Source organism: Rhinatrema bivittatum, chromosome 15 (assembly GCF_901001135.1).
Source record: "Rhinatrema bivittatum chromosome 15, aRhiBiv1.1, whole genome shotgun sequence".
Lineage (NCBI taxonomy): Eukaryota > Metazoa > Chordata > Amphibia > Gymnophiona > Rhinatrematidae > Rhinatrema > Rhinatrema bivittatum.
In genome coordinates, this window is record NC_042629.1 from 70696755 (window position 1) to 70829720 (window position 132966).

The 132966-nt window shown below is 45.3% G+C and overlaps 4 protein-coding genes and 2 non-coding genes across 10 annotated transcripts; 4 read left to right on the forward strand and 2 right to left on the reverse strand.

Annotated features, from left to right (window-relative positions):
- The first annotated feature begins 24451 nt into the window (after positions 1-24451).
- Positions 24452-39135, forward strand: C15H1orf174 (chromosome 15 C1orf174 homolog). Its single transcript, XM_029578644.1, has 5 exons — positions 24452-24599; positions 26664-26777; positions 30058-30576; positions 34113-34256; positions 35650-39135. Exons 1-4 carry the CDS (start codon positions 24585-24587, stop codon positions 34230-34232), a joined length of 768 nt encoding a protein of 255 aa, XP_029434504.1. The 5' UTR covers positions 24452-24584; the 3' UTR covers positions 34233-34256; positions 35650-39135.
- Positions 39136-42904: 3769 nt separating this feature from the next.
- DFFB (DNA fragmentation factor subunit beta) lies at positions 42905-49330 on the reverse strand. Of its 2 annotated transcripts, XM_029578843.1 has the most exons (7): positions 49045-49330; positions 48040-48166; positions 47586-47774; positions 47009-47088; positions 45429-45602; positions 45096-45196; positions 42905-44176 (listed from the first exon to the last, which is right to left on the reverse strand). In XM_029578843.1, exons 1-7 carry the CDS (start codon positions 49225-49227, stop codon positions 43957-43959), a joined length of 1074 nt encoding a protein of 357 aa, XP_029434703.1. In that variant the 5' UTR covers positions 49228-49330; the 3' UTR covers positions 42905-43956. The 2 variants fall into 2 exon arrangements, with proteins under 2 accessions (XP_029434703.1, XP_029434704.1); XM_029578844.1 differs by lacking the exon at positions 45096-45196 and having other exon boundaries at positions 49045-49323.
- Positions 49331-49522: 192 nt separating this feature from the next.
- CEP104 (centrosomal protein 104) lies at positions 49523-116763 on the forward strand. Of its 4 annotated transcripts, none has more exons than XM_029578840.1 (23): positions 49523-49610; positions 51073-51194; positions 51335-51508; positions 52047-52185; positions 52795-52857; positions 54091-54167; positions 55908-56076; positions 56363-56518; positions 62345-62581; positions 63452-63655; positions 64196-64363; positions 69374-69547; positions 72306-72482; positions 73713-73919; positions 85135-85248; positions 89996-90112; positions 92024-92057; positions 93400-93475; positions 94605-94713; positions 104518-104656; positions 106441-106508; positions 108361-108451; positions 108790-116763. In XM_029578840.1, the coding sequence occupies exons 2-23, from the start codon at positions 51082-51084 to the stop codon at positions 108924-108926; spliced, it is 2943 nt and encodes a 980-aa protein (XP_029434700.1). In that variant the 5' UTR covers positions 49523-49610; positions 51073-51081; the 3' UTR covers positions 108927-116763. The 4 variants fall into 4 exon arrangements, with proteins under 4 accessions (XP_029434700.1, XP_029434699.1, XP_029434701.1 ...); XM_029578839.1 differs by lacking the exon at positions 49523-49610 and adding an exon at positions 49624-49993; XM_029578841.1 differs by lacking the exon at positions 49523-49610 and adding an exon at positions 49624-49993 and having other exon boundaries at positions 108793-116763.
- On the forward strand, positions 95763-95889 carry LOC115077133. Its single transcript, XR_003852962.1, has one exon. It is a non-coding gene; the product is annotated as a small nucleolar RNA U109 (small nucleolar RNA).
- On the forward strand, positions 105010-105133 carry LOC115077132. Its single transcript, XR_003852961.1, has one exon. It is a non-coding gene; the product is annotated as a small nucleolar RNA U109 (small nucleolar RNA).
- Positions 116764-128235: 11472 nt separating the features above from the next.
- On the reverse strand, positions 128236-129674 carry LOC115076988 (UDP-GlcNAc:betaGal beta-1,3-N-acetylglucosaminyltransferase 7-like). The gene has a single exon (XM_029579080.1). The coding sequence runs from the start codon at positions 129672-129674 to the stop codon at positions 128457-128459; it is 1218 nt and encodes a 405-aa protein (XP_029434940.1). The 3' UTR covers positions 128236-128456.
- Positions 129675-132966: the final 3292 nt, after the last annotated feature.

Here is a 132966-nt window from a genome sequence, read left to right on the forward strand (position 1 = left end):
GCTGTGACCCCAGAAAGGTGCATAGCAGTGGTTCTCAACCCAGTTCTCAGGACACATCCAGCCGGTCAGGTTTTCAGGATTTCCACAATGAATATGCATGAGACAGATTCGAATGCTCTGCCTCCATTATAGGCAAATCTATCTCCGGCCTATTCACTGTGGAGGTCCTGGAAACCTGACTCGGCTAGGTGTGTTCCAAGGACTGGGTTGAGAACCACCGGGTGATGATACCGTACCTTCAGAGAGTTGGTAAATGACGGGATTAAAAACGGTGTTGAAGCCAAGAGAGGGGTTGCAGCCCTGTAAGGGCAAGAGCCCATGAGACTGGAAACACTTTGTAACATTCTGATACCACTCTCTGTTGGTTGTTTTCTTTATAATTGATTTTTTGATAGTGATTGTTAAGTTATATTCTGCTTGTTTGCAGTTTACCTCAAGTTGTGATATAAATTTGTTGAAGCCTTATGTTCTTACATTCTTATGAGAGAGGGGTGGCGAGAGCAGTCAAAATCAACTGTCCCAGTGGCTAGATGCTAAAAATCCCGTATCACTACCAGGAAAGTCTTAAGAAGGTTAGTACTCAAATAAAGATCTACTGTCAGTACCACACCAACTGCACTGGCTCCCAGCCGACCGCCGAATAACATTCAAATAAAAATCTACTGTCAGTACCACACCAACTGCACTGGCTCCCAGCCGACAGCCAAATAACATTCAAATAAAGATCTACTGTCAGTACCACACCAACTGCACTGGCTCCCAGCCGACCGCCGAATAACATTCAAATAAAGATCTACTGTCAGTACCACACCAACTGCACTGGCTCCCAGCCGACAGCCGAATAACATTCAAATAAAAATCTACTGTCAGTACCACACCAACTGCACTGGCTCCCAGCCGACCGCCGAATAACATTCAAATAAAAATCTACTGTCAGTACCACACCAACTGCACTGGCTCCCAGCCGACCGCCGAATAACATTCAAATAAAGATCTACTGTCAGTACCACACCAACTGCACTGGCTCCCAGCCGACCGCCGAATAACATTCAAATAAAAATCTACTGTCAGTACCACACCAACTGCACTGGCTCCCAGCCGACCGCCGAATAACATTCAAATAAAGATCTACTGTCAGTACCACACCAACTGCACTGGCTCCCAGCCGACCGCCGAATAACATTCAAATAAAGATCTACTGTCAGTACCACACCAACTGCACTGGCTCCCAGCCGACCGCCGAATAACATTCAAATAAAGATCTACTGTCAGTACCACACCAACTGCACTGGCTCCCAGCCGACAGCCGAATAACATTCAAATAAAAATCTACTGTCAGTACCACACCAACTGCACTGGCTCCCAGCCGACCGCCGAATAACATTCAAATAAAAATCTACTGTCAGTACCACACCAACTGCACTGGCTCCCAGCCGACCGCCGAATAACATTCAAATAAAGATCTACTGTCAGTACCACACCAACTGCACTGGCTCCCAGCCGACCGCCGAATAACATTCAAATAAAGATCTACTGTCAGTACCACACCAACTGCACTGGCTCCCAGCCGACCGCCGAATAACATTCAAATAAAGATCTACTGTCAGTACCACACCAACTGCACTGGCTCCCAGCCGACAGCCAAATAACATTCAAATAAAAATCTACTGTCAGTACCACACCAACTGCACTGGCTCCCAGCCGACCGCCAAATAACATTCAAATAAAGATCTACTGTCAGTACCACACCAACTGCACTGGCTCCCAGCCGACAGCCGAATAACATTCAAATAAAAATCTACTGTCAGTACCACACCAACTGCACTGGCTCCCAGCCGACAGCCGAATAACATTCAAATAAAGATCTACTATCAGTACCACACCAACTGCACTGGCTCCCAGCCGACAGCCGAATAACATTCAAATAAAAATCTACTGTCAGTACCACACCAACTGCACTGGCTCCCAGCCGACAGCCGAATAACATTCAAATAAAGATCTACTGTCAGTACCACACCAACTGCACTGGCTCCCAGCCGACAGCCGAATAACATTCAAATAAAGATCTACTGTCAGTACCACACCAACTGCACTGGCTCCCAGCCGACAGCCGAATAACATTCAAATAAAGATCTACTGTCAGTACCACACCAACTGCACTGGCTCCCAGCCGACAGCCGAATAACATTCAAATAAAGATCTACTGTCAGTACCACACCAACTGCACTGGCTCCCAGCTGACCGCCGAATAACATTCAAATAAAGATCTACTGTCAGTACCACACCAACTGCACTGGCTCCCAGCCGACAGCCGAATAACATTCAAATAAAGATCTACTGTCAGTACCACACCAACTGCACTGGCTCCCAGCCGACAGCCGAATAACATTCAAATAAAGATCTACTGTCAGTACCACACCAACTGCACTGGCTCCCAGCCGACAGCCGAATAACATTCAAATAAAGATCTACTGTCAGTACCACACCAACTGCACTGGCTCCCAGCCGACAGCCAAATAACATTCGAATAAAGATCTACTGTCAGTACCACACCAACTGCACTGGCTCCCAGCCGACAGCCGAATAACATTCAAATAAAAATCTACTGTCAGTACCACACCAACTGCACTGGCTCCCAGCCGACCGCCGAATAACATTCAAATAAAAATCTACTGTCAGTACCACACCAACTGCACTGGCTCCCAGCCGACCGCCGAATAACATTCAAATAAAGATCTACTGTCAGTACCACACCAACTGCACTGGCTCCCAGCCGACCGCCGAATAACATTCAAATAAAGATCTACTGTCAGTACCACACCAACTGCACTGGCTCCCAGCCGACCGCCGAATAACATTCAAATAAAAATCTACTGTCAGTACCACACCAACTGCACTGGCTCCCAGCCGACCGCCGAATAACATTCAAATAAAAATCTACTGTCAGTACCACACCAACTGCACTGGCTCCCAGCCGACCGCCGAATAACATTCAAATAAAGATCTACTGTCAGTACCACACCAACTGCACTGGCTCCCAGCCGACAGCCAAATAACATTCAAATAAAGATCTACTGTCAGTACCACACCAACTGCACTGGCTTCCAGCCGACCGCCGAATAACATTCAAATAATGATCTACTGTCAGTACCACACCAACTGCACTGGCTCCCAGCCGACCGCCGAATAACATTCAAATAAAAATCTACTGTCAGTACCACACCAACTGCACTGGCTTCCAGCCGACCGCCGAATAACATTCAAATAAAGATCTACTGTCAGTACCACACCAACTGCACTGGCTTCCAGCCGACCGCCGAATAACATTCAAATAATGATCTACTGTCAGTACCACACCAACTGCACTGGCTCCCAGCCGACCGCCGAATAACATTCAAATAAAAATCTACTGTCAGTACCACACCAACTGCACTGGCTCCCAGCCGACCGCCGAATAACATTCAAATAAAAATCTACTGTCAGTACCACACCAACTGCACTGGCTCCCAGCCGACAGCCAAATAACATTCAAATAAAGATCTACTGTCAGTACCACACCAACTGCACTGGCTCCCAGCCGACAGCCGAATAACATTCAAATAAAAATCTACTGTCAGTACCACACCAACTGCACTGGCTCCCAGCCGACCGCCAAATAACATTCAAATAAAGATCTACTGTCAGTACCACACCAACTGCACTGGCTCCCAGCCGACCGCCGAATAACATTCAAATAAAAATCTACTGTCAGTACCACACCAACTGCACTGGCTCCCAGCCGACAGCCAAATAACATTCAAATAAAGATCTACTGTCAGTACCACACCAACTGCACTGGCTCCCAGCCGACCGCCGAATAACATTCAAATAAAGATCTACTGTCAGTACCACACCAACTGCACTGGCTCCCAGCCGACCGCCGAATAACATTCAAATAAAGATCTACTGTCAGTACCACACCAACTGCACTGGCTCCCAGCCGACCGCCGAATAACATTCAAATAAAGATCTACTGTCAGTACCACACCAACTGCACTGGCTCCCAGCCGACCGCCGAATAACATTCAAATAAAGATCTACTGTCAGTACCACACCAACTGCACTGGCTCCCAGCCGACCGCCGAATAACATTCAAATAAAGATCTACTGTCAGTACCACACCAACTGCACTGGCTCCCAGCCGACAGCCGAATAACATTCAAATAAAAATCTACTGTCAGTACCACACCAACTGCACTGGCTCCCAGCCGACCGCCGAATAACATTCAAATAAAGATCTACTGTCAGTACCACACCAACTGCACTGGCTCCCAGCCGACAGCCGAATAACATTCAAATAAAAATCTACTGTCAGTACCACACCAACTGCACTGGCTCCCAGCCGACAGCCGAATAACATTCACATAAAGATCTACTGTCAGTACCACACCAACTGCACTGGCTCCCAGCCGACAGCCGAATAACATTCAAATAAAAATCTACTGTCAGTACCACACCAACTGCACTGGCTCCCAGCCGACAGCCGAATAACATTCAAATAAAGATCTACTGTCAGTACCACACCAACTGCACTGGCTCCCAGCCGACAGCCGAATAACATTCAAATAAAGATCTACTGTCAGTACCACACCAACTGCACTGGCTCCCAGCCGACAGCCGAATAACATTCAAATAAAGATCTACTGTCAGTACCACACCAACTGCACTGGCTCCCAGCCGACCGCCGAATAACATTCAAATAAAGATCTACTGTCAGTACCACACCAACTGCACTGGCTCCCAGCCGACAGCCAAATAACATTCGAATAAAGATCTACTGTCAGTACCACACCAACTGCACTGGCTCCCAGCCGACAGCCAAATAACATTCAAATAAAGATCTACTGTCAGTACCACACCAACTGCACTGGCTCCCAGCCGACAGCCGAATAACATTCAAATAAAGATCTACTGTCAGTACCACACCAACTGCACTGGCTCCCAGCCGACAGCCAAATAACATTCGAATAAAGATCTACTGTCAGTACCACACCAACTGCACTGGCTCCCAGCCGACAGCCAAATAACATTCAAATAAAGATCTACTGTCAGTACCACACCAACTGCACTGGCTCCCAGCCGACAGCCAAATAACATTCAAATAAAGATCTACTGTCAGTACCACACCAACTGCACTGGCTCCCAGCCGACAGCCAAATAACATTCGAATAAAGATCTACTGTCAGTACCACACCAACTGCACTGGCTCCCAGCCGACCGCCGAATAACATTCGAATAAAGATCTACTGTCAGTACCACACCAACTGCACTGGCTCCCAGCCGACAGCCGAATAACATTCAAATAAAGATCTACTGTCAGTACCACACCAACTGCACTGGCTCCCAGCCGACAGCCGAATAACATTCAAATAAAGATCTACTGTCAGTACCACACCAACTGCACTGGCTCCCAGCCGACCGCCGAATAACATTCGAAACTCCCTGCCTCATTTACAGGTGCGTGAGGACCCGCATTCCTCTCACCACACATCCACCACACATCTCTCTTCTTTACTCTCCTCCTTTCACCTCTGCCAGATTATCCTGGATGAGATTTTGTGCTTTCAGCCGTTCTGCTCCTAAAAATGCGGAACGAGGTATCACCGTCACTCTGACTTGAGCTGTGCTACCTCACGTGCAGGAGAAAAGCTGAGGAAGGCCTTTTCAGCCAGGGCCTCCCTGCCCAGAGCCCATTCCTCCTGATCTGACTACCCGAACCTTCTGATTAACCACTTGGACTGCAGGCGTAGCCTGGGCTATGAAGCAGGGCAAACCAGGATTCAAATCCCACTGCCACTCCTTGTGACCTTGGCCACATCACGTTGCTTGCGTTAAAAGGCCCCTATACACGAGTTTATGGGCTGCACATGAGCAATACGTATTTTAAAAGCCGCAAAGTAAATGCGCGAGTGCGCGAATAAAAAAGGGGCGGAGTTAGGGGATGTCAAGTGCAAGTTTTGTGGTGACAAGTCTTTTTTTTTTTTTTCATTTTATAACTAATCTATGAGGGGCAGCCTGGAAGAGAAACAATAGGCTCTAGAAGGAAGTGTAGTTGGGTGCTTCACCTCAAGCAAAGTCCGCAGGATAGCCTCACCAAACTTACTGTAGCTTTGGAATTCCCTGTCCAAACCGCTGTGAGATGTGAATGTGTGGAGAGAACGCCACCTTGTAACCTTCCAGAGACAAGACCTTGGGTGAGCCACCAATAGCTCAGACAACATGAACCTTGACCAGATTCAATGCCGTCTGGGCATACTAGGCCCAGGCAGTCTCTAATCATGTTACGGAGGTGTGGTGATTATTTGGAAATTTGAAGCTATAAAGTGATTATGTGCAGGGAATTGATGCTTGATATGTGAATATTTGAATGTTTGAACTAGAGAAGGAAGGCCATTAATACTTTATCCAGGCAAGTTAAGATTTTTTTTATTTTTTATTTGTATTGTTTTATGTCTGTTTTAGTTATTTTAGGTTTTTTTTTTATTTTATGAATGTTTATTGTAAATCACATAGAAACTTTGATTTGCGGTATATAAATTTTATATAAATAAAATAAATAACAGAAGATGATGCAATCTGTTAGCCAATTGGATAAAGTCTGTTTGGTAACAGCAATCCCCAGTTTCTCGGTGTCAAAAGAAACAAAAAGCTGGGTGGATTTTCTTTGGGCTTCAGTCCGCCCCAGGACAAGGTTTGCATGCAGTCCAAACTGTGCAGTGCTGTTCACTTTGATGGACCTGTGGCCTGAGAAAAAATGTTGGCAGGACAACTGATTTGGTTAAAATGGAATTCCGACACCACCTTAGGCAGAATGAAATATGGTATAAGGTGGATATGTTACTAGAACCTGGAGCTCACTGACCCTGTACGCCGACGTGGCCACCACTAGAATTATGACCTTCCAGGTCACAGGAGCACAGTGGCTCAAAGGGGGATTTCATCAGCTGAGACAAAAACATGTTGAGGTCCCAAGGCACAGCTGGAGGCCTGATGGGAGACTTCAAAGGAAGCAGGCTCCACATGAATGATGCACACCATCTACACTGAGGTGATCTAAAGACCTGACTCAGATAAATGTAGAAGATTATCAAGAACTTTTTGTATAGAGCAGGAGAAATATCTGGAGCCTTTTGCTCAGATCACAAGGCGAACGTTCTCCATTTCAGCCCATAGGACTTCCTAGCGGAATCCTTTCTTGAAGCTAAAAGAACACCAGACATATCCTCTGACGGCTCAAGAGGTTGCAAGGTCAGCCTCTTAACATCCAGGCCGTGAGAGTCAGGAGCCTGGTGTTGGGATGATGAAACCTGCCTTGATCCTGCGCGATGAGACTGAAGTGCCCGAGGTATAATGGCATGCCTGGTGAGGCATAGACAAAGTGTTCTGGGCAAGCTCCATCGTATGATGTCACCCACCGGTGAGGACTGCCAACCTACTTGTCCTCGGAGAAACACATTAGGGATCATCTATGTTTATCCCATGCCCTTAGAATTCCATAACCATTCTCTTCATCTCTTCTGGGACGGCAATCCATGCATTCACAACCCTTTCTGGGAAGAAATATCTCCTGACATTGTTCCCAAGTTTACCCCCTTGGAGTTTCATATTGTGACCGCTAGTTCCACAGCTTCCTTTTCATTGTAAAAGGTTTGAGTTTTGTGCAGCATTAATATCTTTAAGGTATTTAAAAGTCTGTATCCTCTCCTGTCCTCCAGGATATTTATATGTATTTAGATCCTCCAGTCTCATCTCATAAGTCTTTCAGGGCAGACCCCCATGCGATTTCGGTTGACTTTATCCACACTGCTTCCATCCTGTCTCTCTCCGTTTTGAGATGCGGTCTCCAGAACTGAACCCAGTACTCCAGGTGAGGCCTCACTTAAGACCTGTACAGCCCAGTAAGAGATGTTTTGAACTGGTAGGACAAATCAAACAAGGAGCTTAAAGAGAAAGATTAATTATTAAATTAGGAATAAAGTGAATATGAATACATCTCAAAGCCCAGATAGGCTTAGTCCCAAAAATTTTATGTATATAAACCTGTGATACGTTTTCATAGCCATGTAGAACATTTTGAGAAAATATCTGAAGCCCATATATCCTTGAATTATGTTGGAATAGATTCATGGATGGTAATGACACAGGTAACCTATAGCATGCGGTATTATCTGGGAAAGCATTGGGAATGTGAGCATCTCCTCCCCTCCCACCCTGTGCAAGACCCCAGGCTGCACCAGCCTCCCTCCCCACACCACCATTCCCACCGCCAAACCTCCAGCCCAGACTGATCTGTCTTCTCCTTCTTTAACTCGTTTCTGATGTCCTGAGCTGTCCAAAGCATCCGGTCTCCCTCACCACTTTGCTCTTTACCTCTTCTGACTTTTGCCACACCTTTTACCTGCCCTGCCATCTCCTGTAGCGTTCGTTCCTTCCCTCTTCTGTGGAATTTCACTGATGCCCAAGTGGCTTGGTCTACCAGCCATGTTTAACTAGCTCCAGGACTGGAAAGTGCTCTTTCACAGTGACTGAGTGCCCAGTTTTCAGCCATGAGAATTCCCCTCTTAGTGCCGGATTCAGCGAGGCCTTTTCCCATATTTTATTTATTTATTTATTTAACAGCTTTTTTTTTTTTATACCGACATTAAAATACACATCATATCGGTTTACATAGACACAGAATGGGAGAAAAGCCTTCTGTCTGAACTCGCTGGGTTAATCATTTAACTCACCAGCAATGCGCTGCCCTGTGTCAGGAAATCACTGGTTAAAACAGCTCTGTCTGAACTATTGCAGGAGTCACGCAGCAAGTGCACTATTGAAGTCTCAGTGCCAAGTGTCAAGAGCTGTGAATTACATGCAGCTAGATTTATGTGTCTGGGACACCGTACGGTTGATACAATAGACCTGAATTTTAATGAAGGGATGATAAGAACCATACTACTATTTTGCCTTCAGATAATCTAGCCTTAACGGGAACCTTCATGAGGCCTAGGAGATATCTTTTCCCCACACAGGTCTGACTGCCATCTTGGCCAGAATTTGTTTATTGTTTAGTGTAATGGAAGAATTCTGGCCAATTAAGTGGTGCCCGGATGACAAGCAGAAGAAATAATTTCTCTCCTAAACAGATCTGCCAGCTAGGAACAAGCTATCGGGTTCAGCCTGAAACAGTCTCTTTTCTTTAAGAGACTAAGCAGTCTGAGGATTGAAGTGTACTGTAAACCACTTTGGATAAATCTCATATTCAAAAACGCGGGTAATAAATCCATGAATAAGTATTGCTTTTTTTTTATTCAAGCAGAAAAATAACACAGCCTGAAAAAAAAAATACTGTACAGAAGGACTTTGCAATCCATGTGCATCTTCGGCAATGAACAGAAATGTCATGTGTCCTAATGGCGGCGCCAACTGCAGCTGGCACCTCCTGAGACTGGCATCACCCGTGGGGCTTCTGGTCCTCCTGCAGATGCACCAGATTCATAGTGCCTACAGGTTTCGTCAGCCCCGCCACATGAGGGAACAGATCCTGGCTCTTCTGCAGGTGCACCAGCAGAAATCCAGTTTTCCACTATCAGGAATCAGAGGAACTAAGAGCAAGCTTAGTCCAATATTTAGATTTCAAGACTAGAAAACAAACACAATCTGATTCTACCTCCGCCACTCCCTCTCCACATCACCTTGGGCAAATCGCTTTGCATCACCTGGCTAAGGATGTCACCTGGGCCTCCCAGAGGCAATGTTTATGTCACCAGACTTGACTAAGTAATATGTCTGGTGTGACAATAGAAGGGCTCACTGTATGCTAATGATAACAAATCTTAATACTGAAATCGGATTACAGGTCAGTCTGTCCCTAGATTGTCTCATGAAACTCACACTTCATTCAGGCTAGAAGGTACATCCTGCAACAGGACACTGTAAAGTAGCAAGCACTGTAAACCCCTTAAAAGTCCAAGGCCAGGCATTTAGCCTGCTGCACCTTAAGACCCAGAAACAAGGGGATCTCTGCCGGCAGGATGTTTTCCTAGGGAAAGGAAATAAACACCAGCGCCCAGGCAGGAACAGGAAGACTCAGGACAGTATGCCAGGACAGAACTGCTGAAGTAAGCAGGCTGTTGTTTTGCTTGTGAATAAAATATGTCCTTTGTGAGAGAGGCTGGAGTGCAGCGTTTTCTGTCCCCTGGCAGCCTGCTCGAAGTCAAGCACTGCCCCGTACTACCACAGACACCCACATCTGTAGGGGGATACTTCCATCTGATCAGCCTTTCCCCCCAGCTAAGTCAATGAGACACGAGCATGTCCATCGTCTCTAAAGAATATCCTGTTCGATGGGACCATTTACATCTGAAACCAAGAGGGATCCATTTTCAAAGGGTTTAAGAGTCTAACTTTGCAAGCTAGTGGAAGGTTTTCTGCTCTCAATTGTTAGTAATACCCGCCAAGGACCCTGAAGCTTAGAATGACTCAGCTTTGCTTTGCAGTCATAAATGCTGCAGATTTCTCAAGAGGCAACACTATAACAGCAAGTGCGGGATCTTTTACTCACTGATATAAAATCTTAAAGATTATTGTACGTACACATAGACACACACACACACACACACACACACACATGGATACGCTGAGGAATGAAACATAGCAATACAGTCAGTGAAGGCAGATAAAGACCAAAATGGCCCATCCAGTCTGTCCAGTAGTGATTTGTCCACTTCGGGTAGATGCACGTGCAGAAGTGCAGAGCCCGGCACCCACTTCCTTCCCCCCCCCCTCCCCCCCGTCATTTAGGGTCGTAGCTGCCAATCCGTGCAGGTTACCCCATTCCAGACAGAAAGAGATTTAAATGTGAGCTAGAAACATGGCCATTCAAAAATGCATATAACCTAACTTTAAAAACAGCAGAATGTAAAGAACTACAATAACAAGAAGGACAAGAGATATTAATTGAAGTATGAGGAATACATTATCGAGAGAATGTAAGACTCTTAAGGCAACGTGCTGACTTAAGTGAAAATTGTCATAATTCCTGTACAACTCGCCTGATGTCTTAGATCTTTAGTTAATATGTATTAGAACATCTCACTAGATTAATATTAATTCCTGTTTACTACATCCGTAAACTGTCATTATTTGTTGATTTACAATATGAAGGTCTCTTTTGTAAACCGTTGTGATCTTTACATGGAGCGACGGTGTATAAAATGACTCAATAAGTAAGTAAAGTGCAAAGCAGTCACATCGCTGCTATTTTAGGCTGTAATCTGCAGGCGCCTGCGTTTTCCGCATCATTACTCGAGGGGACGACGCACCTTCGGGTGCCAGTGTTTCTTCAGGATATCGGGGGAGCCCTGTGCTCTTAGGGCCCTCGAGGGTCAGCATGGCAGTAAATGAAATAAAGCTCTGCACACACAGGATTGGGGTTGTTCCAAGCTGATGCAAGTTTAGTTTACCGATGCAAAAAAAGGTAAAAAGTAGCTGCTGCGCTCAGAAGAATGCTTGTCCCGAGGTTACAGTCCAATACAAGGCAACAATAGTGGCAAGTTCCTGGAATTCCTTTGACCTCCGCTGGGATCCCTGTTGCTCCTACAGACTCTCCCCTTGTACTCGAAACCTTTGCAACCCTCGGGAATGGCCCTCCTCTCTCCTCTCACGGGAATGAATTCTCTCCGAAGGCTGCAATGGCTGATTTCTCCAAAAATGTAGCTATCAGGTGCTGCCTTTGTGTCGCAGGACTAGTAGACCTTCCCCTTAAGAATCAGAAAGGCTCACAGCCCCTCCTCATCCACTCCCTCCAGACAGCAAGCCAGTCTCAGGTTGCCTCTCTCACCAAAATCTGGGCTTCGACTTCTCTACCAACCTCGAGTGGTCCTACTTTAAATACTAAGGGAAAGCTTACAAAACATCTCCCGTTATGGGGTGGAGTATGTAAGCAGCTGCTGCGCTCTCATCACACGCTCCAATCCACGAGTACTTTCTTAGAAAATACTACTGGTCCCGTCTGGGGGGGGGGGGGGGGTCCTTGCATGCAGTTTTGAAAGTGAGTGATCTAATTGGCTGATAGTCCCCACCATGGGCAGCACAGTTACATAGAAAAGCAGAACCTCATGTCAGTTAAGAGCTATACGGCCTGTCTACTTTGCCCCATGTACTTCCTGTTGCATTGCCTAGGGCCACCGTTGATCTGTCACTCCCTTCATTCCTGAGGATCCTCCGTGCCTGCTCCGGACATCATACACTTAAGAAACATCTGATTGGGTGTAACAGGTTGGAACAGAAAAGTTGTCCATGATTAGATAGTAAGAGAGTCAGCAACTGGCATGCAAATTCATTTGGCTAGAGATACATTTCTGTTGAGCAGATAAAGGAAAAGGACGCCCAGAAATCTTGTTTCCTGGTATGTAGCCACTTCATTACACACGTTGCCATCTGTGGGGATGTGGGGTCCTGCAGGCAATGATAAGGCAGCTGCGAGGTCCTACCGGCATTGACTTGCCATAGGCCGGCCAAGGACTGACCTCTGCTTGCCCTTGGCTACCCACCACCACATCGCAGCAGATGACACAGGACTCGCTGCAGTTTTTTATCACGCAACTTGGATATGGGGTGATACCCTACAAGCGGTCAAGCCGGCATGTATCCTCTGCAGTGTAGATCAGAATAAGTGGGCAGATTAGATGGGCCCTTGACTCTGCCTGCCATTTTGTCAAACCCCCTCCTGACAGACTGTGGGAACCGTATTTGCCCAAAAGACAAGCGGAACTGTGTAAAACTAGTTAGGGAGCCACCACAGCTACGAAGTGAAGCAATAAATAAAAATTTAAAAAAATCCAAACAGAACGTCCTATTGCAATCTCCAATCCATGCATGCTGTAATTAGAGGCGCCTGCCACAGTAGGAGAAGGGTCTCTTACTGTCCTAAGCAATGCCCAGCGCAACAGCTGCATCCTACTAATACATTTTTAATAGACTTCTTTCAGTTTTTATCCAATGGAAATATTTACAGAGGTTGCTGGCTTTCTAGTAAAATAGAGATGCATCTCGCATTCCGTGCCCAGTTGCCGGTATTCTAATTCTCTGGCATTTAAATAAAATCAGAAATGTGTTTCTTTGCCCACACCCCCTCATGGAAAAATAAAAATAAAAAATGTGGGGGAGAGTGGAGGTTTCTAAAGCTTTGCTGAAGGTCAGGAGGGATCTCTGCATTTTTAGCTGCCATCCCTGCCTGGTGATTTAACTCCCTAGCAAACAGTGACCCCTAGTGTTTAGGCTTGGGCATTTCAACAAACTTCTGGAATTGCCTAGCAATCGGGCATAGGAAAATAAATCAGTGTTCTTTTTTTTTTTTTTCAGCTTTGAAAAAAGAAGATCTTGTCTAATTTTACAGTAACTAGCAGAAATACGCTGATGGAACAACTGCTACTTCTCCTTTGACACAGAATTTGACAAGGTTACTGAAGGACCTAGCTTCCGTAGCTACGGGGGATCAACAAAATCTAGACTCCTTTTCCAGCAGAGTTTCTGGGAAGGGAGCTCATTATATTTGTTTCTAAATGGAAACATATATATTAGAAATCTTTACGTATGGTACCACCCAAAGAATAATCCTTAGGCTGAAAAGAAAATCCCCACGCCGATTACTTTAAAAGTGCTTGCCTTAGGATACTGTAGGTATACGACCGCATTATTTAAACTGCACTTTTCAGCTGCTGTCTACGGAAAGGACTCCCTAAATCTCTGCAAGAAGCTATGATGGCAAGAGAGTGACAAAGTGCCTGACATGGAATCAAACTGATTGGTTGGTGCAGCGCATGTTCTCATTTGTGACAACTTAATCGAAAGGGCCCAGTCAGATCCAATGTAAGACAGACATTCTCGGACTCTGCAGCTAATGAGGGTCACCTCAGTGGCTGAAAGGGATTTACAGGGAAAAAATAGCTTAAAAATAACTTTTGTAACTGGTAGGTATTTCTACTTTCATGTACTTTTAGGAAACGTTGCCAAGTCGTGTACTGTAAGCGGCTGACAATCAAAAGAAACATAACCCAGAGATTTTTTTTTCCTCATACTACAAAACCTATAAATAGATGTTTGGGCCAGCTGCAGGGATATATGGATCCGTTCCACAGAGATTGTCCTGTGCATGATTTTTTGCACAAAGAGGAAGCTCTACTAACTCATTCCACAGCTACCAGGGATGCATGGTAATCCACTGGCTCCAGGCCACCTGGACAGGCGAGCTCAGACGTGATTTTCTGTTTAATTTCTGGAGGCTTTCAGACTGAAACAGCGCTGTGAACTTTACAGGCCCTTCTATTAAACATCCAGGCTGAGGGGCCAGCGCCTTCTGGGTCGGGCAGGATCAATGAGCAGAGCACCACCAGGGCTTAAGCTAACACTGAGCTGATAGTAGCGGGTTCAGCCTGGAGTCTGATTGAAAAGTAAAAAGCTAAAACGAGCGTCCGTTGTCTTAACGTGCGCGGGGCCAAGTCCCCTGGGGAGCCTGATGCAATGTTTAAATGAGAGGCAGCGTCATAAAGGGCGCGCTGAAGGAGAACTGAGCGTCCGTGGCGCTCAATTGTTTATAGCATGGGGCGCCCAATTGCAGCGGGCGCTCAATACGAGCGTCAGATTTCATCCCGCTTCTTTTTTATGTTATAATACACTTCAGCAACCTCAGCAAATATTAGGCGCCCCCTTTGCAATGGTCGTCTGAATTGTGTGGCCAAAAGAAAAGTGGGTTTCTTGTAATCAAGTCAAAATATACATTTATTTTTCTCCACCGCAAGCAGCAAATTAAAGTGTCACAACGATCCTGAGGAGGAGGACACACTTTTTGGAACACAGAAAACTCTCTATTTTTTTTTTCATGAGCTCTTGACTGCGAATTGACTTTACTGCACCTCCGAAGCTGGAGTTAAATTTGCCACGTTAAAAAAAGTGCGCGTTGGACGCCCAGCGCTTTCCTGCATGGGATGGTAATAGCTAATGCTCTCATCTACATGCAATTTACATCTGACGGGCACTATCGGGTGCCTACGGCATCCAAAACGCGCGCCCAACTGCGCATAAACCCATGGGCTAGGCTGGGCACACTTCATTGCATCAGCCCCCTCGGGGAGGGAGATCCACAATCACAGGAGGGGCCGGGGTGTCCACAACACCAGCCTTCATTCACAGCTACCCGGGAATGTTTTCCTCTATTATCTCTTCCTAAATCTCTTTAGTGCGGTCATTGCATCAAGGCTACTTCCATGGTCCTGCAACCGTGGGTCCTAAATTTGGCCTCTAGGTGTGTCACGGAGGCTGAGCCGGGGGAGTTATGAGAGAAATCAGGAGAATACAGCTGAGGAAAGTTGCACAACCCTTTCCTAATAATAACAACAACTAACAACTGTATGTGCTGAAAGAGTATATAAGTGTAATATAGTAAAAACCAAAACTAACACCTATATATATATATATATACACACACCACAGATGTTTATGAGAACACCTGAGACAAAATGACAAAAAACATTTATACAATATATCAGCACAATATGCAAAATAGGGTATAATTTAATACAAAGCCTAGCGCAAACTGTCACCTTTTCCTGTAGGGCGTCTCCTTACCCACAGACGGGTGAATCAGCAAAGCGAGTTCTCATTTTGGAGTCCTGTCTGCAGTTTGAGCTGCTGGGGATTTTATGCCTCGTGGGATAGGACATGAGCAGAACAATTCTCTTTGTATAACTTTTCTGAAATATTGCCAGGCTGCTGCTAAGAGAACTTTGCTGCGTGTTTTCGGGACCTCTCACAAATGGTAAAATTCTTATGCTTTAAGCAAATTCTCTATTTCTCAAATGTGTTACTATGTGACTACAATCTAAAATATTCTTTATAATTCAAATAATATCTGCATAAGTATAAATGAAAGCAATTATATAATAATTCAGGCAAGCATGCTATTATTAAATAATTACAAAAGTATCTGTGAATACTATATGCAATTCTACAATATATTAATAAAAAGTGTAACTAAAACTAATTTGGGTGTTTGCCAGGTGTCTCAGCGCAGCACTAGCGAAGCTTGTACAGAAAACCTTTTAACTCTCCATCTCTTGGCTTGCTCTAAACAAGTGGTGTTCTTATACTTTTAATTAAATCAAGTTTCCATTTTGTGCCCAGCATCTATCTGTGACCCTGAAGCTTGGAGACAGGGAAGGCAGTGTGTAGGCAGTAAAATGTGCCAAGCAGCTTCTAGCAAAGGTAAGGGAAAAAGAGGAGGGGGAGCTACTGCAGCCCACAAGCTTATCTGTTATCTTTTCCTATACAGTACTCCCTACTAGCTATGTGCCTGCTTGGTGCACAGCAATAGAGACTACTTTCTGTGAAAAAAGGATGACGAGACTGGAAAGCACAAAGCATTTCTCAGTGACACAAACTACATACAGACAAATCATAACTATATGACAGTATTTTTCTCTCATAAAGACAGAAAATTATATACAAGATTACACACTAATACAAGGTGTCACCACTGAGCAATGGCTGAGACTTCCTTCCCCCAGGAGTTGTGAATGCTACCTCCTCAGTCTCCCCTGGGATGCACAACACTTGACCCAGAATTGAATCCTGGTCCTCTGTATGGCGGTACTCTGCACTTACGTATCCATTTCATGCCTAGCTCTGATGTATACCTTCTATATATTTTATATTTGTCTGCTATCAGCTGAAAATACTTTGGCTAGTTTTTTCATAATGAGTGTCACACGCCTTCTCGTTTGATGCTTCTGGTGAAGTGAAGACAACAAGATGCATTAACTCTGCATAAAAACTTGAAAGGAGCACCTTCAAGGTTGTCTGTCCAATCACATAACATGCAAATGGTTAACTAAGAAACTTTAGACTTCACCACGGGCCTCCAGCAGATCCAGATTTAGGCAATGGCAACTGCCTAGGGCACCAAATTTTAAAGATGCCAAATACCCAGGCCAAAGAGAAATCTGCTCCTGCTCTCTTTAGGGTCATTTGTTAGCACCATCTGAAAGTGAAGCCATTGAGGAACATTGCTCCCCTTCTCAAACATACACACTCCACATACAGATGTTATGGTTAAGCATGTTTTGGTGGATCCTTGGGTGTTGTGGGAGATGACCATGCCCATGGGGAGGAGTCCTGTGAGGAGCCACAGCACTGGGCTAGACTTGTAATGCACAAAACACAAGAATAGTTCTTTATTATACAGCTTGAAGATCTCCACCAGAGGTGGCAGTAGTGAGGCAGTCTGTGGTTGTAGTCTCAGGGACCTCAGCAGAGGGAGCCCTTCTCTCCTTGATGACGATAGGAGGTTCCGCAGCAGGTTTCCCAGCGAGGAGATACTGTGGATGAGATAGACTGAGAGTTAGAGCACTCACTCGGTGTTTGCTGTAGGTATGCGATTCCACCAGGTATGTTGAAGAAGGAACAGGCACCGAGGCAGGGAGAGCAGGCCCTCGAGGAGCGAGTACCTGTTCCCTGTAAGGACCTGAAATAAAGCAGAGGGCTCCCGAGGAGCAGGTTCCCAGGTTAGCAAATACCCCGAAGGGCAGAGAGAGAGCTTCCAGCGCCAGCACGGAAGCGGCAGAGTAGCGTAGACAGGAACGAAATCAAGTCCTTGCTAACTCAAAGAGCTAGCAAACTAGTGAAGGTGACATCAGCATGAGGGACTGCCCTTGAGGTTCGTGCCAAGGGTGGTATAAAGATGTGGGGTGCACGCGCACGCACCCTAGTAGGTACCTGGGAGGAGCAATGGCGGGAGGCTGCACCATAGCCGTTCTGGGGACGCCGGAGAGGTCGGATTGTAGACGCTGCAGTAGCCATCTTTCCTAGGTAAGCGGGAGGAGCCTTGAATAAGGTGAGGCAAACGGGGCAAAGCCATCTAGCACCGACAGATGCAACAACAGAAACATAGAAATGACAGCAGAATCCAGCCTGCCCAGCAAGCTGCTTAAGGTAGTAACTGCCACTCCGTGCGGTTTATCCCAAGCTTTATGATAACCCATAAAAATTGCAGCTAGCCGCATTTTTTACTGGATGATGAGCCTTCTTGAAAATTCAGTCAGTGTTGCTTGATGTGCTTTGCTTATGGACTAGGCTCTAGAAGCAGTCCTGTGCTTTTCCCTTTATGTCTTAGTATCAGTATCCCAGGCTGTAGAAGTTGAGGCCCTCGGTTGTTGTCTGAATCCAATTATTCCTCTTTTCCCCCTGCGGTCAAAGCAAGGAGCAATGTTGCAGTAGCATGAAAAGCATCAAGGCATATTGGTTAGGGGTAGGGATCTCCATGCCTTCTCTTAAGGGTAGTAACCACTGCACCAGCAATGTACAATCCCTCTGCACGCTTTTCTCATTTCCGTCCTTAAGAGATCAACAGTGTTTATCCCGTGCCCCTTTGAATTATTTGTTTTCGTCTTCAGCACCTCTTCCAGATGGGCACTCCAGGCATCCACCACCGTCTCCCAGTTTCTATGGGGGACACAGCCGCTCTCTGGTTCTGCATATTGGCACTGAAATCTTAAATCTGGCCATGGCCTCCACTGTGTTTCCTTGCAGAAAGCTTCCTGCTGCTGTAGAGTGAAACAGCAGCAGTAGGGTGAAGACGTCAGCATGTCCCGTCACACTTTGGGAAGTGGGAGACTGGCTGATGTCACTGACCGCACAAAGTCGCAGCAGCCATGCCTTTTTCAAGGTAAGGGGGAGCTCGGGACTTGCTGGATCTCAAGTGTACCTGGTCTTCAGCAGGTTGTCTACTTTCCCCCGACTGAACAACAGCAGCCCACCTTGAGTTCTGAGCATGAGTGTTGTCTGTCAAAGTCTGTCTGTCTGCAGCCCAGCGAGATCGGACATTGGCTTGAGCCCAAGGCTCCTGTCAATTATTGTATAAGAGAGGGAAGGAGGCCACTCCTCGTTGTACCATCACCTCACCAAGTTTCAGTTAATGAACCAAACTTCTGCCAGATTCCATGAAAGTGCTCCCATCTCTCCTTATTAAAACATTCCTAACCAGCCCATGTGCATCACTGCACCGCACAGGAAAAAGGGGAGGATAGCGTGTGTGTGTGTGTGTGTGTGTGTGTGAGTATGAGGGGGTGGGGGGAGTAAACAATTTTTCCCTTTGCGGACAAAAAGTCATTTCCTGGGATGCTGTCGTAGTGGTGCCACTAAAATGTAACCAAATGAGCCATAAAAAAAAAAACCAGACTCATGTGGGAGGCGAGAGGAATCTGCTCTGAGAGACTAATTTACACATTCAGTTTCACAGCCTGAATCTGTCTTGGTGTTTAATAAGATTATGGGCTGGGTTTTTTGCCCCCCCTGTTGCTTAAAAGCATGGAAGCTCACAGAACATTAATTTGCAGCTTCTCCCCCACCTGCCCACAGGTTCTTAATAAGAAGAAACTTTTTAATCTCATTGAAAGAAAACACACAGACACGTACAGCTTTTGATGCTCTGCGGCAAACCACAACAAATCTGCCTTTGTAAACTCTTTGTTGTTAATATATGTTATAGATACAGACGAAGCAGCAGTGATCATCCAGAAAGTCATGTTTGTGTTCGTTTGGCCTCTACTATGAATGGGGCTGAACTGGTTTTCTGTAACTGCATCTGACTCTTTTTACAACCGAGGCGATCATGGTCCCATGTCAGGCATGAAGAGGGTAATAACAGACTTCTGCACTACGGTCGTGTCAGGATGTCGCTGTTCACGGAAACCTTTTTACAAGAGGATGAGAGAGCAATTGTACTGTAGCATTTCCAACTGTAGATTTATTTGCTATTGTATATTGCAGTAAGAGACACCGGCTGGAAGCATATCCATCTAGATGTGTGGTCACATAATTTCTACTTTCTCCTTATATGCCACTTTTCAAGATAAAAAGGCCTCAGAGAGGCTTATAGCAATAAATAAATATATTATACAATCATAAAAATACATAATAGAATACATAATACACTCATAAAATACATAATACAATCGAATAAATGTAAAAAATAACAGCACAATATACTACGTCTTCAAAAATTACATTATCTTCTTCTCTCACAAAGTAGAGGAGGGGTAATTAACCCCTTCTTTTCCAAAAAGCATAGTCCCACAGTAGGTAAAGGTCCAAAAAATTCAGAACAGCAAAGGGCCACAGATAAATGAGAAACAGCATTTCCTCAGTTCTTCTCCAAGAAATTTGACCACTCATGGGCCCACTGATGATGTCGCAGGGGATGGCACTGAAAAGGCCAGAGATAAAGCAGCAGAGGGACTGGAGGTCGTAGCGGGGGCCATGCCTGGCAAGTAGCCAAGTTCTTCTCAATGTGGTATTTTTTATCCAAGATCATCTGGTTACTAATACATTTCTCTATCATTTTCAGCTCTCAGATCTTGCTGTTGTTTCATTTCAGACCCCTGTGGTGTATTTTCTTTTTCCTTCTTTTACTTTACCTATAGACTGTAACCGCTTAGATAGTATGGTGATGTGGCAGCATATCAAATATTATTAAACACTACAAGAGGATGAATCTGTTCACTCATCTCCAATTCAGGATGATCCAGGAAATCTAGCTCTTCCTCTACAAACATTTTGGAGAAGCTAGAATGGGTTAGGATAACTGCAACCAATGGCATGGAATTGCCCATGGTAGGCTATATAGAGGATGAAGTGGAATGCTTTGGGCAGGAGCTGAAGTCCAGAAGCATCGTTATTGTGAGAGATGACATTCAAACTGATCCAAAAGTCAAGGAAGAGGTCCCGGGCTTAAATATCTTGCAGGATTTAAAGGAGCTATGTGAAAATGTGTCCACTCTGCTTAATGAATCCAAGAAGACAGGAGGTGTTTGTGCGATGTGGTCTGAAATCAAGCAGCACTAAGGATCCAAAGCCCAGACTGAGGAGCTGAGCTGTGGCAAGTCGATGCATATGTGAGGTACAGTAGTACCTACAGCAGTCAAAATGTGTTCCAAGTTGTAACTGGCTGGCAGTCATACAGCAATCCTTAGTTGGAAGAGGAGAAATGGAAGTGCTAGAATAGAAGCAAGGGGAGGCAACAAGCTCTGGATTAGGCTTAACCTTGGAGAAGCAAGGGAAAACCTGGACCAAGTGAAAAAAGGGACTCTCGTGCCTGAACAGGAAATTGGCAAAACCAGAGGTTTAAAGGAAGAGGTCCTCCAAATGAAGAAAGAAGAACCTGGAATGAAAGAGCTTTTTGACCAGAGGCGCTATGAACCAGGGGGGGGGGAATTAAGTTATCTCAGGAGAAAATCAGTACAGAAGCCAGCATAGATTTCAAGAAACCATAGGGAGAAATCTCTTAAGAGAGATTTGAAGGGAAATGACATATTGGGTTAAAATGAACTGAAAATGACTGCCTGAAACTCTGTAAAAACAACTCCCTGAAAGCTGAAGTCAGGGGAACTAGTTCCTGTAATTTCTATGTTAATGGTTTGAATTTTGAGTTTGCCCATGAGTTAATCTGGCTATTTTCTGCACCTAAGTATGAAATTGTTTTCAGTTACTTCTCAACCTAATGTTAATAAGGGTGGTTTGGTTTGGTAATATTGGGGATTATATTAATTCTTAGTGTGGAGGGTAAACCAGTGGCTTATTAAATTGTTCTTTTCCCTTCCTGGCTAGGGTAAATTCAATTTCAAAGGAGATAGCATCTGGCCACTTTGTTAGTTTGAGAGGAATGAAAATGCCAAATATGCTTTGAAAGTCAAAAGAAGGGTCATTAACACTTTCTTGTGATGCCCTGTCTTCTCAGCACAGAGGCCTCCTTGGCTGTAAACATTATTTTCTAGACTACACCAACACCAAGTGGACATTACTGGACAGGGAAAGATATTAGAATTTTTTATAATTTACTTTCCATGAAATACTATTTATATTTAAAAGGACCAATTATATGCTTTTGCATCAGAGCTGGCGTGGGCTATACCTGCTTGGAACCAATGAGGGGCAAGAGATTGAATGCTAATAAGTCTTTTTAATTAAGTATAGCAGGTAATGAGTGATATATCTATTTAAAGGCAGAGAGAGAGGGATGTAGCCATAAGATGAGGTTTATCAGCAGCTTGGCTGCAGGCTGAGAAAAAAAAGTAATGTTTCTTTGTTGCTTTCCTATTCTTGCAACAGGAACAAACATAGCCTTTGTTGTATTTTTTTTTTTTTTAGCAAGAGAAATAAAATGTTTTTTAGATATGTTTTGTTTTGACTAATTTCGTTTGGGAAAATTTCAGAAAATTTGTCACTATTTTATTTAAATAGAAAAGGAATAATTTTTGTGAGATTTGAGACATTGGCTTCTGTGAAGTATCTTGATCCTCTACTTACTTGCAGGCAGATACAGTACGCATTTGGACGCGCGTTTTCGACGTGTTAGCTTTACCCCTTATTCAGTAAGGCAGCGGTTCTCAACCTTTATAGTTCTGCGACCCTTTTAATACAATTCCTCACTATGTGGCGACCCCAACCGTAAAATTATTTTCGTTCATAGGCCTAAGTAACTGTACTGTATATACCGTATTTTCCAGCGTATAAGACGACCCCCAATTTTTACAGTTAAAATATAGAGTTTGGGATATACTCACCGTATAAGACTACCCATCTTCCAACGCATTCCAACATTTACAGCAGGAGGGAGTGACTCGAGGAGTGAGGGCGCGCTGCCCGATTGGCCGGTGCTGGGCAAAAGGGGCTTGCCGAAGCAAGCCCCTTTTGCCCAGCACCGGCCAATCGGGCAACGCCCCTTTTGCCCAGCACCGGCCAATCGGGGAGCGCAGAATGAACTTTTTTTACTGCATCCGGTGAGGGGAGGGAGTTACTCAAGGAGCGAAGGCGCGCTGCCCGATTGGTCGGTGCTGGGCAAAAGGGGCTTGCTTCAGCAAGCCCCTTTTGCCCAGCACTGGCCAATCGGGGAGCGAGGGAGCGCAGAATGAACTTTTTTTACTGCATCCGGTGAGGGGAGGGAGTGACTTGAGGAGTGACAAAAAACCCATATTTCCGATGGTCTCTTAGGTGACCCCTAGCAAATCGTCATTCGACCCCCAAAGGGGTCGCTACCCACAGGTTGAGAACCGCTGCAGTAAGGGGTAATAGTGCGTCAAAAATGCACGTCCAACCCCCCCCCCCCAAAAACTAATAGCGTCCGCAACATGCAAATGCATGTTAATGCCCTATTAGTTATTCCCGCACGATACAGAAAGTAAAATGTGCAGCTAAGCCGGCATTAATTTCTGCCGGCGCTGGGGAAGTGCACAGAAAAGCAGTAAAAACTGCTTTTCTGTGCACCCTCCGACAATATCATGGCGATATTAAGTCGGAGGCCCCAAAAGTAAAAAAAAAAAAGTAAAAATCGGCCCACGGCCCGCAAGATGGACACTCAATAATGCCGGCGTCCGTTTTACAAACCCATGGCTGTCAGCGCGCTCGAGAACAGACACCGGAAAAATTGAGCGTCGGCTATCAAACCCACTGACAGCTGCCACTCCTTTTACCGCGGGCCCTAATTTGCATAGGCCACCCTCCTGAATCGCGCGCCCAGGAGAGTGGCCTGTGCGGGCGCTCGCCAGCTCTCCCACACGTTTTTCTGAATCGGCCTGCAGGAGAGCTATAAACAAGTCTTTCCAAGCATCAACAACTGCTTCATCAACCATCTGGATTGCAAAGACATTCTTCTAAAAGAGATTAAACAAAGAATTTATGTTAATAAACTGTCCAAAATTTAGAAGGGAATATTTTTTTTATTTCCTGCACGCTAACTGAACTGAGATTTAGGATGAGGTTATTATTTTTCTGTTACAATTTACAAAGAGCACATTTTCAATGCTAATAAATCCCTCTTTGACTATACTGCCATGTGCTTGTTTCTTACAGAGTGTAAACATCCAAAGGTTTTATGTAAATACTGCATGCATGCAGATTTTACTTATACTACTTGCAATATTAATATTGTGTTAATTTCATGTTGTTTTTACTTTCTTCTCCCCCCCAGGGGCGAAGCTTTAATCTGTGTGGGTGGGCTTTATTACACAGCCGCGAGGAGGAGTTATTGATCTGGCCCCTACCATGGGTGCGGGCAGGGTTTACAACAGAGAAAACCGAATTAATACTGTTGAGCGGATTTCCATCTTCTGAGGTCTCTTCATCCTTTCAAGTCTGAGTAATGGATAATCTCAGTGTCTTGACAAATAACGAGTTTAGGAGTTTTTCTGGAGTCTAAATTGTCATTACAAACATAGGTCAAGGCATTGGTGAAAAACCGTTTTGTTCCTCTCCCTCTCACATCCACCGCTTGGACTCAAACATGGCCCCCTGTTCCCCCCCGCCCCGGGCGCGCAGCTGTCTTCGCCCCCTACAAAGATGGCGGGCGACGTTCCCTGACGCAGGCAGTGCGACGCCGTAATTGGTCGAAGCTACGGGTGACGCTGGGTGGAGGGAACGCCTAAGCTCCGCCCCTCCCCGGTTCACGCGGCAGCCTTTGCTTTGCAGGAGCGGAGTACAGCGCCGGGACCGGGACCGGGGAGCGGCCTTTCCCTATGAGGAACAGAAAGGTGAGGGCAGCGCTTTGCCACTCCTCGGCATCCTCCCCCCCCCCCCCCCCCCCCGACCCGTGCGCAGTAAATAAGGAAATAAAGAGCTTCCCTTGGCGAGTTCGTTGTGGCTTCTCGGTGCGGGCGCGCTGAGCTCACGTTGGGTCCCCGGGGAGCGCGACTCCCTCCGGCGAGGGCCATTGCATCAGGCACCGGCCGCGGACCCTTCTGCCGACGCTGCTGCTCTGCGCTTTTTTAGGGTTTTGTTTTCCTATGAGGTTTTGCGCCCCTTCCCGTCAAAGACACAAACTTTCTCTCTCTCTCTCTCTGCCTCTTCTCTCCACCCAGAGTTCGGACGCGTCTTCTCCGCCTCTGCAAAATCCGTAGCCTGTCCCAAATATTGTTACTCCGTCTCAGGACAGAGAAAACTCATTTTCGCGGCGTTTGGACTAAGATCGGATGTACTTTTTAAGGTGACTTTCGTAATTTTACCTGATTTATGACTTCGCGGTGTTGTGCTTTGCATTTCATGCAAACGTTGCAGATGTTCGTTAGGGTCCTCCTGCTGGTTTACCTACAATTTAACATCATCTCATGGCTTTATGGCTTTTATGCATCACTAATTCCTTTGTATCGTTCCTGAAAAGGCAGGTAATAAATGTAACTTACGTGTAGTATCAAGCACAGGCTTTGGAGCTGTGAGTTGTTGAGGATGGCGCTTGTCCTTTTTTGGCTGAGACCGAATGCTGTTTTGGTAGGAGGGTGGAGAGGGGCTAACATCTTGCCACCCAACCCTACTGGGGACAGGTTGCTGTATGTAATTAATGTCTCTTGGCAAAGCAGACCGATTAAATCATCTGTTAAAATACTTCTTGTTGGTTGTGTTGGCTTATATTTGGTTCATCCGTTTTTTTTTAAGAGATGGATGTGGATTTGTGTTTTGGGATTTTTGTCTGGTCTCAGCATGAGGTCATTCAGTAATAGGGATGTGGAAGATTCTGATATTGTGCATAGTTAAAAAAAAAAAGCAAAAAAAAAAATTGAAAAATCCCTTTCTTTTTACCTCTAAAGAGGCAGTTTGTGCAGCAGTATTTGTGAGTCTTTCAAATGCTGCAAAAACTGTCTTTTTATTAATTGTTTTTGAATGCTATTGTGAGTTTGGCATTTATCAGCATTCATACGAATTTAGACTGTGTGTTGGTGATTGTGCATAGTTTATCCATTTTTTGTGTGTGTGTGTTTAGCAGCGAGCTCACAGACTGGCCGATACAGTGAAAGTCGCGGGAGAGCCAGTGAGCGCACAGGCCAGTGTCCTGGGCGTGCGATTCAGTATCGGCCCGTATGCAAATTAGTGCCCGCAGTAAAAGGAGGCGCTAGGGACACTAGCGCGTCCCTAACGCCTCCTTTTTGACAGAAGCGGCGGCTGTCAGTGGGTTTGACAGCCAACGCTCAATTTTACCGGCGTCGGTTCTCGAACCCGCTGACAGCCACGGGTTCGGAAAATGGACATCGGCTAAATTGAGCATCCGTCTTCCAACCTGCGGGTAGAATTTTTTTATTTTTTTTTTATTTTTGGGGCCTCTGACTTAATACTGTATAAGGGGTAAAAATAGCATGCCGAAAACGCGCGGCCAAACAGGGGCTCAGCCTGAGCGCACTTTACTGCATCGGCCCGAGAGTTGTTTTGTTTTGAGTCACTAGGATGTTATGAATACCTTTGGAAGTTTATCGGAAGTTTTTCTCTTTAATGTTCGTTCCTTTGATTTCTCAGAGGCAGTGTTGACTGTCCCCAGGGTAGGAGTTTTGGAATGCTGTGGTGGTGGGGGAGAGGATGGTAAATGTTGACATGGCATAAGGTGTTTCCATAGCGTGCAACCAGCATGATATCGCAAAAAACCGTCAGTGCCAAGCAATTTGAAGAATAGCACATTGGCTGCCTCCTGTTTAATAGTTCTAATTTGAATTGTATGCTAAAATGCGTTTTTTAGTTAAAAATCCAGTGGTCTACATAAAACTGTAACTTTTTGCTTTATATAATCTCTAAACTCTCTGACCAAAATGTTTTTTTTTTCGTCTGTGATTCAGTTTACAGATGGCAGGCGATCCTCAGCACGCCAGAAGAGCAGAGCTTACGGAGCAGATCAGTCGTCATCTGATCAGGAGGCTGACATTTGCCGGTCTACAAGAACAGTGTGCTTGGTAAAAGTCACAGTCTTGCCACTTTTTAATGCTTAGGAATACAAGTCTGTCAGAAGCATAGATAGAACAATCATGGTAATGCATTTCTTAGATTGACAAGAGAAGTCATTGGTATAAATCCTCGATGGGAGTTCGCCTTCAGATATCTTTAACTGAAGACACTTTTGGGGTGGTGGTTGAGAAAGTTGCTGTTTTCTTGATCTTTTGATTGGTTAGAGGCCTAAAATCACAAGTCCCATGACAGGCATGGTCCTTGTCGATAGCTGCTGTGTTGGTCAGCAGTTCAGTTTCTACAAGCGTTCCTCAGGGTTGTAAACAGTAACCTGCTGCAGGCAGCACTAGAAAACGTGCATATGTAACCCATTTTGACAGTTAAAAGGTTTTAAAAAATCACTGCAGCTTGTCTGTTTTCATTCTGAGCAACCTTTCATTCGAGGATACCTTTTTATAGTTCAGTTTCTGCACATTTCACAGACTTAGCTACTTCCGACGTAAAACAGGATACCACCCTGTCGGAGCCCTGTGCAGGCAGATGTACATAACTAAGGGACAGGTCATAAACATTTGGAGAGAGACGCAGGAGAGGAGATATTTTGAAACAGTAGTTTGACCTTAAAAGTAGGAAAACACCAGATATTACGGCGTGGCTAAAAAGAAGACCCAAACAGAAAACGAAGAGCTGATAGTTTGAGGGATCTTGACAAGCTTTCCCTATACGTACCCAGATCAGTCCAGACTCCTGGGTTTTGCCTCCCCTCCAGCAGATGGAGACACTGTCACTGCTACTTAACCACGTGTGCCACCTAAAGTCCCTTAGTATTTCTGTCTTCAGCAGATGGTGGAGGTGCAAAACCTGCAGTCTGAGATTTAAAAAAAAAAAAAAAAAAAAGTGAGACTAGCAGATCTAAGCGTGTTTGCCTCCCAGGGGGGTTGTTAGGTTCTGGTGGGGCCATCTTGTCTACATTCACAGCTGCCTTGCGGGCCGTGGAGGAGGAGGTCAAAATACTGAGAGGCCTCGCTCAGGAGGGGAGGAGGATCCCCTGGAGGACTCGGATGCCTTGTCTACCTTTTCCTCTGATTTTGTCCTCTTACTGCATAAAGCTTATAAGGCCAGGAAAGCCATGTGCCGGCATAGAGCTGAGCAAGGGGCTTCAGGGAGCCCAAGGCCAGCAAAGAGGGCACAGATAACGTGCAAGTGGATTTTCTGAGCCGATAAGTTGAACCCCAGAGAAGTGGGAGTTGTCAGAGGAAGGCGATGTGCCTCATCACTCGCAGATGAGGCATGCCATGCATGGATCTAATGGTGACTTTCCGCAATGACAAGGCCCTGCGGTTCTTCAATTGAAGACGGAAACAAGGAGCAGAGGGGGTAGATGCCTTAGTTCTACCTTGGCCGACAGATGTACTTTACGGTTTTCCGCCTTGGCCGCTGGTGGGCAAGGTCTTGTGATGCACAAAGGTCCATCCGGGTGACGTGATTCTTGTTGCGCCAGAGAGGCCGAGGCATCTGTGGTTTCAGACTTGATCGACCTAGCAGTGGATGGTCCGGTGCGGCTAGCTCATCTGCCGAATCTCCTGCATTAAGGCTCCATATTTTCGGCTTCCTTTTGTCTAGCGGCTTGGTTTTTGAGAAGTAGTGATTGAGGAATAAGGGTTATTTGGAAAGGGTCATCGCTACACTCTTACAGTCTAGGAAGGCTTCCACCTCCTTGGCATATGTGAGGGTATGAACAGTTTTTGAGGCCTGGTGTACAGAGCAAGGGGTGGATTCTATGTGAACCTTTCTGCAAAAGGGTTTGGTAAAGGGTTTATCCTTTAATTCCCTCAGGGTTCAGGTGGTGGCTTTAGGCCTTCTTCGAGGTAAGATTCAAGGAGCATCTTTTAGCTACACCTCCGGATGTGGTGCGTTTCCTCCAGGGAGCAAAGCATTTGCGTTCTCAGATTCGGAAGCCTTGTCCCTCCTGGAGCCTTAATGTAGTCCTTAAGAGCATGTGTGCGGCCCCGTTCAAACCTCAGACGAGCTACTATGAAAGATCTCACTTTGAAGGTGGTTTTCTTGGTGGCGATTTGTTCGGCTCGACATATCTCGGAGCTTCAGGCCTTTTCTTGTAGGGAGCCTTTTTTGAGATTTTCAGATTCAGGAGTCTCCTTGAGGACGGTTCCTTCCTTTCTGCCGAAGGTGATGTCGTCGTTCCACTTAACTCACTCGGTGGAGCTCCCGTCCTTCCCAAGTCTCCATCCTATGGCGATTCGGGCAAAAGAGTTGCGACGTATGGACGTAAAGCGTGCGTTGTTGCAGTACCTGAAGGTCATGAACAGCTTCTGCTTGTCCGATCATCTTTTTGTGCTGTGGAGTGGTGCAAAAAGGGTCAAAAGCCACAATTGCACAGCTCCGTGTATACCTGTCGGGGTCTGCCTGTCCCTGAGTGGTTAAGGGCTCATTCTGTGCGTTCTCAGGCGGCCACCGGGGCCGAGTGTCAGCAAGCTTCACCGCAAGAGATCCGTAGAGCAGCTACTTGGAAGTCTTTACACACTTTCACCAGACATTTGGATGTTCAAACCCCAGAAGCCAGGGGTTTTGGGGAAAGTGTGATTCAGGTGGGACTCTTGCAGTCCTACCCCCAGTTAGGGAAGCTTTGGTACATCCCAGGAGTTTGGACTGATCTGCGTACGTACAGGGAAAGGAAATTTGGTTCTTACCTGCTAATTTTCATTCCTGTAGTACCACGGATCAGTCCAGAGACTTGCCTGGGTTTTGGTGAGTCCGCTCAGTCTGTTTTTGTGATTACTCTGAAGAATGGCACAGGTTTTGTTAGTCCTACACAGGGTTTTGTGTAGACGCGGTTATCAGCTCTAGGTTTCCACTTCCCATTGCTTTATTCAGAGGATGTTAGTTATTGTATTGGTATTTTGTTTTGATTTTGACTTGGGTACAGACTAATACTGAGGGACTGCAGGCGGCACACGTGATTAAGTAGCAGTGTCGGTAAAATGTTCTCTGTCTCCATCTGCTGGCAGGGAGGCAAAACTCAGGGGTCTGGACTGATCCGTGGTACTACAGGAACGAAAATTAGCAGATAAGAACCACATTTTTCCTTTTAAAATCTCATTTATACCAGGAGACGTTTTGCAGTATAGCGATGCCTTCATTTTTCCGTAAATTCAGCTAATTATAATGCAGCATTCATGCACCAGCAATATCGATCTAATAAATGTTTTCTTGGCCTAACAAATCTTTCAGTTGCTTGAAACAGCTCTGACCATGAATCTTTCGTATTAGGCGTCTTCACACAGAACTGACAAGCGTCCTCTCAAAAAGGTGAAATGTGAGAAGAGCTCGCTGGCCAAGGCGGACTTGCAGTACCTCGTGCGTGAAAGCGCAGGCGCCGCTCTTCCAAAGGCCCCGAGCAGCGCAGCTCTCGAGTGTCCGCCTACGGGGGGGCCCCCCGCCGCCGACGGAGTGACCGCAGGGGGCAAAGGGGGAAGAATCGCAAAGCTAAGCCCGGGCGGCGCCCCTGGGACCGGGGCAGCCCCCGCAGGCGACGGCGGCTTGCCGAAGGCTGAAGAGGTGGGAGCGCTGGTTGCCGCAGGCGAGGAATCTGGCGGCCCCGGCCTGGGCCGGCCTGCCCTGGAGGAGGACGGCAGTAGAGACGGAAGCGTGCGGCTGAACGTGACCGACCCGGAGAGCAGGGAGGCCCTGAGGAATCCCCTTCAGCTGGACTCCAGTGTCTTCTGGGATGAGGACAGTAACCAGCCCATGCCCCTGGGGCGGTTTTTTGAAAATGCTGAACTGATGCAGGTAAAAAAGTGTTTTTCTTTGAGCCTTTTGTTAGCTCTAGAGTAGTTAGTGTTTTAAGCTTAGCAAGAAAGGAGTCTGAACAATAGAAATGATGTTAGCTCAAGTCGCTTACAACTTGTGTGTCAGTGTGCCCACTTTGAATGCGCTGTCAGGACTGAATCCAGATGTGTGTCAGTGTGCCCACTTTGAATGCTCGGTCAGGACTGAATCCAGATGTGTCAGCGTGCCCACTTTGAATGCTCGGTCAGGACTGAATCCAGATGTGTGTCAGTGTGCCCACTTTGAATGCTCTGTCAGGACTGAATCCAGATGTGTGTCAGTGTGCCCACTTTGAATGCTCTGTCAGGACTGAATCCAGATGTGTGTCAGTGTGCCCACTTTGAATGCTCGGTCAGGACTGAATCCAGATGTGTGTCAGTGTGCCCACTTTGAATGCTCGGTCAGGACTGAATCCAGATGTGTGTCAGCGTGCCCACTTTGAATGCTCGGTCAGGACTGAATCCAGATGTGTGTCAGCGTGCCCACTTTGAATGCGCTGTCAGGACTGAATCCAGATGTGTCAGTGTGCCCACTTTGAATGCTCGGTCAGGACTGAATCCAGATGTGTGTCAGCGTGCCCACTTTGAATGCTCGGTCAGGACTGAATCCAGATGTGTGTCAGTGTGCCCACTTTGAATGCTCGGTCAGGACTGAATCCAGATGTGTGTCAGCGTGCCCACTTTGAATGCTCGGTCAGGACTGAATCCAGATGTGTGTCAGCGTGTCCACTTTGAATGCTCTGTCAGGACTGAATCCAGATGTGTGTCAGCGTGCCCACTTTGAATGCTCTGTCAGGACTGAATCCAGATGTGTGTCAGCGTGCCCACTTTGAATGCTCTGTCAGGACTGAATCCAGATGTGTGTCAGCGTGCCCACTTTGAATGCTCGGTCAGGACTGAATCCAGATGTGTGTCAGCGTGCCCACTTTGAATGCTCGGTCAGGACTGAATCCAGATGTGTGTCAGCGTGCCCACTTTGAATGCTCGGTCAGGACTGAATCCAGATGTGTGTCAGCGTGCCCACTTTGAATGCTCGGTCAGGACTGAATCCAGATGTGTGTCAGCGTGCCCACTTTGAATGCTCTGTCAGGACTGAATCCAGATGTGTGTCAGTGTGCCCACTTTGAATGCTCTGTCAGGACTGAATCCAGATGTGTGTCAGCGTGCCCACTTTGAATGCTCTGTCAGGACTGAATCCAGATGTGTGTCAGTGTGCCCACTTTGAATGCTCGGTCAGGACTGAATCCAGATGTGTGTCAGCGTGCCCACTTTGAATGCGCTGTCAGGACTGAATCCAGATGTGTCAGTGTGCCCACTTTGAATGCTCGGTCAGGACTGAATCCAGATGTGTGTCAGTGTGCCCACTTTGAATGCTCGGTCAGGACTGAATCCAGATGTGTGTCAGTGTGCCCACTTTGAATGCTCTGTCAGGACTGAATCCAGATGTGTGTCAGCGTGCCCACTTTGAATGCTCTGTCAGGACTGAATCCAGATGTGTGTCAGTGTGCCCACTTTGAATGCGCTGTCAGGACTGAATCCAGATGTGTGTCAGTGTGCCCACTTTGAATGCTCGGTCAGGACTGAATCCAGATGTGTGTCAGTGTGCCCACTTTGAATGCTCTGTCAGGACTGAATCCAGATGTGTGTCAGTGTGCCCACTTTGAATGCTCTGTCAGGACTGAATCCAGATGTGTGTCAGTGTGCCCACTTTGAATGCTCTGTCAGGACTGAATCCAGATGTGTGTCAGTGTGCCCACTTTGAATGCTCGGTCAGGACTGAATCCAGATGTGTGTCAGCGTGCCCACTTTGAATGCTCGGTCAGGACTGAATCCAGATGTGTGTCAGCGTGCCCACTTTGAATGCTCGGTGAGGACTGAATCCAGATGTGTGTCAGCGTGCCCACTTTGAATGCTCGGTCAGGACTGAATCCAGATGTGTGTCAGCGTGCCCACTTTGAATGCTCGGTCAGGACTGAATCCAGATGTGTGTCAGTGTGCCCACTTTGAATGCTCTGTCAGGACTGAATCCAGATGTGTGTCAGTGTGCCCACTTTGAATGCTCGGTCAGGACTGAATCCAGATGTGTGTCAGTGTGCCCACTTTGAATGCTCTGTCAGGACTGAATCCAGATGTGTGTCAGTGTGCCCACTTTGAATGCCTTGTCAGGACTGAATCCAGATGTGTGTCAGTGTGCCCACTTTGAATGCTCTGTCAGGACTGAATCCAGATGTGTAGGCTGTAGGTCCCCTATCCTAGAACCAGCCTTGTGGCACATAGCAAAGGGGGAATGTGTGATACTTTTTTTGAATCCTAAATTAGTTGTGGAATACTTAGGCACCAGCCAAAAATTCTTAGGAGAGGCACAAAAACTTTTGTGTGCGAGGGTGGAGGGGGGGGGGGTTCTTTTGGTTTTTGCTCTCTTGCCTTTTCAGGCATTCTCTCCTCACCCACATCTTCCAGGTACTCTTCCCCCCCCCCCCCAGCAGCTTCTCATTCCTTGTATGACAGGACGGGGCAGGACAATCCCGCCGGAGCCATGGCGGCAGCTGCTCTCTTCCTAACATTGCTCGTGGCAGCAGCTCTGGCATCCTTCCCAGAAAGGAGCAGGCACCCACAGCTGCGTGACAGCCGTGTCTTTACGGTACTGGCGAGTGTCCCAGGTTACCTGTTGCCTTGGATTTTTCCTGCCATATCGTGTTACATGAGTTCAGTTTTCTTCCCTTTTGCCGCCTCTTGCTGACCTGTTTTCTAATCCAAGCTGTGCAAAGTCACGCTGCTCCTGGCTGCTAGCCCGAGGGCGAGAGGACCTCTCATCTCAGGGACCCTGCTCTACCCGAGGGGTGGCCCACGAAGGGACCTAACGCCTCGGGGACCCTCTTTCTTCGCTTCTTCCAAGAATTTAAGAGACTTCTATACTCTTCTGTATTTTAAAACTCCAGACTGCAGGTTTGCACCCCTACCATCTGCTGGAGACAGAGAAATACTGGGGGACTGCAGGAGGCGCACTGGGTTATCTAACAGTGCCTCTCAGTTTTTGTTCTCTGCTTCCTTCTGCTGCTAGAGATGCAAAGCCCACGTGTCTGGACTGATCTGTAGTACTTCAGGAATGAAAACTGGCCGGTAAGAACCAATTTTCTTTTCCCACTTAGTGTCTGTGGAGGAAATGGAGCAACTTCAGGGTCCCTGCATCGATTTGTTGAAACTTACTGGCTGATTTTATCAAATTGATTGATATGGTTTATTTTCCCAGCAATCCCCAGCAGTATAAAGTACTTGACAGTGACGTAGCTCTAGTGTGGTTTGATATAATTTTCCAAAACTTCCTCTGTCTTTTGTGCAGACTTGAAAAAGTTCTACGTTTCCAGTGGTTTATTTATGTATTTATTTATTTAAATAGAAAAGGGTTTTTACTAACCTTGCCGAAAGCAATGATTGCTACTTTCGCACAGAGATGAAAGCTTACTTTTAGTAATGCTTCGTCTCGACTTATCCTTCAAGGACATCCCACCGGTTGTTCCCAGCCATGCCTCGATGAGCCGGAGGGAATTCAGGAAGCTTCACTTTAAAGCAAAGGAGGAGGATGAGGATGACGACAACTATATTGAAGAAGATCTCTAAGCACAGCCCAGGAGACCCCCCCAGGTACCTGTGATCTTTATAGAACTTAACACCAGCCCTGCTCGTTTTATTTTGGCCATGGCAGCTTGAAAAAAAAAGAGGAGATTGTTTTGAAAAACACTCCTGCACCTTTCTTTATTTTGTGGGTTAGCACTGCGGCATCGGAAACGGGATTTGATAGCTGCGGTGCCAGGCTTTGCCTCCTGTGATTGGGGGAGGGTGGGAGTGGCAGACCTCGCATGGACACGCCATCTCTGTAGGCCCTTTGCTGTTGTAACATCTTTGCTGCTCCTCTGCATTTTGTGCAGAATTTCCTGCCTTCTTCTCTCTCCAGACTTTGAATGTCAATTGCCTCACAGATATGGAAATAGTTGTTAAGTTTCCATTAGTCTCATTTGCATGTGAATGAAGCAAGTAGCACACGTTTAAAACAAAATCAGAGAGAATGCTTTCACTCTGCACACGATTAAGCTCTGGAATTCGTTGAGAGTACGTGGTTAAGGCATTTAGTGTAGCTGGGTTTAAAAGTTTGGATAAGTTCCCGGAGGAGATGCCTATAAACGGCTATTAATAAGGAACAGCCACTGCTTGTTACCAGCGTTAGTACCTTGGGATCTGTTTAAATGTTTGGGTACTTGCCAGGTCATTTTGATGTGGATTGGCCACTGTTGGAAACAGGATGCTGGGCTTCATGGGCCCTTGGTCTGCCCCCGGTATGGCATGTTCTTATGCTCTTAGGCTGCAGATATCCTGTCAGCAGCGGTGCTCTTAGTACATCTTAGAATAATGAGGTTCCTGGATGCACAACTCGATCTCAAGTTTCATAGATTTTTTATTTTTATTTATTTAATTTTATATACCGACAGCCGTTTGCACATCGTGCCGGTTTACAAGTAACTTACAACCATAAGATATATAGGCAGAAGCCTTTACAAATAACAGTATGTAACATAAATGCAGTAACAGAGCAAGAAACTAATGCAGAAACAGAGCAAGAAACTAAATAACTTAGATAACATAGATAACACATGCAGACGTCTTGTGATGGCAAAATGCTCATTTAAAAGAAAACCAAGCTCTGAAAAACCTTCCTGCAGAAAATATGCTAGATCAGTTTAAGGACTGGCTTATAAAAGTGCTTTACACCCTCAGTTTAATTATTAAAATGAGTGTGCTTTATAGCCACAATACACATGCATTACTACTCATGACGCGTTTTATTTTTACCTTGAAATGTTTTCTATTCTAAGATTTGAATCGAGGGTTACGTAGCTACAGTCGGTCAATTCTTTTCCACTCCCCGTGCCTTTTCTTAATTCTGTTTCCCATTTTCCAACTGTCCTGGTCTTGTGCTGATCTTTGATATGCTTCATCGGCTGAAATGTCTTTTTTGCATTTTTTGTTTGTTTTTCTGCAGGGGCTTTAAAATGACTTTGAGGACCTGAATATTCTGCTTATGACACAGTATGGAAGAAAAGTCCCTCTCTACGTCGCTCCGAAAATGCTACATGAACGCAGGATTCCGAAGCCACCCTCCCTAGAATCAAATCGTTTCTAACAAATTTAGTAAAACTACTGAAAAGCAGTTTTTTTAAAATACTTGTCTCACACAGGTGTGAGTTAATCTATAATTTATACTGCTAACTTAAAATGTTTAATCAGAGACTGGACTGTAAAAGAGCTAAAATCTCTTAATGAAGGGTGGCCCTGATGGGGGACTGTACTACTGATCATACAGCAGCCGGGGGTGCAGGCCCCACTGAGCTCGGTGACTGAGACTTCCACCCTTCTCCCCTAATGCTTGTTACAGGTACAGTCTTCCCATATAGGGGGAATCCATCCCTAAAATCTTATTTTTACGTTTAGCATGATTAGCAGGTTACCTACAGTTTCCACATTCGTTGGGGCTTTAGGGGGTTAAGTTCCATCAGGTGATGTCTCTCCTACCATAATGAACATCTCACTGGCTGGGCACACGCGGTCAGCGTCTGATTGTGTGTAGATCTTTACCCCTCATACAGCAAGGAGCTTTGTGCCCAAAAACATGTACAGGTCGGAGTGAAAATGTGCACGGCTCGTTAATCGAGGCATTGGTTATGACTCTCCGGTGCAGAGATGCGTAGGCTTGAATGCTGGAAAATTAACTCCTGATCAGAGATGGAGTAACGTTTCTGGGACAGGTGTAACGTTTCTGGGACGGGTGTTTAAGGAACTGAATGTGGGGGGGGGATCCTGTACTCTAGGCGGGTTTTCTGCACACAACCTATGAGGATACATTTTTATGCTGTTCACTTAGATTTTGTGCACAACTTTTAGGGAGGGATGCAGATCTTATGCGGATTAACTAAGGTCATGCTTCAAAGGTGTTTTGTGCGCGTTAACTAGGAATTAGGCGCACAAAACCTGGTTTGCGTGCAGAAACCATATTTTGTGCCTCAAAATGCTGGTTTGCATAAAGCATGGCTTGTGGTAGAAGGTGCACTTATATAATTTTTCCGGAAGACGTTTTTAGATGTATGTTTTTAACTCCCGATACTTGTGTAGATACTATGTTAATTTTTTCTTAGCTTGTTTGAGAAAATGTGCACTTGAAATCCAGCTGCACATTTTCTCAACACGTATAAGTACATTGGGCCCACTGACCGGACCAGACAGAGCTGCTCAACTAGGGCAAGAGGACTTTTTTATTTATTTTTTTTTTTAAATCAGACCTCACTGTAACTTTTTAACTGCTAGTAACAATGACCTCTGCAGAAACATTTTGTGCTTCACCTATTTCATAGATTAGCTTTGAGCTAAGTATCTTCCGATTTTGCTGTGTTAATGGGAATAAACCATTCACTTTGGAGGTGGGGTGCGTTCCCTGCTGGTTTCTTTGCTTAGTTTCCTGGAAATAATTCATAACCATGGCATGAACACTTTTTTTTTCCTAGTGGTAGGAAGTGGAGTTGCAGAGAACTTTTACTGATGTCAGGAAGGCTGTGTATTCTCTTTTCCCCCAGCAGCGGCTGTTTTTTATTTGAAAGGATGTAACCAGATTACCATGCAAGCTGATAGAAAGTCCTGGGTCGGGCAGAAATCCTTGGGTCAGGCTTGTATCAGGATGGGCTGCTCTGTGGGGGCTTCCGGAACATATCAGGCCCTGTGTGGCTGAAAGCCTTGTAGCAGGGTCAGGCGTAATATAGCAACCAGCTTATCTGAAGCGGTCGCCTTCGGCAGGAGGGAACCAGCAGGTGGGAGAAGATCTCTGTGTGTGTTTTCCGGAGAGGTTTGCCAAACCTCAGTTTTACCAAACCCTCGCACGTGCGAAAGCTTCCTCGAAAGCTTTTCTTCCGTTGCGGTTCTTGTAGCTGTTGGCCCCGGGATAAACTGCAGTCTTGGTTGGTTGGGGAGGGGCCAACTTTCTATTGATCCAACAAAAATGTTATTCTCTGGATGGCACCTGCGAGGGCTTTAAGCGCTCATGGAGCAAAACTTCATTGTTGTGGGTTCCTGTTGAGATTTTTTTGCGAGAGCTGAGCACATACGTTGGACCCATGGTGGTACCCAAAGGGGTTGAATTAGCGGAAGTGTGAAACTTGGGAGCAGTAGCAGATTTTCCTATAAAAAGGTCCTAAATTTAAATTAGTAAGTGCCTTTGACAATCTAGCTATTTATCCTTCGAGTCCCCTGCCTTTTCTAAACACACTATATCGAGTTTCTTTAGATTCTTTTCTGGGCTATGTTTTTCTGCAAGAGTCCAGACCACATTCTGAACTTCAAGAGCACAGAACAATTTACCATTACTGTAGTTCGCTACATAGCCTGAAATTTCCTGTGCAACAGTTTCACTATAAAAATACTATAGCTATTTTTGCAGTTGACTTTTTTCTCCACAAAGTATTTGTCGTAGATAAAAAGTTGTTCTTAATTTAAAGGAACAACATTGAGGTTTGTAAAACTAGAATTTGGCAATGGCCTCGTTTGCTACTTGACCCCCTGCTTCTTCTGCTCCTTAGCTGAGGAGGGCCGAGGTTGCCACAGTGCCAGCGTTCACAGCCCTTGTGGAGGGGGGGGGGGGGGGGGGGCAGTTTTAGCCATTAGATGACCGCTACACCTGGTGACCAGTCGCTGGGTACATATACTGCTTTCCAGAAGGAGCAGTGTTCTGTGGCTCTTTGACACGGACTGTTAACATGATGGCTGAGCCAGATCGAAGTGCAGTACATAAAATGACAGTATCCCTGGCCAGTTGCAAAGAGTGGTTTTACTAATCAACTTTACCAGCCATGACACCTTTTGAAAAAAAAAAAAAATCATTGGTTTTTAAACTGGAAGGCAAAAATTGGGTGATGGTTTCTTGTTTTGCATTCTGACCAGTGAGAGAATTTGATGCAAATGTTTTTTCTGTATTTTTTTTTTTTGCCTGATAACTTGGTAAGTAAATGCACAGCTTTAGATGTCCTGAATGAATCGGCTGTTTTGCATAATTGATTTAAATGTAAGAACCTCACAGGCTGGGGGAAGGGATGTTGCAGGGCATCACATCTTTAGCTTCCTGCTGATTGAGGAGAGGACTTGTAAATACTTTCTACCTTTTTTTATCCTCACAAACACAAATTTAAATATATCATTGCGATAGATGTGTTGTAGTTTTGCTTTATACATTTACTGTTGAATGTGGGGCTCTTCAGTACTGTTGGGGAGGGGGTGGGGAGCATTTTTCGTTTAGCAGGCACTAAAACAATTTAAAATGGTTTCAGTGCCTGTTAAACGAAAGAAATGAGAGCCCTTCCCAGTGAGGGAGCACAGCAGCCGAAGGGTCCATGCGAATAATGTATGAACAGTGAAGGCCTGCAGTCGTGCTGTACAAACGTATGGAATTCCCTTGTGTCTTCATTAAAAATGTACATTTTTTACCTAATTGGTGTTCAGTATCGCATGCTTGTGTGCATATTCAGGCCTGGACAGGGGGGGTGCATTGAGGGCGAATGACCTTTTTCTCCAAGGACAAGCATCAGATGGAGCCCGGCCTGGAAAACTTTGTCAGAGTTTCTAGAACGGTGACTGGCAGACTGAGCATGCCCAGCTTGCCATTATCCAAATGTCCAGGGTCCCCCTTCAGTCTTTTTTTTTTTTCCCCCTGGGCCAGGTCCCTCTTCTCCAGTCAGTGCTGATCTTCCCTTCGTTGCGGTCGATTCCCAGTATGTTGCTCCTCGGTGGCCACCAGCCATCGACTGCTCGCCAGCTGTTTTATGGCATCATCCGTTTTTTGACTGTGCCCCCAGACCATGTCTATTACTGAGCCACACAAGGTCTGTATCCTCTGCCTGGGACCGTCATGCAGTGTCCATGGGTGCAGTCTGTGTAATCCAGATGACCCCCAAGGGCCATAGTGCTGGATAAGATAGAAACGTTTTTTGTATCCAAAATGTCTGATCCATCCACTCCGGCATCCAGGGCATTGAATATTAGAGGCCTTGGGGAACTGTTGGGATACGCTATCCATTTCCCCTCTCCCAGTGGGTCCTGTCCTGAGAGAGTAGACAGCGATAGGCCATCTCCAATGTCACATTCCAAGACGGGATCTTCAGCTTCCTCAGCGCCGGGGAAAGACCAGGCTGAGTATCGCCGCAAACACTGTCGCCGTCTATGCACGGTCCCGGAACCGATGCAGCACCAGTGGCCGCCACCAAAGTGACCCCGTGAGGAAGAGACATTGTCCTCTATAAGACCCGGGAGTCCCAGGCGTTTCCCACAGATAGTGGTGCCAGGCACCGAGCCACCTCAGAGCTTTGAAACTGCCTCCTTCCATCCTCACTTCACCAGACTTTCAGGAGGAGTTGGACTGCAGGGTTCAGATGGCAATACTCCGAGCCCTGTGGGGTATTGAACCAGCACCGGTCCCCATGCTGGTGCCAGTGCCTGGACAGTCTCTTTTGGCACCCCTGCTAAAACATCTAGACGTCCTTCTAGGTGTCCTGATGCAGCTGGTGCTTGGAGGACTATCTGTTCCTCAGTAGCCACCAATGTCCCCCTCTGGAGCGATACCTGTTAGTGGATCCTCTGAGGAGGAAGACTTGCCTGGGCCTACGGCTGGAGTTTCCCCGGACCTGTTCCTGGGCTGTCGGGAACTTCGGTGCCTTTAATATCCTTGGTGCTGTTAATGCCCTCTGTGCCCAAAGCGAGAGGCCTGGGCAGGGACCATCTTTGCCAGCCCCCAGGGGGGGACCTTAGCAAGGAAGAGGCCTCATATGACCCCTAGGGGGACAATACTTCGGCGTGGTCTTCAGAGGACTCCAAAGATATTCTTTCAGAGCCTTCCCCTCCGGATGAGAGGCGTAGGTGTCCCCCGGAGGATCTTTCCTTTGCGGGCTTTGTCCGGGCCATGGCTGAAGGACGCCCGTCACAAAATGCTGGATGATCCAAAGGAAATAGTAGCTGTCCCAGTCCATATTTTTAAGGAACTTCTCCTCAGGATCCAGAAACAATTCCGTGTCCATCACTCCCATTAATTGGAAGGCAGATGCCATCTACCTGGTCTAAGAGGCATTGGGTTTTGAGAGGTGCCATCTCCCACAGCAGTTGGTTGTGGTGGCGTCCATTCTTAAAAAGGTCACATGTTCTCACACCCACGTCTCTGCTCCTCCAGGGAGAGAGGTACAGGACGTTCGATGCCCTGGGGAGGAAAGTGTTTCAGGGCACAATGCTCATGGCTCATATCGCCTCCTACCACCTATATAAGACCCACTATAACTGGAACCTGTGGAAACAGGTCCAGGAGCTGTCAGAGCACCTGCCTCAGCAGCAAAAAGGTGCGTTCTCAGCAGTAGGTACAGCAGGCTCTGATGATGGCTCAAGTGTTGGTAGCTTCCAGGAAGCCTTCCACCATTGAAGTGGAGGAGGTTCTCCTTCTGGTGTCAGGGTCATGGCCACAACATGGAGTCCCCTACACACTTCGCTGCCCACTACTACTTGGACAGGGATGGTAGACATGACAGTTTCGGCAAATCTGTCCTCCTCAACCTCTTCCAGACTTAAACCCAATTCTCCCTGCCTAGGGGCTGTTGTTCAGCTTCAGGCTGTCGTTCAGCTTCAGGCTGTCTCCCTATTTACCTCAGTTAGATTTGTGCCTGTTGGTCATGGTTGTGACAGGGACCAGCCTGTAGCTTGGTATTCACCCATCTGTGAGGACTGCCATCCTGCTTATACTAGGCGAAAGCACAGTTGCTTACCTGTAACAGGATGTTAGTCCTCAGGAAACCCACCCGCCACCCCGCAGAGTTGGCTTCTCCTGCGTTTTTATTTTTTTCACTCGTGAATTCTATGGTATGAGACTGAAGGGGGACCTTTCGTGGATAGTGGCAGGCTGGGCATGCTCAATGTGCCACTCAAAGGTCTAGAAACTTTAACAAACGTTTTCCGTGCCAGGCTCCATCTGATGTCACCCATCGTTGAGGATTAACATCCTGCTGGCCTAGGAGAACACCTGTTACAGGTAAGCAACTCTGTTTTATACCCATTTACATGTTCTCTTTTGGCTACTCTTTAGCTTTCTTGTGGGTCTTTTTACAAAAACAAACTTTATTGACAGCAGGCAATCTGCAGGACCAGTAGCAGAGAGAAATGGTTCCTGACTAACAATAACCATGAAGAAAAAAAAAAAGCAAAGAAATGAGTCTGGGAGGAGGGACTTTGGGTGTCTGGCAGTACAGTACTGATATTAACGACTAAATCTTTCACCTTAGATAACCAGTGCATTACTTACTGTGCCTAGTACGTGGATGTTAGGTTTTATTTGAATTCACGTGACTGAGCAGCATATTGTCAGATCCCTGTGGGATAGGGGGTGCCTTCTGAGACAACTGGTGGAAAATGGACTGCAGACTTACAGTAAGCTGGGAAATAACAGGGAACCAATTATAAGTGAGTCAATTGTTTGTGCTAAACAAGTTTTACTTTTATATAGCACGGACAGCGTATGCAACATTATACAAAGCAAGACCCTTGTCAATACGCAGATAGCCTCAAAATGTGACAGGTCACAGGTGTAGGAACTGCATGTGCCTCTGCCTGTTCAGTTTCTATGCACTCAGCCCCCTACCGCGTAGACCTGGCACAATATAAAATCTTTCTTCATGATGTTCAGCAGATTAGATAAAATTATAAACAAGAAAATCTTGTCACTTTACTATATTTATAAAAAAAAAAAAATTATACAAAGCAGTGGCTTGTCAGAGCATTTTTGCAATTCCACTGCATATCTATATTTATTTTTTTTATATATACCGACATTCAATCTGACATCACATCGGTTTACATTCAGGTACTGTAGGGTATTTTCCCTATCCCCAGGGGGCTCACAATCTTTCGGATAGTAGAAAGACTAGGGGACACTCGATGAAGTTAGCATGGGGCACATTTAAAACTAATCGGAGAAAGTTCTTTTTTACTCAATGCACAATTAAACTCTGGAATTTGTTGCCAGAGAATGTGGTTCGTGCAGTTAGTATAGCTGTGTTTAAAAAAGGATTGGATAAGTTCTTGGAGGAGAAGTCCATTACCTGCTATTAAGTTCACTTAGAGAATAGCCACTGCCATTAGCAATGGTTACATGGAATAGACTTAGTTTTTGGGTACTTGCCAGGTTCTTATGGCCTGGATTGGCCACTGTTGGAAACAGGATGCTGGGCTTGATGGACCCTTGGTCTGACCCAGTATGGCATTTTCTTATGTTCTTATACCTGAGGCAATGGAGGGTAAAGTGACTTGCCTATGGTCACAAGGAGTGACGGCGGGACTCAAACCCTGGTCTCATATAAATTCTTTCTCCTATGAAATCTACATAATTTTAAAAAGATGTTAGCATAGTGGTACTAAGCTCTGCCACCTGCTTTGAGCATTTCTCAGCTAGAGCCACTGCGGAGCAATTGATTGACTGAAGGGGGCATAGAGGCAAATGAAGATGAATTTCCAGGTGATAGGGTGGCTGTACAGTTAAAATGAGTTCTCTCCCATCCAGCCCAGAAATTCTATTTTCAGCTATATGCATAACTACTGTTTCATGGAAGGAAAGATTTGTTAACACTAAATGACTTGAGCTGTAGCCTGCACAAAACAGGACTGCAAACTGGTGTTAAAATCAATAAGGATTCTAAAGTGCTGATACCACTTATAACCATCTGTGCAGCTTCCCACCTATCCAAACAGCAACTTATGTCTGTGCCGACAAGTCTCACACCTGCCCTGGAATGGGGAGAATCCAGCATTTTCCTGGGTGCAGATAAAGAACAAACCCGTACCAATCCTGTTGAGTGCTTCTGAAAAAAGGAGCGAGACTCCAGCATGGGCTGGTGAAGATTCTCTTATAGCTCAGAGGATGTAGAGCAAGGTTGTATGATTGAGCATAGCACATGTCTTTCACATTAGAATGCAGGTTCTGAACATGCATCATACCAGACTGACTCTATAATTTCATGTCCACAGTGGTAGAAGTTAAAGATAAGTGCTTCTTCTGCTACTGTACATTGTTTGTTTGGCAGTGTTATGTGACCTGAGGTGTGAGAACCCCCAGCCATGTTCCTGTAGCATATTAAAAAAAAAAAAATAAAAAATTGTAGGACGGTAACTGGTAAAATGGCACAAATGCATCCAAAAATGCTCATCTGAATGTGACTTTGTCAGATGTGCTTGCTGCAATGGCTCGCCACGTCACGCAGCTGGAGTTACCGCTCAGATCAGGGGATCATTTAGATTTCTTCCTAGCACCTTTTCTTTTCCTGTAAATTCTGCTGGCATCGCAAACGAGGTTGTGCCTGGTCTTTTTATGGCAGGCAATGTGTACGAGCTTTAAATTATCCACAGTAAATAACAGCTGGTAAAAGTATTCCCAGTTCAGCTCCCTCCCATTCAGTTCTTTCACAGCTTCTGCCAGGGCTGGAACAACAGCACGTTTCTTTTCTATCCTGTGTGATAAAAGCAGAAAGTTGAATTCCCATATTAAATTGATGTTGAGAGAATCAGGTGACTTAGGTAAAGCAAAAATAAAGTGACTAATTTTAGATATACATACACACTTAGATGCTGGCTTCGGTGACTGTTCAAAGCAGATTACATTAAGGTACTGTAGGTAGTGGGCAAGAGGATTTTCTTTGCATTGATTACAAATAAAACAATTATCCTAGCCTATAATATTTCAAAAGGAATAGCCATGCTTCCAGAATCGCACTCCTGGGCAACAGCGTGCAAGGGAGAAGTGAGGGGATGTGGTTTTCCCTGGGACTTTATTAGATGTTCAAAAACAAAATCTCACTGATCTGAACCTTATTTGTTAAAACCAGCATGCTCTTATTTCACTAACACGACTGGCCTCTCTTCCTTATCTGATATAGCTGAAAAATGTTTTGTCACCTCACTTTAGGGATCCCTTTTCTTCCATTTGACCTTTTGCTTGCCTGATTTCTTGGTCTCACCAGGTATTTTTCCCTGTCTTCCTCTTTTTTGGGATCTTTTATACTTCTTGAACACAATCAGTTAACTTCCCCATGTTTGGTATCTTATGAATTTTGTAACCAAACTCATTACTGCAACTTCTAGATCATTTATAAACAAACTGAGTAGTACTGAGCCTGGAGGCATTCAGCTGTCTCCTCCACTTACACAAGTAGCTGTGCCAGTCCCACTCATTGCCTCCTTCCCTTTAACCACTTACTAATGCCTGGATGTACATTACCCCCTTCCCCATGTGCCTACCTAATCACGAATGCCCTAAATAAGCATGGATTTGCTCATCTGGGGTTTTCAAGCCCGTAAACGAGCCTTACACAGCCCATCTGAATTTGGACATTTATAGGATTATTTGCAAACTTGAGGTTTTACACTTACTTGTGGTCAAGGTTCCATGTACTAAAAAGGATTCGGCTCTCTCTATTACTGTATGGATTGATAGAGTGTTTTGATAGGCACATGTCTATGTCAAAAGGACCCTAGAACACAAGCACATTATTTTCCATAAGGACTGCAGTAATGCAATCTAGCTTTTGAATAGTGCAAAAATAGTGTCACTCTTCACAGCTGATTTCTGCAAATGAAGGGAGTCATCAATCAGTGAGATTTTAGTAGTCCGTTCTAAAGTGGAAGTAATAAGTACTTTGTGAAAGTACTTCTAACGTACTATAAAGGCCAGTTGAGTTAGATCAGCCTAGGCTACACCCTTACCTCGCATGAGAACCAGCCTTCAGGGGTACAGAGCCGACTTGTTTTATCTGGTTCACATCTGTCAAAGTAAGAGCCGTTGTATTTCATCGATTTAAGTTTATTCCACATAACCCCAGCTATTCTTTTGTAGTCATCTTGTGCCTCTGCATCAACAGCTGAAGTGTAACTTTCAACCTTTTAGCACAGTAAAATGAATGGTCATGTGAGGCTGCCTGCACTGAGACTGTCAGTTCAATAGTAGAGAAACAGATGGAAGAGAAAAAGTTAAAATAGATTTTAAAAAAAAAAAAAAAAAAGGTAAACAAGGGCATATAGACTTGATTGGTGCATAGTCACATGCCTTTTACATATATATATATATATATATACATACATATACACTAACAGTGTCTTAACTGGTAGGAATCAATTTATCACTACTAGTTTTTGTTTATAATATTTAAACAGTCACGGTATATATTGAGTTTAGAGTAGTAAAGCAGACAAGCGCAAAGCCTCTGCTCTAAGTTGTAAAATACATGAACCATATTCAGTAATTCCTGAGCCTCTGGCGACCCTACCCCCAACAACCTTGTATGTAAATATAATGTAAAGAATGGACTTGCAGCAGGAGAGAGGATAGGATAGAAACCTTCACATATTGATAGGCAAGGAAGTTTTCCTACAGAAAAGGAAGGTATTGTGATTTGGTTTGACAGTGAATATTTAAAGGAAACATGAGTAATTACAGCTTTACTAAGCACATGGTAAATTCCTGATTAACTTAGGAGCAGAGCTGGTGTAAAACTAGTCCTGGGCTAGGCCTCAAGCATGCTGGGCAGAAATAGCAAGCCCTCCTTTGCTCCTGCCAGAGCAGAGGCCAGGGCAGCCGTGATGATAAACAAAAAGATGGATTTAAAATACATAAATAAACAAATACTGCTTAATGCCTGAGCAAGCCCATGCACAGCAGCCTGGAAGTGCTCCAGCAATCAAACAGGTCTGTGCTGCGATTCTGCAGTTGGCAACCTCTTGTCCAGCCTGTTAACAAAAGTACCCGATTAAAGGAAGAACAGCCTAGATAAGGAATATGCAGACTGTGACTCCTCAGAACCCAACTAGCTTTGTGTCATTCCGTGTGAGCATGGAGCCTTAGGAGGCTGTAGGTTTGGTATTAATCTAAACAGCTACTAAAATTATTACAAAGCTTTGGCCTAAGCTCTAGGGCATTTGGTGAGTGTTGGATTAAGGATGAGAACTTGTATACTCATCTATCACAGACTAGAGAATCAAGGAGCAAGAAAATAAAAATTGACATGAATATCCTAGGACACATCAAGCACAGGGCAGCTGTACTATATCGTGCTGCTATGGGCAGGAATAAAGAGGCAAAATAGATGGGTTAATTGGTCTTCATCTCTGCTGTTATGTTACTAAGACTATGGTTAGAGCATTGTGTGTGCTTCAGGACTTGGAGCATTGGTGGCCAATACAACAACAAAAAAGGCTCTTCCTTGCTTTAAAACATTCAGATTTTGTCTTTTCTCAACACTCACACTTAATGGGTTAAAAGCACCCATAACATCATCCACAAACTGTACCTCTTTCATATAACTTCGTATTCTGCTTTCACAGTTGTAGCGCATATAACTAGATTTATTCTTAAACCTTGCCTCTATACCTGGAAGAAAGGAAAGGATATGCTGATAACATGCCTGCAAGACAAAGAGAGCACAAAGAGGAGGCTTTATCCCCTCCAATACACGATGCCTGGCCTGGCCATTCTGCTTGCTGGTCTGCCTTTGTATCCTCACTTCCACCTTAATAAAAATCTGTGCTAACCTCTCCTACCAAGATGATCAGTGTGGATGCAAGACCCTTTCTAATAGTAAGGCAAGCTTTTGCTTTCTTTAAGCAACCTGCTTCACTAAGCCCAAGACTTACTAAGCAAGCATCATCAAGATAACCAGTTGGCTGCATCCTAGTACTTCACCCAGCTCCAGATTCAAAGGTATGTTTCCCCTATTACATGCTCTCACTGATTTGCAGACTAATTCTATAGTTTTTTTTCTATGTGCAAATGTGTTTTTATATTATTTTGTATAATGAGGTAATAAAAAAATAATATTCCACCCCCAAATGAATTTTGCATTATATTCCAATAGGAATAAAGCTAACCTTCAAACCAGTCTTGGTCCTCGTCTCTGCTTTCTGCAGCAATATTTTCCTTTAGGTTCTGAATGAGGTCCACCAGGATCTTTTGCCGTTGTGGAGCCTGTTCATCAGACAGCAGCTGCTGAACAGCCTCAATGATGGTGTCTTGCTTTTTGTAAAAGCTATTTAAAAAGGAATCGATCTCACTGACATCTATCATTTTAAATGTGAAAAAAAAACAGAAGACTTAAGCTCTTATGAAGAACGCAGATTTATTTTTCAACAAGAAACCATTAAAAATTGCAGGACAAAATCTGCTGCATTTTATTTTTATGGCTTTAATGCATTCTGTTTTTAATTATTTTCCAGTGTCCAAAACTGGTCATTTACAATTATAATACAGCACCTGGCAACAACTGATTTATCGTGTCTACTTTTCTTGTTCCTGAAACGCAAAATAACACATTTTAACACTTACATCCCTGCCAGGTTTGTCCAGCCGTTAGCAGTACAAGTTCTGTGTTGTCTGGGATTTTCTTGAAGTAGCCTTCGGTCACTTGTGTTCCATCATCGTATAAACAGATCTGACAGCCCACAGGAGGCAGCTACAAAAAAAAATTAAATGTCCTCTTTTTAACTTGGTTAAGAAGTGTACATTATTAAACTAATAAAAATCAAAGATAATCCATCTGATTAAAATAAATTATAGATGTTAGAATGCTACAATTTAAAAGTATTTTTCCTTTGCTAAAAACCAGCGCAAGCTCTTGTTTCCCTTTTACCTCTCACCTCAGCAAGCTTCCCTGTTTAAGATTAGTCATTTTGATACCTAATGTAACATCTGTCAAATACGAATGCAGGGCGAATATGTGACAGTCAGTTGGGGTAAATAGAGGCGCTCTAGGATATGACTTGCCCTTGCCTCCTCGAGCTCTGCTTTATTCCTAGATAAATGCAGTAACGAGCATTTACTTTTAACAGCCTCCTTTTAAGGGAGACGTGCAAAGTTGCCCAGGTCCTGGAACATACCCCTCACAAACTGCCCCGGAGCTGTGTTTGTCAGGAATATAATAGCTGCCATAGCATTCAGACCAATACTTATTCAACAGGCCAGGCTGGGGCTCTTAAAAGTAGCCAGCAACTCCCACTATGAGGCGGTTTGATAATTCTCTCCCTACCAATTAAGAGGCAAAGAGAACAAAGTCAATCTGGCTAGTAAGTCAGTATGGACCTAGCCTCCAGAACCTTGTCCAAGTGTTGTTTTTTTTAAACCGGAGTGGTTCTTTTTTTTAGGATGCAATAATCCACTCTTAGTTTTATTACATGCATGGAGTCGTAGTTCTAATTTTCTTATTAACTACCGCAAGAAAAACGAGATGCATTTAATGACGTAAAACCAGGACCGGCTCGATCTGACCGGAACGAAAACAACGATTGCAAGTGCTAAAATTAGTTCCCGGTGAAGGGCGGATAGTACTCAAACCTGGAACTTCTTGCACCCTTTCTCCACGAGCTCTTGCACGCTTCTGGCCGCAACCCCATATTTCTGGCCGCCGCCCAGCAAGGTCCTGAGTTTGCAGATTTTCGGTTTTCTGAAGAAGGTAAACATTGCCCACAAAGCAGAGCAGCACGGAAGGACGTCCGAGTCGGCGCAGACGCACTGCATCTACTTCCCCTCTCCGTTTTTCCGTACGCAGCCCAGCGCTGCACGTTTTCTGACGTCACGTCGGCATGGTTACGGGCCGCTGACACTCCTCCCGCGGCCATTCTATCACCATTATGCGGGACGGCTGTTGAGTGGCGCTCCGGCAACTTTTTTTTTTTTTTTTGTAGCTGCGTGGGCTCAAAATGCCTAGGGAAGGCTAAGACTGCGACGAAAGGAGGTTGTGTCGCCGCCGTGGGGAAGCTGGGTACTTCAGCATCAAATTAGCCAGCTCGCACCCCCCCCCCCCCTTATCCTTCCGTGTCCAGAGATGCGTTTCCGGTCTGTGGAACTACATTTCCCAGCACCCTCTTTGCTGGCAGTCCGGCCGGGGCTGCGCAGGCGCGGTAGGTGGGCGGGGTTGTTGTCAAGCGGTGGTTATGGAGATGGCGGGTGGGAGAGAGCAGGTGGCCGGGCTCCGGGTCCAGGGCTGTTAGCGCGCGGCTCACCTCGGGGCCTTCCTATGGGCCGGAGGGGTTTCGCAGCCGAGCCCAAGCTTCTGGCCGTGGTGCTGAATCCAGGCCCGCCGAGTGACGGCAAGGGCCCAGCCTGGTCCGACCGCCTGAGAGCCTGCGCCCGACGATGGTGCGAGGCCTGCTGGGCCCTCCACCCGTTCCCACGATATGTCTGGTTAAGCTCCTGCCGTTCTCTGCCCCCTTCCCCAACGCACACCCATTCCGAGCTGCTGCATTTACTGCTCGCAAAGGGACTTTCTCCGAACTGAGCCGCGGTGAGTATCCGACAGGAGGCGCCGACGTCAGGAGCAGATTGAGCCTCATCATCCCCTCTCCTCCCCGTTCCCTCTACAATGTTCTCATTGCAATTTTGTTATCAACAGCGGTGCCACAGGAGCACTGGGATAAAACCAGGATCAGTTCAGCAGCTCTTTCCTGGGTCATGCCTAATGGCAGTGAATATGCCCGAGAAAGATTTACAGATAGCATTTTAATTTTTTAAATTTTGTTTTATATATGATTACATTTTATTGTGTTTTTTTATTTGCCGATATGATTTTATTTTATTTTTATTTACCATATTTTAGGAATAAAATTGCTCCTTATCTAATTTATTGTTATTTATGTTTTATACATTGAAAAGCGTTGTGATGGCCAGTCTGAACCACGGTATATAAGAGCTTAATAAATAAATACATACCGGTACATAAATATACTGGATCTGCAGTGTATGCAAATTGATCTTGTGCGTATTCATTGTAGCTGTCCAGAAAACCTGACTAGTTAGGTCTGCCTCCAGGACTGAGCTGGGAAACATTACCTTATGACATGAAGCTTATTAGCAATAATCAATCCTAACTGATGGTCACTTTTTGCCTCAGGCTGCAGGTGTCTTGTTCTGAGGAGGAGCTGTAGAAGCACAAGAGGAGCTTTTTTTCAACATTTTCTGTTTCCAGTTATAGTGAAATAGTATGTAGGGAGCTTGATGATGGTCTTGTCACCTTTTCAGTTTTCCTAACCTAATCATATTAAATCGATGGTGAAGATGATTTTTGATCTACCAGAAAGATGACATTTTTAATAGGTATTTTGACATGTAATACTCCAAGCTTGGGTATGATATATACATTAGAGTGGTATAATTTTAGTGGGTATTGAATGGTAATTGGCAACATGGAGGTGAGCCATTCTTTTTCCAGCCTTCCTAAGGTTACTATTTCAAAGTTTCACCTTCAGCTTCCTCATAGTATATGGACTAACCACAAAAATAGCATTTGATTCAGAAGTCATAATATTTTTTAATTGTGCTGTAGGCTTACTGGAAATAGTAATGCTTCTCTGATCATCACTTTAGCTGTGCAGAATGCCTCACAAGATTGCATTTATTGTGATCAGCTCATCTGGACGTGAAGATGGCTTTAGTGCAAAAGAATTGATGGTCCATGCACCGACTGTAAATGGCTGGAGATCAGCAAGGTACTTTAGCCAAAGAACTAAAACCTCTTTTTTTTTTTTTTTTTTAACTGGAGTGCGAGTTCCTTTGCTCCTTTATCTTAACAAAAGCAATAGCAATGAGAATATTGTGAGAATAACTGAAGTTTTTTTTCTCCTTATAGATTTTGCCAGTACCCCCAAGAAATTATTCTTCAGATGGTAGAAAGATGTAGAATTAGAAAATTGCAACTTCTTGCTCATCAGTATCTGATTTCATCCAAAATTGAGTTTTACATTACGGAAAGCCTGCCTGAATACTTTGCACCATACCAATCAGAGAGGTTTCGCAGACTTGGGTAAGGGAGGAGATAGGTAGGTAGTAATTTTGTACTGTAGTGCTTTTATCTAGGCGGGGAATTCCTGAAAATATATACTCAAAATTTGCTAAATGGTTTTAGTTTGATTTGAAATGTTGTTGCAGTTCTATAGCATTTGCCAGAGAAGTAGGTTCTCATCCTGGGCATTGTTTTGTCCAACTTCTCTGACACCATGACCCGCATTTAATAGTGCTTAAAAAATGGAGCTATGTTTGTTTGAATTCCATTAGTGCCACTTATCTGTTATAGCCTCTATTCTTTGTAATGTAGAGGGATGTACAAATTATAAACAGATGTATATTTGAGAGAGGCAGAGTTCAGTATTCTCCAAGCTAGTTTAAATATCTTTTTTTTTTTTTTTATAGCTATGTGCCTGGAGATAAACAGTAATGTGGCTCAGGAGTGTGATTCTAAGCATACTTTTCATCTCTTTCATTCTATTTCCTCTATCAGTGCACTTTCAGTTGCAATGTGATTATTGATGTTTGATATTTAACACTTTTTTTCCCCTCTACAGTTATGTGTCCCTGTCAGATAATGAGAAGACTGGATATAAAGCTCGCGAGCTGAAGTCTGTGTATGTGGATGCAGTAGGACAGTATCTGAAACTGGTTTTTCATAAAAACTACGTCAATAGGTACAACCTCTACAATCAGGTAAGGTTCAGGCATTCTGGGAAAAGCCTCTTGAGCCACACTATAAATGGCAGGAACAGCTAGCTGCCCCTTTTGCCATTTAAAGCTAGAAATCTTCTGCAAAATACTGTTTCACTTCTGTAGATGTTAAATTGCATTCTGTACATCTTTTGTAAATTTTGAACTGTGGTTTTAAGTACTCAGATTCTTAACAAGATATTCAGCACTTTCTCCCAAGCAATCAAGCACTATATAGCTTAAGGCACGAAAATGCAGTCAAATCAGGCTGTTCTGTTGTATTTTTGTTTCGTTTTTTTTTTTTCTTGGCTAGTTTGTGTTTGCAGGTAGATGATTTGTAAAATGTTATCTTGTGCCAAAAAAAACAACAAAACTTGTGACAATGGCTCAGTATGCACCATGTGTTATAAAACTGAGGAGCATGGACTAAGAATCGAGGATACTTAGTTGCAAGGAATTGAATGCAAAGCCATCCATCAAGTAGAGTTTCTAGTAAGGCATCAGACATGATCTGACAGAGTGAGCCATCCGTTCTGAATCTGCCATCATATTCTGTGTTTAGAGCACAGAAGATTTACATGTTCGTTCGTTTTTGTGCTTCTTCTGTTCCAGGTCGCACTTGTTGCAATAAATATCATCGGTGATGCTGTGGACTACAATGATGAAAGTAACACTGTAAGTACACCTGAGTTTTAGATCTGAAAACTGCTTATTTGGTGACGTGCTTGTACACAAGGTCCTCCAAGCAACAGGGCTGCGATACAAAAGTGGGATGAAATAGGCCTGCCTCGGAGAGGATGTACACACATTGGGAAGGCAATTTTGAATAGCCCTTATGTTTGCAACATATGCTGGCACTTTTATCCTATTGATGTTACGTGTAGGAAAACCGCACGCATTGTGTTTTTCCCTTGAAAATTAGCAGTTGCAAAGTATATCATTTGCAGGGCCAGGCTCACGCTGTTTTGTCTCTCCCCCACCATCTAACCATGTTCTCAGCTAAAAACCTGTGTATAGTTTTAGCCGAGCAGAGGAGAATGAGTTTCAGCCAAGTCAATTTACCCGGGTAAATAGCTCTTCACCCAGGTAAATCGCTTTGAACATTTTCCTCATTGAGGGCAATTTTTTCAAACAATTTTAGCCAGATAAATAAGCAGTTATCTGGGGAAAATCTTCAGCTGGAAATTGCCTCTCCACCTCTGGGGTTGAAAGTACTCACATCACAAAGGTGCAGAGCTGGGGGAGAGCGGAGTCGGCAAACAGCATGTGGGGATTTTGTTTTGAAATCCCTATACATGATTTACGATGTGGTCTTTACAGGCACAAAGTCTGCAGTACTGACGTATTTGCGAAGCTGGCTGAATTTTCAAAAGGAAGCTCCACAAGGAGTTCGCTTTTTTTAAATGTGTTCACAGACCTGTGAACATAAAAGTACCCGTAGGCCTGCAGGCAGTGCAGCCAATTTAAATATATATACACATACAGTAGTCCTTTCCAGATATAGATGGACCAGTACATATCTATTTGCTTTATCCAGCTTTTATCTGAGGTATAAATCCTTTCTGTAGACAGGATGAGGTTTGAATCTAGATTTGAAACAGGGAAACCAATAGAATTGCATATTTTGGAAACTATAGAACGTATTTCGCCTGATTCTGATTTGTTCAGAATTTGTAAAAAACAAAACTTTATATTTAAAACCTCCGATAAAAGGCTGCTTTAAACATGTCCACGTCTGAGTATGTCTAGTCCTTTCCTGGCTACAGCTCTCTGTTGATATCCCATGCACGTGACTTTGAAATCAAACATCCGAACATCCTCCCTTGGGATCTGACTTGGACGTTGGCTTTTATAAACCTATACAATCAGTCTCCCTCATACTCCATCTTCTGTCTTTTGCATTGAAAGCTTTCCAGAGGAAAGGTGATTGACCATTACCTGGGGAGTAGTTCAGATGACCCGGCCTTAGATGGAACAAACACTGGGTAAGAGCAGCACGATTGCTTTTAAAGGAATTTTGTAAAGATTTTTTTTTAAGTGTTACAAATTTTCAGTAATAGGATGTTTGTCTTTAGGGCTAGCCCACCATGCTGATAATTAGTAGTCTGTACTGGTTAGTGGAAGATCTGGGTTCCAGTCACAGCTGATGATCCAGCTTCTCAGACTAGCAGGAGTCCTGAAGCCATAAAATGTAATGAAAAGTAAAGATCTCGTGGTGTGTCCAGGTTCCTTACTTTTCCAATACTATAAGCATTTGGGTTTAGTTTGAAACTGCTTAATTTCATTGAGAAGGTGGATACTTGAGTCAAATTTATGCAGAAATCAGCCACCAATTAAAAAAAAAAATGCATTGATAGAATGTTGGACGTGGCACTGAGATTCTACGAGTGCATTTTTTTATAGTTTTGTTTTATATTGGAGCTGATTTCCACATAAACAGCCACTAGAGGGTAACTTGAGATTTTAAAACTGACCATTCTGAAACAGCTCTCTTTATTTTTCTGTGATTATCTGTTAAATATTTGTGGAGGGGGTGGGGGAATGGGAGGAGAGCTAAACCTCGCTGATAAAATGCACTCCTTCCTGTTCATACCCCAGATCAGTCCAGACGCATGAGTTTTTCATCCCTGCCAGCAGATGGAGGCAGAGAATAAAAAGTTTTAATGCTACATAATCTAGAGTGCTGCCTGCATTTCCTCAGTAATTTCTCTGTCTCCAGCAGATGGTAGAGGTGCAAAACCCTGCAGACTGGAGAATCTCTTAAAAAAAAAAAAAATACAGTGGCTCCCAGAGGGTGAGTGCCTGACAGAACCAGACCTCTGATAGAGCAGGGTGAGCAATGGGTTGGTGGCTCTGAGCTAGCTCAGCCCGGTCGGTGAGTGGAACTGAAAGCCAGTGGTCTAGCTCCCTGGTGGATCTTCTCCTTCCTGGGCACTTGACCAGGCATGTTCAGGAAAGCATATCTAATTTATTTTGACTAAAACCTACATTTAGGCTCTTTGTACAAATGTTTTACTATTCTTGCTGTTACTTCTAATATTGCTTTAAAGCAGTAATCATGTGTAAACTGCCGGAAATATCACCTTTGCTGTGCTGTCTGACCTCTTGGTAGAAGTCTTAATTCTCCTGCCTTTTGATTTATTTCTCACATAAGTTGTAGGTAATTTGTGCATATACCCCAGTATTGGGAAAAGCGTTAATTTACACATACAGCAATTCTAGCTATAGGTTTCTGAATTAAGTTACTACTTAGGTGTGGCACATATTCTCTCATGAATATACTGTTGCTAACATGTGACGTTCTGGGTGAAAACCAGCCTTTTGCACCTTATTTTTGTTTTACAGGCCTGTTTATTTGCACAGTTTCTTTCACCCAAATTATTTTATTTCCTGATCATTATGAAAAGGCAAAAGTTCCATAGGGAAAATATGCATTGGGACTTTGGCCTAATTCTTAAATCTAGTATTTTGAAAACAGAAGAAACGAGCCAGGAAGATAAGTGCTCAAACTTCACATTAGCCTTATGAGACCTATCAGAATCTAGAGAAAACACTTTTCTTTGTAATTCTGATTAGTTTTGAAGCTCAAAAGAAGCAGGGATCTATGGACAAGTATTTTACTGTCACTAGAATTGTAAAGACTTGTTTGTGCTGGTAGAAGAATAAAGTGGGGAATATACTTTTGTACTCAGAAGAGTGTCCATGACCGTGGGCTTTATTGACAGGAAACTGGACTCCATTTCCCCGCTGGATGACCTGGCATTTGATATGTACCAGGACCCAGAAGTTGCTCAGATAATTCGCAAACTGGATGAAACGAAGCAGGAGGCTGTGAAAAATGAACGTTATGACTATGCCAAGAAGCTCAAGCAAGCTATTGCTGACTTGCAAAAGGTCTGACTGTTTAATTTATTGTTAAAAATGGTGTCAGGCTCCAAGGGACTTGCCACCTGTTGGGGGATTTTGTAAATGGATGATTTGGGAGTTATGTGCATGCACTTGGACTTCTAGAACTGTTGTACAAATCTAGTAAATATGTATTACAAGTGCAGTTGAGCACTCACAAGTAATTATTGGTAATGAATTTTGCACACACACTTAAGGAAATTGTCAGACTTTAGATGAGCTTCTAGATGAATCTTGCAACAGTGCACAGCTTCTCACTTCAAGAGTGTTTCAGGTTGGAGAGCGTCTTGGGAGGTATGAGGTGGAGAAGCGATGTGCTGTAGAAAAAGAGGATTACAGCCTGGCAAAGCAGAAGAAAGAGCAGATGGAAGAGTACCGCCTGAAAGTGTACCAGCAGCTGGAGCTTCATAATCTGCTGGATGTAGGGCAGGTACGTGCCTGTAAGTTCACATACAGACAGGGTGAAATGCCATGGCTGTCAGATTAGTGCTCTGAGTAGATGACGTGCCATTAGCTTCCCAGGAGATCCAGCATCTTCCTCCAAGTCACTGTTATGGGTCTTTGCATTGAAGTGGAACCAGTAAGCAGCACAAACACAATGCTAGGTCTTTGTCTCCCTTCCTTTCGATCTCACACTACCCAGCATGCTACAGTTCCCCCAGGGTTTCAATGCCTACTTTCTACTGGTTAGATGAAAGCATTCAGCTAATATCTCTTGCCTGACTATCCCCAGCCTATAGGACATACGAGATTAAACAGAAGAACATAAACCATTTTGGCTTTGAGGATCACAAGTTTTCCTGTACGTACCCAGATCAGTCCAGACTCCTGGGCTTTGCCTCCCTTCCAGCAGATGGAGACAAAGTTTTGTAAGCACCACCTCTTAACCCGGTGTGCTACCTGCAGCTCCTCAGTATCGCTCTTGTCTCCAGCAGGTGGTGCAAAACCTGCAGTTCTGAACCGAAAAAAAAAAAAAAAGATTTACTTTTGGGATTCCAGGAGGTTGGCAGGTCCTGGTGGGACCATCCCTCCTGGTAGGAGACCCCAAAATTGCTCGGGCTGGCACGCTGGGGGTGACGGCCAGTGGTCTGGCTCCCTCCCGGCCCAGCACAATCTTTTCAGAGCCTCTGCCATTCTACTCAGGGAAGTATGTCTTTTTGTTTTGTTTTTTTCCAAGGTTTGAAGTTGATTTAAAAAAAAAAAAAAAAATCAAAACAGGAAAGAGACGGATCAATCGTGCTCTCCTGGGCTACAGACTGCTCCCGGATGGCAGATTGTAGTGGAGGCAGGTCTAGGAGCTTTCTTTGCTCCGGTTTTAGGCGTGAACTCTGAGGTTTTCTCAGGTACTGAGCCATGCCACGATTTAGCTGCTGTGTTGCCTGTGGAGAAGTTTTGCTTGTTGCTTTCGTGGGCTGGCTCTTGTTCCCACTGCCTCCCTGGTGGGGAAGGCTCTTCGCGGGGGACTGCAGGGGCACTCTCTCAGTGGCGGGAGCTGCGGCAGGTGCGAGCTTCTTCCTCAGGTGCGCCCGACTCGTTCCCATTGAGCGTGGGAACAGCAGCCATTTTGGATTCCTTCGCACACATGGAGAGGAGAGCAGCTGGGGGAGAGGAACTCCCTCCGATGCTGTTGCCGGCTAATTCCAGCCCCGAATAGCCCCATGGTGACATGGAGGGGCTGGGAGAGAGGGACCTAGATCCCTTGGGGGGGGGTGAACAGGATTTTTCCCCGGAGTTCATTTTGTTAATGCATCAGGCCTTTTTGGCTCGGGGTGGGGGGGGGGGGCAAGCAGTCTTGCCCTCCTGGGCATGGCCCCTCCGGAGATCCCCCACCCCCCAGAAAGAAGTCCTCAGCATAGCTTCTGCAGGAGCTAACAGGATCCGTACTGTTGGAGCTCCTGCAGGGTTTGGTCACGTGGCGGTGGATTTGGATCCAGGGTTGCCCTCTGCTGACCGTCCAGAGGGCCTTCCACTCAGAGCAGGGTCCCAATGAGGAGGAGCCTGTAACTATGCCTCCCCTGGAAGGGAATGATCAGAGCACTGCGCTTCTTTCAGAGGGAGAACCTTGCCACTCTCATACCACATGTCTTGGCTGAGTTGGGAATTGCGGTGCCGCAAGTGGAGCCGGACCAGAACTCTGTGGAGCCGGTCATAACTGGTCTGAGAAGCTTGGTCACTAACTTTCCGTTCCATAGGATGGTGAAGCAGTTGGTCGTCAGGCAGTGGGATATTCCAGAGGCTGGCTTGAAGGTCAGTAGGGCCATGGACAGATTGTATCCATTGCCCGAAGATGCACTAGAACTGCTCAAGGTGCCTAAGGTTGATGCCTCAGTGTCTGTGGTCGCGAAGAGGATTACTATCCCAATGGCCGGTGTGGCAGGCTTGAATAATCTCCCAGACTGGAAACTTTAAGGTGTATCTCAAGCGGATTTTTGAGATGTCTGCTCTGGGCAGCAGCTTTATGCTACACGCAAGACTGAGATGGTACAACAGTTACAAAGTGCTAAGGATATGTTGCCTGAGGAGTCAGAGCAAGCGGAGTGCTTGGAGGCGGCGGTGGCCTATGGGGTGGATGCCTTGTATGACCTTGTTCGCACCTCTTCGAGAACCATGGTGTTAGTTGTCTTGGCCAGAAGACTCTCTTGTGGCTGTGGAACTGGTCAGTGGACGTTTCGTCGAAGGCACAGTTGGAAGCACTCCTCTTCAAGGACAAGTTTCTCTTTGGTGAAGACTTGGAACAGCTGATCAGCTTGGGGAAGAATAAAGTGCACAAGTTGCCGGAAGACAGGCTGAAAGGATCCAAAGGTTTCCTCCCACTTCGTTCTTGTTTTCGGAACCAAAGGCGTTCCCACCAGAGCAGAACTCAGGGCGCAGGCCAGAGTCAGGCCTCGGGGAGATCTCCATCCTGGTCCCAGTCCTTTCGGAGCCGCTGGGCCAACCATGACAGCTCAGGCCAGGGGCCTAGTGGGCCCAAATCTACTCAATGAGAAATGGCCGATCCACTCCTCAGTGCCAGCCATCGGGGGTCGGTTGACCAGTGGGTTCTCAGCGTGATAGAAAGAGGTTATGCTTTAGAATTTGCTTGTCCTCTAAGAAGTCTATTCATGTTGTCTCCATGTGCTTCCCCGGCGAAGAGGATTGTTGTTCAACAGACCATCCGAAGGCTGAGAATTCTGGTGGGCCATTGGTCCCGTCCCCCAGGAGGAACAGGGAATGACGCATTATTCCATCTATTTTGTGGTGCCAAAAAAGGAGGGATCGTTTCAGCCCATACTGGATTTACAGAAGGTAAACGTGGCATTCAAGGTTCCCCGTTTCCAGATGGAAACTCTGCGGTCGGTTATAGCGGCCATGCGAAGCGGGGAATTTCTAGCATCCCTGGACCTGACTGAGGCATGTTTACACATCTGAATTCACCGGGATCATCAAAAATATCTCCGGTTCATGATCCTCGGTCAGCATTTTCAATTTTATGATCTGCCCTTCGGTCTAGTCACAGCTTTGAGAATGTTCACCAAGGTTATGGATAGTGGTGGTGGCAGCACTCAGGAAGCGGAGCATCCTGGTCCACCCATTTCTGGATAACTGGCTCATCCGGGCAAAGTCAGAGTACCTGTGCCTTCAGTCAGTGGACCAGGTCATGGACCGCTTGAGATCCTTGGGCTGGATGGTCAACCTAGCCAAGAGCCACCTGACTCCTTCCCAGGACCTGGATTTTTTGGGAGCATGCTTTGACACCCGTGTCAGTTTTCTTTATAGAGGAGCAAATCTGCAAGATGCAGTCGCAAGTTCGGAACCTCTTGGAGGTCCTGGTTCCCAGGGTCTGGGATTATTTACAGGTCCTGGGCTCCATGGTCTCAACTTTGGAGTTGGTTCCCTGGGCATTTGCTCATATGAGACCTCTTCAGAGAGCACTGCTTTCTCGGTAGGATCCAAAATCAGAGCAGTTTCATTGCCCTCTCCCACTTAACAAATCTGCCAGGGCCAGTCTCTCGTGGTGACCTAGCCGGGACCATTTGAGCCACGGAGTGGACCTTGAGGTGCCGCATTGGGTAGTAGTCACTACCGATGCTAGTCTTTCCGGTTGGGGAGCTGTGTGTCAATCCCAAGTGGTGCAAGGTCAGTGGTTGGTGGAGGAATTGTCATGCTCCATCAATCTGTTAGAAACAAGAGCTGTGTGGCTAGCACTTCAGGCCTTTCTCCCGTTCTTGAGCAATCTGGTGGTCTGGGTCCTTTCGGAAAATTCGATGACAGTGGCCTACATCAATCACCAAGAGTCAAGTGGTGGCAAGGGACGTGGAAATGATGTCCTGGGCAGAACAGAATTTCGCCTTGATAGTGGCATCACACACAACGGGGTCCATCAATGTGCAGATGGATTTTCTGAGCCGGCAGCAGTTGGATCCCGGAGAATGGGAGCTGTCGGACAACGCAATGACCCTCATCTCAAACAAATTGAGCAAGCCTCGTGTGGATCTCATGGCGACCCACAAGAATGCCAATGCGCCACGCTTCTTCAGTTGCAGAAGGGAATACGGAGGGGGGGGGGTGCCCTGGCTCCGCCCTGGCTCCTGGTCCATGAGGACCTTGGTTTGCAGATCTGGTCAATCTAGCAGTGGATGGATCCCTGAGGCTGGGCAATCTACAAAATCTAAGGCAGGGCCCTATATTTTTTGGATCAAACGGATCGCTTTTGTCTAGTGGCTTAGCTTTTGAAAGGAGGTAACTAAGGAAGAAAGGATATCCGGAGGATGTTATTTCTACTCTGCTACAGGCTCGCAAGACTTCTACCTTCCTAGCGTATGTCAGGGTGTGGAGGGTCTTTGAGTCTTGGTGTGCGGAGCAGGGGATTAACCCTTGGAGAATGGTGGTGCCGCAGATCTTGGCCTTTATGCAAAGGGGGCCTTTCGAAAGGCCTATCCTTCAATTCCCTGAGGGTTCAGGTGTCAGCCCTAGGTTGTTTATTAGGGTAAGGTTCAGGGAGCATTCTTAGCTGCGCATCCAGACGTCGTGCATTTCCTTCGAAGAGCGTAACACTTGCAGCCCCCTACTCGCAAGATTTGCCCTTTATGGAGCCTCAATCTCGTTCTCAAGGATTTGCGTGCTGCACCTTTTGAATCCCCCAAAAGGGCTACCATAAAAGATCTCACTTTGCCACCAGGAAAACCACCTTCAATTTGTTCAGCTTAGGTGAGTGTTGGAAGGCTAATTTGAAGTCTTTGCATACCTCTGCCAGACACTACCGGTTGGATGTCCAAACCTCGGACATCGGTGAATGTGTCCTTCGAGTGGGACTTTTGCAGTCCCACCCTGGTTAGGGAAGCTTTGGTACATCCCAGGAGTCTGGACTGATCTGGGTATGTACAGGGAAAGGAAAATTTTGTTTCTTACCTGCTAATTTTCGTTCCTGTAATGCCACAGATCAGTCCAGAGTCCCACCTGGGAAAGGAAGAGCATTGTGGAGAGTCCACTTGATCTGTTTTTTTTTTCCCTAATATTTGAAGCCTTCTGAAGAATGGCATAAGTTTCTCTTTAAATCAGTTTATAAAGTTTCCTCTTTCCTCTGCTCGTTCTGGGTACTTTATAGAGGTAGTTTGTTAGTTTTTGGTTTTCAAATTCTGCTTGGGTACTGATTTAATACTGAGGAGCTGCAGGTGGCACACTGGGTTAAGAGACGGTGCCTGCAAAACTTTCTCTCTCCAGCTGCTGGAAGGAGGGCAAAACCCAGGAGTCTGGATTGATCTGTGGTACTACAGGAATGAAAATTAGCAGGGTAAGAACCAATTTTCCTTTTTTATCTAGTGATGTGAAAATAGCAACAAATCTCAGCACTATTTGTTTCTGGAAAACAGGCTCAAGGGAAGGTAAAATATCAAAAATCAAATTAATATTTTGTTGTGCCATTTTATTTTTTTAATAGTGAAATCTCTGAATTACAGACGGGTGTCAGTGTCTGGTGATGATCAAAAACCCACTACTTTTACAAATAGAAAATTAAAATGAATAATACTCCTATTCGGCTCTGAAAGTGATAACGATGTACTGTTTGATTTTGGTTATTTTTAGTTCCCTGTACGTACCCAGATCAGTCCAGACTCCTGGGTTTTGCCTCCCTTCCAGCAGATGGAGGCAGAGAAACTTTCACAGCCACCTTTTTTAGTTTGTGATGGATGCTGTAGTGGCCTGCCAGACCCAATAGTTGATCTGTTTCTTATATCTCACTCCTAGTAATAATCTCACATGACATCTTTCTCTCTAGATCCGAAGACCCCCAGAGCTGCCTCTTGAGCCTGTGGAGCATTTGATTGGCTCCCGGCAGCAAGAGCAGGTGAACCTGCCCCAACACAAGCGAGAGAAAAGCACAGAACGGAAGTCGAAGAGGGAGCCACTAGCCACAGAGCACCCAGCTAAGCGCAATTCTCCGAAAGTCACCTCTCAACCACAAAGCCCCTCTCCTCCGGCTCTGCGTCCCATACAGGTCCTCCCCAAGATAAGTGTAAGTCACTGCGGGAATGGGATATCATTTTTTCAATCTTTACATCCATCAGTCTTCAAAATTTGCATATTCTCATGATCTTGCATCGCTTTATTTTTATTTAGGTTCTTGCTTTTTCTGGTAAGTAATTACTGGACTTAAAACTTTTATGGTCTGATCTATATTTTTAAAGATTTCCTAGGAGCCTTCTGGATTTTGTAGACTCTTTTATTTGGTCACTTGGTTTTATAATAATTGACGTAAATGATATGATGAAAAATCACATAAATCTTGGGATCCCTATATGCAAGATGTTGTTGAACTGTTAGCATCATAAAACAAGTACCTTGTTTAAAGAAACATTTCTTAATTAAGTTGTTTAAGGGAAAAGGAGTGTGGAGATGGTCTTGTTGTTTAGCAAGTTAAATTTTAGCTAGAGAATCGGGGAGAATGGCCAGCAGCCTCCCATTCATTGTCTTCTTCCAACTTGACTTGTGCTTATAGCTCTTATCTTTATTTGGTGCCAGTTCTAAAAACGGTATCCGCCTGCTATTTTTACAAAGTCCACTTAATGAACTTTTAAATCTTCGCTGTCTTTTGTGTGAGGCCACGGACAGCTCATTGGCATACATGAAGTGCAACTTGTAACATTTCAGCTTTCCTACTCATGGTTTAATGGCCAAGACTTAAGTGCAGCACTGCTCTGAGAAATGAAATGCAATAACTAGCTTAGGTTTGATTTCTCCTTTGCCCATTTCTGTCTTTTTTTTTTTTTTTGTTTAGGCTGTTGCAGTACTTTTTCATCATGTTAATATAAACAAAGAGAACCCAAAGAGAAGTTGATTGTTATTTGACTGGGGGTTTTTTTTTTTTGTTTTTGTTCCTTGATAGATTGATGCTTTACCCTACGATGAACGGCCGCTCCCAGCTCTCCGTAAGTTGCAGGGAGAGGTGTTTGCTTCCCCCGAGCTGGAGCCAGAGGAGGAAAGCATTAGTGACACCTCGAGAAGTGGCATCACTGGTGAGCCAGAACCATTAACTGAAAAATCACTGAGAGAGGCCAGCTTTGCCATTGAAGTGTTTGGAGAAGCTTTGGTAAGGATCACAAATTGATCATATTAAATTATTAAAGCAGAACTTTCCCTGAGCAGGAGCCCATGTTAGATTGCATGCATTGAAGGATTGTGTCACGATCTCTGCTCCCAGGAATTGATCAAGAGTATTACACAGAACCTTATGCATGCCTGGGCTTGTGTAAAAGAATTTGTGATGAATATTAATTCATTTTTTCAATAAAACATTTATTTGAAATTCTTCCTTTACTGTGTGACTATTTACCTGTAGAGCAGATGCACTATGGTATCTTCAGGCTTGTGAAAAATATGTTGCTTGTGAAAAGCTACTGCCTTTGACTAATTTATTGTGTCAGAAGATTGTCAGAGGATTGTGATTATATTGTCCCACCATTGGGGATATTTCTGTTTCTTCAACATAATAAACAGCTTGTGCTACTGTGGTATAGTCACATAAGCTATCGGTCTAGGGAGTTGGTGGGTAGCCTCATTGATGGCCACTGGATGAGGGGCTTGGCAATATGCAATACAATTTCCTAACCATAGTGTCTGTCGGTATCAGGTTGCAGGAGCCTATTCCAAGACATGGTCTTACCGAGAAGACGCCCTGCTTGCAGTGTATAAAAAGCTGTGGGAGATGCCTACCAGTGCTTCAAAAGAGGAGTTAAAGAGCATGCTCAGAGCAGCCATCTTCCTCACCCAAAGAGCCATGAAAGACAATGTGTCCTCGGTGAGTAATTGCAGAGCACGGTGGAAAAGGAGGCGGGTGCGGAGGAATCTGACTACACAGTTTCATGATGACAAGAGAACATTGTATTTCAAGAAAACATGCTTTTGTAACAGATCACTTATTTCACAAAAGTTCATTGTGACTGTGCAAGAATAAAGCTTCCTAAGAATGATACGAACATCTGCCAGTTAGGCGTGGGGCAGTTGACCGTGTGGCGTGCCTCACCGTTCTTTTAAAGACAAGGTGAAGGGATGGGGAGAGGAGATCCACTTAAACCAGTACAACATGTTAAGCTCCACCTTGTGCCTCCCATAGCTCTGAGATTGCATTTTCTTGAATGGAAGTATTTACAGTGATTTTATGTTGTGAGACTGCATAGAGACAAACTTTAGCCCATGGGGAAAAATACTAGGAGTCTGGCCAGTGGGTAAGCGACCAGAAAGGGTAACTTTTGTAGGCTAGCCCCCACAGTCCTTTGTTAACTAACTGGCACTGCTGTTTTGCTATAGAGTAGTAATTTTCAGTCTCTGTCCTCCAGTTACTGTTGAAAATTCTTTCCAGTAAAACCCCAAAAATGGTACAATAAAACGTAAAATGTGCTTCTGTGATTTGGTCTCCCTCCTTCCTTATCTGCATAGGGCAGACAGATTCTGGTATGATTCAGCAACAGGGCTACTTCTGAGTGCCACTGGGCAAACGTTTAACTAAAATCACTTGCCCAACAGTAACATTACATTAACTTTACACATTAGGGCATCAGATTTTTCACATTCTGGATTTCCATTACCTTCTGCTCCACCAGTCCCGAACATATGGGTTTATCTTCCCCATCCAGCCAAATGGAGGCAGATTTCTAAAACTTTATTTTTTTTAAATGACTTCAATAGAACATAAACGCAGATTGGAACCAACTCAGCCAGTGATCTCTGCCTCCAGCCGCTGGATGGGAGCTTTTATGTTTTACTCTAATATAGGAGGACAGTTCTCAGCAGATTTTAAAGGATTATGTGCGCATTTTAGCCCCTTTATTTGTCAAAGTGGCATAAGAACATGCCATGCCATGGACCCTTGGTCTGACCTAGTATGGCATGTTCTTATGATAGTCGTTTTCAGCAGCCTGAGGTGGATGCTTCAGTTGCTGCCGTTGCTAGGAAAACTAGTATTCCTGTAGAAGGAGGTGCTTTCCTTTGAGATGCTCAGGATAGGAAGTTAGAGGCGATCCTTAATCTTTTTTCTGCTTGATCTTTGGTTTTACAGGGAGCAGTTTGTTCCAGTTATGTTGCTAGATATATGCTTCGTTGTAATCAGCACTTATCTGAGTTACCTAACTTAGCAAGGTTGGAATCTGTTGCGTCCTATATATATATGATATAATCAGAGTGTCTGCTAGGGCTTTGCTCTTTCTGTGGCAGCTAGATTACTCCTTTTGATTAAGAAATTGGTCTGCTGATTCTTTATCAAAGTCCAGGCTGTCTCGTCTTCCTTTCAAGGGTAAATACCTTCTTGGGGAAGATTTGGATCATATAATAAAGATTATGGGAGCCAAAAGGTTGTGAGATAACTTGGTTTAGCCTTATCCTCAGGTATTCGTTTTTATAGACGCCATACTCCGTTTTTGGAAGCCAAGAGATATAGACCAGGTAAAAGAATAATGCCTCAATCTAGTAAAGGGAAGAACCCCTCTCCCTCATTTCTTGGTGCTAGAAGACTTAGGGGAGTGTTTACCCGATCTACCGGGGCATCAAATAATACACAATGATGTGAGGAGGATTCATTTTCCAGGAGAGCCAATAGGGGGCAGGCTACAGGCTTTTCTTGGAGAATGGATCCAGATTACTTTGGATCAATGGGTTTTGGATATAATCTGTTACGGTTATGCTCCAGATGTAAGGATCATTTCGTAGTTGGTCCTTCCGTTTGGCTTGGCTACAGCTCCAAGAACTTTTACAAAGGTAATGGTGGTTGTAGTGGCCTTTTTGAGAGAGAAAAATTTTAATTCACCCTAATTTAGACGATTGGTTAATAAGGGCCATATTCTCTGAAGGGGTAAAATAGACGGATAGTGGTTTCTTTACTTCAGCGTCTAGATTGGGGTGATCAATTTTTCAAAAAGTAATTTACAGCCTACCCAGAAGTTGGAACATCTAGGGGCAATGTTTGATTCTGCAGCTAGCATAGTTTATTTACCGCAGAAAAGAATTTTAAAGCTTTGTGCCCAGATAAAGGGATTTTCAATACAGTGAGCCCCAACTGTGTGGCCTTACCTTCAGATTTTAGGTCTAATGGCCTCGACTCGAGAGTTAGTGCCTTGGGCAAGAGTACATGTGAGGCTGCAGATTTCGCTTCTTTCAAGATGGAATCCTAAGACTCGGGATTATCAGGTTCAGCTTCCTTTGTCCGAAGGGGTTCGAGCAACTCTAAAACGGTGGATTCAGTTGTCAAATTTGAAGACTGGAATGCCTCTAGAGACTCCCACTTTGGGAGGTTTTGACAATGGATGCCAGTTGGGCAGATTGGGGTGCTCATTACAAGAATCTTTACACACACAGAGTTTGGAGTCTGGAAGAGAGAGAGTGGTCAATAAATCGTTTAGAGACCAGGGCTGTCAGGTTGGCTCTGCTGTATTTTCAGCCCTAGCTTCAAAGAAAGGCGGTAAAGGAATTATGCGACAATGCAACAGCAGTGGTATATATAAACAAACAAGGGGGCACTCGCAACCTATGTTGGCAGAGACAAACCTGTTGTTTGCTTGGGCCGAGAGTCATCTGTTGCATTTGACAGCACAACACAAAGCAGGTCAGGGAAATGTCCAAGCAGATTATTTAAGTCTGAACATAATAGATCCATGAGAATGGGAATTAAACCAGGAAGCCTATTTACAAATAGTTCGGAGATGGGGGCACACACCAAATAGATTTGATGGCATCTAGTCAAAACAAAAAGATAAAAAGATTTTTCAGTCATCGCGGAGGAAGGAATAGATGCTTTTCAACAGTGTTGGAGGGGTTACAGTCTCCTATATCCTTTTCCCCCATGGCCTTTAATAGCTTGAGTTTTAAGAAAAATAGAGAAAGAGAAGGTATTGGTGGTGCTAGTTGCACCCAGTTGGCCAAGAAGACCATGGTATGCAGATCTAAGGAGACTTCTGGTGGACCAACCATCTCTACTTCCTCAGATGAAGGGTCTTCTACATCAGGGTCCTATGGAGGATCCAACTCCATTCTAGCTTACAGCTTGGCTATTGAAAGGGAAAGGTTAGCAAAAAGAGGCTATTCACATTCCGTTATTAGTACAATGTTGCATTCTAGAACAAGATCCACTTCTCTTTCTTATATGAGTTTGGCGTATATTTGAGAATTTTTGTTTGAAGAAGGGATTATCGCCATGGAAGGCGTAGATAGGAGATATTCTCTCTTGCAAGGTGCTTTGGGCAAAGGTTTATCGTTAAACTCTTTGAAGGCTCAAATTGCGGCCATTTCATCTTTTCGAGGAAAAATTAATGATAGCTTAATTTCTTCCCATAGGGGTATTGGTCTTTTTCTTATGTGGAGTGAAGCATTTATGACCTCCTGTAAATCCTGTTTTTCCTCATTGGAGTTTAAATTAAGTTTTACAAGCATTAACTGGTTCACCTTTTGAGCCTTTGATAGACTCTACAATTAAGAGTTAAGTACTTAATAGCAACTAAAAAGACTGTCTTACCTCCGCAAAGCGAATTTCAGAATTGCAGACCTTATCTGTGCAATCTCCATTTTTGCACTTTACAAAGAATTCAGTTATTTTGAGACCAGTTCCTTCTTTTTGTACCTGAAGTTGTCTTCATTTCATTTAAATCAGCGTATTGTTTTACCTTCTTTTAATAAGAGAGAGTGTAAGGAAGGTCTAAAGTCTTTAAGATATTTGGATGTTAGGCGAGGACAAAGGTTTTCCGGAAGTCAGAAAGGTTGTTTGTTCTTGTTTGTGGTCCACGAAAGGGAGAAGCAGCTTCAAAGACTTTGATTGCTAGATGGTTAAAGAATGCTATTTCTTCAGCTTACTTGCTGAAGGGTAAATTGATTCCTAATATGGTTAAGGCTCATTTCAGTAAGAGCACAAGCATCATGGGCCGAAAAATGTTTTGTAAGTCCGTTGGACATATGTAAAGCTGCCACATGGACTTCTTTGGGAACATTTGCAAAGCACTATAGGTTGGGTCTTCTCGCTAGATAAGATGCCATTTTTGGTTCTTCTGTCTTAAAAGCAGGATTGTCATCCACCCATCCTTAAATGGGCTTTGGTATTTCCCGTAGGTTTAGGACTGGTAGAGCAGAAGGAAGAGGAAGGAGAAATTGTGTCTTACCTGTTCATTTCCTTTCCTTTCCTTCTGCTACACCAGCCCAGAACCCCACCCTTTGTTTTTTGTTGTTGCTAAATGTTTTTACTCAGTTATTTTGTTTCAGACTTATTGTTTAGTATTGGGAATTAATTCCTTCATATATGAATTGCGTTTCAGTTCATTTTAATTCTGCTTAGATTCATCTTTTAGGTTGTGGTGTTTCAGATTTAATATTTAGAAATTTGTTATTTGAGTATTTTTCTAATATTTTAATTGTTAATTTTTTGGCTTTGACAGTAGTAAACTGACTAAATTGGTTCTAATCTGCATTTATATTCTACTGATGTCATTTAAAAAAAAAATAAATAGTTTTAGAACTCTGCCTCCATTTGGCTGGATGGGGAGGACAAACCCATAGGTTCTGGACTGGTGTAGCAGAAGTAAAGGGAAGGAAATGAACAGGTAAGAGACAATTTCTCCTTAAACTGAGGGTTCAAGAGTGCATATTAAACCCATCAAAGCACTGTTAAACTTACAATTGCTGTCCACCCAGCTCATTGCTTGAAAAGTCTCGGAGATGTTCTTATCCTTCACTGGTCTGCTTTTAATTATGAATCCTACAAATCGGACTTTGTGGATTATAAATCGCATGAATGTTTTATTTACAAATCCTGATGTGTTCTCCTTTACCTCAGGTGTTTCATGCTTCCTTGAAACTGTTAAAAATGATTGTTACACAGTATATTCCGAAGCACAAGCTTGGTAAACTGGAGACCACCCACTGCTTGGAGAGGACCCTTCCAAACCTAATCTCTCGGACAGGGGACTCTGCTACCCGGCTCCGAGTGGTCGCCTCAAACTTCATTCAGGTACTCTCAGTTTTCACAGTGCTTTCTTGAATCCAGTCGCATTCATTCTGTGGATGTCTGTCTGCTGCAGCGTAGCAGCCGGTTCAGCAGTCTGGCGTGTTAAATTGTCAAAATGATGGGTCACCTGGGTTTGATTGCCAGACTCTGCTCCTGTTCAGTGGGCTGGCTGGAGATGCTGTAGTGGCAGCCTATTCGGCACCTTTCCTTTTTCCCTTGATACTTTTGGGATTTAAGGTGTGGTCTCCTATCAAGGATTTTTGCTGTCTCAACTGCTTTATAGAGGCAGAGAGAGACGGGACCTAATTTTTCTCTTCAGTGTGTCTGGCCTAAGTGGCAGGAACCAAGTATGGGAATCAAACTTGTATTTACTTGCATGGCAGTTTCCTTTTGCTCCTTAGATCATCCAGCTGAGTTGGAAACCATGGTTGAGAGCTGCTGCACAAGGCTGTATTGACAGCTACCCGAGGACTTTTTCTCCTATTGTATGCCCTCTCCCAATGGCCTGGAGCCTTATACAGACTTGCATGTATTCATTCATTTACTTACTTATTTATCACAATTTGTAGCCCGCTGATCTATAAATCTCAGTGGGTAATATATTGGTTCTTAGTTCCATGGATCAGTGCAGACGAATGGGTTTATTCATCCCTACCAGCAGATGGAAACGAAGAACAAAAACTTTGAGGCACTGCTACATAACCAAGAGCGCCACCTGCAGTCCCTCAGTATTGACACATTACCAAGCCAAGATGTCCACCTTAACAAACCTCAATAAACCTTGAGCAGAGACGTAAGAACATAAGAAATTGCCATGCTGGGTCGGACCAAGGGTCCATCAAGCCCAGCATCCTGTTTCCAACAGAGGCCAAACCAGGCCATAAGAACCTGGCAATTACCCAAACACCAAGAAGATCCCATGTTACTGATGCAATTAATAGCAGTGGCTATTCCCTAAGTAAACTTGATTAATAGCCGTTAATGGACTTCTCCAAGAACTTATCCAAACCTTTTTTGAACCCAGATACACTAACTGCACTAACCACATCCTCTGGCAACAAATTCCAGAGCTTTATTGTGCGTTGAGTGAAAAATAATTTTCTCCAATTAGTCTTAAATGTGCTACTTGCTAACTTCATGGATTGTCCCCTAGTCCTTCTATTAAGTTGGAGCCCCCCTGCAAACTAGTTCCCCTTGATATAACACCAAACTATGTACACCTCTCAATAGTCTGCTCGGGTATCTCTAGAAGCGAGGAAGTATTTAACAGATGGGGATAGGTCTCTGAATTGATCCGTGGTACTGCAAGAACAAAACTTAGCAGGCAAGAACCAATTTTCCTTTCCTGTTCATACCCCAGATCAGTCTAGATGAGTGAGATGTACCAAAGCTCCTCTATTCTGGGTGGGAACTCGAAAAACCCATGCGCAATACACACTTCCCTGTAAGTACCTGGATCAGTCCAGATGCCTAGGCTCATACATCCCTGCCCGCAGGTGAAGACAGAGAAAAAAAACTTGCCTGACCCTGCTACATAAAGCCTAGTGCCACCTGCAGTTCCTCAGTATTTTCTCTGTCTCTAGCAGATGGCACAGTGTGCTCTACCTGCAGTTCTGCGGGGTTTTTTTATCTTTAACGCTTTTCTTTTGAGCCTTCCGGGGTTTTTGGTTCTCACCCCTGAGAGATGAGCCAAGGAACAGGACCGTCCACCACCATGCACAACAGGTCCTCAAACCGTGGCCACTCGGTAACCACCAGAATCACCCTGCCCAGATGGAGCTCAGCCTATGAGAGGCCCAGAGGAAACATGCACAGCAACAGGTGTGTCGGCCACGGTTGAACGAGAGCGTCGATGCCTTCCGATCCGACCTCCCTTCTGCGACTGAAAAACCAATCTGCTTTTGCATTTGCTGGAGTTGCCATGAGGTCCGCCATTGGTCTGCCCCACCTTGCCTGCAGCAAAGCAAAGGCTTCCGCCGACAACTCCCCTGAGTGCAGTCGCTATCTGCTGAGGAAGTCCACCTGTACGTTGTCCACTTCGGCCACATAAGTAGCAGCTATTCTCACCAGATATTTCTCTGCCCACACGAACAGTTCTTGCACTTCCAGCGCCACCAGACGACTCTTCATACTGCCCTGATAATTGATATATGCGACTGTCGTCTCATTGTCCGAGAATACCCACCGACTTGTCTCTCCCTCCTCTGCTTTGACGTGGCAGCTGAGATTGTACGGTGCCTGTTCTGTTTCTAGTAATACGGGAACAGAGCTATGAAACCTGGAGATGGGTTCAGATTCTATCACTACTCACTTAACCTTCAGAAGTTTCATTTATAAATAATATAGAGCAGGACCTCCTGAAAGAAGATCACACGAGGAAAGAGAGGATTACATGATAGGAGTGCTTTATTTTTAAATGTCTGGTGAAGAAATTACACATCAGCTGATCCTGCTTTGCATAACTATGTTTCTTCTATTTATTTATTTAATGTATCAATTTTTATATTCTGCGGCTTCCAAAATGAATCTGTTCGGTGCAGGTTACAGTCATAACCATCATAAAAACATATTACATAAAACATGTAAAAGACAAAATATACAAACATGAACATAATAATTAGCAAATCATTAAACAATTGCAGCATGAAGAGAATTTGTAAGTTGCTTTTTTTTTTTTTTCTGCCGTGTTTGTGGAATTAAATTCTCCTGTGTTTAAACTTGAGCATGTCCAGTTTTTCATTAACTGTGTACTTTTCTCCAGGAGCTGGCCCTCTTTAAGGAAATCAAGCCATTGCAAATTGTTCCAGCTTATTTGGTCCAACCACTGAAGCAGACCTGCCCAGCTCGTCTGGCCCACAGCCAAGTGGAGTTGGTGGAGTGCCTGGTGAAGGAGCTGGGGACTGTGAACTCTGGCTTCACCGTGGATAATATTATGAGGGTAAGCCTTTTAATCTCGCAGGTAAAATTTGCACAGTGCTTCCAGTGTTTTGGCTAGAATTAGCATGACGACACGGGAGTCTCATCAGCTGGCTGCATCTCCCAGGTTAGGGGCCGACAGAAACAATCATCGGCAACAGCACTGTCTCCGTGTGACTGCATGTAGGTTTCTGTTTCAAGCAGTTACAAATTTTATTTGGTGAATTCCTGTTTTAGAATATGATTTTACTAAATAAATGATGCTTATGCTGTAAGCTAGCATCATAGCATAGGCTTGGGTACTTGATAGCCAGAGATCCATAAGTGTTGTATGAACTTGAAAAAGTGATAGGACAATGTCTGCCCATTTTTAACATGGCGCCCCCTCAGCTTTGCAGGAGAAAGTAAAGAATTACTCAGTAGTTCATTTTGTCCTTATGTAAAGCACTTTAGCTTGAGCGGATTCCATCTCTAGCAAAGCTTGAAAGAAGGTGGAATCTGGACATCCAAGCCAGAAGGAGGCGGGCAGAAGGCATGGATGAGCAAAGCTAAACACAGAAAAGATTGAGCCCCGTTCCCAACATGCATTTTTTAAATTTATGTATTATTTATTTAATTCTTTTCTATACCGACATTCATGACACATGACATATCACATCGGTTCACATCAAACATGGGAGTTTAACTTAACAATAATCATAGCTAGAGAGCTACTGATAGAGTTAAGGGAAGTGGTAAGTAGTAAGTTACATAGAACGAGGGTTACAGGAACTTGGAGGTTGGAAGAGAGTAAGGAGAGAGGAACAGCTGAGCTACAGTAAATATATGGAATAACAATGGTAAGAAGAACAGTTAAATGATATATGTTATGACAATAATATATATAAAATAAATATGTAGAACAATATATACAATATAGAATACAGAATGTAACGGGGAGAAGGCCTAAAACACTAGTTTCTGTTTCTGAGTGAGCTTGCAGCTGCAAATATGGATGTAATCCACTAGCCATGAGCCTAGTTTCTGGGGTCCAGTTAATCTGTATATTATGGTACTGTATAGCAGGGTTCCTTTTTTGTTTATTTTTGCTGTGGATTACTGTTGTGCTGCTTCTACTTTAAAAGACAGACTAGGAATTTTATGTCCCACTTTATTGCTACTGTGTCCGGAATATTGCCATACCAGCAGGTAGTGTCTTCAATATTTATTTAAATTGCTAAGTGTCCATTCATTTAAAGTGCTATGATTTCAGTTTGCAGTGAGAGCTCTGGAGCACTCTGCATTTGAGGTACGTGAAGTGGCTGTCCGGATCATCCTCGACCTGTACAAGCAGCACCAACACAACGTGTTAGAGTTCCTCCCTCCTGACGATGCCACCACACGCAAGAATGTACTATACAAAACCCTCTATGATGGGTTTGCCAAAATAGATGGCAGGCCTAGTGACTCCGAAATCAAGGTAAATAGCAGGACTAACTTCCAGTAGGAAATGGTTTAATCTAGACTCTGCATATTAAGGAAACGGATGCCGATCCCAGCAAGATGTAGTTGTATTTTTTTATTAGAGCAATTACAAATTTTAATTTTGATTTATGATTGTATCTAGAATGCTAGCTTGTTTTGCAGATACTTTGTTCTAGCAATTCAGCAGTTTATGATGGCTATTTTTTATCATCAGTTTTCCAAGAAAACAAAAAAGGAAAATATGAATGTTAATTGGAGTAGTTAAATCTCAAGCTGATTGTGATAAATTGCAGGAGGACCTTGTGAGACTGGAAGATTGGGCTTCCAAATGGCAGATGAAATTTAACGTGGACAAGTGCAAGGTGATGCATAAAGGGAAAAATAACCCTTCCCTGTATGTACCCAGATCAGTCCAGATTCCTGGTTTTGCTTCCCTTCCAGCAGATGGAGAAAGTATTACTGACACTGCCAAATAACCTGGTGTGCACCTGCAGTCCCTCAGTATTTCTCTGTCTCCAGCAGATGGTAGAGGTGAAAAACCTGCAGTCTGGAAATTAGTTTTCCCTGTAGGTACCCGGATCAGTCCAGACACCTCTTTAAAAAAAATAAATAAAATAACAAGATATGGAAAAAAGGAAAGAGGATTTCCTCCCAGAAGGATGGCAGGTCCTGGTACTGAGATGGACAAGCAAGGGGTTGGGGACCCTTATTTGACTCAGTCCTTTTGCTTCTGAGCGGCTCTCGGGACGCACAATTGAGCCGGCAGGAGCATGCGGTGTGGCAGTCTGCTCTGCGCGCGAGTCTGTACCAAACCAGTATTTGTTCCTGCTGCCTCTCTGGAACAGCTGAAAAAGGGTTGGGGAGGCACCAAGAGCCCGCAGGGCTTGCAGGTGATGTGTGATCCCCCTCCAAGCTTTTTCCCGGCCGATCGGAGGACTGGGGAGCCCAGGAGTCTGTCGGAATAAGTTGAGGACATCCTGAGAGAGGATCCTGATGATCCTGCAGTTAGCTTTTCCTTCCGAATTTGTTCTTTTGATGCATAAGGTGTATCTCGCTAGAAGGCCGCGGGGCGGTGCTTTCCCAGGCAAGAAGGTTCGCAGGGTCTGTGGCCTAGGGAGAGGTCCAAACTTTTGCAGACCAGTGATGCAACCAGGATTTGGCAAGTCCTTGGAAGGGCACATCTGGATGCTGCAGACAAGGCCTCGGGGGATTCAAAGGATGGGAAGCCTCCAGTAGAGGACCCTCCTGAGGTGGATTCTGCTCCGGAGGGACAGAACCCGGATGATGGGCGGGGTCAAGCCCCAACTGTTGAAGGGGATGATCCGAAAGTGATTCGACTTTTCCACAGGGAAGATCTGTGGCCCCTGATTCTATGTCCTTAAAGAGCTGGGAATTAAGGTTCCACAAGAAGAATCTGATCAGAAAGAGGTGGACCCAGTCATGGATGGCTTAAGAGGTCCAGCAAAAGCCTTCCCCTTCCATAAATCGGTAAAGAAGTTAGTAGTCAGGGACGGATACTCCAGAGACCGGTTTGAAGGTTGGTAGTACGATGGATAAATTATATGATTACCAGAGGACACGCTTGAATCGTTAAGACTGCCAAAGGTGGATGCCTCGGTGTCGGCAGTTACGAGGAAAACATCCATTCCAGTGGCCGGTTCTGCAGTGCTTAAAGATATGGAGGACAGGAAATAAGCCCATCTCAAAAAAAATCTTTCATGTGTCTTCTGTGGGCATTCGTGCTTCCCTAAGTAAACTTTTCCCTAAGTAAACTAGATTAATAAGAACATGCCATACTGGGTCAGACCAAGGGTCCATCATGCCCAGCATCCTGTTTCCAACAGTGGCCAATCCAGGCCATAAGAACCTGGCAAGTACCCAAACTCTAAGACTATTCCATGTTACTGTTGCTAGTAATAGCAGTGGCTATTTTCCAAGTCAACTTAATTAATAGCAGGTAATGGACTTCTCCTCCAAGAATGTATCCAATCCTTTTTTTAAACACAGCTACACTAACTTCACTAACCACATCCTCTGGCAACAAATTTCAGAGTTTAATTGTGCGTTGAGGGAAAAAGTACTTTCTCCGATTAGTTTTAAATGTGCCACATGCTAACTTCATGGAGTGCCTCCTAGTCCTTCTATTATCTGCAACACCGATTGACTCAAGGGAAATGACACCACCTTCGGAAGAAAGGAAGGAACCGTATGCAAAGAGACTCAAGAATCTGTAATTCTCAAAAAGAGATCCCTACATGACAGAGCCTGAAGTTCCGAAATCCTTCTAGCGGAACATAAATGCCACCAGGAAAAACCACCTTTAAGATGAGATCCTTCATAGTTGCTCATCCAAGAGGCTCGAATGGAGCTGCACACCTGCCCTTGAGGACCAAATTAAGGTTCCAGGAGGGACACCCCCCCCCCCCCCCCCCCCCCGGAGAAAACGCACCACATCAGGATGTGCAGCCAACCCTGCACCTTGCCTCTAAGACAGCCCAATGGCGCCACCTTAACTCTGAGGGAATTAAAGGCCAAACTCTTCACCAATCCTCGTTGTAAGAAGGTCAAAATGTGCACCACAGACACTCAAGTAGGATCAACCCATTGCTCTGTACACCAAGCCTCAAAAATTCTCCAGACCCTCAAGTAGGCTAAGGATATTGAAGTCTTCCTAGCTTGCTGCAGAGTGAAAATGACATCCTCAAGATATCGGAGAAATTGGCATCAGTGGTAACACTATCTAATTCGTAACCTCCAAGTCCACATCCTTTCCACCTTAAATGCTTTCTCTCAAAAGCCAAGCCGCGAGCAGAAGTGATCTGAAAATAAGGGACCTTGGTGTAGAAGCTTTGGTAGATGGGCGCGATTCAACATCCCGCCCACCTCTAGATTGACCAGATCTGAAAACCATGGCCGCCTAGGCAACTCTACCACCACTAGAATCACCTCTCCCAGATGAATTCACTGCAACACTTTGCCCACTAGCATCCACGGCAGAAAAACATACAGAAGAATACCTTGCAGCCATGGAAGCACTAAGGCATCGACCCCCCCCCCCCCCCCCCGCCCCCCCCCCTCCTCTGCTCAGGATCCAGCTGTTGATAATTGAGAAAATCTGCTTGCACATTGTCTATCCCGGCTATGTGAGAAGCCACCGTTAATTCCAGATATTGTTCTGCCCAGCAAATTTACTCCTGGGCCAACCGAGCCACTGCCCGACTCTTGGTACCAACCTGGTCGGTTGATGTAAGTCAGTCATCTCATTGTCCTACAAAATCCTTACCGGTCGCCCGCATAAGAGATAGAAAGGCACGCAACGTGAACCACACTGATCTCATCCCTAAGTGATAGAGCACAGTGCCTCTTCTGTCGACTCCTGGCTCTGTGCCAACTAGAGTTTGGCATACTTCCCAACCGGAGAGACTGGCATCAGTGATAACTACTATCTAATTCGGAACTTCCAAGTCCACACCATGACCTAAGTGGTCCCGACCAAGCCACCATGAGAGATTGGAGCTGGCTATCTCGTAAGAAGTGGCGGCAGATGAAACTGTTCTGACAACAGATTCCACTGGGAAAGCAATGCCCTTTGAAGAGGCCTCATATGAGGAAATGCCCAAGGAACCAACGTGGAAGCCACGGAATCGAAAATCTGCAGGTAATCCCAAACCCTGGGAAGCACTCTGTGCAACAAACTGCGAACCTGCCTCTGCAGTCTGCAAATGCGTTCCCTGGTGAGATACACCTGGTGTCAAAATGTGGCCCCAGGAATTTCAACACCTAAGTAGGGGTAAGATGACGGACAGATTCACTACCCAACCAGGAATCTCAACCGCTGCAGTACTAATGCCACTGCTTGTCTGCAAAGAACCTCTGACTTTGCTCGAATAAGCCAATCGTCCAGATATATATAAAGAGACGGGAGAATAGAAAATATTTAGAAACAGGCAGAAGAACGCTGGCGCACAGTACTTAGGAGTGTACAGTAGAGTGGTCCACGAACTTAACATCACTATAAACCTAATTGTAACACTTCGAATAGTGAATTTTACCCATGAACAGCACCTTACTGGTACAATTGGTTATGACCTACTCCACTAAACAATTGATTGTCTTTAAAGGAAAATTAGTTCTTACCTGATAATTTTCGTTCCTGTAGTACCACGGATCAGTCCAGACACCTGGGTTGTGACTCCGCACCAGCAGATGGAGACAGAGCAAAACTTGACGGGCTCCCTACATATAGTAAGGTGCCACCCACAGCCCCTCAGTCGAACGAACTGTCAAAGCAAACCAGTGCCCGACTAACTAACTAGAACAATTTTAACCAATTCAAACACCCCCTGGCTGAAAACCGAAAACATCAGACCAGAGGCAAGCGGCAATAAGCCAATAAGCCAAGAACTGGAACAATAGCAGTACGACTAACCAAGCGAGCGGACTCTCTCTCTTTGTTCATCGTACCAAACAGACGGGCGGGAGCCTGGACTGATCCGTGGTACTACAGGAACGAAAATTATCAGGTAAGAACTAATTTTCCTTTCCCTGTACGTACCCGGATCAGTCCAGACACCTGGGATGTACCAGAGCAAACTACCGAGGGTGGGAAGCAGAGAGTCCCGCTCGGAGAACACTCGCCCCAAACCCCGGCGCTTCAGACGCCTGGACATCAAGTCTGTAATGCCTAGTGAAAGTATGTAAGGACTTCCACGTCGCAGCTCTACAGATCTCCTGCGTGGACACCTGAGACACCTCGGCCCAGGACGTGGCTTGCGCCCGAGTGGAATGAGCACGAAGCCCCTTAGGCGCCACTTTACCCTGCAGCAGATATGCGGAGCTAATAGCCTCTTTGAGCCAACGCGCAATCGTGGCCCGCGACGCCGCAGACCCCCGGCGGGGACCGGACCAGAGAACAAACAGATGGTCGGAAATCCGAAAAGAATTCGTAACCTCCAGATACCGAAACAGGACCCTGCGGACGTCGAGCTTCCTCAACTCTTTCATCCCCTTGTCCATCTGGTCCCCGACCTCAAAACCTGGGAGGTCCACTGACTGATTTAAGTGGAACGAGGACACCACCTTAGGCAAAAATGACGGCACAGTCCGCAGGGAAACTCCGCCCTGCGAGAAACGCAAAAACGGTTCCCGACAGGATAAGGCCTGCAGCTCCGAGACCCGACGAGCAGACGCAATGGCTACCAGAAACACGGTCTTCAAGGTAAGATCTTTCAGCGTCGCCCGCTTAAGAGGTTCAAACGGTGCTCCCCCAAGCGCCGAGAGCACGCAATTCAAGTTCCAAGACGGACAAGGATTCCGCACCGGAGGGCGTAAATGCTTAGCCCCGCGAAGGAAGCGCACCACATCCGGATGACACGCTAAGGACACACCGCGCACTTTCCCGCGCAGACAACCAAGTGCAGCCGTCTGTACTTTCAGGGTACTCCAGGCCAGCCCCTTGGACAGGCCCTCTTGGAGAAAGGCGAGGACCCCCGGCACAGGCGGCCGTACAGGATCCACCGCATGAGTACTACACCAGTCCTCAAAAACTGTCCACACCCTCATATAGGCTAAGGACGTGGACTGTTTACGAGCCCTCAACAAGGTAGCAATCACGGCCTCCGAGTACCCCTTAGTTCTTAAGCGCGCCCTCTCAAAAGCCATGCCGCGAGACAAAAGTGATCCGCATCCTCCAAACAGACGGGACCCTGTCGAAGAAGAGAGTCGGCCCCGAGGAAACGAAGTGGAGGTTCTGCCGCCAGCTGAATGAGGTCCGCGAACCACGGGCGCCGTGGCCACTCCGGCGCCACCAAGATCACGTCCGCCGGATGCAACTCGATTCGGCGCAGAACCTTGCCTATCAGAGGCCACGGGGGAAACACATATATCAACACGTCCGTGGGCCAGGGCAGCACTAGAGCATCGACTCCTTCTGCGCCCCGCTCCCTCCGACGGCTGAAGAACCGAGGGGCCTTTGCGTTTTGAGCGGTGGCCATCAGGTCCAGGCGTGGAGTTCCCCACCTGGCACAGATGAGGCGAAACGCCCTGTCCGGTAACTCCCACTCGCCTGGATCCAGCCGATGCCGGCTGAGGAAGTCCGCCTGCACGTTGTCCACACCTGCGATGTGAGACGCCGCCAAGCCGCTGAGGTGTTGTTCCGCCCAGATCATGATCCGCCGTGCTTCCTCCGCTACTTGCTGGCTCCTCGTGCCCCCTTGACGATTGATATACGCCACCGTGGTCGCGTTGTCCGAGAGCACCCGAACCGCCTGGCCCCGTATCCACGGGAGAAACGACTGCAGGGCCAACGACACCGCCCTGGTCTCCAAGCGGTTGATGGACCACCTCGACTGCTGGTTCGACCACTGTCCTTGGACCGAGCGGCCTCCGCAGACCGCCCCCCAGCCTAGTAGACTGGCATCCGTCGTCACTACCGTCCAGGTGGGCATGACCAGAGACACCCCGCAGGACAGATGATCCCGGGAGAGCCACCAGTGCAGACTGGCCCTGGCACAGGGCGTGAGAGGCAGCGGAAGATAAAACTCCTCCGAAACCGGCTTCCAACGGGAAAGTAACGCTGATTGTAACGGTCGCAGGTGAGCGAACGCCCAAGGGACCAGAGCGAGGGTCGACGCCATGGAACCCAGGACCCTCAGGTAATCGCAAACCAGCGGACACCGCATGGACAAAATGTGGCGCACCTGACGCTGTAGCTTGACCACTCTCTCCTGAGTCAGCGACACCATGGCCCTCTCGGTGTCGAACAGGGCCCCCAGATACTCCAACTGCTGCGTAGGCTGCAGATGACTCTTGGCCAGGTTGACCACCCAACCGAGCGAGCGCAAGAGTTGGAGGACCCTGGCGATCGCCTGCCGACACCCGGCCTCCGACTTTGCTCGGATGAGCCAATCGTCCAAGTAAGGATGCACCAGCAGCCCTTCCCTCCGGAGCTGAGCAGCCACCACCACCATCACCTTGGTGAAAGTGCGTGGAGCCGTAGCGAGGCCGAAGGGAAGCGCCCTGAACTGGTAATGGCCTCCCAGTATGCAGAATCTCAGGTACCGGTGATAAGCCGGCTGAATCCCGATGTGAAGGTACGCCTCCGTGAGGTCCAGAGAAGCGAGGTACTCTCCCGGACGAACCGCGGCAATCACCGAGCGGATCGTCTCCATCTTGAACCGCGGCACCCGCAGGCATCGGTTGACCCCCTTCAGATCGAGGATGGGTCGAAACGCTCCATCCTTCTTTGGGACCACGAAATAAATGGAGTACCTTCCCGTGCCCTGCTGATCCTGCGGCACGGGAGTAATGGCGCCCAGGTCCTCTAGACGCCGAAGGGTGTGCCGGACAGCGGCGCGCTTGACGAGAGCCTTGCAGGGTGAGATGAGGAACTTGTCCACCGGGAGCCGCACAAAATCTAACGCGTAACCGCCTCTTATCACAGCGAGCACCCATTGGTCGGAAGTGATTCTGGTCCATGCCTCGTAAAACAGGGAGAGCCTCGCACCCACGTAAGGTACGAGGGCGGGCGGCGACGAGGAATGGACCCGTCTCGTTTCATTGGGCCGACTTGGACCCCGAGCCGGACGAGGGTCCACCGGTCCTATTGAACTTCTTCCCTCGAAAGGACTGCGACCAGGAGGATGATCTAGCCGAACCGGACCGGTAGGACTGACCCGACCCTGTCGCTCTCTGTGGCCGCTGCCGACGGTTAGACCGGAATCTGTTTCTCGCCGAGAAGGACGACCGAGGTCTGGGTCTATCTTCTGGCAACTTGAAAGCCTTATTCTCGCTCACGAACTGCATCAGGTCGTCCAGCTGCTTGCCAAACAGGAGCTTTCCCTTAAAAGGTAACGACCCCAGGTGGGCCTTGGATGCCCCATCCGCAGCCCAGTTACGAAGCCAGAGGAGCCGACGCGCCGAGACCGCCGCTACCATAGCTCTGGCCGAAGTTCTGAGCACATCGTGCATCGCATCCGCACTGTAGGCAATCACCGCTTCCAAGTTATCCGCCTGAGTAGCCTCCCCGGAGGAGAGGTCGGCATTGGCTTGCAGGACTTGGGCCCACCGGAGACCCGCTCGCAGTGCAAAAGTACTACACATGGCTGCCCGCACCCCCAGTGCGGACACCTCGAAGATCTTCTTCAACTGCACCTCCAGCTTCCTATCTTGGATATCCCGGAGGGCCGTAGCACCCGTAACGGGAATGGTAGACCTCTTTGTCACCGCTGACACCGCCGCGTCCACACGTGGAAGGCGCAGCAATTCCAGAGCATCCTCCGGAAGGGGATAAAGCTTGTCCATAGCTTTACTCACCTTCAGCCCCAGTTCCGGGGTATCCCATTCCCGGAACAAGATATCTGTGACCGAGAAGTGAAAAGGGAACGCCAGCGCAGGACCCGCCAGGCCCAGCAGCACCGGATCCATCTTGACGCCTTGCCGGGACTCCACTGGTGGAGGATCCACGCCGATCTCATCCAGGATAGTCGGGATAAGGGGATAAAGTTCTTCCCTACGAAACAGGCGAACAACCTTGGGGTCATCACCCTCAGCCGCCTGTGGGCCCTTGCCGGCTCCCGGTTGGGCCTGTCCATCGTCATCAGGGCCCTCCTGGTCTTCAGGGGCTCCCGGCATCGCGTCCTCGTCCGAGGAGGCGGTAGACGACGTCTCCGAGTCTTGCGGTTCACCACGCGGCCGTCTCTTTTCCCGCGGCCCATCCCGGGCCTCCCGGGTCCGAACGGCTCTCTTCTGGGGCCGGGAATGATCTTTTTTCCCCCCCGAAGCTTTTCCCGCTTTCAGCCGAGACTTTTTGTACTTTGCGAGTTTCTGCAGCAGAAGCGAGAAATCTTCAGAAAACGAGCCCTCCGATCCGGAGGAACCCTCCCCAGCACTCGGGGTCCCCGACCCGCGGGGTCCCGGGGGCTCTCCCCCCGAAATCCTGGGCTGTGGCGACAGCGAGGGAGGCTGGGCGCCATCTTGGAGGGCCCTCCTCGTGGCGTCCCTCACACTGCACAAAATGGCTTCCGTTCCCCCGCGCTAAGCGGGAACGGATCCAAGGACGCGGCCTCCGAGCCTCCGGCACGCGACGGCGAACGGGCCCCCCCGCGATCGACCCCCCCGGGCGACCGCCGACGAGCCCTCGCCCCCGGAGACGCAGCTCGAGCAGACCCCGTCTCGGGAGAGACGCGCGCGCACAGCGCCGCACGCGCGACACGCTGACCCTCTCGGCATCCGCGCGAAGAACGAACCCCCCAACCAGCGCCGCCCTCCCGCTAAACGACCGCACGAACGGCGAAAACGACGGCGAAAGTGAGAGAGAGCCGGCGCCGCAAGGTCAGCAGAAAGAAAGAAACCGCTACTGTTTTTTTTTTTTTTTTTTTTACTTAGGCGCTAGCCGTGGTCCTGAAGTCTTCAGCTCCAGCGGGGGTGAGTGAACCGGGCTCCCCGGTGTCACCCCCGACGCTGCTGCCAGCACAGGCCGGGTCCTCGACCCTCAGCAGCGGCCTCGACCTGGAGGGAATGGTCCTCTCAGGACCTTCCAACCCTCCTGGGAGGCTCCCCCGACGGGAGACTTCTATCTTCTGCTTTATCTTCTTTCTTCTTTTTTTTTTTTTTTTTTGCAAACCCTCACTGCCCTAACTACTTAGGACTAGAGAGAAAAAAACCGAAATAGATCCCTGACTGACTACCCCGAGCCAAAACAACCAAGGATCCCCGAGACTGTGGGTGGACCTGCCCCATCTGCTGGAGACAGAGAAAGACTGAGGGGCTGTGGGTGGCACCTTACTATATGTAGGGAGCCCGTCAAGTTTTGCTCTGTCTCCATCTGCTGGTGCGGAGTCACAACCCAGGTGTCTGGACTGATCCGGGTACGTACAGGGAATGATATATTGTAACCGAACCTTTAGCGGCAGCTGTTAGAATGTACTAATGTACACCCTCACCTACATTAATTTATGTGCCTACATGTAAACCATTGCTATGGTATATGACTTAGCGACGGTATAGAAAAGATTTTAAATAAAATATGGGTGAACTAGAATGCCCTCCTTCCTGAAAGCTGCCACCACGATGACCATCACTTTGATGAAGGTCCTTGGAGCAATCGCCAACCTGAAAGGAAGAGCACAAAACTGAAAATGAGTCCCGAGAATCATGAACCTCAGGAATCTCTGATACGACTGGATCGCTGCGTTCAGGGGGATGTGATTATGTTTTCTGTAGTTGACTTGGGTTCAGGTCAATACTGAGGAACTGCAGATAGCACACTAGGTTATGTGGCAGTGTCAGCAAAACTTTCCATCTGCTGGAAGGGGAGGCAAAACCAGGAGTCTGAACTGATCTGTGGTACTACAGGAACAAAAATTAGCAGATAAGAACCAGTTTTCCTTTGCTGAGGTTACACAATGTTAGATTCTACTTAGAGATTACCACCCAGGAAAGAGATCTAGGCATCATAGTGGATAATACATTGAAATCGTCGGCTCAGTGTGCTGCCGGGGGTCAAAAAAGCAAACAATGTTAGGAATTATTAGGAAGGAAATGGCAAATAAAACGGTGAATGTCATAATGCCTCTGTATCGTTCCATGGTGAGACTGCAGCTTGAATATTATGCGCAGTTCTGGTCGCCACATCTCAAAAAAGATATAGTTGCACTGGAGAAAGAGTGCAGAGAAGGGCAACCAAAATAAGGGGCATAGAAAGGCTGCTCTATGAGGAAAAGCTAAAGAAGTTAATGCTGTTCAGTTTGGAGAAGAGACGACTGAGGGGGGATATGATGAAGATCTACAAAATCATGAAAGGACTTTAATAGGTAAATGTAAATTGGCCATTTACTCTCAGATAATAGGACCAGGGAGCACTTCATGAAGTTAGCAAGTAGTTCATTTAAAACAAATAGAAGAACTCAGCGCATAGTTAAGCTCTGGACTTCATTACCAGAGGATATGGTTACAGCAGATAGTGTAACTGGGTTTAAAAAAAGGTTTGGATAAGTTCCTAGAGGAAAAATCCATAAACTGCAATTAATCAATAAAGAATAATAGCTTGAGATCTGTTTAATGTTTGGGTACTTGCCAGGTTCTTAGGCCTGGATTGGCCACTGTTGGAAACAGGATGCTGGGCTTGATGGACCCTTGGTCTGACCCAGTATGGCATTTTCTTATGTTCTTATGTTAGTTTTGAAGTGGCATTTTGTTGTGCTTTTGAAAAGGCGCAGAAGAAGGCAGCAGTAGACGAGGCCGAGAAACAGAAGAAGGAGGAGATCAGAGCCCTGCAGGAGCAGCTGGCTGCATTAAAGTTCCAGACCGAGCTTCAGGCTGGGAAGGTTAGAAACTGGTTTTAAACTGTATGCTTAGACCAAAAATTCTGAAGTCTGTGTACACAGCACATACACCAGTGTGACCTCAGATTGCCCAAAGCTTGCAATGGCCGTCCATGCATAAGTCTTCTAGATTTTGCAATTCAGCGGACAAATCGATGCACATTCAGCCAATGAAAATGACAGATGAGATGGAGTGAGTCTCAGTTTTATAGGAAAATTTCTATGTGCTCCTTTATTTAAGCTACGTTTTACATCACTGTTAGTGATTCCGGTCTTTTTTAGTGCCAAATTATTAATCCAACATTGTTGCTGCCTTAGGCGTATTTCATTAGTGCAAAGCACCTGTTTGCTCTGTTTGTCCATGGCTTAATTTATAGCCAGAAAGGAAGTGGCAATGAGATGGGTGGGGCCATGGCCGGGTGTAACTCTTTCTCACACACACACAATACCCTTCATGAGCACTGGTAGGCGATGGATCACTGGGGCAAGGAGGTCTCTGCCATGGTGATCCTGATCCTCCGTCCTTCTGCCCCTGCTTCCTTTAATAGTCCTGAATCCTTTAAGTATAAGCTCCTGTCCTTGGTAATCCTCAAGCCCCTCCTCTCCCTGGAAAATCGCCCTCTCCCTCCTCGGCTGTCTCATCTGGCTCACCGCTGCTTTAGGGAGCAGACTGGCATGCCCTGTGCGCTGTCTTCAGTCTCCTTGGTCAGGGGCTGTGGGGTGGAAGGAAGGGAACAACACCACATGCTCTCCTCACTCTCTTCCGCCTCCGATTACTTTACCCACCGACTTCCCTCCACTAAACATTTCATAGTCCCTCCAGTCCCCTCACTCACACTCTGCAGCTTCTCTGATCCCATGACTCACTTCCCTCTCTCCCCCCCCATCCCCTCATTCATTCCCTTGGCCCTTTTCAGCCTCACCAGAGTGGTCACCAGCAGCAGAGGTGTCAGGGCATGCTAAGCAGGAAGTCAACACGCCCAGCAGTGGCAGAAGCACTGGGGCATTCACCTGCATCTTTTTTTTTTTTTTACCTCTCAGCCACATAAATCAAAGCCATCAGGCTGCCTTTATCTCAGGGTAAAGAGCTCCAGCACACTCTGTTCTTCTCTACTTCCTCCAAGGGCTGGGGGAGCTGTAAATAATTCTGTTTCTTCAGAGCAGCAAGAATGGATATACACTGCTGGGTCTGCTCTGCTTGCTTGGGTCCCAGAAAAAAATGGTGGCTCTGCCAGAAAAAGGGGTTAAAGTAGTACAGGTTTGAAAGTTAGGAGCACTAGTGTCTTCCCTCAAGGCCAGAGCGGAAGCCTTGACAATTGGCCGTACTGCTAACAAGTTCCAGACTTGTGCTATTTCAAACCCTTTTTGTATCTGTTCTTTGCTCTCCTCTGCTCTGCAGTCTGTTTCAGTATCACCCTTTTCCCTTCTATTTCCTGCAGTGCAGGAGGAGAGAGGTGTGGGGCAGGGGGAACAAGAGGGAGAACAATGGCTGTTCCCTCTGTGCTCCAAGCTCACGTCTTCCCTGCAGGCTGTCTGGCAGGGGGAGGGTCTGGAGAATACCCCTGCTGCTCTGCCTCTTAAACCTAAAAAGAAGTGCCGGAACTGTGTTCCTGGCCGTTCCCCCCACAGATTAAGCCCTGAGTACATCACCAGGTTTCCTGCTGAATTTGGGTCGGATCCATGCAGTGAAAGGGCTCTCAACTGGCTAGTCCACGAGAGCAGTGCCAAGAAAATTTATGAATTCCCTGTACATACCCAGATCAGTCCAGACTTCTGGGTTTTGCATCCTTGCCAGCAGATGGAGACAGAGAAAGTTTAAACTGATACTGTTACATAACCCCATATGCCACCTGCACTTCCTCAGTATTTCTCTGTCTCCTGCAAATGGTATATGGTGCAAAACCTGCAATTCTGCAGTCAGAAGACTAAATTGGGGTTATGAGCCTTCCTCCCAAGGGGTAGGAAATCTGAGTAGATTTGCTCCGGCGGCTTCCTGCTTCTGCTTTGGACAGCTGGGGAGTTCAGTGTTTCTGTTTGCAGCATCAGCAGCTTCTTCGGAGCCGAGGTAAGCTTCCCGGCACTGGAAGGATAGTGTATGGTTCAGTTTGCCGCGCATACAGCTCGGCGCTGTCGTACCTTAAACATGTCGGCCTGTGCTCCACTTGTTCCTCCAGAGGTGTGGGATCATCCGATGGTCCGAGGGCCTCAAAAAAGAGGAGACTGTTGCCCACTCCTGTTTCTCCCACGCAACAGGGTTTGCGCCGGGTTGAGGATCCCTTTCCCTTTGGCGTGGGAACGGCGGCCATTTTGAAAGCTCATGCAGCTTGAGCTGCACCAACGGAGGGGGATTTCCCCCGAGGCTTTCCCTGGCTTGCTCGGACTCCTGTTAGAAGCAGGGGCGGGGGCAGATGGGGAAGGTAGTCCCATTTTGCCTATTGCTCGTTCTTCTCAGCCTTTGGCTGGTGCCCCCAGGCCTTTCGCCTCAGGTTTTGTGTTGCTCCTGTGTGAGGCCTATTTGGCTCAGCAGGAGGTGGCTGCATCAGGTCTGGGGACCCGGGCCCGGCCTTCCAAGGGTCTCGATTTAGGTTCCAGACCAGTTCAATTTATAAGAAAGCGGCCTTTGGTTCAGCGTTTGAGTCCAGCTCCGGTTAGAGGGATTGCAGTTGATGGTTCAGATGACTCGGACGAAGCTTCCAAGATTCCAGAGGTGCCTTCGGTACACAACCTGGCGGTGGATCCGGATGCGGTCGGTGCATCTCCGGGGGATGATCCGGTTTCCAAGGATGAAGACACTAAGATGGTCCAGCTTTTTCGCAAGGAGGAGCTTGGGCCATTGATTCCTCAGATTCTGGAGGAGCTTGGAGTCAAGGTTCCGCAGGAGGACTCTGATTTGGAAGGGGTTGATCCAGTCTTGGATGGGCTAAGGGATCCAATGAAAGCCTTCCCTTATAAATCGGTGAAAAAGCTGGTGGATCAGGAATGGGGTACTCCCGAAGCCAGCTTGAGGGTAGGGAGGGCTATGGCGAAGCTTTATCCTTTGCCTGAGCAGACATTGGACCTTCTTTCCCTTCCTAAGGTTGATGTGGCGGTATCTGCTGTTACGGTTGCGGGGTCCACTGCTTTGAAAGATGTTCAGGATCATAAGTTGGAGATGCAAAAAAGATTTTTGAGGTGTCAGCTTTGAGTTTAAGGGTGGCCATTTGTTCCGGTTTTATGCAGTGGGCTTGTCTGCGTTGGGTGCAGTGGCTCTAGGATGCCCAGTCAAAGCCTGAGAGGAGATGATTAAGACTGAGCATTTAGAGGCAGCAGTGACTTAGAGGATGGATTCTCTGTATGACCTGGTAAGGATCTCATCTCGGATTATGGTGTCACCTGTATCGGCCAGGAAGTTGTTATGGTTGCGTAATTGGTCAGCGGATGTGTCATTCAAGTCTCAGTTGGGCTCTCTGCCTTTCAAAAGCCGACTCTTTTTTTTTTTTTTTTTGCAACAACACATCATCAGTAGGGTAAAACTAACCTGTCTCACGACGGTTAGTAGAAGGTCTCACTCGCCAAGGGGAGCTGCATGTCCACTGAAGCAATTCTCTCTCCATGGCCAGACTTGGGGTCAGAAATTCAAGGAGGTTGGAGACCCTTCCTATCCACTACAAGTGGTAGCGCAGCTGGGACTAAGTCCTCGCAATGAGGCGAGGCTGGTCCACTCCGTCGTTCCTGTTGTAGGAGGTCACTTGTCAAGGTTTTACGGGGAGTGAGCCAAAATTACCAAGGATCAGTGAGTCCTCAGTGTAGTAAGAGATGGCTATGTGTTAAAATTTGCTCGGCCCATCTGAGATTTTTTGCTACTTTCCCCGTGCAAACCCTTAGACAAGCCGTTTGTGGTTCGAGAGATACTGGACCGGTTGCGGAAGCTAGGAGCGGTAATTCCGCTTCCCTATGAGGAGCGAGGCACAGGAAGGTATTTCATTTACTTTGTTCCAAAGAAGGAAGGCATCTTTCGTTTGATTCTGGACTTGAAAAGGGTAAATGCAGGCTGAAAGTGCCGCGTTTCCGAATGGAGACCCTGAGATCTGTTGTAGCGGCAGTTCGCAAAGGTGAATTTTTAGTGTATCTGCACATACACATCCATCCAGATCATCAAAGGTTTCTGCAATTCATGGTTCTGGGTCAGCATTTTCAGTTTCAGGTGCTTTCCTTCAGTTTGGCCACAGTGCCACGCACCTTCACCAAAGTGATGGTGGTGGTCGTGGCAGCTTTGCGTCAGGAAGGAGTTCTGGTGCACCCCTATCTAGACAACTGGCTTGTCAGGGCAAAGTCAGAGGACCTTTGTTGTCAGTTGGTTCAGAAGGTGATCAGCAAACTCCAGAACCCGCCTGATATGTTGAGGTGGAGAGTCGTCCGCTCATTCTAGGTTCTTGGTATAGAATACAGACTTGTTTTAAAAAAAAAAAAAAAGGAAAATTGTTTGGAAATTTGTTTATCGTTTGCTGATTTTAAGCTTGGGTACAGATCGATACTGAAGAACTGCAGGTAGTACACAGGGTTATGTAGCAGTATCGGTTTCTCTGTCTCCATCTGCTGGCAGGAATACAAAACCCAGGAGCCTGGACTGATCTGTGGTACTACAGGAACAAAAATTAGCAGGTAAGAACCAATGCTTCATCTCTGTGTAACACTTTTCCCATTTGCATTTTAAATGTGTTCCTCAAGAAAAAGTTGGAAAATGTATAATGAATCCCGCTCCCCCCAACAGGCGCAGAAAAAGGCAGCAACAGAAGACTTGGAAAAGCAGAAGAAAGAGGAGACCCGAGCTCTTCATGAACAGCTGGCCACATTGAAGGAGAATCAGGCCGAGGCTCCAGCTGGGAAGGTTTAGAGTGGCTTTAATTACACACCCTGCCCTGAAAGCCCATCCCTGTTAGGCTCTTCCTTCTTCCTCTCATCCTCGTCCCTGTTTTTGAAGTGGTGAGAGGCGACCTGCATTAGTTTGACTCTCTGAAAACGTCCCTCCCTCAGTGTGTGGCTAAATTTGTACACTCCTCCACAAGGCGTGCACTTTTAGCTGCACTGAGGAGGGGGGGAGTGCACCTTTGCATTGTCGAGACTTGAAAATGCGTGTGCTTTGCAGCAAAATTCTACCTACAGAAAAAACGGGGGGAAGTGACCATAAGCAAATTTCAAAGCAAAAGTAGCATGGACTTTAAGAATAAAAAACACATGTGGTCTTTGTCCCAATACAGACCATTTGAGAAGTGCCCTAGGAGATACACTTTTTTATTCTCTAGGAACCCAAAATTGCTCTATTAGAAATTCCTTGTGTGTGTTTGATTTTTATAGTACTGTTGTTTTTTTTTATTTTTTATGTTTTTGGATGATAGAGGTAGTTTCCTCCCACTCCTTCAGCTTCTACTGGGTCCATATTGCTATGGATTTTCTTTTGCAATTGTCAATTGCTATATATCTATATCTAGATATAGATATAGAGATATATATATATATAATTTATTTTTTTTTTTTCAATAGGCTGTTTAGCGGACAAGTCATCCTGCTAATGTTAGCCGGATGACTTGTCCTATATATTTAATGGAATAAATAAATGTCCTGCTGAATAAGCTTGCTTATGTTTGAATATAGCCAGTTAGAATTTGAAGTTATCCAGCCTTGTGTGGCCGGATAACTTTCTACTTAACCGGATATCTTCAAAGGTAACCCCCGATGGCCAAAACAGATCTGGAGCCGCCGGGAGCAGGTGAGTAAGAGCACCGCTCCCAGCAGGAGATCTCTTTTGGCCATCGAGGGGGAGTCTGGGGCGAGACTTTCTGTTGTGACGGTGGGGGGGGGATGGGACTGAAGACTTGGGGGTACCAATGCTAACTTTTGGAATGAAACCAGGAAAGATTTCAAGGGAGAAAAGGGATCGATGGTCTTTTGGGGCTGTTGGGCCCAACAGGGCCGAGGGAAAGGCTCACAATTGGGGCCACAGACCCTTAGAATTTTTTTTTTCTTTGGTAACACTGACAGCTACGTAATCTGATATCTTTGAAGATAGCCAGTTAAGTAGAAAGTTATGCAGCCACACAAGGCCAGATAATTTTAGACCCGCTCTGATGTTTTCCGACTAACCTAGCTGGATATACTCCATACTCCAACATTCGGCTGGTTAGCTGGATATCTTAACCCCTCCTTGAGACGCCCCTTTATTATCCGGCTAAATTATAGTAGTTATCCGGCTGTGCCATTTTTGCCATTTAGACAGATAACTTTTGAGTTGGGTTTTTTTTTTTTATTAATTTATTTTTGTATTGAAATATTGTCCTCCCAGTTTAACCCAGCCATCACAGTGACTGCCCTTGACCAGGGGCCACAGGCCATAGCTCCCTCTGGAACTCATTACATATTCACCCCGAGTCTGGCCACTGGATAGCACTGTTGTGCGATGGCTGGGAAGCCCTCTGTATGGGGCAGAGAGGCTGCGAACAGTACTCGTCACTGCTTGAAATCATTGCTTATGTCCAGGAAGGGTTACCTGTCCAGCTGTGACTGCTAACCATCCACAGTACACTAATATCTGGCACAAACACAGCCTCCGTTTTTCCTTCCCAACATAACTGCAGAAGCCACCTGCATTCAGCGGGGATTTAATAGCACAGTGACTTGTAACTATGACCAAGGCATAAATGTTCTAAACTCGTGCCACACCCTAACCCTGTTTATAAAACCTGGAATTATTAGTGCGCTAACCTTATTGCGTCTTTACTTTTTTTTTTTTGCTTAAATAAAGGAGAAAGAAGCTGACTTGCACAAATCGAAATCCGGTAAGCAATCCAGCTGCAGAGGCCAAGTGTTTGTGCTTTGATGTTTCTAATGCTAACACTACCAAGGCAAATACTGCGACTCTCCAAACTGGCGGGTCAGTCCTTGGCAGTTGCTCGTTTACTTTATCAGGCAGTGACCAGCAGGAGAATTAAGCTAGACAACGTTGATAAAGGAATGTCCTTCTTTTGTGACAGGTGGCATTTGCTTGCATCCAGCTTAGATAGCCATTCCTTTTATGTTTGCATGCTTTTCAAGTGCTTCTTAGGAACATGTCTGTGCCGCCTCATGGGACTCTTGTTTACAGTGTAACTAAGTAACAGGTCATGTGATTCCCCTATAAGCGCAGAGCATTTGTTTCCCTTACCCAGCCAGTTGCTGGAGACGTTGATGCAGAGTTTGGCATTCATAGTGTCCTTTTTGGGCCAGTCTGTGTTTTGTTTTTTTTTTGGTTTGTTTTTTCCCCTTGACGTGCACGTTTTTGAACTGAAACTAGGTTTCCCTGTACGTACCCAGATCAGTCCAGACTCCTGGGTTTTGTCTCCCTTCCAGCAGATGGAGACAGAGAGGGTTTTGCTGACACTACTCCTTAACCACGTGTGCCGCCTGCAGTCCATCAGAATTTCTCTGTCTCCAGCAGATGGAAGGTGGTGCAAACCCTGCAGTCTAATATAAAAAAAAAAAGGTTTTTGGGATTGGATTCCTCCCAGGAGGTTGCTAGGTCCTGGTGGGGCTATCACTCCTGGTGCTGAGGTAGACAAACAGGAGGGTTGGGGACCCTTGTCTGGCTTGGTTCTTTCACAGCCTGGCGTATTAAAAAGTAGGTTAGAGAGAACTATTGCTAGGACATTATGGGCACAGTGGCTCCTACCTCGAGGCAGGGAGATAGACCAGTCTGAGTTTTTTCAAACTCTCTCCTTGGGACTCTCAGCCAGATCTAATTTTTCAGGACATCCATGAGAATATTCTTGAGCTATCACTGCTTACATTTAGTCTAAGAACAAGATTAATTTGCATATATATTTATTATCCTGAAAACCAGTGGTTGAGACCAAGGACTGAGTTTGGTAAACCTTAGACAAGGTGATCAGTACATTTCCAGCCGTGTTTTATTTATTCACTTGCAGAAAGCTTAAGAAGTCTACAGTAGAACTCAAACTATAAATCTAGATGGTGTCGTAATAAAACTTGGCACACTTTTTTTGTAAAACACTGGGCATTATCTTTGTGTGCAGCCTAAAGTTAGAGTAATTAGCAGGTTTTGTGTAGTTGGTTACCTTTTTAAGTACAAAAATGTTAAGAAGCTCATCTTGCTTTCAGTGTTTTCCTGTTGTTTTTGCTTAGGTGGGAAGAATGCAGCCAACACGATGCCCTTAGAAAATGCAGATGATCGGTCTTCGGTTGCAAATTATTTAGATAAGTACGTATATCCCACCTCTGACGTCCGCGTTTGGCTACACAATGTAAGACCTTCTCCCATGCAAAAGAAAGTCTGAGAATAGACTATTTAGTCTGTCATTCATGGGCTGCTGCTTAAGTTTGTTGTGAGTGAACAGGTAGTGTTTCTTATGATAAGACGTCCTCTTGCATGTAACCCGTGCCAGTGTGCATCCAGCACTATGAACGTGGGTAAGGAGAGCTGCAGGAGACATGAGGGTTATACAAAATGTCCGAAGATTGTAGGTTCTTACTCTGAAGATAGGAATGGTGACCCAGGACCCCTGCACTGTAAACAGGTGATTTGTGATCTGTTTTAAGAACTGGAGAGAAATCATTGCCTCCCCAATCGGTAGTCAGAAAGGCACAAATGCTAATGGACTGCTTGGTGCAGCATTTGAGTGGAATTACTAAGTCTAACTTATCAAAGGTTTTCAGTCATTCTGTTCCAGTGGGAAGGTCCACAATTTTCCTTTGTTGTAGAGTTTAGCCACAGGCACTATAGGCATGGAACGTATCCCCAGGGTAATGTCTGCACATGGGTCTGATTTGCGCATACCATGACAGGAATGAACCTCATAAGCCAGGGGTACGTTAAATACAATCTCATGCTCTGCCTTTACAAGTACAGCAGAATCCCAAATGCGTTTCTTTCTTGGATGGATGTTCTACCCCTGCAAGGTAAGTCAGTCTCTCTGACTCAACATGGCACAGCAGATGGACAGACTTGTGCATGTAAGTTCACTTGCGTCATTCTGGCCCAGTGCTAAGTCACGCGCAGAGAAGCTGACTTGTGGGCGGACATGCACACTACATGCAGGAAAGCTAAAATTAAAATGCGTTGTTTAAAAAAATAAATAAATAAAATGACCTAAAGATCAAGGCAAGTGCTTTTAACTTGCAGGACTTTCACTGATCCAGTCTGCTCGGAGGTTTTTTGTTTTGCTTTTTTTTGAGGCGGGGGCTTATTCTTTAAGAGAAGCAGAAAACTAGGATAAAATGTGAAATATGTGGAAATCGACTAAAAAAAAAAAAATGTGGGTAGGATGTATTTGGCAAGTTGGTGTCTGAGTATGGAATTCTTTTAACTTGCATTGTCCTTTTTTCGGTAGACTGTGTATTTTTTGTGGGGAAAGAGATGAGTCTTTCACAGAGGAAGGTTTGGACCTCCATTACTGGAAGCACTGTCCTATGTTAAAAAGATGTGAACACTGTAAGCAGGTAGGCCATGGTACCAAATCCAGAAAGAAGCGTAACGTGCTGAGTTGGTACGTGAGTACGTCTAAACGAATAAGCTGTCATTCTAAGGTACATGTATAACGCCAAGGAAGAGGAGGCTGGCTGTGTGAAACAGCAGCACTCTGCGCATGTTAGACGAGAGAGGATGTCCACAAATCTCAAAGTACGGATCCTGAAGGGATTACAGAGGAGGAGGTGGTGTCACGATCATGCTTCCCCCTGTCTTTCTGGGTCTTGTCAGGTTGCCTTGTACACCTTCGTAGGTAAAACATGACATTTTTATTTTGATAGACTGTTTCTTGTAAACTTTTCTGAAAAGGCATTTATGGAAAATATTTCTTAAGGCCCTAAAAGAGGAAACAAAATTCCCTTTGATTCTTTTCTGATACCAACTTCTGGAAGAATCATTCCAAAGCTTAGTGTCTTCAGTCACTGAAATGTGTTTAAAATATTCTATTTAATTAATAAACTGAACTACCATGGAGCTTCCTGATGTAGACACTTGAGTTAGGGCTCTCCATGGCAACATTTCTAGAAAAAATAAGTTGTTTTGCTTTTTACATTTATTTTGCTTTTTTTGCCTTATTTTAAACAGAATGTTTTTACACACGTGATTGGTGGCTGTGTAGAAAGAGAAAGTTACCGATATCGGAGGACAAGATCCCCATGTCCGAATAATGTTAATTAATACTATGTTTCATTTTTCTTACTCCCTTTCTTTCTCTTAAATTAAACCTTTGTCTCTGGTTAGACAAAAAAAAAATAGATAGACTGAACTAGCATTAAGCAAGCTTACTGCAGACCCAAGTTGGTTCAACTGACATTGGCAAAGGTGAAACCATTTCTGTGCATTTCAGGTACACAGAGGAAAGGGCATCAGCACTTCCAGGAGGCTTAAGAAATTGTACAGTGGAGTAGAGACTAGTATTTTAGGCAGGCTTACTATGAGAGGATGTTGGCTGACCTTGCCGAACCGAGTATCTCCTTGTGGAAATGAAGCATGTGACTGCCCCGCAGGTCTACAAGAGCGTAGACTTGGGGGGAGAAGCCCACTTTCCTTAGTGGGACTGATTTATGTCACGTGCTAGATTAGATGGAGCTATCGAGGCCATCAGTCACATAGCAAAGACTGAATGGTAGGATATACCTCCTACATTATCCATCAGTTTATTATATTTTCCCAGGACAAGCAGGATGGTAGTCCTCACATGTGGGTGACATCGGATGGAGCCCTATCAAGGAACACTTTTATGTCAAAGTTTCTAGAACTTTGACTGGCACACTGAGCATGCCCAGCATGCCACTAACCCTGCATCCAGCAGGGGTCCCCCTTCAGTCTCTTTTTTTTTTCCGCACAGCAGTAGCCTCACAATTTTTAGGAGCTCTGTGAGAATTCCTCACAAGAATTTTCCCTACGGAAACTTTCTTTAAAATTTCAAACTTTTTTCCCCGTCCCGGGGTCCCCCACCGACCTCGGTAGATGCCAGTAAGTTTTACCTCGTCCTTTGTAATCTGTTCCCATCAGTGCTTTCATTGGTGCCTGATGGCAACTGACCGCGCACCGCCCTTCTTTTTGGAAAAATGGCGACCGGGTTTCGAAAATGCCCCGAGTGCCCGAGGACCATGTCTATTACGGACCCTAATGATATTTGTGTCTTGTGCTTGGGGCCGACTCACGTCGTCCACAGTGCACTAGTTGTGCCCAGATGATGCCAAAAGGCCACAGGGCCCACTTGGATAAGATGGAACACCTATTCAAGCGTGTGTCTCAGTCTACTCCAGCCAAGAGTACATCGGGTCGAAAGCCTTCAACTTCATCGACTCGGTCGCCATCAATGTCTCAGCGCCATCGAGACACCGGTGACCATCCTTCACTGGCTTCTTCATGTTCGAAGGCATCGACATCTTCCTCCTCTGTGCTGGAGAAGGACCAGGCCGAGCATCGGGAAAAACAGTCATTGCCATCGACGTGATCCTTCTTCCGATGCCGGCACCAACAAGCCATCGGCATAGACAGAGCCACCGGCCAAGAAGTCCCAGGGAGAAGGAGCCCCATCCCCCCCTGAACCCTAGCCACGGAGGCGTTCCACACTGGCACTGGTGCTGGAAGCCGAGACTCCACTGATACAGGTGGACCCTCCGGCAACGCCTTCTGAACCTCCAACCCTGGCAGCTGTGTTACCAATACCAGCCTTCTGGGAAGAATTGGACCAGATGGTCCAAGAGGCAGTACTTCGGGGATTCCAATCACCACCGGCACCAGCTCCCATGCCGACGCCCGATCCGATGCCTACCATGCTGGCTGCACTTCTCGAGTGCCTGGAATCACTGATCTGTGTACTACCATCGGTTCCCGTTCCTTCCATGCCATTGGCGCCTCCAAGGCCACTGACACAGATTCCCATTCTATTGTCCTCGGATGAGGAACAAATTTTACCGATGCCAGAGCCGGTTCCAGGACCATCTGGTCCACTGCCATCCTGACGTCCATCAAAAGTGCCGATTCCATCAATGCCATCGCCATCCTTGGTACCTGTTCCTCCTGCTTCAGTACCTCCATCCTTCCCATTGGTGCCACCTCCAGATCCGGCTGGATTTGGACCCTTACCTCCATCTGAAGGCCCGCATGGTGCTGGAGATACATCATATGATCCCTGGGGTGATGATTCCTCTGACACTCGGGACTCCGATGAACTCCTGTCAGAATCTTCACCCCCAGAAGAATGCCGCTCGCCCACTCGTGGACAACAGGACTTCTATATGCCTACCCTCTACTTCCATTCATCAGCAAGACTCTCGTGAAGTTACGGCAGGACCGGGGCACAATGATCCCCATAGCCCCTCACTGGCCACGTCAGGTTTGGTTTCCCATCCTATGCGACCTCTCAGTCCAGCAACCAATTCGCCTGGGCACAGATCCAACTTTGATAACGCAAAACAACGGACTCTAGAGTCATCCGAACCTTCACTCCCTGTCTCTGACAGCTTGGATGTTGAAAGGTTAATACTACAATCCCTTAACCTCTCTGACAATGTGTCCCAGGTCCTCGTTGCTTCACGAAAGCCTTCTACTATGAGATCTTATTGTTCCAAATGGAAAAGATTCTCCTTGTGGTGCACCACAAAAGAAATAGATCCCTTTTCCTTCCTCACAACAAGGTTCCTGGACTATCTATGGCACCTTTCCGAATCTGGTCTCCAGAATTCCTCCATCTGAGTGCATGTCAGCGCTATAGCCGCTTACCACAAAGGTATAGGAGATACCCAGATCTCTGCGCAACCCCTGGTAGGGCGCTTTATGAGAGGCTTAATCCAGCTAAAGTCTCCACTGTGTCCTCCGGTTCCCGCATGGGACCTCAATGTTGTGCTAGTACGGCTCATGCGACCTCCGTTTGAGCCCCTGCACTCCTGCGAGCTTCGACATCTCACTTGGAAAGTGATCTTTCTAGTTGCTATAACATCAGCTTGAAGAGTCAGTGAACTACAGGCCCTGGTAACTTACCCACCGTATACCAAATTTCTTCACGATCATGTGGTACTCCGCACTCACCCTAAATTCTTGCCAAAGGTAGTTTCTGATTTCCACTTAAATCAGTCCATAATACTTCCTACCTTTTTTCCAAGGCCTCACTCACAACCAGGTGAGCGAGCTCTGCATTCCTTGGACTGCAAACGTGTTCTTGCCTTTTATTTGGACCGCACTGCAGCCCATAGGAAGTCCACCCAACTGTTTGTCTCCTTCGATAAAACCAGATTGGGAGCTCCTGTGGGCAAGCAGACCCTGTCCACTTGGCTGGTGGACTGCATTTCTTTCTGCTACCGACAAGCAGGCCTTCCACCACAGGAACGTGTAAAAGCACATTCAGTAAGAACCGTGGCAACGTCAGTAGCGCACCTCCATTCTGTACCTCTTGCTGACATCTGCAAAGCTGCACATGGAGTTCCTCCACACATTTGCAGCTCATTATTGCCTCGACAAGGCTGGCCAGCAAGATTTCATCTTTGGGTTAGTGGCATGCTGGGCATGCTCAGTGTGCCAGTCAGAAACTTTGACAAAAGTGTTCCGTGATGGGGCTCCATCCAATGATGTCACCCACATATGAGAACTAACATCCTGCTGTCCTGGGTGAACACCTGTTACAGGTAAGCAACTCTGCTTTATGACCGGGGAGAGATTATGTTGCTCTTATTACATGGCAAAGGTACAATATGGTGATTAGACATGTGGTCTATTTGCAGAGTGATTTTCTGTTGGTAAAAAGCATTTATCTTAAATTGTTTGAAAATACCCCACTCTCAATATGATTAAAAGTCTGACTGTAACATTTCTAAAAGGGGCGAAGATCCTATGTCCAAGAGTAAAGTCTGTACTCAAATGTAGGGTTTCCTGTTCATACCCCAGATCAGTCCAGACAGGTGAGTTTTACCTCCCTACTAGCAGAAGGAGGCAGAGAACAAAAACTTTGAGGCACTGCTACATAACCGAGAGCGCCACCTGTAGTCCCTCAGCATTTCTCTGTCTCCAGCAAATGGTAGAGGTGCAAACCTGCAGTCTGAGAGAGATTAAAAAAAAAAGAAGAAATAAAATAGTTTGAGAGAGAGAGAGAGAATTTCATTGGAGTGCTCTCTGAGGTGTTAGTGATCTTCATGGGCCATCCTGCAGATGGACCAGGGCAAGCGGGGGTTGGTAATCCCCAGCCTGTCTCAGCCCAAAGCATCTAGAGGAACTGAAAGCCAGGGGATCTGGCTCCCTCTTTCCCTCCAAGGTCTTCTTCCCTTCTGTGTTAGATGCTGGTGTTTTGGGGGGTTTTTTTGTTTGTTTTTTCTTTTTTTTGGAGGGGGCGGTGTTTAGCGCTATGCCTTAAAAAAAAAAAAAAAATAGAAGATTAAGGCAGGTATGAGTGAAGGGCCGGTTGGATGGCATTTTTGCCAGCAGGAGCAGTTAGCATCGAGGGGAGAGGAATCACTACAATCTCTTTAGCACTCTAGGTCTGTGGCAGCTCGGGGTGAGTGACTCACATTGGCATACAGGCCCTTTTGGGGAGTGGCAGTCCAGGCGATTGATGTGTGTGTGAGTATGGCGCCGACCATGGAGTGCATGGGAACCTGTCGGGCCTGCGGGGTGAGACGCGACTGACTCCACGCAGCCACGCTGTGTTCTGCCTGTGCTTTGAGAGGGGAGGGATCCTCCGCTGAGGCTGCTACTACACAGTCACCAGATCAGCTGGGCCCGTTGCATAGACTTCTTGTGGAATTGAGGAGGCAGCAATCATTACTGCTGCATGCAGCAAGAAACAAACAGCATCCAGGCAGCCCAGGGACTGCCTCCCTCCATCCGTTGTCCCTCCATGATCATGGCAGAGGAGCATGGTAATGAAGGGAAGCCTGAGGAGGATGCAATGGAAGAAGCCACGGATACAGAGGGCTTCTCCACAGAGTTTGTTCTGCTCCATCACAAGGCCTTTTTGGCCAAGAAAGGAGCAGGTAGGATGCGGCCCCTGGACCACAAGTTGCACTCTTCTAAGAGGTTTAAGGTGGCTCCATCAGGTGGAGCTGGAAGACTACTCCATCACCTGGGTCTTGCACATTCTTCGGCAGAAGGCAAGGGGGATCTCAAGGATTCGGAGGATTTGGAAGACCTGCAGGAAGAGGGGGATCTGGATGTTAGGGATGATACTGACAACAATCCCATAGATCCAGCAGGTGGCAATCCAGATGCGGTCAAGGACTTGCTGCACCCAGAGGAGATCCAGGCCATAAAAGGGGATGACCCGAGGGTTGTCCGGCTATTTCGGAAAGAAGAGTTGTGGCCTCTTATTCCATAGGTCCTGTAAAAGTTAAGTATTAAGGTCACCCAGGAGGATTCCGATGACGAAGGGGGTGGACCCGGTTCTGAATGGACTTCGGGGACAGGCAAAGGCCTTTCCATTGCCTAAGAAGGTGAAGAAGTTGGTGGTCCAGGAGTGGGATGCTCCTGAAATAGGCCTTAAAGTGGGCAGGGCAATGGTGAACTTGTATCCTTTGACAGAGGTGAATGCTTCAGTCTCCGCGGTGTCCAAGAAGACAACCTTTCCGGTAGCGGGGTTGGCAGCGCTGAAAGATGTGCAGGACAGGAAACTGGAGATCCAGTTAAAAAGGCTTTTTGAAGTGTCTGCTTGCGCTGGGTGCAAAAGGCTCAGGAGAAGGAGGCTCACCTGGCAGGCTATGCCCAGCAGGCGGCTCATTTGGAAGCCAGGGTGGCCTATGTGGCGAATGCTCTATATGATTTGGTTTGGGCATCTGCCAGGAGCATGGTTTCCATGGTGGCAGTGCAAAGGCTCCTGTGGTTACATAACTGGTCGGCAGATGTGTGGTCCAAGTCACAGCTGTGCAATCTTTCTTTTAAGGGGAAGCTGCTGTTCGGAGAAGATCTGAAATAACTGATGAAACAGTTGGGGGAGTCTAAGGGGAACAGGTTGCTGGAGAATACGAAGAGTTCCAAGAAATTCTTTACCCTCCATTCCTGATTTTGGGATATGCGGAGGTTTCGGACCAGCAAGAGTTTTTCAGCCTCGGGTCAGAAGCAAGGCTTGGGGAAGCAGCAGTCCTTTCGGGGCTCCTATAGATCCCCCAGGGTCACTTCTGGTCAAGGAATCTGAAGTGGAAAGTCTTCACAATGATGCCAGGCTGGTCTACTCGTCTGTGGAAGCGGTAGGGGGAAGATTGACATGCTTTTACGAGAAGTGGACCAAGATCACATTGGGCCAGTGGGTCCTGGAGGTGATAAGGTTTGGTTCACTGTTATCTGGACGACTGGCTGATATGGGCAAAGTCAGAGGTGGAATGCTGTCTGTCAATTCAACCCGTCACAGAACTGTTGCGGTCTCTGGGCTGGGTGATTAAACCTGGCCAAGAGTCATTTAATGCCACCCCAGTCATTGGGAGTATCTGGGAGCACAATTCAGTACCAAGATTGGCAGGGTGTTTCTCATCTCTGAGAGAAAGTGTTGAGGTTGCAGGCTCAAGTGACTCGTTTGTTATATCTTGCGGTGCCCTGGGCCTGGTACTATTTGCAGGTTCAGGGTCCTATGGCTTCCACGCTAGATTTGATTCCATGGGCTTTTGCACACATGCATCCCCTCCAGAGGGCTCTTTTGTTCCGTTGGAATCCGTTGTCAGAGGAGTTTCTTCTGCCTTTACTGCTGCCAGGGGATTTCAGATCCAGTCTCTTGTGGTGGCTACCTAGCCACAATCTGGAAAGGGGAGTGGATCTGGAGACTACAGATTGGGTGGTGGTGATCACAAATGCCAGCTTCAGGGGCTGGGGAGCGGTCTTTCTGGGGCAGACTGCTCAAGGTCTCTGGTCACCAACAGAGGTGTCCTGGTCTATCAATCGTTGGGAAATGAAGGTTGTTTGCAAGGCGTGTTTTTTTCTACCACAGATTCAAAGAAGAATGATGAATTTTCTCAGACAATGTGATAACTGTGGCGTATATCAGTCGTCAGGGTGAGACAAAAAGTTGTGTTGTGATGCTGGGAACTCAGGAGCTCTTTGTATGGGCAGATCAAAATCTGGAAGGAATAGTGGCTTCATATGTCGCTGGGGTGGACAATGTGCAAGCAGATTTTCTCAGCAGGCAACAGTTGCCCCCGGGGAATGGGAGATATCCACGGAAGCACTATTCCTCATTCGCACCAGATAAGGCAATCCCAAGCTGGATCTGATGGCATCAGGAGGTAATGCCAAAGCGCCATGGTTCTTCAGTCACAGACGGGAGGTTGGGTCCGAGGGGACTGACGTTCTGGTTCTTTCTTAGCCAATGTGGATCCTGCTGTATGTGCTTCCTTCGTGGCCTCTTGTAGATCACGTGTTGCGCCGCATAGAACGTCACCCAGGGAGGATTGTTCTGGTGATGCCGGAGTGGCCACATTGTCCATAGTTTGCAGATCTCGTACATTTCGTGTTAGACGGTCCCATCAGGTTTGCTTATCTGCAAAGGTTGTTTTGGCAAGGGCCAATCTTCTCGGATCGAGCAGATCGTTTTTGTCTCGCAGCTTGGCTTTTGAGAGGCAGTGATTGTTTGAAAGGGTACTCTGAGCCGGTGATTACCACCTTACTTCAGTCTAGAAGGCCTTTTACTTCCCTAGCTTATGTTAGGGTATGGAGAGTGTTTGAGTCCTGGTGCTTGAGGGAGGGTTTGAAGCCTTTGCGGGTGGACATTCCTCATATCGTAGCATTTTCTGCAACAGGGTTTGACTAAGGGCTTGGCCTACAGTTCACTTCGGGTTCAGGTCGCTGCCTTGGGATGTTTTAGGGGCAAGCTTCAGGGAATGTCTTTGGCTTCTCTTCCGGACATCATTCATTTTCTAAAGGGGGCCAAATATTTGCGTCCACTGGTGCGTAGGTTATGTCCTTAGTGGAACCTTAAATTGGTTCTGTGGGTTTCGTGTGGCCCTCCATTTGAGCGTTTGCGAGGGGCAGCATTGAAGGATCTTACCTTGAAGGCAGTTTTTATGGTGGCCATCTGTTCGGCTGGGCAGATTTCAGAGTTCCAGGCTTTATCCTGTAGAGATCCTTTCTTGCAGATTTCAGATGACGGAGTGTCTGCGTACGGTGCCTTCTTTCTTACCGAAGGTGGTTTTCTTGTTCCATTTGAACCAGACGATGGAGCAGGCTGCATTTCCAAATTTTGTCTTCAGGGATGCCGAATGTGAGGGAACTTGTCAGATTCTGACAGATTCTGTCAGATTCTGACTTGTCAGATTCTGTTGCAATATCTTAAGGTCACTAACAGTTTTCATCATTCTGATCGCCTTTTTGTCTTACTCGATGGAGCAAAAAAGGGAAGTAAGACATCTAAGGCCACGATTGCTCGTTGATTGAAGGAAACTATTTTTTCAACCTATCTTTGTAGAGGTTGAAAGGTTCTGGAGCAGTTGTGAGTGCATTCTACTAGGACACAAGTAGCCTTCTGGGTGGAATGTCCGTTGGTGTCACCTCAGGAGATCTGTAGGGCTGCGACATGGTCTCCACACTTTCACCAGGCACTACCGGTTGGATGTTCGCATGCCAGATGATGCCACCATTGGTGAGAGTGTGTTGTGAGCGGCTCTTTCTGGATTCCACCCACTGTAGAGGAGCTTGGGTACGTTCTACATGTTAGGACTGATCTGGGGTATGACAGGAAAGGAAAATTGGTTCTTACCTGCTAATTTTCGATCCTGGAATACCCCAGATCAATCCAGAGCCCCATCCTCTTAATTCCAAAAGATTTGTTCTGGCAATAATTTCTGCAGATTTTGATGTGTGTGTATATGTTAACCCTAATGGTTTGAAGAATTTTAGGTTCCTTGTTGGATGCAAAGGCTCCAGTTCAGGGACTCCAGCCCGGGGTTTGTCTGGTAACTCTGGGAGGAGGAAATTTTTGACAGTTTTTGCCTAGTATAGGTCAATACTGAAGGACTATAGATAGTACTCTGTTATGTACCAGTGCCTCATAGGTTTTGTTCTCTGCCTCCATCTGCTGGTAGGGATGCAAAACCCACTGGTCTGGACTGATCTGGGGGATGAACAGGAACAAAAATTAGAAGGTAAGGATCATTTTTCCTTTTGATGCCATAGCTGGATTTTTTTGTGTTTTGTTTTTTTCAAATTTCTTTTTCAAGTGTTTTTCCTCCTTTTTGTGACATTGGCTGCAGTCCCCTTCCTCCCTTCCCCCAGTTTCTTCAGGCATGCTTAATTTGTAAGTTTGTATTGTGTGTGTGTGCTTGTGTTCTTGACCCTGTTCTGTATTTTTGGGATTGTAGGTGGTGGAGATAGCTAGCCTGACCGAGCACTTGCTGACCGAGTGCGACAGAAAAGATAAGTTTGGCAAGTGTCCGTTGTGCTGTGAGGCCATCCCGAAGGAAGAACTAGCAGAGCATATTAAGGCCAAAACCTGCACTCGTAAGTACACTAGTGGTAGAGTGTGTGGAAAAGCCTTGCCTCTTGTGAGCAGAATTAAGGGTGTTTTAGTGTGCAGATGGGAGATGTCACCAGCCCCTTTGCATGCATGTCTTTTAGTAGGGAATGGGAGACTACAAATCTGTGTGTGCAAAGGGGCAAAATCGGGACTGCACCAGCTTCATGGAGTTGACCTGGGCGAGGTGACGAGCCCCGCTGTATTGGCTGATCTTGGTTACCTCTGCTCCAGATGTTAAGCTTTGTGTGTTTACATGTCTGTATTTTAAAACAAAATTCTGAAATTGGACAACTTGGGAGCTTGGAACAAATGCACATGATAAGCTGCCTTAATGCAGTTGCAGAATAAGTCCGCTCTTCCGTGGGACTGTTGATGATGATATGTGCTAGAATAAAGACGGAGCTATCAGGGCCACCAGTCACAGAGCAAAGACTGAGTGGTAGTATATACCTCCTACATTGGCTACTGGTTTATATATAGCGTTCCAGGGTACATCTGAGCCCTAAGCTCTTTAGGGAAGGGTTGTAGGACAAGATGGAAATTGGCATAGAAATATTGTAACTATGTACATGGAGTGCGCAAATATTATGGCTGTAATAATGTAACATCTTGCTGACTTCCTTTTCTCAGCTTTTCTTCTTTACTGTTGGCAATTAAACTTTGAGATGCACAGCTTGCCTAGCGTGGCAGCATCCTGGAATAAATGTTTTCTTCCTGGGCAGATACAGAAATGACAATGGGTTGCTGTGCTGATTGATCATGTATAATCTCACAGCCTTATTAATGCGGTAGTGGATTGATTGCATGGTTTAACTTCTGTGGAAAAAATAGAAAGAGGATTAAACAGAAAGAGCTGAACTGGACTCCAATATTAAATAGACAGTTTTAAAATGAAATAAAATAGGGTACAAACTCCTTTCATTCCCTGTACGTACCTTCATTCTCTCTGTACACTTTTTTTTACTATAGAAGAAAAGTCCCTTTTGTATTCTCTCAACACCAGAACATAAGTCAGTTCATTCATAACAAGATTATTGTATTCCCCAGTGTTAAATAACGGTAACACAACTAAAGTAGTTATAGCGAGCAGGAATGTGAACCTCCCATGAATATTGGAGCCCTCCTATACCCCTGGCAGTGGAGGAGGATGTATCCAAAGCACTATTCCCTAAATCCAGAAACTTCCTTTCAGCTAATTTCTGTGTTAGATTCATATTTCTGCCATCCTCCAGGACTTCACAAAGGCCTTCTGCCTCTGTAGCACTGAACTGTAAAGTTTTATGCCAGAGCTCACATCACCTCTTCCCCTCCCCCCCATGTGCCACCATTTTTAATATTCTGGTTTAGGCTTCTCCATTTGATCAGAAGAAAAAGAGATGTGACTGTGGTTGCACTGTGACCTTCTGTTTCCTGTTCCCAGCAGTGGAGAGAGGCTAAGGGTGCATGTGGGGGGTGGATAAATCAGTGACTGGAGCACAGAACTGGCAGATCGTAAGACCCGAGTTCAAAATGTCACACACTGTGACCTTGAATTATTCACTTTAGTTCTCTACTGAAACTAAGGCATTTGGGATCTTGTGATTTTTGCACAACACTTTCGTACATTGACAGCACTGCATAAAGAAAGCAACACATGGTGTTAGTTGAGTTGTAAAGGGTGATAACTGTATAGCCCTTTTATTCCATGCTTTACTGAGGGCTCTAGGGATAAGTTACCAAGCAGTGCTTTTTTTAGTTTTTTATTTTCTGTCCTTTTATTTTTACTTAGCTGCCAAACCAGAAAAAGTTGCAAATCGCTGTCCATTGTGCCATGAGAATTTCACACCTGGAGAGGAGGTAAGAGAATAGGCCTAATGTTTCTCATGGCCACGGACAGTGATTTATGTCCATGTTTAGGGATGTCTACTGCAATGGCTCCTACAGCTTTTTCTGTGTAAACTCCGCACTTTGCTTCATGAGACTAAAGGACTATTCCACTGCTGGCAGGTACACACTGCTCTCTAGAGTCACCCACTGTCTTCCTCCTCCCGTGACCCATCTCAAAGCTCACCTCCTCTCCACAGCCTCTGCCTACTGATTTTTAGCGGATCTATTCTTCCTGTTCATACCCCAGATCAGCACAGACACATTGGTTTCTCATCTCTACCAGCAGATGGAGACAGAGAAGAAAAGCTACACAAGACAGCGTGCTAGCTGCAGTCCCTCAACATTCCTCTGTATTTCTCTGTCTCCAGCAGATGGTAGAGGTGCAAAACCCTGCAGTCTGATATTGGGGGTGTAGCTCTACTCCCAGGGGTGCTAGGTTATTCCCTGTACATACCAGGGTCAGTCCAGACCGTGGGTTATGTCCCCCTTAATTGAGTGCCCTGGGTATGGGACTGGGTTAGAAACTGGCTGAGTTGGAGGCGACAGAGGGTAGTGGTAAATGGAGTTCACTCTGAGGATGGGAATATTACGAACAGTGTGCCTTAGAATTTGGTCCTTAGACCGGTTCTTTTCAACATTTTCGTGAGCAACATAGTGGAAGGACTATCAGGAAAGGTTTGTCTTTTTGCTGCTGATACCAAATCTGCAACATGGGTAGACAGCCAGGAAGGTGTGGAAAACATGAAGGATCTAGTGAAGCTTGAGGGAATGGTCTAGGGTCTGGCAGCTAAGATTTAACACTAAAAAAAAAAACGCAGACTAATGCATTTAGGATGCGAAAATGAAAGGGAGAGGTTACAGTATTGAAATTCTTCTAAGCAGGAAAGAAGAGTGCAGTCTAGGCATGATCATATCCAGTGATCTTAAGGTGGATAAAGTGACAGTAAAAGCCAGAAAGATACTTGGTAGCATAGGGAGAGGACTGGTCAGCAGAAAAAGGGAGGAGATATTGCCCCTGTATAGGTCCCCGGTGAGACCTCACTGGGAATACTGAGTACAATTCTGGAGCCTGCACCTTCACAAGGATATAAACAGGATGGAGACGCTCCAGAGGGGGAGGCTGCTAAAATGGGCAGCGATCTTCAGTCTAAAGCATAATGGGGAGAGACTTAAAGATCTAAACATGTACATCCTGGAAGAAAGGTGAGGTAGGGGAGATGTGATAGAGACATTCAAATACCTCCAAGGTTTCCATGCACAGGAGGGCTGCTTTTTTCAGTGGAAAGGAGGCTGTAAAATGAAGGTTTCATGGGATGGGAGTGCAAGGCAGAGACTCTGGAGTAATTTTAGGAAATATTTCTTTACAGAGAGGGTGGTGGATGTATGAATCAGGCTCCCAGTGGAAGTGGTGGAGACAAAAATGGTATTTGAATTCAAGAAAGCCTGGGATAAACACAGGGAGGAATGGGAATTGGAAAGCTAAATGAGTTGGGTGGATGGGCAGACTGGATAGGCCATAGGGTCTTTTTCGGCCATCATGTTTCTAATTCATAGTTAAATTCTCTCTTTTATGCCCATCGTATTATATTCCTCTTTCTTTGTCATGCTGTGCAATAGACACATCTCAGCTCTGTTGAACAGTTTCATGACACCAAGTTAGAAGAGGGACAGACTCGGGAGTAATGTAAGAAAATGTTTTCTTGACAAAGCGTGGTGGAGAGAAAAAGGCCAGGGTTAAGCCCAGAGCTGTGGGGCAGAGGGCCTAGGCAGGCTGGGTGCCTCCTTGCTTTGGTGCTAGTGTTGTGTGATCCTTTGATCTTAGGCATGGAAGTTTCACCTGATGGGGAAGGACGGCTGTAAGATGAACCTGCGCAGAACTCCGGCCCTTCAGAGGACTCAGCCGCTTCAGCACGGTATGTTTTCCTTGCCTGGATTCAGGGGAAAAAAGGAGGGCACCTTTAGAAAGACCCATACAGTCAAATATTCCCAGGGGGAAGGAGGGAGGCCTTCACTGAAAATGAAACTGGTGCTTCTCCCAGTACTGGGTGGATGCACGAAGCCTGAATTAGCAGAGGAAGCTTGATCCACATGATTGACTCATTTTGGGCTCTCTCAGAAGAGCTCATCAGTACTATATGCTTACAAAGCAGTCATGTTCTCCTGACCCCGCCAAAAGTAAAATATCAGATTTTGCCAGAGAGAGTTTTATTTTTTTGTCTTGTTTTTTTAATTCTCTCCTCCCCTTTCCCAGCAGGTAAAGCAGGAGGACTGGCTGTACCCAAGCCAGGTATCATTGCCCCAAAGATGCGGAGCCCGGCCTCAGGAAGTAAGATCCCCGCCCCCCGAGCTGGGCTGAATAAAACCACAGGCAAGGCGCAGCCCTCCTGATGACTGGAAATGGCGCGTTGCCGCTCCCTCTTCCCGCAGGCTGGGGGATTATTTGGATTTTTTTTTTGTTGCTGTTGCTGTTGTGAACTGTTCTTTCGCACATACATGTAGAAGCTTCTGCACCTAGCAGTTGCTTTTCGCGATCAACTGTCCTGTAGCTCTTGGTTTTGTCTCTTCATCATTTTTCTTTTTGTACTGTTTGGTGTATGTGATATGAAAATCTGCACAGACTCCTGGGGGGAAAAGCTGATTTTTATTTTTTATTTTTTTACTTGATTTTCCCCCCAAATTAGTGGATCAGCAGCTTATTTGGCTGCATCCACCTTAGCTAGCACTTTTTTGTCCAGAAAGGATTCCACACACTTTACACTCTAGATTTATTGCTTTGTAAACCTGTGTGCAGCCACCTCTAGCATGGATGGCTGGTAGCACATTTTTCTATAATGGAAGTTGTAATGTATAATTGCTTTCAGGTTTTATTTCTTTCTCTTACCTCAGTAGTACTTCCGGAAACGGAAACAGCGGACTTTATTGGACTAAACTAAATCTGCAATCAAATCAAATTTTGCTCCTCAGATTGGATTGAGGGGATTTCTTGTTGTAGAAAACCGTATGCATGGGTGGGGGTCTGCAAGGACATTTTAAAAACCAAAGCTTTTATAGAGTGTTGGAGCAAACTCAGATGAATTGTTGGTTGTTTCAACAGATTTATTTTCTCCTTTTTCTGTTCTTACTGCGTTTTACCATGGCATCAGATGAGAGAGGGTAGCAGGCTCCTGTGTAGCCTTTTGAAATGATATTGCAGATTTTCCATAATAACAGAATAGACACATTTTGATGAGTACTGCAATGTACCCTTCCTTACCAGACCAGTCCAGTACGCCTACGTTTTGCCCCCCTTCCAGCAGACAGAGACGGTTCTGCTTCGCTAGCATTACCCCTCACAGGGCACTGTAAAGCCTGCAGCACTTCACCATTTCTCTGTCTCCAGAAGATGGCAGAGGCGCTGAATCCTGCAGCTGAGAAGTCTTAGGAGACAAATTGTTCCCAGGAGTTTTTGCCTTTGATTATACTGAATGGTCGAGTAGGTAAGGGTTGGCGGGATCTGTGGCCCCTTCTTCTCACTTGGTCCTGGTGTTAGGAAGACATTTGAAAGCTAATGATCCTGGCTCCTTCTTTAACTCCTTTTCCAGCAGAGAGCCTGGCTCCTGTCTTTTCCTGGGAATTGAGTCCTCTTCCTGTTAGGGACAAAGATTTCTTTGTGACCCGTGACTGAGCATACCTCATTTGGTTCAGGGAACAGGCTCAACTAAATCCTAAATCCTTCCTTCCTGGTAGGGTAAGTAGAGGTGAGCCGTGGCTAAAATGTTTTTGGCAGGTCACAGAAAATGGCGGCTTCTACTTGAGCACTGGAAGCGCAGTACAGTGTGCAGGGGTCATCATGGAAGGGCAGCTGTTGCGGGAGTTTGTCAGGATTGTGTTGAACAAAGTTGGTCAGACCCGAGGTGGCCATAGGTCTGCCCCATCGGGGTAAATGGGGATGCGGGGCCCAGCGTGTCAGGCTCCAAGCTAAATTTGGCTTCTTCCAGGGCAGATGAGCTGACTGAGAACATAATGGAAGACATTCTGAAGGTACAGACAGGCAGCTCTGCAGCCCATGGGGAGAGGGGGACCTTAGAAAGGCAGAGTGAAATTCTGAGAAATCAGCCTTTTTTTTTTTTTTTTAATTCTCCTGAATTTGTTTTGCTGTTGCATGATGCCTTTTGCCTATGACAAGGGATAACCTCCAGGAGGGTCAATTCCCATTTGGACTTTAGGAGGAAAAGAAGGGCTCTCCCAACTGTGATAAAGAGACCCAGATTAGATCAGGATCTGGATAGGGAATCTTTCTTCCGAGACAGAGTCATTTGGGGATTTCCCTGATAGTTACCAGGAAGGGGAGCCCCTGGAAGAGAGAGAGATGATCCCCGAGTGGTCAGACTCTCTTTAGAAGGGATGAACTTTCCACTTTGCTGGCCCAAACCTTGGCAGAATTGGGCATTAAAGATGCCCCCATAGAGCTTGAGGTGGAGGAGGATCTTCGCAGACCATTCAAAACCTTTCCTTTCCAAGGGACCATGAGGGCATAAGTATGCTGACTGGGACTCTCCAGAATGGCTTAAAGTATATCCACTGCCCACTGAGGACTCCAAAGGTGGAAGCCTTGGTTTCAGTGATACAAGATGACAACTATTCCACTGGAGGGTAGTGCAGCCCTAAAGGATACCCTGGATAGAAGGATAGAAATGGTCTTGAAACAGTCCTTCGAGGTAGCAGCCCTTGTCTTCAAGCATCAGTAGGCAGTAGTTTCATGTCTGCAGCATGATTGCTCTAAATGTGGCAGATTCCAGTAGGAGATTCTTCGGCAAGTGTAACTCTCTCAAAGAGGCGCAACGGCTAGAAACAGGGGTAGCTTTTGTGTCTGATGTGCTGTATGACCTTACTTGTACATCAGCTTAGAGGTATGGCATCCTCACTGACTGTGTGACAGTTGCTGTGGTTGTGTAACTGCTCGGCGGATACTTCATCAAAGACCATGATTACCCTTTAAATGAAAACTGCTGTTTGGAGAGGATCTTGAGAAGCTACTGAAACTTGGAGTTGACAAATTGCTGAAGTTGCCAGAATATAAGCCTAAGGGATCTCTAATGGGGGTTTCAGTGGATCCAAATTGAGATAACAGGTGTTGTAGACCTGGGAAGATGTCCACGGCACACAGGGGTTGTGGGGGGGTAGCAGACTGCAGTCCTTTCATTCCAACAAGATACTCTGGGGACAGTCGTGCTTCTGGTGCAGGAGGTTCCAAAGGTTCCCAGTGAGATTCAGGGGCTCACTTCCTTGTTCCTTCTATAGAAAGGCATTTGTGTCGCTTTTAAGGGGAATGGGTCTGCAACACATCCAATCAATGGGTGCTATCAGTGATAAAAGATGGTTACACCTTAGAGTTTGCTTATCAGTTAAAGAACGCCTTTGTGAAATCCCCTTGTGCCTCTCAGGAAAAGTCCATGGTTGTCAGATCAATGTTACAGTATCTGCTTCAGTTGGAGGCAGTGGTTCCAGTTCTGAGACAAAAAAGGGAACAAGGAAAATATTCCATTTATTTGGTGGTTCCAAAGACAGAAGGCATGTTAGGCCAATTCTGGACCTCAAATGGGTAAACAAAACTCTGAAGGTTCTGCATTTTCGAATGGAAACGCTATGCTCCATAATTATGGTAGTGAGGAAGGGAGAGTACTTAACTTTATTAGATTTTTTCCAAGGCATATCTGCAGATTTCAATTCATCCTTCCCATCAAAGGTATCTCCGGTTTGTGGTTCTGGGAGAGCATTATCAGTTTTGAGCATTTCTCTTTGGCTTGGCAATGGCTCTGAGGATTTTTACGTTGCTAATGTTGGTAGTGGCAGCAGCCTTGAGCAAAGAAGGGGTGATGGTTCATTCATATTTAGAAGGATGGTTGAGTCAAGCCAAGTCAGAAGAGGAAGAAACCAGAAGAGCAACAGCCAAAGTGGTTCTGTTTCAGGATCTGGGATGGGTCATCTACTTTCCAAACTCGTTCAAATCCTAGAGTATTTAGGAGCTTGCTTCAATGCCAGAGAGCCAGAGCATTTTTGCGATTGGACAGGATCGCCAAGCTCACTGCCCAGGTTCGGAATATGCTGAAATGGAGGTCTCCCAGGGTATGGGATTATCTGCAGGTGTGAGGTTGAATAGCCACGACATTGGGTCTAGTACCATTGACAAGGGTTCATATGCGTCCATCACAGAGCGCTCTCCTGTCACCTTTGATGGATGCACAGTTTCAAGATTTCAAGATGAGGTTACAGTTGGTACCGGATTCAGAATCAGTGTTCAGTGTGGCTTTCAGCTCAGATTCTGAATAAAGGAATGCTGTTATAATTGCCAGACTGGGTCATAGTAACAACAGATGCCAGTCTGAGTGGTTGGGGTGCCCATTGTCAGGGCAAGTTGGCTCAAGGTCTCAAATCGAACAGAGTCATCATGGTCCATCAGAGACAAAAGTCATAAGAAAAGACTTGCAAATGTTTTGTCCTCTGGTTCATGGCAAGGCAGTGAGGGTGTTCTCCTACAATGGAACAGCAGTCACATATGTAAATTGTCAAGGAAGCACAAGGAGTCATCCAGGGCTATGAAAGCAGGGCTTCTGTTCAAGTGCTCTCGGCCTCGCATTTCACTGAAGTGGAAAATATTCAAGCAGACTGAGTCATCACACCCTGAATCCAGGAGAATGAGAACTAGTGGCATTCAGGCTATTAGTTTCCAGTTGAGGACAGCCAGTTTGAGATCCCATGACCATGCAAAAGAACTCCAAGGCAGACAACTTCTTCAGTTGAAGTAGAGAACTGGCATTGGCTGGAATAGATGCATCATCGCATCATTAGCCGACTCGGGACCTTGGCCTATGATAGATCAGGTCATTCAGAGAGTGAAGGTGCATCAAGCTCTGATTATTTTGGTGGCTCCAGATTGACCAGGCATCCATGGGATGCAGATCTCATCAAAGTGGAAAGTCCTCTGAGGTTGGATCAGGTTCCAGACCTGCTGCATTTAGGAGCAGGTGGTGTTAGAGGACCCAGTCCCTGTTTGTCTTGTGGTCTGGCTATTGAGAGGAGAAAGTTGATGAGCAAAGGTTATTTGGCAGAGGTAGTAACTATCTTGTTGCAGGTAAGGAAGAAATCCAAATCTCTGGCTTACATTCGTTTCTAGAAAGGATTTGAAATTTGGTATGTAAAGATAGGAATTTCTCTCGTTCAAACTTCAATTCTCATAGTACTTTCCTTTCAACAGAGTAGACGTCAGAGATGTTTAGTGTTAAATCCTTAAAGGTCAATGTTGTGGCTGTTGCATGTCATAGAAGCAAATTTCAAGGTTTGTCTGTAGCAGCTTATCCAGATGTTTCTTGTTTTCTAAGAGGTGTGAAACATCTTCAATCTCCACTGTATCAAAACGTTCTAGCATGGGATTTTAATTTTGTTCTTCAGGCTTTGTGAGGCTCCATATGAACCAGTGAGAGGAGCATGATTTAAAGACCTGACACTAAAGACACTGTTTCTGCTTGGCACAGTGTATCTCCGAGTTACAAGCCTTGTCCTGTAGGGTTCCATATCTTCAGATTTCAGAAGCAAAATGTTCAGGCTCTGAAAGTAGTCTCTCCTTTTAACCTGAACCAGTGTGTAGAACTCCCAAATTTTAAAAAGCAGGAGCCAGTGGGAGAGTATAAGAATTTGCAGTCCTTGGATGTGAGAAGGTCTTTACTGAGATATTTGAAAGTGGCCTACTGCTTCAAAAAATCGGATCATTTGTTCATTCTTTTTGGTGCACAGAAAAGAGGGAATGCACCTTTTAAAGCAACAATTGCTAGATGGATGAAAGAGGCTATTGCTTCAGTTTATATTTCTCAGGGTTTGCTGGTCCCCGAGGGCTTTCAAGCCCATTCTACGAGAAGTCAGACAACTTCATGGGCAGAGAGACACTTTTTATCACCTGCGGAGATTTGCAAGGAAGCCACATGGGCATCCTCGCACATGTTTTCCAAGCATTATCGGTTGGATGTGCAGGCTAGGGAGTTCGCCTCCTTTTCTGGCGAGAGTCTTGAGGACTGGATTGTCTGGTTCTCTCCCAGGGCAATAGTGACTTGAGTATCTTCCAGGCATGCTGGACTGGACTAATGAGAAGATAAGGAAATAAAAATTAGGTTTCTTACCTGCTGATTTTCTCTCCTAGAGTCTTACCAGACTGATTCAGAATCCCACCCATTTTTATCCAAAATCCTGCTGTATCAATTGTTTTCATCCAGATATTTCTTCCTATACTGTTTACAAGGCCTAGTTAGATAAAGGGACCAAGTTTATTGTGTTGATGCTGTTATATTGAAGTGCTACAGGCTTCACAGTGCCCTATGAGAGGTGATGTCAGTGAATCAGAATCTTCTGTCTCCATCTGCTGGTAGGAGGACAAAACCTAAGCATGTTGGACTGGTCTGGTAAGACCCAAGGAAAGAAAATTGTCAGGTAAGAAACCTAATTTTTGCATAGGTTGAGATAAATTTGATGCTGCCCTCATATTATTCTTAATAAAGGTTATGATGTCTTTACCATGCATGGAAAACCCTCTTTTTTTTTTTTTTTTTTTTTTTTTCCCTGCAAGAGGATTTTTTAGACAAGCTAACAATGTTCAGGACCACTAGAAAACAGTGTAAAAAAATTCACAAGAGTTGGCCTACCTTTTCTTCTCTGTCACTTCTTGGTTTCTAGCCTAGAATCATGCTGTCTCCTTATTGTGGCTGATCAAGCCCCTTAATTGTCAGTTTAGCTGCAGAAGAGACCCAGACCCCACCCCAAAAACCTAATACTGGGTTTGAGGCATTCATAAAGCAAAAAGTGCAATTTGAAAGTAAATTTCAAAAATCCAGAGCAGAATAATTGAACAGTTTTGCACAAGCCTGAAAACTGAAATGTTAGCAGTTTAACTACTTCACACTTTTCAAGTGCTCCTGCTGATGTTCTATTTGCCTTTATTTTAAGTAGTTTTTAATTTCAGACTTTTCTGCCAGAATGAAATTTTGTTACTATAGCTCTGAAGGATACACTTAATACTGCAAAGCTGCTTTCCCTTTTCCCTGCCTTTTACAATCAGAACTGTTCAACTTTGCCATGTGCTCCTTAGATCAAAAGGAGGCAGAAGAATCAGTCTTGTCCTGATAAGAATGTTCCCAGGTGCTCTATGAACATTGACAGCACTGCCAGTCCTGCATCTCACCTGTGATTTTAGTGCTTATTTGCTGGGCAGCCCTTTGCAGCTCTGTTGGTTTCAGTGGAAGTTACGTAACTGAGGTTTCCTAAAGCAGGGCCTCAAGCCACCACAGGTCGTCAGAGTTTCAATAGGGCTAGCAAGAAAAAATGACGTTTGGAAGAGTAATTCAGATCAAGGGAGAACCCAGTTCTGAATCTGGAAGCTATGCCTGATCAGACCAATGGTGCATCAAACAAGGCATTCAGTCTGCAACGGTCCTTGGACATACACAACAAATCCCCAAACAGTCTAACAAGTTATACCAAACCCAGTTTTTAGCCCGTGGAACATCCTGCTCTCACCAGCTCTTGCATCAGCACCAGCTCCTTCATGTATACATGTAATGTATAACAATTTAGAAATGGGAGTGGATAAGGACCACATTTGCCTCCCTGCTGTTCTGTCGCTTAGAGCACAGACGCATATTTCTACGTTTTGGTCAAAGGAAGATATTGGGCCATTTGTCTCCAGCTTCTGCAAACGAGGCACCTTTGGCAGGCTGCCTCCATGGGCCCAGTGAAATCCCCCGCTGCTGGTGTTCCTGTCATTTCCTGTCTTTTGGGAGGGAAATCAGCAGAAACCGCAAGGTAGCAATGAGCACGTAAGCAGCACTCCTGTCCAGCAGAGGTGGACATGGCAGGTGCACCAGACCTGCCTGACATGGCTGTGCCTAATCTACAGCTTTTCAATATTTGGAAGATGAAAGATCTCACTCCGCAGGTAGCACAAACATGAAAATAGTAATGATAGTGTTACCCGTAGGTATTAAGACTTTAAATAGTAAAATGTTACATATTTTAAAATAATAAACAGCATTTTGGAGGCTTTTCTGTATCCGTACAAATAAATATTGAAGTTTGTATGTTAGTGCACTACTGCCTAAAAGTCTGTGACAATTGTCTGAGAATCTTGGAAAATGCTGTTTTGTTAAAAGGGAAAAATGTTTTAGACCAGACTTGAATTAAATTTGCTCACGTGAAAAGGTAATTTTTTTTTCTTTCTTTTTTTAAATCAGCTTTATATGATTCATTTTTAAGATCCCTGTTGGAGTAAAAGCAAAACATGATATTCAGGAAGGAGCTTCACGGTGGCCACAGAATAGGAGAAATGTCCTTCCTGGATTTTTAGCTCTATCCCCTCATTACAACTTAGTGAAAAGAAACTCAGCAAACATTATTAAATTTGCATTGACACAAAATTGTTCAAAATAATTAAATCCTATGCTGATTGTGGGGCATTAGGCCTGTAAATGGCAAATGAAATTTAATGTGGACAAGAATAACCCAAACTATAGTTACATGATGCTGGGTTCCATATTAGGCATGACCACTCAGAACAGAACACTGAATAAAGTAAAAAAGTACACCGTGGAAGAAACTTTTTTTTATTGGTTTTCTATAACCAAAATTATTTTGATTTAGTAAGCATCTGTAATTTCAAGGGCGTTGATGTGGTTTATGAGCAGCTTTGGGTGTATGTGTGTTTTTATTTGGCTCAGCCTGTGCTGGAGAGATTGAATAACGCTAGAGAAAAGGAAGTATTTGTCTTAGACTGGTAAGAGATTCTTTCTGATGGAATATAGTTTCTTTTTCTTCCCTTCCTTTTAGGAGCAAAGGAAGGAGGTGCTGGAGTTCCAATAGCACGCCTGTCTGAGCTAGACAAAAGGCTTGCAGGTTCCAGCATGCAACCTAAAATGCTAACAGTATTTAATGGGGAAGAATGGAACGTGGGCATTCAGAAAGATGCCCTGGGAGGATCGGTCTCTTTTCCGAAGTTCTCACTGAACTAGCAGCTGAGCAGCAGCCAGTTGAGTATGGGTGATTTCTGACCCCCCACTGCGTCGGCCAGTGCAGTTCATGGGTGCTTCTCAAGTTATAAGTTGGCAGGTGCCAGCGGGTTTTTCACAGCAGACTGCTTCAGACTTAGAACATAGGAATTGCTATACTGGGTCAGACCGAGAGACCATCAAGCCCAGTATCCTGTTTCCAACAGTGGCCAAGCCTGGTCACAAGCAATGTTACCTGTAATTTTTGAAAGGCTATGTGTGCAAACATTTTCTTTTGTGCAGCTTTTTATAAGCCAAGTTCAAATTTGTGTGCTATAAGCCAGTATAATGCAAATATCATTGGGATTTTTTGTGCAAACTCTATTTTGCCATTGCGCAGGGTTCACAACCTGTGTGCGTGCACACATGGGCCCAGCTTAGTAGAAACAGAGGTCACAAGTATTTGGCAAAATCCCAAAAGAGTAGAAATATCCCATGCTGTTAAGCAGTGATAAGTCTACTTGGTTAATAACAATTTATGGATTTCTCCAGGAACTTATCCAAACCTTTATTAAACCCAGCTATGCTAACTTCTTAACCATATCCTCTGAGAATGAATTCCAGAGCTTAATTGTGCATTGAGTGAAAAAGAACTTTCTCCGTTTTGTTTTGAATGTGCTATTTACTAACTTCTCTAACATGTTAGAAGGAAAAATAAAAAGTGGGAACTAGTGGCGCTGCAGATGTTTTTGAGATGCCTGAGTTGATTCCACTAATATGACCAGACCTTTTTCCTGGATGGTAACTCATCAACATACAACTGCAATGTAGGTTACTTTCCCCATGTTCATCACTTTGTATTTGCCACATTAAATTTCATCTTAATTTCATTTGAATGCCAGGTCTTTCAGTCTCGCAAGGCCCTCCTGCAATTTTTCACAATCCGTTTGTCATTTAACAACTTAGAGTAATTTAGTGTCGTCTGCAAATCTGAAAACCTCACTTGTTTCCCTTTCCAGATCAATTATAATTATATTTAAAAACATTAGTGCCAGTACAGATCCTGGAAGCACTCCGCTGTATTCCCTTCTCCACTGAGAAAACTGACCATTTAGTCCTACTGTCTGTTTCCTATCTTTGAATCAGTTTGCAAGACATTGCCTCATATCCCGAGACTTTTTAATTTTCTCAGGAGTCTCTTATGGGGCAGTTTGTCAAACACCTTCTGAAAATACAAATACACTACATCGACTCACCATTATCCACATTTTTATTAACCCCTTCAAAAAAAATGTAGCAGATTGGTGAGGCAAGACTTCCCTTGTGTACATCCATGCTGACTATGTCACATATGTTCTATGATTTGGGGGTTTTTTTAGGAATAGTTTCCACAGTTTTCCTGGCACTGAAGTCAGACTTACTGGTCTGTAGTTTCCCAGATCATCCCTGGAGCCCTTTTTAAAGATCAGGGATACATTGGCCGTCCTCCAATTTTTGGGTACCATCAAATGATTTTAATGCTTAGGATACATTTAAAAAATGATTTTGAATTTTTATCTCTACAGCCAGCTTCTTTTCAGATTATCTTTTAGCCCACCTTATAACTGTTTTACATCTCACTTCCCAATGCTTAGGCTTTTTCCTATTCAGATGGATCCTTTTTCCAATTTTTTAAAGAAGTTCTTTTTGCTAAAACAGCCTCTTTTACATCACCGGTAATCCTTTGGCCTTCCTTCCACTTTTTTTTTTATTATGCGTGGAATACATCTGCACTGGGCTTCCAAGATGGTATGTTTCAACAATGACGACACCTGATGTCAACTCTTAACCCTTGATAAAATGAGGAAAGGTGCAGCTACACAGTCTCTCTTTGAAAGTTTATAGATGTACTTCATTTCCCCCCTCCAGTCTTATAGTGAAATTTGATGGAGTGGCCCCTCAGCCTTAATCCTTACACCAAATCCTGTGTTCCACTAAAAATTAGGTCTAAAATGGCTCTTCTCTCATCGGTTCCTAGATCAACTGTTCCATGAAGTAGTCATTTACTTCATCTAGCATCGTTACCTCCCTAGCATGTCCTGATGTTACATTTACCCAGTCATTATTGGGGTAATTGAAATCTCCCATTATTAGTGTGCTGCCAGATTTGTTCATTTCCCTAATCTCTGTTAGTATTTCGTCAGTCTGTTCATTTTGGCCATATGGACAGTAGTTCACCCCCACTGCTATACTCTTCCCCATCGTAAATAGAATTTCTAGCCATAAAGAGTCTACTATGCATTTAGTTTCCTGCAGGCTCTTTATCCTGTTGGACTCTGCCATCAGTCTGGGTCAACGGGGAAGGGAGCATAAATTGTTGGACCAAAATACAGTCAAAAGTAATTCTGGTAGCTGTAAATAGATGAACCAGATCAGAAGAGTGCTCAGAAAAGACAGTGAGTGACAATGTCCTGTAATGGCTCTCAGGGTGATTTAGTGAAAGGCAAAAATGACGGACTAGGGCTGAATTGTTTTCCCCCCAGGCCTAGTGCTGGACCTAGTTCTGCTTAAGTGGTTGATGGCTGGATGAACCAAAGTGCATTTATTTTTCTTGGGACTACTATGATGACAAACATTTTTAATCAAAGTAAGTGCAGAGAGCTTGCAATAGTCCCAAACCTCTGTCAGTCTTTGCATGCAGAGGTTCTGCGAAGCAATGCTTATATCTTTAGGGGTAATGGCATTGTTACAGCTATTGCCTTGTTTCTTGGGAGGGGTCAATGTCCTGAGAACCAGATGTATTATCCATTTTTAACACACACAGTGCTGGCACAAATGTTCTTTATTTGCTACTCCTAGCCTGTGTCTTTATAAAGAGGGACCACTATGTAATAATGTCAGTGAAAATATGCATATTAAGGTGGATTGTTTTTAATTAGAGTGAAACTATATTTTGCATATTTTTCTTCCCTCACCCCTCCCCCCTACAACTCAGCCAAAAAAAAAGCCACTTATTTTTCTTCTGACACGCTCCTCACAAAGGATTATTAGTGGGATGAACATTACAAACTAGGATAACCAATGCACTCCCTGAGTTCAAATTCTGAACTGATCCTGTGATTTTAGGCACTGTGCACTACTGCTATTAGCAATATTGCCTCCTCCAGGAGTGAGACCAATTTCATCCTTCCATACATTTAAACACCTTTCTTAAACTAATGTACAAAAGGGATCCTGAGTGTGTAGAAGGGTCATATGAATGTATGATACTAAAATTTGATTCTAAAAGGGAATCACAATTTTGTTTTTTTTATTTATTTATTTATTTATTTTGTATACCGACATTCGATCGAGATATCACATCGGTTTCCAGATAACTAAAGGAATAGGGTGATAACAGCCCTATTTTACATTATAACATGGTATTAAATAGAAGAATATTTTACATTATAACATGGTAATAAATATAACAAGAATATTTTACATTATAACATGGTAATAAATATAACAAGTTGTAACAGAACTAACAGGAGTACATGGAACATTAGACTATAGTATATAACATATGTACGTAAATGACTTGTTGATGAGGATAAATTATGGTAAGGAGAGCAGGGAGTGTAGAGGGGGGAGGGGAGAGAAAGGGATGTGTGGGAGGAAGGTAGTGATAGGGAGGGAAAGGTGGTGTGAGATGCTTGTGTAGGGAGGGAAAGGTGTGGGGCGAGATGCTTGTGGAGGGGGCATGGAGTGGGTGGTGCGATTGGGCGGGTTATGTGTCGGGTGGGAAAGCTTTTAAAAATAGCCATGTTTTGAGGTGTTTTTTGAAGACTTGCAGTGAAGGTTCGTTTCTGAGACAGGTGGGGAGGGTGTTCCATAAGGTGGGGGCCGCTATTGTTATGGCTCGTTTGCGGGTGACGTTGAGGTGTGCAGCTTTGAGATTGGGGACGGCTAGGAGTCCAGTGTTGGTGGATCTGAGGGTTCTTTGAGTGGGGTAAGGTTGTATTCCGTTGTTTAGCCAGTCCATTTTGTTGTTGTTTATTTTTTTGTGCATGAGGGTGAGGGTTTTATACTGGATTCTTTGTGTAATGGGTAGCCAGTGGAGTTCTTTGAGCGTGGGTGTGATGTGAGGGGATTTTTTGTTGTTAGAGATGATTCTGGCGGCAGCGTTCTGTAGAACTTGGAGGGGTTTGATGTGTATTTCTGGTAGTCCGAGGAGGAGGGAGTTGCAGTAGTCGTTTTACTGAGCCTGGGAGAAGATATAAGTGATTTGTAAAATGCAAATACTATGTCCTTTGACTTTGTATTGTATTTGTAATTCTAGTATTGTTTAGGCTTGGCCTGAACTTTTGCAAAGTTTTTGAGACACTTTCTGTAAGATGTTACCAACGGGGGGGGTCTCTGCTGTCTGGGATAACATTCAAAATATCTGGTCCTCATGCAAAATATCAACTGTCATCTGATTTAGGAAAACGGAAGTTTCTATTCCAATGAACTGCTACTTTTTATTCACCCCAAAAAAAGGTTGCATTAGGGTTTGCATTGGAAACCATAATAAGCAGTTGTAAGCTGAAACAATCCCATCAGTGCAAAAAAGTGATGGAACACAGCCACCCAGCCAAAAAGATAGTATAACCCTTCCCTATCGCCTACAAGAAAACTGCTAATGTGTTTTCGAATGGAAAGGGTAAACTCTAAAAGCAGTGGTAGAACTGGGTTAAGCTGTCATAACTACCCTAGAATCAACACCATGGGTGACTATTACATCTCTAACCTTAGTGGTACGACTCATCAGTTTGTAAGGAAGCTGGGGTAACCTGCACAAAGTGATGAAGCTGCATCATGCTGACTTTTTAGGGGATCGAATAGTTTTGCAAGCCATTGTAGGCAACTTAATTCCGGTGGGTTTGTAATGACTGGCTATCATCTGGCAAGGCTACAGGGAGAAAAGTGGCTGGATATTTGGACAGTGGCCTCACTGGTTTTGGTAGCTGCTTGGGTGATTGCAGGGTTTGGCATTCAGATGAAGGAGGGGAGAGCGGCAATGGGTGTTGTATCGGGTGTAGTAGTCTGTACTCTTGATTAGAATAGGGGAGAACCAAAGAGCAAAACAACAAAAACGGTCTTGGTTAAGGAGCGATACCCTACAAGTGGTCAAGCTTTTATGGCTGGCAGCTAGAATATATCCTTAATGTGAGCTGGAATAACTCTACAGACTGGATGAACCAGTTGATCTTTTTCTACTGTCCTCTACTATGTTACTGTGTTAAAAGAAAAAAAAAAAAAGTACTGATCCTTCTTTAGATGAAGAGGACTTTTAATGGGTAGTATTTGACACATGGCTTTTTCATGTCAATAGAAAAACCACAAGGCATTTCTGTTAATAGCAGGAGTTGGTTGGCAAAGAGCAAAGATTAGCTCAATAGATTTACTAATGGTGCATTCATCTTCAGTCTCTCCTGTGAGGTGATGGAGGAAGGGAAACAGGATATGAGTACCTTAAACCCCATGGGAAAAAGGGAAATTGGATTTAGACCACAAGCACCATGGGCCCTGACTTTTACAGGCTGTGGTACTGATACAAAAAGCACAGGACTGCTTCTACGGCCAAGTCCATAAGCAAAGCACATCAACCAGCACTGTCTGAATGTTCACAAAAACTCATCACCCACTAAATATGTCGCTAGAGGTAGCTTTTTATAGGTTTGACGGTTTGGTTTTAATTATAAATATTACTGCCCTTATCGTAAGGCTGAGGGATAATTGCATGGTGCAGCAGCTACTCCCATAAGAAGCTTGCCTGGTAGACTGGATGGACCATTTGGTCCTTTTCTGCTATCATTACTATGTTACTATATCTTTTCCAGATTGTGGCCTAGATCATCCAAGGGCAGTGGCTAATTCACTTAAATCCGCTTTCTGCAGTGGTTCTGCCTCTCAAAATGACTTCAGTAAAACTACTTTGGAAAAACAGATCAAGTTTGCCTTGAATGTTATTTGGCTTGTTAAAGAGCTGAATCCAAGTTTTAATCAAATTCAGAATTCAAGGCGGGGTGCCTTGAATGAGAAGGTATAAGGAGGTACCCAAAAAATGATCACCATGGATAGATTTTACAGATTTTCTTTTCTTGCAGAGCATGTAGAAATGTTAAAGAAAAAAGAAGGGAGGAAGGATGGTGGTGACAAAATCTGACCCAGCAGAGTTTCTTTAATGGTTTTCATGGCAACATTTTCAAAGTTCCCTTCACCATATTGAAAACTTGTATTTATCTTTTCCAGGTGTTTGGCTTTGTTTTCTAAAACAATCTCTTCCTTATCTATGGCCACATTCTTTGGGAAAAGAGCTCTTTTTGTCAAACACCTTGCCCTGTCCTGCTTGAAAAACACGAGTAGTGCGATGTGCTCTGGGCATGTTTTCTTTTTCCCAGCAGCTTGCACTGAAAAGTTGTGTTGGGGATGATTGAAGTCTCCAGTGCATGCTCGTTACATATAATAATGGTAGAAGCCCCCTCTTTTTATTGCCTCAACAGCACAAGCCTGCTTTCTGGAACGTGTGCCTAACGCTGGAGATGTGGATGCAAACTTCAGTAATCCTTTTGGACCCTGTGCCATGTCCTGAAAGTGTAGTAGGGGGTAGAATATTCAGCCTAAAAGCAAGGGGGAGAGGAGAAGACCCATGGGGACCCACGCAAGCATCATAACCTATCTAGTATATCTCCTCCTTCTACCACCTCTATTCCCTGGTCGGATCATAAATTCATTAAAACTAAATTACAAGTGGGCAGCTCTTATTTACATTCGCAAAATAATGTCAAAGTCATTAAGTTCATTAAACCCTGTTCTAGTGAAATTCTAGAAAAAATTCTCCCAGATGCACTAAAACAGTTGAATACTTCAAATACCTTATCTGCAGTAAACTCCTGGCTTAAAATTAACTCGGATGCAGCAAAAATTATTTGCCCTACCATTTAAAAAAAAAATAAAAACTTCCACAAAACATAAATCGCCATGGTTTAATGTCGATCTAAAAAATAAAAAATGTCTTTTAAGACATGCTGAGAGAGCCTGGAGAAAAAATCCCTCGTCAACTTCTAGATAGATACAAAACACTACTCTACATCTATTCGACTGACATTAATACGGCCAAGAGAGATTTTTACTCTAAAAGAATTCATGAATATCAATACAATCCAAAAATACTTTTTGAATATGTATCTAATTTAACTCTCCCCATTTATCACAACTTTCAAATTGATAAACCTTTGATATCTTGCCATGAATTTTCAAACTATCTTAATGACAAAATATCGAAGCTTGACACAAATTTCTGATTTGTCTTCACACACATCTTCCATTACTTCTGATTGGTCACATTGGGAGACCATTGCCTCCTCTGAAGTAGAGTCCATCCTCCATAAAATGAACCCGGCTGCACACCCACTTGATCCTATCCCTATTAAATCCCTAAAGCTAATTCCAAACTGTTTAGCTAGACCTATCACTGATATAGTTAACCTGTCACTTGCTCAAGGTTTTCTCCCAGATTCACTCAAATGTGCAATTGTTAAACCAATTTTAAAAAAAGCCACATTTAGACCCATCTATTTTAGCAAATTACAGACCCATTTCCATTTTACCTTTCCTTAGTAAAATGATAGAAAAAATAGTTAATTTACAACTTACGGAATTCTTAGAAAATAATAATACTCTACTTCCGGCCCAACGTGGCTTCAAAAAAGGACATAGCACTGAAACACTTTTAGCTACTCTGGTGGATAATATTCTTCATGGTTTCGATAAGGGAATCTCCTTTATCTTGATTCTTTTAGACATCTCTGTGGCTTTTGACTCAGTCGACCATAAGTTACTACTTCATAGATTAGTTGAGATTGGTATAAATGGTAATGTTCTGAAATGGTTTCAGTCTTTTCTATCTAATCGCTCCTTCAAAGTATCATACAATAACAATACTTCGGATCTCTCTCCTCTCCCACTAGGCATCCCTCAAGGTTCATCCCTTTCTCCCACCCTTTTCAACATTTACATGCTTCCATTATGTCACTAAATAAATTAGGACTCTCATATTTCCTTTATGCGGATGATGTCCAAATTTTGTTACCCATCAAAGACAACATCCACAGTACATTGTCACAATGGGAACTATATCTCTATGATATCAATAATATCTTATCTCAAATGGCACTTTCAATCATAACAAAACAGAGTTTCTTCTTCTCTCCAAAAAGTTAATGCCTCCACCTATAGATCCATCAGTACTCTCGAATTATAGATTATCCACGTCCGTTAAGGAACTTGGAATTACCTTAGATAAAGAACTTAATTTCAAAGCCCACATCAAAAATCTAATTAAAGAAATTTTCTATACACTTCAAGTTCTAAGAAAATTGAAACCGTTACTACATCCTCCTGACGTTAGAACAGTACTACAAGCCTTAATTTTTGCAAAATTAGACTATTGCAACTCCATCTTAACAGGATTGCCTGCTTCCACAATTAAGCCACTTCAACTGCTTCAAAATGCTGCCGCTAGATCCCTATCAAATTGCAGAAAATTTGAACACATCTCTCCAATTTTGCACCAATTACATTGGCTTCCCATCGCTTTTAGATCACAATATAAGATACTTATGCTTATTCATAAAGCATTGTACGATGATGACTCATCTTGGTTACAAAAAAACACTTTATCGTTGTATTTCTACTAGAAATCTTCGTTCTACAGACACTGGTTTACTCTCTATTCCCTACAGCAAAAAAATGCTGTAGGGCCCCCTCTATAATTGGTCCTACTCTATGGAACTCACTTCCACCACCACTAAGGATGGAACCCTCCACATCTACCTTTAGAAAAAACCTTAAAACATGGCTTTTTATCAAAGCTTTCCCCCAATAAACTCGATAGATTTCTTCCCCTTATACACGGTTTTGTTCCTTTTATTATCGATGAGATACTGAATTTTGGTTTCATAATGATAGCTTATTATCTTATATAGTTCTATGTTTAATTTATTGATAATTATTAGTTGGGTTTTTTTTGTTTGCTTTGTTTTTTTCCTTATTCCACATGCTGTTTTTGAACTGTTATACTGTATTAGGTCTTCAATAATATTTATTGACAATTTGTTGCAATGTAATATTTTGAATTGAATGTCGGTATAAAAAAGCAAATAAATAAATAACCAGATGTGCCTTTTTTTGGACGTGTTATTGTTGCGGTGGGCTCGAGCATGGTGGCTGGGGCTTGTGCCTTGCTCCTTCCCCTCATGCTGCCAATACTCAGAAGTCCTGTCAAGGATTATTTTTACACAGAGCATCAGTACTGATTATGCCCAACAGTAATACGTTTAGCCAAGCTAGGAATCTGATGTCTGCGTGAAAGATCCAGTCCTTGCCATCGGGAACCTGTCATCTGCTTTCAAAGAATTTCATGCCATATCTGTGATTAAATAGTTAACAGGAAATTGTGAACAATACTCTTATGTTAGTTATTTTGCTATATCAGGGCTTAATTAGCAGACAAAAAGGCTGTGTGGCAAGTGTGAGAGCATGGGCCCCTGACCACGTGTGACCTGAGGGAGGAGCCGTGGGACTGACAGGCATTCGCCTCCTCTCTCTTCCCTTTCTGATGGCCTTTCACTTGTAGCAGGGAAGTGCACAAAAAGTAAGGGTAAGCAACTCCCACCCTCGCTGACCTGCTTTCTCTGGGGCATTGGGGGCAGAAATGATCCTGCCCCCACTGACTCTGCTCCATTTCTGTAGGGAGCTGGCACTGATTTTCACTACCAGCGCTGCTCTGTTTCCTTGGGTCCTGGAAAGCTGTCGGAATGCTGTTCTGTTCCAGAAATAAAGGCCTGGGTCACATAAAGGGGCTGAATTAGCACCAATGTGAAGCTCGGAATAGGTAGTGCCAGGTTGAAGCCCTGCAGACTCTAACACTTGTGCTAATTTAAGCCCTTTTCCTGTCTGCTTCAGTAACACCCCCTGTAGAAGAGGTGGGGAGGGGCTGGATTAGGGGGCAGAGGAGATGTTCTTTCCTCTGCCCCAGTCTCACCTCCTCCCTCGCTGCTACCCTACCTGTTAAGGCTGAAAATAAGTGAGGGAACTGAACTGCGTGCCAGAAAGTAAACCCTGCTTCGTATTGTTTGGTATTATCTTAAAATTGTTGTTCCCTCTTATAGAGGGGAGAAAATCTTGGGTGACACCAAAATCATATGTTAAGCAGCATCTGCTCCTCTGTTCCATCCGCTTGTAACATAAATAATCTTCACTTCAAATTCTCTCTTGCATCCTTTTAATATGTGAATACAATCCCTTCAACTGTGTATGTAAGGGTGTTGAAACAAACACAGTATTTTGACTTGTGCATTATAAACCTGATTAAAGTTCCCTGTACTCAATATGGGCCTGATTTTAAAAAGCATTTACTCGAGTAAAACAGGGTTTTACTCGAGTAAATGCACTTTACTTGAGTAAGTGGGCTTTTGAAAATTGCTATATTATATGCCATTGAATTGTCCATAGGATTTACTTGTGTAAGTGCACTTTACTCCAGTAAATGGCTTTTGAAAATTGCTACAATAGTAGTTACATTTACATGTGTAACTCCTTTTGAAAATTACCCCCTATGTGTTAATATTGGCAACTGTCTGAAACAATATGACTCTGACTACAGATGCTTTCAGGGTTGGGTCCTTCGCAGAGCTTTTTCTCTTGGTAAGAGCCATTTAGACTATTTTTTGCCACACTTTGCTCAGCAGCATCGATCTTTGTTCGCCTGCTGGACCTTTCCCTGTTGTCATACAACACTCTGGACCTGATCCATCAAAGAGTTCATCCCGTTCTGTGCCTGGGAGGGGGGACAAATTTTGGATCATAATTACCACCCATCCAATACACCTGGCAAATGGGCACTGACCCTTTACACCCGAACGGACTGGGCACACCTAATGGTGTCATCCTGAACCACTTCCCACATCTTCAGTAAGTCCTGGGCCATGAGCCTGTGCACCACCAGCAGGTTTTTATAGAGGCACGGGTCCCAATTCATGGCGTTGGCCTTTCGTTTGGCTATTCCAAAAGTTCGAAAGCCAGCATGCGGCTTTGGCTCCACACCCAGCGTCCGCAGGCACATCCCCAAGAATACATCATCGATGGGGAAGAGCGGGATCTGCTCGGAGGCCATAAACAGGCTGGTGGCTAAGGCAGATGCCATTAGGAAGCCGCCCCCACCTGCATACACGGGGTAGGGTTGATTGTACAGCTCCCTGGGAATGAAGTATTTGCTAAGCTTGTTTTGGATGGGGGTAGCTTTGGTAATGATGTCCCCCACGAACAGGCTAGGCAGGGAAGGGTCATCTTTTCTGAAGTGCAGAAAATCTAAAACATTCCCAGTGTGCAGAAAGATGTCATCGTCCCCTTTGAAGATAAACTGGACGTGGTGGCAGTAGATGTGAAACCACTTCAGAAAGTTCACTTCTTTAAGGGTCAGGTTGAAAAAGGTGTCCATGAACGCCCACTGAAGAATATCTCTGTGGATCTGATCCTCTTGCTCGATGAGCCTTTGCAGGTTCCTGTGGTCTTTACCCGGGGCTGTTGTCCCAAGGAGAAACAAGGTCCTAATCCTTTTGCCATCAATCTGCTTTTCCTGGCCCCAGGTCCTTCTCACCGCTTCCCTTCGGTCATGGTGCTCGATGATTGACTTCACCACTATCAAAAGGTGAATGTCTCCTTGGCACTTCTCGGGATGGTTAAGGAGCAGTGGGTAATACCGACAATGTCTTTGAAGGATAAACTGCTGAAACCTCACGTCTAGATGCTTAAACCAAGGCTGGCTCCGAAGAGTAGTGTTGTCCAGGCACCTGATTTCTGTGATGTCCCACTGCGGAGGATGCAGGAGTACGGGACTTAGAAACCCACCTCCAATAAGACTTTCCAGCGGGTGGCTGTGATTAATGTCCCCTTGTCGTTTCACTGGGTCATTTTCTCTCTGGATCCAGTCAGAGATTATCCTGGATCTCAAGTCCTTTGCCCTTTCCTCTACCACCTTTAACTTATGGATGGTCACCAGTGTGGCGAGCAGGAAAGACACGCTTAAACACGTTTTCAAAAGCCTTCTCCGACGAAAACAATGCTCCATGTCTCAGCCTGGGAGAAAAGCAGAAGCTTGCTTTATGTCAACTCTTATTTCCCTATTGCCATGAATCATTTGTCGAACTTGAACATTATTGTTCAAACGGTGTCACCTTTTTGATAGCTTTACAAGAGAGCATAAATGCTGAGGGGAAAAAAACCAGAAAAGGACAAAAATTAACATTCAGAATTAGATTAAAATCCAGCATCCTAGATGATAAAAGTGTTCAAATGAAATTTGATGCAGCTGAAAGTTTTGTAACTTACTTTTTGGATAGATTCCATTAAAGTTGCATTCAGAATTTCTAGTTCAGCAAGTAGTCCTAGCCTTTTATCCGAGGATGCCTTCTTTCTTGAATGCAGCAGCTTTTTAGGCTGTCCTGCCGGCTTCTCCTTTGCTCTTGTGCCCTGAGCAACGTCACTCCTTGCAGGTGGGGGCTTCACTAGGCAGGGGTTGCACCCAACTCTAATGTCCCGAAACTCATGCAGCTTGCAAACAGTTGTTCTGCTTTACTGCTGCAGTCCCTCCCCTTCAGGCAGCATGCAGGGAACAGGAGGGGAGGTGCAGGAGCAGACAGGCAGCTCTCTGTGATCCCAGGACTGGGGACTCAGCTGAGGGGAGAGTAGGGGAAGAGGAAAGAGACGCTGGAGAATGTCAGGGAGCTGAGGTAAAGAGGGGGGAGTGATGCAGAGGCTCTTAATGGTTTTACAGGAAGAGAGGATTGAGTGTTGGAGGGGAGCACAAGGGGGATTGAATGGATGTGTGCTTTACAGCATCAATTGTGCATCTGCAATAAAGGAATAAAGTTCACAGGTGCTAGCAGGCCCTGAATATTTGAAGGGAAAGTTGTAGGCCTGTGGGTACTAAAATTGTCCCCTATATAGACTAACGGGCTCTCAGTAATACAATTTCCTGGGGGGGGGGGGGGGAGAAGAGGGGGAAGCAGGTCACAGCCCCCTGCTGCTTTTCGCCCAGAGTGCCCTTTGCCCAAAATCCAGCCCTACTTGAAGAACCTCAGCACACACCTTGAAAGTCACCAGTGATTTCTGGAGTCTCTGCCCTTTCCAGTCCCTTGGGTTTTGTATTTGGGCTGGAATCTGGCACATGAGAGACAGTGCAGGTGACACAAATCTTCAGAAAAATCAGCAGATCTTCAGTGCGGTTTTTGAAAATGTGCAGCATTGTCCTGAAGAATCAACTCACAGGAGTATCTGAAAGTATTTCACTAGCGGGATCCAATTCTCAGCACCGATCAACCTCACCAGAGACCCTCATGGGGCAATGAAATGAAAATAACTCACAGAAAACTTCCTGTCTAAAATTCAAAAGCTTCTGAGAATTTTATGTTCCGCTCAGCTCTTACATTCTTCTACTAATTTACAGCTAGTAATGTCAAGAAAAAATGTACATATTGGTAAAACAAAGTCCAAGGTAACACAAACATAGCGAGATAAAATTCTAGGAATTTAGCATTTAAAAAATGGAGGAAAAAAACCCTGATGAGGGGAAGGGGTAGAGATCAGGCTGGGTATCTGATTTCTTACATAGCTCCTATGCCAGTTTCATATAACACAGGAGATGATGGCATCAAAGAACCGTGTGCCCATCCCGACTGCTCCGTTATTCCTGTAAATAATCTGAATTTCTTCTGTCCCTTGGGTGGGGGTGGGAAGACTTAATACCAGAAATAACTTTACTGCCTCTCTGGCATCTTCAACTCTAACAAGTCAGCCCCCTCTCCTTTTCCCTTGCTCCGACCTGCTCGTGCTGTTCAGACCTGAGGAAGGGAAGGTCACTCATCAAGAAATGCATGACCTTAGTCCAATAAGAGTGGATCGCCTTTTGATGGTTGATATTTCTGACTTTGGTCCCTTGAGGAAGTGAAGGTTCAAATCCCAGCTGCAGCAGGCTCCTGAAAGCCAGGATACTTGGAGAAGGCTATCAAAGGTTTAAGAAGGCACGGCCTGCAGATTGATGGCCGCTTCCTTGGGCAAGGTGGCTTCCCCTTCTCCTTTTAGCAGCTTTTAATAAATAAAAAATGAGCCTGGCTTTCCCCTCCCGCTTGTTGTTGGGGTGAATGACATTCTCCACCACCACTTCAGTCATGCCCGCATCCCTAGGGTAAAACGCTAAAAAACTATATCTCAGCTCGAGAGACCTACTGTGCTAAGATGTCCCTTGAAGTTACTGGGCTGTTGCAGCTGATTTCCAGGACTGAGACAGAGTTAAAGGCGGTGTAACTTGCCTACCTCATAGAGCTGTGAACGCGTGGAGAGGGCTTTTTCCTTGATTCCATTTTTTCTAGACATGTTTCAGGGGAGGTGCATGGAAAAAGCCTTGGTCTTGTTTTTCATTTTGTTTTCGGCTCATTTCTGGGGGGGGGAGGAGGGGGGGAATGCAGAGTGGTTGTCTTCTTTTCACTTCTGACATTTTAGCCCTTGCTAAAAATGACTGAAACGAAAGGACAATTCGTTGGGAAACGACAACTATCATTGTTGCTATTTCCCTGTCTTTTTAAAACAACATATCTGTATCCAACTATCAGCACATCCTGTTATACCCAAACTGGAAGAAAAGCGCAATAGCCGGTACTCCAGGTAGCTATGTAACCCTTGGAAATAGCAAATCCCCATTCAATGCAAATCTGACCCTACAGTGGGATGGTACCTATGATCAGTTATCCAATTGCATTCAGGTATGAACGCAAAGCAAATTAAGAGCCTGATTTTATTTCAGCTTCACCCGTTCCATGCTTACGGGAAAAATCTTGGATAAACTGGGCCCTCGATATAATTATTACTCATTACTGTATGCAGTGAAGCTGAGCCATGCCGCTGAGAAGGAGAGGCACTTTTAAGAAGCACTGCTTTCCCACTGGCTTGGGAGAGGGTGCAGCTAGTCTGGGGCCAAAATGGGGAGTGAGCAGTGTGAATGCAAAACTGTTCTGCTAGTGGCCATCCCCCACTTTCAGGTCTCGTTGCAAGGATCTCTTTCTTAAAAGAAAAAGTAAAACTGAATGCGCTGTCAGTTATTTAGAAATAGCAGATCAAGGGGCATTGCATATACCTACCTACACACACGCACACATATAGATAGATTACAATATGTGAGAAAAATAGCTCTGTCATAGAAATGGGGAGAATACCTGGAGATATTCAGCTTGTGCACAATCAAAATTGGAGTATAAAACACACACATGTTGACAAACAGCCTGAAGTGTGATCACACATTCTCTCCTTGTGACGAAATTCAGCGTGTGACTAAATGAAAAAGAATAAAATATCCTGGGGCAAAAAAT

Bases quoted from the DNA above. Each gene is read 5' to 3' on its own strand.
- DFFB (XM_029578843.1), bottom strand. From the start codon at position 49,227: ATGCAGTGCGTCTGCGCCGACTCGGACGTCCTTCCGTGCTGCTCTGCT. The intron at 48,167-49,044 runs GTTTGAGTACTA...TTTTTTTTGTAG, and splicing joins AAGGGTGCAAGAAGTTCCAG to CTGCCTCCTGTGGGCTGTCA. The intron at 45,197-45,428 runs GTAAGGGTGTAG...CTTGTGTTCTAG, and splicing joins AAGGCTGGTTCTCATGCGAG to GGTCCTTTTGACATAGACAT.
- CEP104 (XM_029578840.1), top strand. From the start codon at position 51,082: ATGCCTCACAAGATTGCATTTATTGTGATCAGCTCATCTGGACGTGAA. The intron at 54,168-55,907 runs GTAAGAGCAGCA...CTTTATTGACAG, and splicing joins TTAGATGGAACAAACACTGG to GAAACTGGACTCCATTTCCC. The intron at 72,483-73,712 runs GTAAGCCTTTTA...CTATGATTTCAG, and splicing joins CCGTGGATAATATTATGAGG to TTTGCAGTGAGAGCTCTGGA.
- C15H1orf174 (XM_029578644.1), top strand. The intron at 26,778-30,057 runs GTAAAAGTCACA...CTTTCGTATTAG, and splicing joins CTACAAGAACAGTGTGCTTG to GCGTCTTCACACAGAACTGA. The intron at 30,577-34,112 runs GTAAAAAAGTGT...TTATCCTTCAAG, and splicing joins AAAATGCTGAACTGATGCAG to GACATCCCACCGGTTGTTCC.
- LOC115076988 (XM_029579080.1), bottom strand. From the start codon at position 129,674: ATGGAGCATTGTTTTCGTCGGAGAAGGCTTTTGAAAACGTGTTTAAGC.